A 144,179-nucleotide genomic window follows, 5' to 3' on the forward strand; every position below is an offset into this window, starting at 1 on the left:
AGGCATTTAAGCTGAGTAATAAGGCTTTTCTAGGCTTGAGTGACTATAAATGAACTTTTCTTGACAATGGATGGCTTTTGCTCCATGTTTCTAGAGGTCAACATTCAATTACAATATGTTTTAATCAAAAAATGTAAAAAAAATTCAAAATAAATTCAATTATGGGGTTATAAAGGAATTTAAACCGAGTAATAAGGCTTTTCTAGGCATGAGTGACTATAAATGATCTTTTCTTGACAATGGATAGCTTTCGATCCACGTTTCCCGAGGCAAACAATCAATTACAATCTGCTTTAATCAAAAAATGTAAAAAAAATTCAAAATAAACCCAATAATGGGATTATAAAGGCATTTAAACCGAGTAATAAGGCTTTTCTAGGCATGAGTGACTATAAATGAACTTTTGTTGACAATGGATGGCTTTCGCTCCACGTTTCCCGAGGCAAACAATCAATTACAATCTGTTTTAATCAAAAAATGTAAAACCAATTCAAAATAAATTCAATAATGGGATTATAAAGGCATTTAAACCGAGTAATAAGGCTTTTCTAGGCTTGAGTGACTATAAATGAACTTTTCTTGACAATGGATGGCTTTTGCTCCATGTTTCCCGAGGTAAACAATCAATTACAATCTGTTTTAATAAAAAAATGTAAAAAAAATTCAAAATAAATTCAATTATGGGGTTATAAAGGCATTTAAACCGAGTAATAAGGCTTTTCTAGGCATGAGTGACTATAAATGATCTTTTCTTGACAATTGATGGCATTCGCTCCACGTTTCCCGAGGCAAACAATCAATTACAATCTGTTTTAATCAAAAAATGCAAAAAAAATTCAAAATAAATTCAATAATGGGATTATAAAGGCATTTAAACCGAGTAATAAGGCTTTTCTAGGCTAGAGTGACTATAAATGAACTTTTCTTGACAATGGATGGCTTTCGCTCCACGTTTCCCGAGGCAAACAATCAATTACAATCTGTTTTAATCAAAAAATGTAACACCAATTCAAAATAAATTCAATTATGGGGTTATAAAGGCATTTAAACCGAGTAATAAGGCTTTTCTTGGCATGAGTGACTATAAATGATCTTTTCTTGACAATGGATGGCTTTCGCTCCACGTTTCCCGAGGCAAACAATCAATTATTATCTGTTTTAATCAAAAAATGTAAAAAAAATTCAAAATAAATTCAATAATGGGATTAGAAAGGCATTTAAACTGAGTAATAAGGCTTTTCTAGGCTTGAGTGACTATAAATGAACTTTTCTTGACAATGGATGGCTTTTGCTCCATGTTTCTAGAGGTAAACATTCAATTACAATATGTTTTAATCAAAAAATGTAAAAAAAATTCAAAATAAATTCAATAATGGGATTATAAAGGCATTTAAACCGAGTAATAAGGCTTTTCTAGGCTTGAGTGACTATAAATGAACTTTTCTTGACAATGGATGGCTTTCGCTCCACGTTTCCCGAGGCAAACAATCAATTACAATCTGTTTTAATCAAAAAATGTAACACCAATTCAAAATAAATTCAATTATGGGGTTATAAAGGCATTTAAACCGAGTAATAAGGCTTTTCTTGGCATGAGTGACTATAAATGATCTTTTCTTGACAATGGATGGCTTTCGCTCCACGTTTCCCGAGGCAAACAATCAATTATTATCTGTTTTAATCAAAAAATGTAAAAAAAATTCAAAATAAATTCAATAATGGGATTATAAAGGCATTTAAACCAAGTAATAAGGCTTTTCTAGGCTTGATTGACTATAAATGAACTTTTCTTGACAATGGATGGCTTTTGCTCCATGTTTCTAGAGGTAAACAATCTATTACAATATGTTTTAACCAAAAAATGTAAAAAAAATTCAAAATAAATTCAATAATGGGATTATAAAGGCATTTAAACCGAGTAATAAGGCTTTTCTAGGCATGAGTGACTATAAATGAACTTTTCTTGACAATGGATGGCTTTTCGCTCCACGTTTCCCGAGGCAAACAATCAATTACAATCTATTTTAATCAAAAAATGTAACACCAATTCAAAATAAATTCAATTATGGAATTATAAAGGCATTTAAACCGAGTAATAAGGCTTTTCTTGGCATGAGTGACTATAAATGATCTTTTCTTGACAATGGATGGCTTTCGCTCCACGTTTCCCGAGGCAAACAATCAATTACAATCTGTTTTAATCAAAAAATGTAAAAAAAATTCAAAATAAATTCAATAATGGGATTAGAAAGGCATTTAAACCGAGTAATAAGGCTTTTCTAGGCATGAGTGACTATAAATGATCTTTTCTTGACAATGGATGGCTTTCGATCCACGTTTCCCGAGCGAAACAATCAATTACAATCTGTTTTAATCAAAAAATGTAAAAAAAATTCAAAATAAATTAAATAATGGGATTATAAAGGCATTTAAACCGAGTAATAAGGCTTTTCTAGGCTTGAGTGAGTATATATGAACTTTTCTTGACAATGGATGGCTTTCGCTCCACGTTTCCTGAGGCAAACAATCAATTACAATCTGTTTTAATCAAAAAATGTAAAAAAAATTCAAAATAAACTCAATAATGGGATTATAAAGGCATTTAAACCGAGTAATAAGGCTTTTCTAGGCTTGATTGACTATAAATGAACTTTTCTTGACAATGGATGGCTTTTGCTCCATGTTTCTAGAGGTAAACAATCTATTACAATATGTTTTAATCACAAAATGTAAAAAAAATTCAAAATAAATTCAATAATGGGATTATAAAGGCATTTAAACCGAGTAATAAGGCTTTTCTAGGCATGAGTGACTGTATATGAACTTTTCTTGACAATGGATGGCTTTCGCTCCACGTTTCCCGAGGCAAACAATCAATTACAATCTGTTTTAATCAAAAAATGTAAAAACAATTCAAAATAAATTCAATCATGGGATTATAAAGGCATTTAAACCAAGTAATAAGGCTTTTCTAGGCTTGATTGACTAAAAATGAACTTTTCTTGACAATGGATGGCTTTCGCTCCATGTTTCTAGAGGTAAACAATCAATTACAATATGTTTTAATCAAAAAATGTAAAAAAAATTCAAAATAAATTCAATAATGGGATTATAAATGCATTTAAACCGAGTAATAAGGCTTTTCTAGGCATGAGTGACTATAAATGAACTTTTCTTGACAATGGATGGCTTTCGCTCCACGTTTCCCGAGGCAAACAATCTATTACAATCTGTTTTAATCAAAAAATGTAAAAAAAATTCAAAATAAATTCAATAATGGGATTATAAAGGCATTTAAACCAAGTAATAAGGCTTTTCTAGGCTTGATTGACTATAAATGAACTTTTCTTGACAATGGATGGCTTTTGCTCCATGTTTCTAGAGGTAAACAATCTATTACAATATGTTTTAATCAAAAAATGTAAAAAAAATTCAAAATAAATTCAATAATGGGATTATAAAGGCATTTAAACCGAGTAATAAGGCTTTTCTAGGAATGAGTGACTCTAAATGAACTTTTCTTGACAATGGATGGCTTTCGCTCCACGTTTCCCGAGGCAAACAATCAATTACAATCTGTTTTAATCAAAAAATGTAACACCAATTCAAAATAAATTCAATTATGGGGTTATAAAGGCATTTAAACCTAGTAATAAGGCTTTTCTTGGCATGAGTGACTATAAATGATCTTTTCTTGACAATGGACGGCTTTCGCTCCACGTTTCCCGAGGCAAACAATCAATTACAATATGTTTTAATCAAAAAATGTAAAAAAAATTCAAAATAAATTCAATAATGGGATTATAAAGGCATTTAAGCTGAGTAATAAGGCTTTTCTAGGCTTGAGTGACTATAAATGAACTTTTCTTGACAATGGATGGCTTTTGCTCCATGTTTCTAGAGGTCAACATTCAATTACAATATGTTTTAATCAAAAAATGTAAAAAAAATTCAAAATAAATTCAATTATGGGGTTATAAAGGAATTTAAACCGAGTAATAAGGCTTTTCTAGGCATGAGTGACTATAAATGATCTTTTCTTGACAATGGATGGCTTTCGATCCACGTTTCCCAAGGCAAACAATCAATTACAATCTGTTGTAATCAAAAAATGTAAAAAAAATTCAAAATAAACTCAATAATAGGATTATAAAGGCATTTAAACCGAGTAATAAGGCTTTTCTAGGCATGAGTGACTATAAATGAACTTTTGTTGACAATGGATGGCATTCGCACCATGTTTCCCGAGGCAAACAATCAATTACAATCTGTTTTAATCAAAAAATGTAAAACCAATTCAAAATAAATTCAATAATGGGATTATAAAGGCATTTAAACCGAGTAATAAGGCTTTTCTAGGCTTGAGTGACTATAAATGAACTTTTCTTGACAATGGATGGCTTTTGCTCCATGTTTCCCGAGGTAAACAATCAATTACAATCTGTTTTAATAAAAAAATGTAAAAAAAATTCAAAATAAATTCAATTATGGGGTTATAAAGGCATTTAAACCGAGTAATAAGGCTTTTCTAGGCATGAGTGACTATAAATGAACTTTTCTTGACAATGGATGGCTTTCGCTCCACGTTTATCGAGGCAAACAATCAATTACAATCTGTTTTAATCAAAAAATGTAAAAAAAATTCAAAATAAATTCAATAATGGGATTATAAAGGCATTTAAACCAAGTAATAAGGCTTTTCTAGGCTTGATTGACTAAAAATGAACTTTTCTTGACAATGGATGGCTTTTGCTCCATGTTTCCCGAGGTAAACAATCAATTACAATCTGTTTTAATAAAAAAATGGAAAAAAAATTCAAAATAAATTCAATTATGGGGTTATAAAGGCATTTAAACCGAGTAATAAGGCTTTTCTAGGCATGAGTGACTATAAATGATCTTTTCTTGACACTGGATGGCTTTCGCTCCACGTTTCCCGAGGCAAACAATCAATTACAATCTGTTTTAATCAAAAAATGTAAAAAAAATTCAAAATAAATTCAATAATGGGATTATAAAGGCATTTAAACCAAGTAATAAGGCTTTTCTAGGCTTGATTGACTATAAATGAACTTTTCTTGGCAATGGATGGCTTTTGCTCCATGTTTCTAGAGGTAAACAATCTATTACAATATGTTTTAATCAAAAAATGTAAAAAAAATTCAAAATAAATTCAATAATGGGATTATAAAGGCATTTAAACCGAGTAATAAGGCTTTTCTAGGAATAAGTGACTATAAATGAACTTTTCTTGACAATGGATGGCTTTCGCTCCACGTTTCCCGAGGCAAACAATCAATTACAATCTGTTTTAATCAAAAAATGTAAAAAAAATTCAAAATAAATTCAATAATGGGATTATAAAGGCATTTAAACCAAGTAATAAGGCTTTTCTAGCCTTGATTGACTAAAAATGAACTTTTCTTGACAATGGATGGCTTTTGCTCCATGTTTCCCGAGGTAAACAATCAATTACAATCTGTTTTAATAAAAAAATGTAAAAAAAATTCAAAATAAATTCAATTATGGGGTTATAAAGGCATTTAAACCGAGTAATAAGGCTTTTCTAGGCATGAGTGACTATAAATGAACTTTTCTTGACAATGGATGGCTTTCGCTCCACGTTTCCCGAGGCAAACAATCAATTACAATCTGTTTTAATCAAAAAATGTAAAAAAAATTCAAAATAAATTCAATAATGGGATTATAAAGGCATTTAAACCAAGTAATAAGGCTTTTCTAGGCTTGATTGACTAAAAATGAACTTTTCTTGACGATGGATGGCTTTTGCTCCATGTTTCCCGAGGTAAACAATCAATTACAATCTGTTTTAATAAAAAAATGTAAAAAAAATTCAAAATAAATTCAATTATGGAGTTATAAAGGCATTTAAACCGAGTAATAAGGCTTTTCTAGGCATGAGTGACTATAAATGATCTTTTCTTGACACTGGATGGCTTTCGCTCCACGTTTCCCGAGGCAAACAATCAATTACAATCTGTTTTAATCAAAAAATGTAAAAAAAATTCAAAATAAATTCAATAATGGGATTATAAAGGCATTTAAACCAAGTAATAAGGCTTTTCTAGGCTTGATTGACTAAAAATGAACTTTTCTTGACAATGGATGGCTTTTGCTCCATGTTTCCCGAGGTAAACAATCAATTACAATCTGTTTTAATAAAAAAATGTAAAACAAATTCAAAATAAATTCAATTATGGGGTTATAAAGGCATTTAAACCGAGTAATAAGGCTTTTCTAGGCATGAGTGACTATAAATGATCTTTTCTTGACAATGGATGGCTTTCGCTCCACGTTTCCCGAGGCAAACAATCAATTACAATCTGTTTTAATCAAAAAATGTAAAAAAAATTCAAAATAAATTCAATAATGGGATTATAAAGGCATTTAAACCAAGTAATAAGGCTTTTCTAGGCTTGATTGACTATAAATGAACTTTTCTTGACAATAGATGGCTTTTGCTCCATGTTTCTAGAGGTAAACAATCTATTACAATATGTTTTAATCAAAAAATGTAAAAAAAATTCAAAATAAATTCAATAATGGGATTATAAAGGCATTTAAACCGAGTAATAAGGCTTTTCTAGGCATGAGTGACTATAAATGAACTTTTCTTGACAATGGATGGCTTTCGCTCCACGTTTCCCGAGGCAAACAATCAATTACAATCTGTTTTAATCAAAAAATGTAAAAAAAATTCAAAATAAATTCAATAATGGGATTATAAAGGCATTTAAACCAAGTAATAAGGCTTTTCTAGGCTTGATTGACTAAAAATGAACTTTTCTTGACAATGGATGGCTTTTGCTCCATGTTTCCCGAGGTAAACAATCAATTACAATCTGTTTTAATAAAAAAATGTAAAAAAAATTCAAAATAAATTCAATTATGGAGTTATAAAGGCATTTAAACCGAGTAATAAGGCTTTTCTAGGCATGAGTGACTATAAATGATCTTTTCTTGACACTGGATGGCTTTCGCTCCACGTTTCCCGAGGCAAACAATCAATTACAATCTGTTTTAATCAAAAAATGTAAAAAAAATTCAAAATAAATTCAATAATGGGATTATAAAGGCATTTAAACCAAGTAATAAGGCTTTTCTAGGCTTGATTGACTATAAATGAACTTTTCTTGACAATGGATGGCTTTTGCTCCATGTTTCCCGAGGTAAACAATCAATTACAATCTGTTTTAATAAAAAAATGTAAAACAAATTCAAAATAAATTCAATTATGGGGTTATAAAGGCATTTAAATCGAGTAATAAGGCTTTTCTAGGCATGAGTGACTATAAATGATCTTTTCTTGACACTGGATGGCTTTCGCTCCACGTTTCCCGAGGCAAACAATCAATTTCAATCTGTTTTAATCAAAAAATGTAAAAAAAATTCAAAATAAATTCAATAATGGGATTATAAAGGCATTTAAACCAAGTAATAAGGCTTTTCTAGGCTTGATTGACTATAAATGAACTTTTCTTGACAATGGATGGCTTTTGCTCCATGTTTCTAGAGGTAAACAATCTATTACAATATGTTTTAATCAAAAAATGTAAAACAAATTCAAAATAAATTCAATAATGGGATTATAAAGGCATTTAAACCGAGTAATAAGGCTTTTCTAGGAATGAGTGACTATAAATGAACTTTTCTTGACAATGGATGGCTTTCGCTCCACGTTTCCCGAGGCAAACAATCAATTACAATCTGTTTTAATCAAAAAATGTAAAAAAAATTCAAAATAAATTCAATAATGGGATTATAAAGGCATTTAAACCAAGTAATAAGGCTTTTCTAGGCTTGATTGACTATAAATGAACTTTTCTTGACAATGGATGGCTTTTGCTCCATGTTTCTAGAGGTAAACAATCTATTACAATATGTTTTAATCAAAAAATGTAAAAAAAATTCAAAATAAATTCAATAATGGGATTATAAAGGCATTTAAACCGAGTAATAAGGCTTTTCTAGGCATGAGTGACTATAAATGAACTTTTCTTGACAATGGATGGCTTTCGCTCCACGTTTCCCGAGGCAAACAATCAATTACAATCTGTTTTAATCAAAAAATGTAACACCAATTCAAAATAAATTCAATTATGGGGTTATAAAGGCATTTAAACCGAGTAATAAGGCTTTTCTTGGCATGAGTGACTATAAATGATCTTTTCTTGACAATGGATGGCTTTCGCTCCACGTTTCCCGAGGCAAACAATCAATTACAATCTGTTTTAATCAAAAAATGTAAAAAAAATTCAAAATAAATTCAATAATGGGATTATAAAGGCATTTAAACCGAGTAATAAGGCTTTTCTAGGCATGAGTGACTATAAATGATCTTTTCTTGACAATGGATGGCTTTCGATCCACGTTTCCCGAGGGAAACAATCAATTACAATCTGTGTTAATCAAAAAATGTAAAAAAATTCAAAATAAATTAAATAATGGGATTATAAAGGCATTTAAACCGAGTAATAAGGCTTTTCTAGGCTTGAGTGAGTATATATGAACTTTTCTTGACAATGGATGGCTTTCGCTCCACGTTTCCCGAGGCAAACAATCAATTACAATCTGTTTTAATCAAAAAATGTAAAAAAAATTCAAAATAAATTCAATAATGGGATTATAAAGGCATTTAAACCGAGTAATAAGGCTTTTCTAGGCATGAGTGACTATAAATGAACTTTTCTTGACAATGGATGGCTTTTGCTCCATGTTTCCCGAGGTAAACAATCAATTACAATCTGTTTTAATAAAAAAATGCAACAAAAATTCAAAAAAAATTCAATTATGGGGTTATAAAGGCATTTAAACCGAGTAATAAGGCTTTTCTTGGCATGAGTGACTATAAATGATCTTTTCTTGACAATGGATGGCTTTCGCTCCACGTTTCCCGAGGCAAACAATCAATTACAATATGTTTTAATCACAAAATGTAAAAAAAAATCAAAATAAATTCAATAATGGGATTATAAAGGCATTTAAGCTGAGTAATAAGGCTTTTCTAGGCTTGAGTGACTATAAATGAACTTTTCTTGACAATGGATGGCTTTTGCTCCATGTTTCTAGAGGTCAACATTCAATTACAATATGTTTTAATCAAAAAATGTAAAAAAAATTCAAAATAAATTCAATTATGGGGTTATAAAGGAATTTAAACCGAGTAATAAGGCTTTTCTAGGCATGAGTGACTATAAATGATCTTTTCTTGACAATGGATGGCTTTCGATCCACGTTTCCCGAGGCAAACAATCAATTACAATCTGCTTTAATCAAAAAATGTAAAAAAAATTCAAAATAAACTCAATAATGGGATTATAAAGGCATTTAAACCGAGTAATAAGGCTTTTCTAGGCATGAGTGACTATAAATGAACTTTTGTTGACAATGGATGGCTTTCGCTCCACGTTTCCCGAGGCAAACAATCAATTACAATCTGTTTTAATCAAAAAATGTAAAACCAATTCAAAATAAATTCAATAATGGGATTATAAAGGCATTTAAACCGAGTAATAAGGCTTTTCTAGGCTTGAGTGACTATAAATGAACTTTTCTTGACAATGGATTTCTTTTGCTCCATGTTTCCCGAGGTAAACAATCAATTACAATCTGTTTTAATAAAAAAATGCAAAAAAAATTCAAAATAAATTCAATTATGGGGTTATAAAGGCATTTAAACCGAGTAATAAGGCTTTTCTAGGCATGAGTGACTATAAATGATCTTTTCTTGACAATGGATGGCTTTCGCTCCACGTTTCCCGAGGCAAACAATCAATTACAATCTGTTTTAATCAAAAAATGTAAAAAAAATTCAAAATAAATTCAATAATGGGATTAGAAAGGCATTTAAACTGAGTAATAAGGCTTTTCTAGGCTTGAGTGACTATAAATGAACTTTTCTTGACAATGGATGGCTTTTGCTCCATGTTTCTAGAGGTAAACATTCAATTACACTATGTTTTAATCAAAAAATGTAAAAAAAATTCAAAATAAATTCAATAATGGGATTATAAAGGCATTTAAACCGAGTAATAAGGCTTTTCTAGGCATGAGTGACTATAAATGAACTTTTCTTGACAATGGATGGCTTTCGCTCCACGTTTCCCGAGGCAAACAATTACTTACAATCTGTTGTAATCAAAAAATGTAAAAAAAATTCAAAATAAATTCAATAATGGGATTATAAAGGCATTTAAACCAAGTAATAAGGCTTTTCTAGGCTTGATTGACTATAAATGAACTTTTCTTGACAATGGATGGCTTTTGCTCCATGTTTCTAGAGGTAAACAATCTATTACAATATGTTTTAATCAAAAAATGTAAAAAAAATTCAAAATAAATTCAATAATGGGATTATAAAGGCATTTAAACCGAGTAATAAGGCTTTTCTAGGCATGAGTGACTATAAATGAACTTTTCTTGACAATGGATGGCTTTCGCTCCACGTTTCCCGAGGCAAACAATCAATTACAATCTGTTTTAATCAAAAAATGTAACACCAATTCAAAATAAATTCAATTATGGGGTTATAAAGGCATTTAAACCGAGTAATAAGGCTTTTCTTGGCATGAGTGACTATAAATGATCTTTTCTTGACAATGGATGGCTTTTGCTCCACGTTTCCCGAGGCAAACAATCAATTACAATCTGTTTTAATCAAAAAATGTAAAAAAAATTCAAAATAAATTCAATAATGGGATTAGAAAGGCATTTAAACTGAGTAATAAGGCTTTTCTAGGCTTGAGTGACTATAAATGAACTTTTCTTGACAATGGATGGCTTTTGCTCCATATTTCTAGAGGTAAACATTCAATTACAATATGTTTTAATCAAAAAATGTAAAAAAAATTCAAAATAAATTCAATAATGGGATTATAAAGGCATTTAAACCGAGTAATAAGGCTTTTCTAGGCATGAGTGACTATAAATGAACTTTTCTTGACAATGGATGGCTTTCGCTCCACGTTTCCCGAGGCAAACAATTACTTACAATCTGTTTTAATCAAAAAATGTAAAAAAAATTCAAAATAAATTCAATAATGGGATTATAAAGGCATTTAAACCAAGTAATAAGGCTTTTCTAGGCTTGATTGACTATAAATGAACTTTTCTTGACAATGGATGGCTTTTGCTCCATGTTTCTAGAGGTAAACAATCTATTACAATATGTTTTAATCAAAAAATGTAAAAAAAATTCAAAATAAATTCAATAATGGGATTATAAAGGCATTTAAACCGAGTAATAAGGCTTTTCTAGGCATGAGTGACTATAAATGAACTTTTCTTGACAATGGATGGCTTTCGCTACAAGTTTCCCGAGGTAAACAATCAATTACAATCTGTTGTAATCAAAAAATCTAAGAAAAATTCAAAATAAACTCAATAATGGGATTATAAAGGCATTTAAACCGAGTAATAAGGCTTTTCTAGGCATGAGTGACTATAAATGAACTTTTCTTGACAATGGATGGCTTTCGCTCCACGTTTCCCGAGGCAAACAATCAATTACAATCTGTTTTAATCAAAAAATGTAAAAAAAATTCAAAATAAATTCAATGATGGGATTATAAAGGCATTTAAACCAAGTAATAAGGCTTTTCTAGGCTTGATTGACTATAAATGAACTTTTCTTGACAATGGATGGCTTTTGCTCCATGTTTCTAGAGGTAAACAATCTATTACAATATGTTTTAATCAAAAAATGTAAAAAAAATTCAAAATAAATTCAATAATGGGATTATAAAGGCATTTAAACCGAGTAATAAGGCTTTTCTAGGCATGAGTGACTATAAATGAACTTTTCTTGACAATGGATGGCTTTCGCTCCACGTTTCCCGAGGCAAACAATCAATTACAATTTGTTTTAATCAAAAAATGTAACACCAATTCAAAATAAATTCAATTATGGGGTTATAAAGGCATTTAAACCGAGTAATAAGGCTTTTCTTGGCATGAGTGACTATAAATGATCTTTTCTTGACAATGGATGGCTTTCGCTCCACGTTTCCCGAGGCAAACAATCAATTACAATATGTTTTAATCAAAAAATGTAAAAACAATTCAAAATAAATTCAATAATGGGATTATAAAGGCATTTAAACCGAGTAATAAGGCTTTTCTAGGCATGAGTGACTATAAATGAACTTTTCTTGACAATGGATGGCTTTCGCTCCACGTTTCCCGAGGCAAACAATCAATTACAATATGTTTTAATCAAAAAATGTAAAAACAATTCAAAATAAATTCAATAATGAGATTATAAAGGCATTTAAACCGAGTAATAAGGCTTTTCTAGGCTTGAGTGACTATATATGAACTTTTCTTGACAATGGATGGCTTTCGTTCCACGTTTCCCGAGGCAAACAATCAATTACAATCTGTTTTAATCAAAAAATGTAAAAACAATTCAAAATAAATTCAATAATGGGATTATAAAGGCATTTAAACCGAGTAATAAGGCTTTTCTAGGCATGAGTGACTATAAATGAACTTTTCTTGACAATGGATGGCTTTCGCTCCACGTTTCCCGAGGCAAACAATCAATTACAATATGTTTTAATCAAAAAATGTAAAAACAATTCAAAATAAATTCAATAATGAGATTATAAAGGCATTTAAACCGAGTAATAAGGCTTTTCTAGGCTTGAGTGACTATATATGAACTTTTCTTGACAATGGATGGCTTTCGCTCCAAGTTTCCCGAGGTAAACAATCAATTAGAATCTGTTTTAATCAAAAAATGTAAAAAAAATTCAAAATAAACTCAATAATGGGATTATAAAGGCATTTAAACCGAGTAATAAGGCTTTTCTAGGCATGAGTGACTATAAATGAACTTTTGTTGACAATGGATGGCTTTCGCTCCACGTTTCTCGAGGCAAACAATCAATTGCAATCTGTTTTAATCAAAAAATGTAAAAAACATTCAAAATAAATTCAATAATGGGATTATAAAGGCATTTAAACCGAGTAATAAGGCTTTTCTAGGCATGAGTGACTATAAATGAACTTTTCTTGACAATGGATGGCTTTCGCTCCACGTTTCCCAAGGCAAACAATCAGTTAGAATCTGTTTTAATCAAAAAATGTAAAAACAATTCAAAATAAATTCAATAATGGGATTATAAATGCATTTAAACCGAGTAATAAAGCTTTTCTAGGCATGAGTGACTATAAATGAACTTTTCTTGACAATGGATGGCTTTCGCTCCACGTTTCCCGAGGTAAACAATCAATTACAATCTGTTTTAATCAAAAAATGTAAAAACAATTCAAAATAAATTCAATAATGGGATTATAAAGGCATTTAAACCGAGTAATAAAGCTTTTCTAGGCATGAGTGACTATAAATGAACTTTTCTTGACAGTGGATGGCTTTCGCTCCACGTTTCCCGAGGCAAACAATCAATTACAATCTGTTTTAATCAAAAAATGTAAAAACAATTCAAAATAAATTCAATAATGAGATTATAAAGGCATTTAAACCGAGTAATAAGGCTTTTCTAGGCTTGAGTGACTATATATGAACTTTTCTTGACAATGGATGGCTTTTGCTCCAAGTTTCCCGAGGTAAACAATCAATTACAATCTGTTTTAATCAAAAAATGTAAAAAAAATTCAAAATAAACTCAATAATGGGATTATAAAGGCATTTAAACCGAGTAATAAGGCTTTTCTAGGCATGAGTGACTATAAATGAACTTTTGTTGACAATGGATGGCTTTTGCTCCATGCTTCCCGAGGTAAACAATCAATTACAATCTGTTTTAATAAAAAAATGCAAAAAAAATTCAAAATAAATTCAATTATGGGGTTATAAAGGCATTTAAACCGAGTAATAAGGCTTTTCTAGGCATGAGTGACTATAAACGATCTTTTCTTGACAATGGATGGCTTTCGCTCCACGTTTCCCGAGGCAAACAATCAATTACAATCTGTTTTAATCAAAAAATGTAAAAAATATTCAAAATAAATTCAATAATGGGATTATAAAGGCATTTAAATCGAGTAATAAGGCTTTTCTAGGCTTAAGTGACTATAAATCAACTTTTCTTGACAATGGATGGCTTTTGCTCCATGTTTCCCGAGGTAAACAATCAATTACAATCTGTTTTAATAAAAAAATGCAAAAAAAATTCAAAATAAATTCAATTATGGGGTTATAAAGGCATTTAAACCGAGTAATAAGGCTTTTCTAGGCATGAGTGACTATAAATGAACTTTTGTTGACAATGGATGGCTTTCGCTCCAAGTTTCTCGAGGCAAACAATCAATTGCAATCTGTTTTAATCAAAAAATGTAAAAAACATTCAAAATAAATTCAATAATGGGATTATAAAGGCATTTAAACCGAGTAATAAGGCTTTTCTAGGCATGAGTGACTATAAATGAACTTTTCTTGACAATGAATGGCTTTCGCTCCACGTTTCCCGAGCCAAACAATCAGTTACAATCTGTTTTAATCAAAAACTGTAAAAACAATTCAAAATAAATTCAATAATGGGATTATAAAGGCATTTAAACCGAGTAATAAGGCTTTTCTAGGCTTAAGTGACTAGAAATGAACTTTTCTTGACAATGGATGGCTTTTGCTCCATGTTTCCCGAGGTAAACAATCAATTACAATCTGTTTTAATAAAAAAATGTAAAAAAAATTCAAAACAAATTCAATTATGGGGTTATAAAGGCATTTAAACCGAGTAATAAGGCTTTTCTAGGCATGAGTGACTATAAATGAACTTTTCTTGACAATGGATGGCTTTCGCTCCACGTTTCCCGAGGTAAACAATCAATTACAATCTGTTTTAATCAAAAAATGTAAAAACAATTCAAAATAAATTCAATAATGGGATTATAAAGGCATTTAAACCGAGTAATAAGGCTTTTCTAGGCATGAGTGACTATAAATGATCTTTTCTTGACAATGGATGGCTTTCGCTCCACGTTTCCCGAGGCAAACAATCAATTACAATCTGTTTTAATCAAAAAATGTAAAAAAAATTCAAAATAAATTCAATAATGGGATTATAAAGGCATTTAAACTGAGTAATAAGGCTTTTCTAGGCTTGAGTGACTATAAATGAACTTTTCTTGACAATGGATGGCTTTTGCTCCATGTTTCTAGAGGTAAACATTCAATTACAATATGTTTTAATCAAAAAATGTAAAAACAATTCAAAATAAATTCAATAATGGGATTATAAAGGCATTTAAACCGAGTAATAAGGCTTTTCTAGGCATGAGTGACTATAAATGAACTTTTCTTGACAATGGATGGCTTTCGCTCCACGTTTCCCGAGGCAAACAATCAATTACAATCTGTTTTAATCAAAAAATGTAAAAAAAATTCAAAATAAATTCAATAATGGGATTATAAAGGTATTTAAACTGAGTAATAAGGCTTGTCTAGGCTTGATTGACTATAAATGAACCTTTCTTGACAATGGATGGCTTTTGCTCCATGTTTCTAGACGTAAACAATCTATTACAATATGTTTTAATCAAAAAATGTAAAAAAAATTCAAAATAAATTCAATAATGGGATTATAAAGGCATTTGAACCGAGTAATAAGGCTTTTCTATGCATGAATGACTATAAATAAACTTTTCTTGACAATGGATGGCTTTCGCTCCACGTTTCCCGAGGCAAACAATCAATTACAATCTGTTTTAATCAAAAAATGTAAAAACAATTCAAAATAAATTCAATAATGAGATTATAAAGGCATTTAAACCGAGTAATAAGGCTTTTCTAGGCTTGAGTGACTATATATGAACTTTTCTTGACAATGGATGGCTTTCGCTCCACGTTTCCCGAGGCAAACAATCAATTACAATCTGTTTTAATCAAAAAATGTAAAAACAATTCAAAATAAATTCAATAATGGGATTATAAAGGCATTTAAACCGAGTAATAAGGCTTTTCTAGGCATGAGTGACTATAAATGAACTTTTGTTTACAATGGATGGCTTTCGCTCCACGTTTCCCGAGGCAAACAATCAATTACAATCTGTTTTAATCAAAAAATGTAAAAACAATTCAAAATAAATTCAATAATGAGATTATAAAGGCATTTAAACCGAGTAATAAGGCTTTTCTAGGCTTGAGTGACTATATATGAACTTTTCTTGACAATGGATGGCTTTCGCTCCAAGTTTCCCGAGGTAAACAATCAATTAGAATCTGTTTTAATCAAAAAATGTAAAAAAAATTCAAAATAAACTCAATAATGGGATTATAAAGGCATTGAAACCGAGTAATAAGGCTTTTCTAGGCATGAGTGACTATAAATGAACTTTTGTTGAAAATGGATGGCTTTCGCTCCACGTTTCTCGAGGCAAACAATCAATTGCAATCTGTTTTAATCAAAAAATGTAAAAAACATCCAAAATAAATTCAATAATGGGATTATAAAGGTATTTAAACCGAGTAATAAGGCTTTTCTAGGCATGAGTGACTATAAATGAACTTTTCTTGACAATGGATGGCTTTCGCTCCACGTTTCCCGAGGCAAACAATCAGTTACAATCTGTTTTAATCAAAAAATGTAAAAACAATTCAAAATAAATTCAATAATGGGATTATAAAGGCATTTAAACCGAGTAATAAGGCTTTTCTAGGCTTGAGTGACTATAAATGAACTTTTCTTGACAATGGATGGCTTTTGCTCCATGTTTCCCGAGGTAAATAATCAATTACAATCTGTTTTAATAAAAAAATGTAAAAAAAATTCAAAACAAATTCAATTATGGGGTTATAAAGGCATTTAAACCGAGTAATAAGGCTTTTCTAGGCATGAGTGACTATAAATGATCTTTTCTTGACAATGGATGGCTTTCGCTCCACGTTTCCCGAGGTAAACAATCAATTACAATCTGTTTTAATAAAAAAATGCAAAAAAAATTCAAAATAAATTCAATTATGGGGTTATAAAGGCATTTAAACCGAGTAATAAGGCTTTTCTAGGCATGAGTGACTATAAACGATCTTTTCTTGACAATGGATGGCTTTCGCTCCACGTTTTCCGAGGCAAACAATCAATTACAATCTGTTTTAATCAAAAAATGTAAAAAAAATCAAAATAAACTCAATAATGGGATTATAAAGGCATTTAAACCGAGTAATAAGGCTTTTCTAGGCATGAGTGACTATAAATGAACTTTTGTTGACAATGGATAGCTTTCGCTCCACGTTTCTCGAGGCAAACAATCAATTGCAATCTCTTTTAATCAAAAAATGTAAAAAACATTCAAAATAAATTCAATAATGGGATTATAAAGGCATTTAAACCGAGTAATAAGGCTTTTCTAGGCATGAGTGACTATAAATGAACTTTTCTTGAAAATGGATGGCTTTCGCTCCACGTTTCCCGAGGCAAACAATCAGTTACAATATGTTTTAATCAAAAAATGTAAAAACAATTCAAAATAAATTCAATAATGGGATTATAAAGGCATTTAAACCGAGTAATAAGGCTTTTCTAGGCTTAAGTGACTATAAATGAACTTTTCTTGACAATGGATGGCTTTTGCTCCATGTTTCCCGAGGTAAACAATCAATTACAATCTGTTTTAATAAAAAAATGTAAAAAAAATTCAAAACAAATTCAATTATGGGGTTATAAAGGCATTTAAACCGAGTAATAAGGCTTTTCTAGGCATGAGTGACTATAAATGATCTTTTCTTGACAATGGATGGCTTTCGCTCCACGTTTCCCGAGGCAAACAATCAATTACAATCTGTTTTAATCAAAAAATGTAAAAAAAATTCAAAATAAATTCAATAATGGGATTATAAAGGCATTTAAACTGAGTAATAAGGCTTTTCTAGGCTTGAGTGACTATAAATGAACTTTTCTTGACAATGGATGGCTTTTGCTCCATGTTTCTAGAGGTAAACATTCAATTACAATATGTTTTAATCAAAAAATGTAAAAAAAATTCAAAATAAATTCAATAATGGGATTAAAAATGCATTTAAACCGAGTAATAAGGCTTTTCTAGGCATGAGTGACTATAAATGAACTTTTCTTGACCATGGATGGCTTTCGCTCCACGTTTCCCGAGGCAAACAATCAATTACAATCTGTTTTAATCAAAAAAATGTAAAAACAATTCAAAATAAATTCAATAATGGGATTATAAAGGCATTTAAACCGAGTAATAAGGCTTTTCTATGCATGAATGACTATAAATAAACTTTTCTTGACAATGGATGGCTTTCGCTCCACGTTTCCCGAGGCAAACAATCAATTACAATATGTTTTAATCAAAAAATGTAAAAACAATTCAAAATAAATTCAATAATGAGATTATAAAGGCATTTAAACCGAGTAATAAGGCTTTTCTAGGCTTGAGTAACTATATATGAACTTTTCTTGACAATGGATGGCTTTCGCTCCACGTTTCCCGAGGCAAACAATCAATTACAATCTGTTTTAATCAAAAAATGTAAAAACAATTCAAAATAAATTCAATAATGGGATTATAAAAGCATTTAAACCGAGTAATAAGGCTTTTCTAGGCATGAGTGACTATAAATGAACTTTTCTTGACAATGGATGGCTTTCGCTCCACGTTTCCCGAGGCAAACAATCAATTACAATATGTTTTAATCAAAAAATGTAAAAACAATTCAAAATAAATTCAATAATGAGATTATAAAGGCATTTAAACCGAGTAATAAGGCTTTTCTAGGCTTGAGTGACTATATATGAACTTTTCTTGACAATGGATGGCTTTCGCTCCAAGTTTCCCGAGGTAAACAATCAATTAGAATATGTTTTAATCAAAAAATGTAAAAAAAATTCAAAATAAACTCAATAATGGGATTATAAAGGCATTTAAACCGAGTAATAAGGCTTTTCTAGGCATGAGTGACTATAAATGAACTTTTGTTGACAATGGATGGCTTTCGCTCCACGTTTCTCGAGGCAAACAATCAATTGCAATCTGTTTTAATCAAAAAATGTAAAAAACATTCAAAATAAATTCAATAATGGGATTATAAAGGCATTTAAACCGAGTAATAAGGCTTTTCTAGGCATGAGTGACTATAAATGAACTTTTCTTGACAATGGATGGCTTTCGCTCCACGTTTCCCGAGGCAACCAATCAGTTACAATCTGTTTTAATCAAAAAATGTAAAAACAATTCAAAATAAATTCAATAATGGGATTATAAAGGCATTTAAACCGAGTAATAAGGCTTTTCTAGGCTTGAGTGACTATAAATGAACTTTTCTTGACAATGGATGGCTTTTGCTCCATGTTTCCCGAGGTAAACAATCAATTACAATCTGTTTTAATAAAAAAATGTAAAAAAAATTCAAAACAAATTCAATTATGGGGTTATAAAGGCATTTAAACCGAGTAATAAGGCTTTTCTAGGCATGAGTGACTATAAATGAACTTTTCTTGACAATGGATGGCTTTCGCTCCACGTTTCCCGAGGTAAACAATCAATTACAATCTGTTTTAATCAAAAAATGTAAAAACAATTCAAAATAAATTCAATAATGGGATTATAAAGGCATTTAAACCGAGTAATAAGGCTTTTCTAGGCATGAGTGACTATAAATGATCTTTTCTTGACAATGGATGGCTTTCGCTCCACGTTTCCCGAGGCAAACAATCAATTACAATCTGTTTTAATCAAAAAATGTAAAAAAAATTCAAAATAAATTCAATAATGGGATTATAAAGGCATTTAAACTGAGTAATAAGGCTTTTCTAGGCTTGAGTGACTATAAATGAACTTTTCTTGACAATGGATGGCTTTTGCTCCATGTTTCTAGAGGTAAACATTCAATTACAATATGTTTTAATCAAAAAATGTAAAAACAATTCAAAATAAATTCAATAATGGGATTATAAAGGCATTTAAACCGAGTAATAAGGCTTTTCTAGGCATGAGTGACTATAAATGAACTTTTCTTGACAATGGATGGCTTTCGCTCCACGTTTCCCGAGGCAAACAATCAATTACAATCTGTTTTAATCAAAAAATGTAAAAAAAATTCAAAATAAATTCAATAATGGGATTATAAAGGCATTTAAACTGAGTAATAAGGCTTGTCTAGGCTTGATTGACTATAAATGAACTTTTCTTGACAATGGATGGCTTTTGCTCCATGTTTCTAGACGTAAACAATCTATTACAATATGTTTTAATCAAAAAATGTAAAAAAAATTCAAAATAAATTCAATAATGGGATTATAAAGGCATTTGAACCGAGTAATAAGGCTTTTCTATGCATGAATGACTATAAATAAACTTTTCTTGACAATGGATGGCTTTCGCTCCACGTTTCCCGAGGCAAACAATCAATTACATTCTGTTTTAATCAAAAAATGTAAAAAAAATTCAAAATAAATTCAATAATGAGATTATAAAGGCATTTAAACCGAGTAATAAGGCTTTTCTAGGCTTGAGTGACTATATATGAACTTTTCTTGACAATGGATGGCTTTCGCTCCACGTTTCCCGAGGCAAACAATCAATTACAATCTGTTTTAATCAAAAAATGTAAAAACAATTCAAAATAAATTCAATAATGGGATTATAAAGGCATTTAAACCGAGTAATAAGGCTTTTCTAGGCATGAGTGACTATAAATGAACTTTTGTTGACAATGGATGGCTTTCGCTCCACGTTTCCCGAGGCAAACAATCAATTACAATCTGTTTTAATCAAAAAATGTAAAAACAATTCAAAATAAATTCAATAATGAGATTATAAAGGCATTTAAACCGAGTAATAAGGCTTTTCTAGGCTTGAGTGACTATATATGAACTTTTCTTCACAATGGATGGCTTTCGCTCCAAGTTTCCCGAGGTAAACAATCAATTAGAATCTGTTTTAATCAAAAAATGTAAAAAAAATTCAAAATAAACTCAATAATGGGATTATAAAGGCATTTAAACCGAGTAATAAGGCTTTTCTAGGCATGAGTGACTATAAATGAACTTTTGTTGAAAATGGATGGCTTTCGCTCCACGTTTCTCGAGGCAAACAATCAATTGCAATCTGTTTTAATCAAAAAATGTAAAAAACATCCAAAATAAATTCAATAATGGGATTATAAAGGCATTTAAACCGAGTAATAAGGCTTTTCTAGGCATGAGTGACTATAAATGAACTTTTCTTGACAATGGATGGCTTTCGCTCCACGTTTCCCGAGGCAAACAATCAGTTACAATCTGTTTTAATCAAAAAATGTAAAAACAATTCAAAATAAATTCAATAATGGGATTATAAAGGCATTTAAACCGAGTAATAAGGCTTTTCTAGGCTTGAGTGACTATAAATGAACTTTTCTTGACAATGGATGGCTTTCGCTCCACGTTTCCCGAGGCAAATAATCAATTACAATCTGTTTTAATCAAAAAATGTAACACCAATTCAAAATAAATTCAATTATGGGGTTATAAAGGCATTTAAACCGAGTAATAAGGCTTTTCTTGGCATGAGTGACTATAAATGATCTTTTCTTGACAATGGATGGCTTTCGCTCCACGTTTCCCGAGGCAAACAATCAATTACAATATGTTTTAATCAAAAAATGTAAAAATAATTCAAAATAAATTCAATAATGGGATTATAAAGGCATTTAAACCGAGTAATAAGGCTTTTCTAGGCATGAGTGACTATAAATGAACTTTTCTTGACAATGGATGGCTTTCGCTCCACGTTTCCCGAGGCAAACAATCAATTACAATATGTTTTAATCAAAAAATGTAAAAACAATTCAAAATAAATTCAATAATGAGATTATAAAGGCATTTAAACCGAGTAATAAGGCTTTTCTAGGCTTGAGTGACTATATATGAACTTTTCTTGACAATGGATGGCTTTCGTTCCACGTTTCCCGAGGCAAACAATCAATTACAATCTGTTTTAATCAAAAAATGTAAAAACAATTCAAAATAAATTCAATAATGGGATTATAAAGGCATTTAAACCGAGTAATAAGGCTTTTCTAGGCATGAGTGACTATAAATGAACTTTTCTTGACAATGGATGGCTTTCGCTCCACGTTTCCCGAGGCAAACAATCAATTACAATATGTTTTAATCAAAAAATGTAAAAACAATTCAAAATAAATTCAATAATGAGATTATAAAGGCATTTAAACCGAGTAATAAGGCTTTTCTAGGCTTGAGTGACTATATATGAACTTTTCTTGACAATGGATGGCTTTCGCTCCAAGTTTCCCGAGGTAAACAATCAATTAGAATCTGTTTTAATCAAAAAATGTAAAAAAAATTCAAAATAAACTCAATAATGGGATTATAAAGGCATTTAAACCGAGTAATAAGGCTTTTCTAGGCATGAGTGACTATAAATGAACTTTTGTTGACAATGGATGGCTTTCGCTCCACGTTTCTCGAGGCAAACAATCAATTGCAATCTGTTTTAATCAAAAAATGTAAAAAACATTCAAAATAAATTCAATAATGGGATTATAAAGGCATTTAAACCGAGTAATAAGGCTTTTCTAGGCATGAGTGACTATAAATGAACTTTTCTTGACAATGGATGGCTTTCGCTCCACGTTTCCCAAGGCAAACAATCAGTTAGAATCTGTTTTAATCAAAAAATGTAAAAACAATTCAAAATAAATTCAATAATGGGATTATAAATGCATTTAAACCGAGTAATAAAGCTTTTCTAGGCATGAGTGACTATAAATGAACTTTTCTTGACAATGGATGGCTTTCGCTCCACGTTTCCCGAGGTAAACAATCAATTACAATCTGTTTTAATCAAAAAATGTAAAAACAATTCAAAATAAATTCAATAATGGGATTATAAAGGCATTTAAACCGAGTAATAAGGCTTTTCTAGGCATGAGTGACTATAAATGAACTTTTCTTGACAGTGGATGGCTTTCGCTCCACGTTTCCCAAGGCAAACAATCAATTACAATCTGTTTTAATCAAAAAATGTAAAAACAATTCAAAATAAATTCAATAATGAGATTATAAAGGCATTTAAACCGAGTAATAAGGCTTTTCTAGGCTTGAGTGACTATATATGAACTTTTCTTGACAATGGATGGCTTTTGCTCCAAGTTTCCCGAGGTAAACAATCAATTACAATCTGTTTTAATCAAAAAATGTAAAAAAAATTCAAAATAAACTCAATAATGGGATTATAAAGGCATTTAAACCGAGTAATAAGGCTTTTCTAGGCATGAGTGACTATAAATGAACTTTTGTTGACAATGGATGGCTTTTGCTCCATGTTTCCCGAGGTAAACAATCAATTACAATCTGTTTTAATAAAAAAATGCAAAAAAAATTCAAAATAAATTCAATTATGGGGTTATAAAGGCATTTAAACCGAGTAATAAGGCTTTTCTAGGCATGAGTGACTATAAACGATCTTTTCTTGACAGTGGATGGCTTTCGCTCCACGTTTCCCGAGGCAAACAATCAATTACAATCTGTTTTAATCAAAAAATGTAAAAAAAATTCAAAATAAATTCAATAATGGGATTATAAAGGCATTTAAACTGAGTAATAAGGCTTTTCTAGGCTTGAGTGACTATAAATGAACTTTTCTTGACAATGGATGGCTTTTGCTCCATGTTTCCCAAGGTAAACAATCAATTACAATCTGTTTTAATAAAAAAATGAAAAAAAAATTCAAAATAAATTCAATTATGGGGTTATAAAGGCATTTAAACCGAGTAATAAGGCTTTTCTAGGCATGAGTGACTATAAACGATCTTTTCTTGACAATGGATGGCTTTCGCTCCACGTTTCCCGAGGTAAACAATCAATTACAATCTGTTTTAATCAAAAAATGTAAAAAAAAATCAAAATAAACTCAATAATGGGATTATAAAGGCATTTAAACCGAGTAATAAGGCTTTTCTAGGCATGAGTGACTATAAATGAAATTTTGTTGACAATGGATGGCTTTCGCTCCAAGTTTCTCGAGGCAAACAATCAATTGCAATCTGTTTTAATCAAAAAATGTAAAAAACATTCAAAATAAATTCAATAATGGGATTATAAAGGCATTTAAACCGAGTAATAAGGCTTTTCTAGGCATGAGTGACTATAAATGAACTTTTCTTGACAATGAATGGCTTTCGCTCCACGTTTCCCGAGGCAAACAATCAGTTACAATCTGTTTTAATCAAAAAATGTAAAAACAATTCAAAATAAATTCAATAATGGGATTATAAAGGCATTTAAACCGAGTAATAAGGCTTTTCTAGGCTTAAGTGACTATAAATGAACTTTTCTTGACAATGGATGGCTTTTGCTCCATGTTTCCCGAGGTAAACAATCAATTACAATCTGTTTTAATAAAAAAATGTAAAAAAAATTCAAAACAAATTCAATTATGGGGTTATAAAGGCATTTAAACCGAGTAATAAGGCTTTTCTAGGCATGAGTGACTATAAATGAACTTTTCTTGACAATGGATGGCTTTCGCTCCACGTTTCCCGAGGTAAACAATCAATTACAATCTGTTTTAATCAAAAAATGTAAAAACAATTCAAAATAAATTCAATAATGGGATTATAAAGGCATTTAAACCGAGTAATAAGGCTTTTCTAGGCATGAGTGACTATAAATGATCTTTTCTTGACAATGGATGGCTTTCGCTCCACGTTTCCCGAGGCAAACAATCAATTACAATCTGTTTTAATCAAAAAATGTAAAAAAAATTCAAAATAAATTCAATAATGGGATTATAAAGGCATTTAAACTGAGTAATAAGGCTTTTCTAGGCTTGAGTGACTATAAATGAACTTTTCTTGACAATGGATGGCTTTTGCTCCATGTTTCTAGAGGTAAACATTCAATTACAATATGTTTTAATCAAAAAATGTAAAAACAATTCAAAATAAATTCAATAATGGGATTATAAAGGCATTTAAACCGAGTAATAAGGCTTTTCTAGGCATGAGTGACTATAAATGAACTTTTCTTGACAATGGATGGCTTTCGCTCCACGTTTCCCGAGGCAAACAATCAATTACAATCTGTTTTAATCAAAAAATGTAAAAAAAATTCAAAATAAATTCAATAATGGGATTATAAAGGCATTTAAACTGAGTAATAAGGCTTGTCTAGGCTTGATTGACTATAAATGAACCTTTCTTGACAATGGATGGCTTTTGCTCCATGTTTCTAGACGTAAACAATCTATTACAATATGTTTTAATCAAAAAATGTAAAAAAAATTCAAAATAAATTCAATAATGGGATTATAAAGGCATTTGAACCGAGTAATAAGGCTTTTCTTTGCATGAATGACTATAAATAAACTTTTCTTGACAACGGATGGCTTTCGCTCCACGTTTCCCGAGGCAAACAATCAATTACAATCTGTTTTAATCAAAAAATGTAAAAACAATTCAAAATAAATTCAATAATGAGATTATAAAGGCATTTAAACCGAGGAATAAGGCTTTTCTAGGCTTGAGTGACTATATATGAACTTTTCTTGACAATGGATGGCTTTCGCTCCACGTTTCCCGAGGCAAACAATCAATTACAATCTGTTTTAATCAAAAAATGTAAAAACAATTCAAAATAAATTCAATAATGGGATTATAAAGGCATTTAAACCGAGTAATAAGGCTTTTCTAGGCATGAGTGACTATAAATGAACTTTTGTTGACAATGGATGGCTTTCGCTCCACGTTTCCCGAGGCAAACAATCAATTACAATCTGTTTTAATCAAAAAATGTAAAAACAATTCAAAATAAATTCAATAATGAGATTATAAAGGCATTTAAACCGAGTAATAAGGCTTTTCTAGGCTTGAGTGACTATATATGAACTTTTCTTGACAATGGATGGCTTTCGCTTCAAGTTTCCCGAGGTAAACAATCAATTAGAATCTGTTTTAATCAAAAAATGTAAAAAAAATTCAAAATAAACTCAATAATGGGATTATAAAGGCATTTAAACCGAGTAATAAGGCTTTTCTAGGCATGAGTGACTATAAATGAACTTTTGTTGAAAATGGATGGCTTTCGCTCCACGTTTCTCGAGGCAAACAATCAATTGCAATCTGTTTTAATCAAAAAATGTAAAAAACATCCAAAATAAATTCAATAATGGGATTATAAAGGCATTTAAACCGAGTAATAAGGCTTTTCTAGGCATGAGTGACTATAAATGATCTTTTCTTGACAATGGATGGCTTTCGCTCCACGTTTCCCGAGGCAAACAATCAATTACAATCTGTTTTAATCAAAAAATGTAAAAAAAATTCAAAATAAATTCAATAATGGGATTATAAAGGCATTTAAACTGAGTAATAAGGCTTTTCTAGGCTTGAGTGACTATAAATGAACTTTTCTTGACAATGGATGGCTTTTGCTCCATGTTTCCCAAGGTAAACAATCAATTACAATCTGTTTTAATAAAAAAATGCAAAAAAAATTCAAAATAAATTCAATTATGGGGTTATAAAGGCATTTAAACCGAGTAATAAGGCTTTTCTAGGCATGAGTGACTATAAACGATCTTTTCTTGACAATGGATGGCTTTCGCTCCACGTTTTCCGAGGCAAACAATCAATTACAATCTGTTTTAATCAAAAAATGTAAAAAAAAATCAAAATAAACTCAATAATGGGATTATAAAGGCATTTAAACCGAGTAATAAGGCTTTTCTAGGCATGAGTGACTATAAATGAACTTTTGTTGACAATGGATAGCTTTCGCTCCACGTTTCTCGAGGCAAACAATCAATTGCAATCTGTTTTAATCAAAAAATGTAAAAAACATTCAAAATAAATTCAATAATGGGATTATAAAGGCATTTAAACCGAGTAATAAGGCTTTTCTAGGCATGAGTGACTATAAATGAACTTTTCTTGAAAATGGATGGCTTTCGCTCCACGTTTCCCGAGGCAAACAATCAGTTACAATATGTTTTAATCAAAAAATGTAAAAACAATTCAAAATAAATTCAATAATGGGATTATAAAGGCATTTAAACCGAGTAATAAGGCTTTTCTAGGCTTAAGTGACTATAAATGAACTTTTCTTGACAATGGATGGCTTTTGCTCCATGTTTCCCGAGGTAAACAATCAATTACAATCTGTTTTAATAAAAAAATGTAAAAAAAATTCAAAACAAATTCAATTATGGGGTTATAAAGGCATTTAAACCGAGTAATAAGGCTTTTCTAGGCATGAGTGACTATAAATGATCTTTTCTTGACAATGGATGGCTTTCGCTCCACGTTTCCCGAGGCAAACAATCAATTACAATCTGTTTTAAGCAAAAAATGTAAAAAAAATTCAAAATAAATTCAATAATGGGATTATAAAGGCATTTAAACTGAGTAATAAGGCTTTTCTAGGCTTGAGTGACTATAAATGAATTTTTCTTGACAATGGATGGCTTTTGCTCCATGTTTCTAGAGGTAAACATTCAATTACAATATGTTTTAATCAAAAAATGTAAAAAAAATTCAAAATAAATTCAATAATGGGATTAAAAATGCATTTAAACCGAGTAATAAGGCTTTTCTAGGCATGAGTGACTATAAATGAACTTTTCTTGACCATGGATGGCTTTCGCTCCACGTTTCCCGAGGCAAACAATCAATTACAATCTGTTTTAATCAAAAAATGTAAAAACAATTCAAAATAAATTCAATAATGGGATTATAAAGGCATTTAAACCGAGTAATAAGGCTTTTCTATGCATGAATGACTATAAATAAACTTTTCTTGACAATGGATGGCTTTCGCTCCACGTTTCCCGAGGCAAACAATCAATTACAATATGTTTTAATCAAAAAATGTAAAAACAATTCAAAATAAATTCAATAATGAGATTATAAAGGCATTTAAACCGAGTAATAAGGCTTTTCTAGGCTTGAGTAACTATATATGAACTTTTCTTGACAATGGATGGCTTTCGCTCCACGTTTCCCGAGGCAAACAATCAATTACAATCTGTTTTAATCAAAAAATGTAAAAACAATTCAAAATAAATTCAATAATGGGATTATAAAAGCATTTAAACCGAGTAATAAGGCTTTTCTAGGCATGAGTGACTATAAATGAACTTTTCTTGACAATGGATGGCTTTCGCTCCACGTTTCCCGAGGCAAACAATCAATTACAATATGTTTTAATCAAAAAATGTAAAAACAATTCAAAATAAATTCAATAATGAGATTATAAAGGCATTTAAACCGAGTAATAAGGCTTTTCTAGGCTTGAGTGACTATATATGAACTTTTCTTGACAATGGATGGCTTTCGCTCCAAGTTTCCCGAGGTAAACAATCAATTAGAATCTGTTTTAATCAAAAAATGTAAAAAAAATTCAAAATAAACTCAATAATGGGATTATAAAGGCATTTAAACCGAGTAATAAGGCTTTTCTAGGCATGAGTGACTATAAATGAACTTTTGTTGACAATGGATGGCTTTCGCTCCACGTTTCTCGAGGCAAACAATCAATTGCAATCTGTTTTAATCAAAAAATGTAAAAAACATTCAAAATAAATTCAATAATGGGATTATAAAGGCATTTAAACCGAGTAATAAGGCTTTTCTAGGCATGAGTGACTATAAATGAACTTTTCTTGACAATGGATGGCTTTCGCTCCACGTTTCCCGAGGCAACCAATCAGTTACAATCTGTTTTAATCAAAAAATGTAAAAACAATTCAAAATAAATTCAATAATGGGATTATAAAGGCATTTAAACCGAGTAATAAGGCTTTTCTAGGCTTGAGTGACTATAAATGAACTTTTCTTGACAATGGATGGCTTTTGCTCCATGTTTCCCGAGGTAAACAATCAATTACAATCTGTTTTAATAAAAAAATGTAAAAAAAATTCAAAACAAATTCAATTATGGGGTTATAAAGGCATTTAAACCGAGTAATAAGGCTTTTCTAGGCATGAGTGACTATAAATGAACTTTTCTTGACAATGGATGGCTTTCGCTCCACGTTTCCCGAGGTAAACAATCAATTACAATCTGTTTTAATCAAAAAATGTAAAAACAATTCAAAATAAATTCAATAATGGGATTATAAAGGCATTTAAACCGAGTAATAAGGCTTTTCTAGGCATGAGTGACTATAAATGATCTTTTCTTGACAATGGATGGCTATCGCTCCACGTTTCCCGAGGCAAACAATCAATTACAATCTGTTTTAATCAAAAAATGTAAAAAAAATTCAAAATAAATTCAATAATGGGATTATAAAGGCATTTAAACTGAGTAATAAGGCTTTTCTAGGCTTGAGTGACTATAAATGAACTTTTCTTGACAATGGATGGCTTTTGCTCCATGTTTCTAGAGGTAAACATTCAATTACAATATGTTTTAATAAAAAAATGTAAAAACAATTCAAAATAAATTCAATAATGGGATTATAAAGGCATTTAAACCGAGTAATAAGGCTTTTCTAGGCATGAGTGACTATAAATGAACTTTTCTTGACAATGGATGGCTTTCGCTCCACGTTTCCCGAGGCAAACAATCAATTACAATCTGTTTTAATCAAAAAATGTAAAAAAAATTCAAAATAAATTCAATAATGGGATTATAAAGGCATTTAAACTGAGTAATAAGGCTTGTCTAGGCTTGATTGACTATAAATGAACTTTTCTTGACAATGGATGGCTTTTGCTCCATGTTTCTAGACGTAAACAATCTATTACAATATGTTTTAATCAAAAAATGTAAAAAAAATTCAAAATAAATTCAATAATGGGATTATAAAGGCATTTGAACCGAGTAATAAGGCTTTTCTATGCATGAATGACTATAAATAAACTTTTCTTGACAATGGATGGCTTTCGCTCCACGTTTCCCGAGGCAAACAATCAATTACAATCTGTTTTAATCAAAAAATGTAAAAAAAATTCAAAATAAATTCAATAATGAGATTATAAAGGCATTTAAACCGAGTAATAAGGCTTTTCTAGGCTTGAGTGACTATATATGAACTTTTCTTGACAATGGATGGCTTTCGCTCCACGTTTCCCGAGGCAAACAATCAATTACAATCTGTTTTAATCAAAAAATGTAAAAACAATTCAAAATAAATTCAATAATGGGATTATAAAGGCATTTAAACCGAGTAATAAGGCTTTTCTAGGCATGAGTGACTATAAATGAACTTTTGTTGACAATGGATGGCTTTCGCTCCACGTTTCCCGAGGCAAACAATCAATTACAATCTGTTTTAATCAAAAAATGTAAAAACAATTCAAAATAAATTCAATAATGAGATTATAAAGGCATTTAAACCGAGTAATAAGGCTTTTCTAGGCTTGAGTGACTATAAATGAACTTTTCTTGACAATGGATGGCTTTTGCTCCATGTTTCTAGAGGTAAACATTCAATTACAATATGTTTTAATCAAAAAATGTAAAAAAAATTCAAAATAAATTCAATAATGGGATTATAAATGCATTTAAACCGAGTAATAAGGCTTTTCTAGGCATGAGTGACTATAAATGAACTTTTCTTGACCATGGATGGCTTTCGCTCCACGTTTCCCGAGGCAAACAATCAATTACAATCTGTTTTAATCAAAAAATGTAAAAACAATTCAAAATAAATTCAATAATGGGATTATAAAGGCATTTAAACCGAGTAATAAGGCTTTTCTATGCATGAATGACTATAAATAAACTTTTCCTGACAATGGATGGCTTTCGCTCCACGTTTCCCGAGGCAAACAATCAATTACAATATGTTTTAATCAAAAAATGTAAAAACAATTCAAAATAAATTCAATAATGAGATTATAAAGGCATTTAAACCGAGTAATAAGGCTTTTCTAGGCTTGAGTAACTATATATGAACTTTTCTTGACAATGGATGGCTTTCGCTCCACGTTTCCCGAGGCAAACAATCAATTACAATCTGTTTTAATCAAAAAATGTAAAAACAATTCAAAATAAATTCAATAATGGGATTATAAAAGCATTTAAACCGAGTAATAAGGCTTTTCTAGGCATGAGTGACTATAAATGAACTTTTCTTGACAATGGATGGCTTTCGCTCCACGTTTCCCGAGGCAAACAATCAGTTACAATCTGTTTTAATCAAAAAATGTAAAAACAATTCAAAATAAATTCAATAATGGGATTATAAAGGCATTTAAACCGAGTAATAAGGCTTTTCTAGGCATGAGTGACTATAAATGAACTTTTGTTGACAATGGATGGCTTTCGCTCCACGTTTCTCGAGGCAAACAATCAATTGCAATCTGTTTTAATCAAAAAATGTAAAAAACATTCAAAATAAATTCAATAATGGGATTATAAAGGCATTTAAACCGAGTAATAAGGCTTTTCTAGGCATGAGTGACTATAAATGAACTTTTCTTGACAATGGATGGCTTTCGCTCCACGTTTCCCGAGGCAAACAATCAGTTACAATCTGTTTTAATCAAAAAATGTAAAAACAATTCAAAATAAATTCAATAATGGGATTATAAAGGCATTTAAACCGAGTAATAAGGCTTTTCTAGGCTTGAGTGACTATAAATGAACTTTTCTTGACAATGGATGGCTTTTGCTCCATGTTTCCCGAGGTAAACAATCAATTACAATCTGTTTTAATAAAAAAATGTAAAACAAATTCAAAACAAATTCAATTATGGGGTTATAAAGGCATTTAAACCGAGTAATAAGGCTTTTCTAGGCATGAGTGACTATAAATGATCTTTTCTTGACAATGGATGGCTTTCGCTCCACGTTTCCCAAGGCAAACAATCAATTACAATCTGTTATAATCAAAAAATGTAAAAAAAATTTAAAATAAATTCAATAATGGGATTATAAAGGGATTTAAACTGAGTAATAAGGCTTTTCTAGGCTTGAGTGACTATAAATGAACTTTTCTTGACAATGGATGGCTTTTGCTCCATGTTTCTAGAGGTAAACATTCAATTACAATATGTTTTAATCAAAAAATGTAAAAAAAATTCAAAATAAATTCAATAATGGGATTATAAATGCATTTAAACCGAGTAATAAGGCTTTTCTAGGCATGAGTGACTATAAATGAACTATTCTTGACCATGGATGGCTTTCGCTCCACGTTTCCCGAGGCAAACAATCAATTACAATCTGTTTTAATCAAAAAATGTAAAAAAAATTCAAAATAAATTCAATTATGGGGTTATAAAGGCATTTAAACCGAGTAATAAGGCTTTTCTAGGCTTGATTGACTATAAATGAACTTTTCTTGACAATGGATGGCTTTCGCTCCATGTTTCTAGAGGTAAACATTCTATTACAATATGTTTTAATCAAAAAATGTAAAAACAATTCAAAATAAATTCAATAATGGGATTATAAAGGCATTTAAACCGAGTAATAAGGCTTTTCTAGGCATGAGTGACTATAAATGAACTTTTCTTGACAATGGATGGCTTTCGCTCCACGTTTCCCGAGGCAAACAATCAATTACAATCTGTTTTAATAAACAAATGTAAAAAAAATTCAAAATAAATTCAATTATGGGGTTATAAAGGCATTTAAACCGAGTAATAAGGCTTTTCTAGGCATGAGTGACTATAAATGAACTTTTCTTTACAATGGATGGCTTTCGCTCCACGTTTCCCGAGGCAAACAATCAATTACAATCTGTTTTAATCAAAAAATGTAAAAACAATTCAAAATAAATTCAATAATGAGATTATAAAGGCATTTAAACCGAGTAATAAGGCTTTTCTAGGCTTGAGTGACTATATATGAACTTTTCTTGACAATGGATGGCTTTCGCTCCAAGTTTCCCGAGGTAAACAATCAATTACAATCTGTTTTAATCAAAAAATGTAAAAAAAATTCAAAATAAACTCAATAACGGGATTATAAAGGCATTTAAACCGAGTAATAAGGCTTTTCTAGGCATGAGTGACTATAAATGAACTTTTGTTGAAAATGGATGGCTTTCGCTCCACGTTTCTCGAGGCAAACAATCAATTGCAATCTGTTTTAATCAAAAAATGTAAAAAACATTCAAAATAAATTCAATAATGGGATTATAAAGGCATTTAAACCGAGTAATAAGGCTTTTCTAGGCATGAGTGACTATAAATGAACTTTTCTTGACAATGGATGGCTTTCGCTCCACGTTTCCCGAGGCAAACAATCAGTTACAATCTGTTTTAATCAAAAAATGTAAAAACAATTCAAAATAAATTCAATAATGGGATTATAAAGGCATTTAAACCGAGTAATAAGGCTTTTATAGGCTTGAGTGACTATAAATGAACTTTTCATGACAATGGATGGCTTTTGCTCCATGTTTCCCGAGGTAAACAATCAATTACAATCTTTTTTAATAAAAAAATGTAAAAAAAATTCAAAACAAATTCAATTATGGGGTTATAAAGGCATTTAAACCGAGTAATAAGGCTTTTCTAGGCATGAGTGACTATAAATGATCTTTTCTTGACAATGGATGGCTTTCGCTCCACGTTTCCCGAGGCAAACAATCAATTACAATCTGTTTTAATCAAAAAATGTAAAAAAAATTCAAAATAAATTCAATAATGGGATTATAAAGGCATTTAAACTGAGTAATAAGGCTTTTCTAGGCTTGAGTGACTATAAATGAACTTTTCTTGACAATGGATGGCTTTTGCTCCGTGTTTCTAGAGGTAAACATTCAATTACAATATGTTTTAATCAAAAAATGTAAAAAAAATTCAAAATAAATTCAATAATGGGATTATAAAGGCATTTAAACCGAGTAATAAGGCTTTTCTAGGCATGAGTGACTATAAATGAACTTTTCTTGACAATGGATGGCTTTCGCTCCACGTTTCCCGAGGCAAACAATCAATTACAATCTGTTTTAATCAAAAAATGTAAAAAAAATTCAAAATAAATTCAATAATGGGATTATAAAGGCATTTAAACTGAGTAATAAGGCTTGTCTAGGCTTGATTGACTATAAATGAACTTTTCTTGACAATGGATGGCTTTTGCTCCATGTTTCTAGACGTAAACAATCTATTACAATATGTTTTAATCAAAAAATGTAAAAAAAATTCAAAATAAATTCAATAATGGGATTATAAAGGCATTTAAACCGAGTAATAAGGCTTTTCTATGCATGAATGACTATAAATAAACTTTTCTTGACAATGGATGGCTTTCGCTCCACGTTTCCCGAGGCAAACAATCAATTACAATCTGTTTTAATCAAAAAATGTAAAAACAATTCAAAATAAATTCAATAATGGGATTATAAAGGCATTTAAACCGAGTAATAAGGCTTTTCTAGGCATGAGTGACTATAAATGAACTTTTCTTGACAATGGATGGCTTTCGCTCCAAGTTTCCCGAGGCAAACAATCAGTTACAATCTGTTTTAATCAAAAAATGTAAAAACAATTCAAAATAAATTCAATAATGGGATTATAAAGGCATTTAAACCGAGTAATAAGGCTTTTCTAGGCTTGAGTGACTATAAATGAACTTTTCTTGACAATGGATGGCTTTTGCTCCATGTTTCCCGAGGTAAACAATCAATTACAATCTGTTTTAATAAAAAAATGTAAAAAAAATTCAAAACAAATTCAATTATGGGGTTATAAAGGCATTTAAACCGAGTAATAAGGCTTTTCTAGGCATGAGTGACTATAAATGATCTTTTCTTGACAATGGATGGCTTTCGCTCCACGTTTCCCGAGGCAAACAATCAATTACAATCTGTTTTAATCAAAAAATGTAAAAAAAATTCAAAATAAATTCAATAATGGGATTATAAAGGCATTTAAACTGAGTAATAAGGCTTTTCTAGGCTTGAGTGACTATAAATGAACTTTTCTTGACAATGGATGGCTTTTGCTCCGTGTTTCTAGAGGTAAACATTCAATTACAATATGTTTTAATCAAAAAATGTAAAAAAAATTCAAAATAAATTCAATAATGGGATTATAAAGGCATTTAAACCGAGTAATAAGGCTTTTCTAGGCATGAGTGACTATAAATGAACTTTTCTTGACAATGGATGGCTTTCGCTCCACGTTTCCCGAGGCAAACAATCAATTACAATCTGTTTTAATCAAAAAATGTAAAAAAAATTCAAAATAAATTCAATAATGGGATTATAAAGGCATTTAAACTGAGTAATAAGGCTTGTCTAGGCTTGATTGACTATAAATGAACTTTTCTTGACAATGGATGGCTTTTGCTCCATGTTTCTAGACGTAAACAATCTATTACAATATGTTTTAATCAAAAAATGTAAAAAAAATTCAAAATAAATTCAATAATGGGATTATAAAGGCATTTAAACCGAGTAATAAGGCTTTTCTATGCATGAATGACTATAAATAAACTTTTCTTGACAATGGATGGCTTTCGCTCCACGTTTCCCGAGGCAAACAATCAATTACAATCTGTTTTAATCAAAAAATGTAAAAACAATTCAAAATAAATTCAATAATGAGATTATAAAGTCATTTAAACCGAGTAATAAGGCTTTTCTAGGCTTGAGTGACTATATATGAACTTTTCTTGACAATGGATGGCTTTCGCTCCACGTTTCCCGAGGCAAACAATCAATTACAATCTGTTTTAATCAAAAAATGTAAAAACAATTCAAAATAAATTCAATAATGGGATTATAAAGGCATTTAAACCGAGTAATAAGGCTTTTCTAGGCATGAGTGACTATAAATGAACTTTTCTTGACAATGGATGGCTTTCGCTCCACGTTTCCCGAGGCAAACAATCAATTACAATATGTTTTAATCAAAAAATGTAAAAACAATTCAAAATAAATTCAATAATGAGATTATAAAGGCATTTAAACCGAGTAATAAGGCTTTTCTAGGCTTGAGTGACTATATATGAACTTTTCTTGACAATGGATGGCTTTCGCTCCAAGTTTCCCGAGGTAAACAATCAATTAGAATCTGTTTTAATCAAAAAATGTAAAAAAAATTTAAAATAAACTCAATAATGGGATTATAAAGGCATTTAAACCGAGTAATAAGGCTTTTCTAGGCATGAGTGACTATAAATGAACTTTTGTTGACAATGGATGGCTTTCGCTCCACGTTTCTCGAGGCAAACAATCAATTGCAATCTGTTTTAATCAAAAAATGTAAAAAACATTCAAAATAAATTCAATAATGGGATTATAAAGGCATTTAAACCGAGTAATAAGGCTTTTCTAGGCATGAGTGACTATAAATGAACTTTTCTTGACAATGGATGGCTTTCGCTCCACGTTTCCCGAGGCAAACAATCAGTTACAATCTGTTTTAATCAAAAAATGTAAAAACAATTCAAAATAAATTCAATAATGGGATTATAAAGGCATTTAAACCGAGTAATAAGGCTTTTCTAGGCTTGAGTGACTATAAATGAACTTTTCTTGACAATGGATGGCTTTTGCTCCATGTTTCCCGAGGTAAACAATCAATTACAATCTGTTTTAATAAAAAAATGTAAAAAAAATTCAAAACAAATACAATTATGGGGTTATAAAGGCATTTAAACCGAGTAATAAGGCTTTTCTAGGCATGAGTGACTATAAATGATCTTTTCTTGACAATGGATGGCTTTCGCTCCACGTTTCCCGAGGCAAACAATCAATTACAATCTGTTATAATCAAAAAATGTAAAAAAAATTCAAAATAAATTCAATAATGGGATTATAAAGGGATTTAAACTGAGTAATAAGGCTTTTCTAGGCTTGAGTGACTATAAATGAACTTTTCTTGACAATGGATGGCTTTTGCTCCATGTTTCTAGAGGTAAACATTCAATTACAATATGTTTTAATCAAAAAATGTAAAAAAAATTCAAAATAAATTCAATAATGGGATTATAAATGCATTTAAACCGAGTAATAAGGCTTTTCTAGGCATGAGTGACTATAAATGAACTTTTCTTGACCATGGATGGCTTTCGCTCCACGTTTCCCGAGGGAAACAATCAATTACAATCTGTTTTAATCAAAAAATGTAAAAACAATTCAAAATAAATTCAATAATGAGATTATAAAGGCATTTAAACAGAGTAATAAGGCTTTTCTAGGCTTGAGTGACTATATATGAACTTTTCTTGACAATGGATGGCTTTCGCTCCAAGTTTCCCGAGGTAAACAATCAATTACAATCTGTTTTAATCAAAAAATGTAAAAAAAATTCAAAATAAACTCAATAATGGGATTATAAAGGCATTTAAACCGAGTAATAAGGCTTTTCTAGGCATGAGTGACTATAACTGAACTTTTGTTGAAAATGGATGGCTTTCGCTCCACGTTTCTCGAGGCAAACAATCAATTGCAATCTGTTTTAATCAAAAAATGTAAAAAACATTCAAAATAAATTCAATAATGGGATTATAAAGGCATTTAAACCGAGTAATAAGGCTTTTCTAGGCATGAGTGACTATAAATGATCTTTTCTTGACAATGGATGGCTTTCGCTCCACGTTTCCCGAGGCAAACAATCAGTTACAATCTGTTTTAATCAAAAAATGTAAAAACAATTCAAAATAAATTCAATAATGGGATTATAAAGGCATTTAAACCGAGTAATAAGGCTTTTCTAGGCATGAGTGACTATAAATGAACTTTTCTTGACAGTGGATGGCTTTCGCTCCACGTTTCCCGAGGCAAACAATCAATTACAATCTGTTTTAATCAAAAAATGTAAAAACAATTCAAAATAAATTCAATAATGGGATTATAAAGGCATTTAAACCGAGTAATAAGGCTTTTCTAGGCATGAGTGACTATAAATGATCTTTTCTTGACAATGGATGGCTTTCGCTCCATGTTTCCCGAGGCAAACAATCAGTTACAATCTGTTTTAATCAAAAAATGTAAAAACAATTCAAAATAAATTCAATAATGGGATTATAAAGGCATTTAAACCGAGTAATAAGGCTTTTCTAGGCATGAGTGACTATAAATGAAGTTTTCTTGACAGTGGATGGCTTTCGCTCCACGTTTCCCGAGGCAAACAATCAATTACAATCTGTTTTAATCAAAAAATGTAAAAACAATTCAAAATAAATTCAATAATGAGATTATAAAGGCATTTAAACCGAGTAATAAGGCTTTTCTAGGCTTGAGTGACTATAAATGAACTTTTCTTGACCATGGATGGCTTTCGCTCCACGTTTCCCGAGGCAAACAATCAATTACAATCTATTTTAATCAAAAAATGTAAAAAAATTCAAAATAAATTCAATTATGGGGTTATAAAGGCATTTAAACCGAGTAATAAGGCTTTTCTAGGCTTGAGTGACTATAAATGAACTTTTCTTGACAATGGATTGCTTTCGCTCCATGTTTCTAGAGGTAAACATTCTATTACAATCTGTTTTAATCAAAAAATGTAAAAACAATTCAAAATAAATTCAATAATGGGATTATAAAGGCATTTAAACCGAGTAATAAGGCTTTTCTAGGCATGAGTGACTATAAATGAACTTTTCTTGACAGTGGATGGCTTTCGCTCAACGTTTCCCGAGGCAAACAATCAATTACAATCTGTTTTAATCAAAAAATATAAAAACAATTCAAAATAAATTCAATAATGGGATTATAAAGGCATTTAAACCGAGTAATAAGGCTTTTCTAGGCATGAGTGACTATAAATGAACTTTTCTTGACAGTGGATGGCTTTCGCTCCACGTTTCCCGAGGCAAACAATCAATTACAATCTGTTTTAATCAAAAAATGTAAAAACAATTCAAAATAAATTCAATAATGAGATTATAAAGGCATTTAAACCGAGTAATAAGGCTTTTCTAGGCTTGAGTGACTATAAATGAACTTTTCTTGACCATGGATGGCTTTCGCTCCACGTTTCCCGAGGCAAACAATCAATTACAATCTATTTTAATCAAAAAATGTAAAAAAATTCAAAATAAATTCAATTATGGGGTTATAAAGGCATTTAAACCGAGTAATAAGGCTTTTCTAGGCTTGATTGACTATAAATGAACTTTTCTTGACAATGGATTGCTTTCGCTATATGTTTCTAGAGGTAAACATTCTATTACAATATGTTTTAATCAAAAAATGTAAAAACAATTCAAAATAAATTCAATAATGGGATTATAAAGGCATTTAAACCGAGTAATAAGGCTTTTCTAGGCATTAGTGACTATAAATGAACTTTTCTTGACAATGGATGGCTTTCGCTCCACGTTTCCCGAGGCAAAAAATCAATTACAATCTGTTTTAATAAAAAAATGTAAAAAAATTCAAAATAAATTCAATTATGGGGTTATAAAGGCATTTAAACCGAGTAATAAGGCTTTTCTAGGCATGAGTGACTATAAATGAACTTTTCTTGACAATGGATGGCTTTCGCTCCACGTTTCCCGAGGCAAACAATCAATTACAATCTGTTTTAATCAAAAAATGTAAAAAAAATTCAAAATAAATTCAATTATGGGGTTATGAAGGCATTTAAACCGAGTAATAAGGCTTTTCTAGGCATGAGTGACTATAAATGATCTTTTCTTGACAATGGATGGCTTTCGCTCCACGTTTCCCGAGGCAAACAATCAATTACAATCTGTTTTAATCAAAAAATGTAAAAAAAATTCAAAATAAATTCAATTATGGGGTTATAAAGGCATTTAAACCGAGTAATAAGGCTTTTCTAGGCATGAGTGACTATAAATGATCTTTTCTTGACAATGGATGGCTTTCGCTCCACGTTTCCCGAGGCAAACAATCAATTACAATCTGTTTTAATCAAAAAATGTAAAAAACATTCAAAATAAATTCAATAATGGGATTATAAAGGCATTTAAACCGAGTAATAAGGCTTTTCTAGGCATGCGTGACTATAAATGAACTTTTCTTGACAATGGATGGCTTTCGCTCCACGTTTCCCGAGGCAAACAATCAGTTACGATCTGTTTTAATCAAAAAATGTAAAAACAATTCAAAATAAATTCAATAATGGGATTATAAAGGCCTTTAAACCGAGTAATAAGGCTTTTCTAGGCATGAGTGACTATAAATGATCTTTTCTTGACAATGGATGGCTTTTGCTCCATGTTTCCCGAGGTAAACAATCAATTACAATCTGTTTTAATAAAAAAATGTAAAAAAAATTCAAAACAAATTCAATTATGGGGTTATAAAGGCATTTAAACCGAGTAATAAGGCTTTTCTAGGCATGAGTGACTATAAATGAACTTTTCTTGACAATGGATGGCTTTCGCTCCACGTTTCCCGAGGCAAACAATCAATTACAATCTGTTTTAATCAAAAAATGTAAAAAAAATTCAAAATAAATTCAATTATGGGGTTATGAAGGCATTTAAACCGAGTAATAAGGCTTTTCTAGGCATGAGTGACTATAAATGATCTTTTCTTGACAATGGATGGCTTTCGCTCCACGTTTCCCGAGGCAAACAATCAATTACAATCTGTTTTAATCAAAAAATGTAAAAAACATTCAAAATAAATTCAATAATGGGATTATAAAGGCATTTAAACCGAGTAATAAGGCTTTTCTAGGCATGAGTGACTATAAATGAACTTTTCTTGACAATGGATGGCTTTCGCTCCACGTTTCCCGAGGCAAACAATCAGTTACAATCTGTTTTAATCAAAAAATGTAAAAACAATTCAAAATAAATTCAATAATGGGATTATAAAGGCATTTAAACCGAGTAATAAGGCTTTTCTAGGCATGAGTGACTATAAATGAACTTTTCTTGACAATGGATGGCTTTCGCTCCACGTTTCCCGAGGCAAACAATCAATTACAATCTGTTTTAATCAAAAAATGTAAAAAAAATTCAAAATAAATTCAATTATGGGGTTATGAAGGCATTTAAACCGAGTAATAAGGCTTTTCTAGGCATGAGTGACTATAAATGATCTTTTCTTGACAATGGATGGCTTTCGCTCCACGTTTCCCGAGGCAAACAATCAATTACAATCTGTTTTAATCAAAAAATGTAAAAAAAATTCAAAATAAATTCAATTATGGGGTTATGAAGGCATTTAAACCGAGTAATAAGGCTTTTCTAGGCATGAGTGACTATAAATGATCTTTTCTTGACAATGGATGGCTTTCGCTCCACGTTTCCCGAGGCAAACAATCAATTACAATCTGTTTTAATCAAAAAATGTAAAAAAAATTCAAAATAAATTCAATTATGGGGTTATGAAGGCATTTAAACCGAGTAATAAGGCTTTTCTAGGCATGAGTGACTATAAATGATCTTTTCTTGACAATGGATGGCTTTCGCTCCACGTTTCCCGAGGCAAACAATCAATTACAATCTGTTTTAATCAAAAAATGTAAAAAACATTCAAAATAAATTCAATAATGGGATTATAAAGGCATTTAAACCGAGTAATAAGGCTTTTCTAGGCATGAGTGACTATAAATGAACTTTTCTTGACAATGGATGGCTTTCGCTCCACATTTCCCGAGGCAAACAATCAGTTACAATCTGTTTTAATCAAAAAATGTAAAAACAATTCAAAATAAATTCAATAATGGGATTATAAAGGCATTTAAACCGAGTAATAAGGCTTTTCTAGGCTTGAGTGACTATAAATGAACTTTTCTTGACAATGGATGGCTTTTGCTCCATGTTTCCCGAGGTAAACAATCAATTACAATCTGTTTTAATAAAAAAATGTAAAAAAAATTCAAAACAAATTCAATTATGGGGTTATAAAGGCATTTAAACCGAGTAATAAGGCTTTTCTAGGCATGAGTGACTATAAATGATCTTTTCTTGACAATGGATGGCTTTCGCTCCACGTTTCCCGAGGCAAACAATCAATTACAATCTGTTATAATCAAAAAATGTAAAAAAAATTCAAAATAAATTCAATAATGGGATTATAAAGGGATTTAAACTGAGTAATAAGGCTTTTCTAGGCTTGAGTGACTATAAATGAACTTTTCTTGACAATGGATGGCTTTTGCTCCATGTTTCTAGAGGTAAACATTCAATTACAATATGTTTTAATCAAAAAATGTAAAAAAAATTCAAAATAAATTCAATAATGGGATTATAAATGCATTTAAACCGAGTAATAAGGCTTTTCTAGGCATGAGTGACTATAAATGAACTTTTCTTGACCATGGATGGCTTTCGCTCCACGTTTCCCGAGGCAAAGAATCAATTACAATCTGTTTTAATCAAAAAATGTAAAAACAATTCAAAATAAATTCAATAATGAGATTATAACGGCATTTAAACAGAGTAATAAGGCTTTTCTAGGCTTGAGTGACTATATATGAACTTTTCTTGACAATGGATGGCTTTCGCTCCAAGTTTCCCGAGGTAAACAATCAATTACAATCTGTTTTAATCAAAAAATGTAAAAAAAATTCAAAATAAACTCAATAATGGGATTATAAAGGCATTTAAACCGAGTAATAAGGCTTTTCTAGGCATGAGTGACTATAACTGAACTTTTGTTGAAAATGGATGGCTTTCGCTCCACGTTTCTCGAGGCAAACAATCAATTGCAATCTGTTTTAATCAAAAAATGTAAAAAACATTCAAAATAAATTCAATAATGGGATTATAAAGGCATTTAAACCGAGTAATAAGGCTTTTCTAGGCATGAGTGACTATAAATGATCTTTTCTTGACAATGGATGGCTTTCGCTCCACGTTTCCCGAGGCAAACAATCAGTTACAATCTGTTTTAATCAAAAAATGTAAAAACAATTCAAAATAAATTCAATAATGGGATTATAAAGGCATTTAAACCGAGTAATAAGGCTTTTCTAGGCATGAGTGACTATAAATGAACTTTTCTTGACAGTGGATGGCTTTCGCTCCACGTTTCCCGAGGCAAACAATCAATTACAATCTGTTTTAATCAAAAAATGTAAAAACAATTCAAAATAAATTCAATAATGGGATTATAAAGGCATTTAAACCGAGTAATAAGGCTTTTCTAGGCATGAGTGACTATAAATGAACTTTTCTTGACAGTGGATGGCTTTCGCTCCACGTTTCCCGAGGCAAACAATCAATTACAATCTATTTTAATCAAAAAATGTAAAAACAATTCAAAATAAATTCAATAATGTGATTATAAAGGCATTTAAACCGAGTAATAAGGCTTTTCTAGGCTTGAGTGACTATAAATGAACTTTTCTTGACCATGGATGGCTTTCGCTCCACGTTTCCCGAGGCAAACAATCAATTACAATCTATTTTAATCAAAAAATGTAAAAAAATTCAAAATAAATTCAATTATGGGGTTATAAAGGCATTTAAACCGAGTAATAAGGCTTTTCTAGGCTTGATTGACTATAAATGAACTTTTCTTGACAATGGATTGCTTTCGCTCCATGTTTCTAGAGGTAAACATTCTATTACAATATGTTTTAATCAAAAAATGTAAAAACAATTCAAAATAAATTCAATAATGGGATTATAAAGGCATTTAAACCGAGTAATAAGGCTTTTCTAGGCATGAGTGACTATAAATGAACTTTTCTTGACAATGGATGGCTTTCGCTCCACGTTTCCCGAGGCAAACAATCAATTACAATCTGTTTTAATAAAAAAATGTAAAAAAATTCAAAATAAATTCAATTATGGGGTTATAAAGGCATTTAAACCGAGTAATAAGGCTTTTCTAGGCATGAGTGACTATAAATGAACTTTTCTTGACAATGGATGGCTTTCGCTCCACGTTTCCCGAGGCAAACAATCAATTACAATCTGTTTTAATCAAAAAATGTAAAAAAAATTCAAAATAAATTCAATTATGGGGTTATGAAGGCATTTAAACCGAGTAATAAGGCTTTTCTAGGCATGAGTGACTATAAATGAACTTTTCTTGACAATGGATGGCTTTCGCTCCACGTTTCCCGAGGCAAACAATCAATTACAATCTGTTTTAATAAAAAAATGTAAAAAAATTCAAAATAAATTCAATTATGGGGTTATAAAGGCATTTAAACCGAGTAATAAGGCTTTTCTAGGCATGAGTGACTATAAATGAACTTTTCTTGACAATGGATGGCTTTCGCTCCACGTTTCCCGAGGCAAACAATCAATTACAATCTGTTTTAATCAAAAAATGTAAAAAAAATTCAAAATAAATTCAATTATGGGGTTATGAAGGCATTTAAACCGAGTAATAAGGCTTTTCTAGGCATGAGTGACTATAAATGATCTTTTCTTGACAATGGATGGCTTTCGCTCCACGTTTCCCGAGGCAAACAATCAATTACAATCTGTTTTAATCAAAAAATGTAAAAAAATTCAAAATAAATTCAATTATGGGGTTATAAAGGCATTTAAACCGAGTAATAAGGCTTTTCTAGGCATGAGTGACTATAAATGATCTTTTCTTGACAATGGATGGCTTTCGCTCCACGTTTCCCGAGGCAAACAATCAATTACAATCTGTTTTAATCAAAAAATGTAAAAAACATTCAAAATAAATTCAATAATGGGATTATAAAGGCATTTAAACCGAGTAATAAGGCTTTTCTAGGCATGCGTGACTATAAATGAACTTTTCTTGACAATGGATGGCTTTCGCTCCACGTTTCCCGAGGCAAACAATCAGTTACAATCTGTTTTAATCAAAAAATGTAAAAACAATTCAAAATAAATTCAATAATGGGATTATAAAGGCCTTTAAACCGAGTAATAAGGCTTTTCTAGGCATGAGTGACTATAAATGATCTTTTCTTGACAATGGATGGCTTTTGCTCCATGTTTCCCGAGGTAAACAATCAATTACAATCTGTTTTAATAAAAAAATGTAAAAAAAATTCAAAACAAATTCAATTATGGGGTTATAAAGGCATTTAAACCGAGTAATAAGGCTTTTCTAGGCATGAGTGACTATAAATGAACTTTTCTTGACAATGGATGGCTTTCGCTCCACGTTTCCCGAGGCAAACAATCAATTACAATCTGTTTTAATCAAAAAATGTAAAAACAATTCAAAATAAATTCAATAATGAGATTATAAAGGCATTTAAACAGAGTAATAAGGCTTTTCTAGGCTTGAGTGACTATATATGAACTTTTCTTGACAATGGATGGCTTTCGCTCCAAGTTTCCCGAGGTAAACAATCAATTACAATCTGTTTTAATCAAAAAATGTAAAAAAAATTCAAAATAAACTCAATAATGGGATTATAAAGGCATTTAAACCGAGTAATAAGGCTTTTCTAGGCATGAGTGACTATAACTGAACTTTTGTTGAAAATGGATGGCTTTCGCTCCACGTTTCTCGAGGCAAACAATCAATTGCAATCTGTTTTAATCAAAAAATGTAAAAAACATTCAAAATAAATTCAATAATGGGATTATAAAGGCATTTAAACCGAGTAATAAGGCTTTTCTAGGCATGAGTGACTATAAATGATCTTTTCTTGACAATGGATGGCTTTCGCTCCACGTTTCCCGAGGCAAACAATCAGTTACAATCTGTTTTAATCAAAAAATGTAAAAACAATTCAAAATAAATTCAATAATGGGATTATAAAGGCATTTAAACCGAGTAATAAGGCTTTTCTAGGCATGAGTGACTATAAATGAACTTTTCTTGACAGTGGATGGCTTTCGCTCAACGTTTCCCGAGGCAAACAATCAATTACAATCTGTTTTAATCAAAAAATATAAAAACAATTCAAAATAAATTCAATAATGGGATTATAAAGGCATTTAAACCGAGTAATAAGGCTTTTCTAGGCATGAGTGACTATAAATGAACTTTTCTTGACAGTGGATGGCTTTCGCTCCACGTTTCCCGAGGCAAACAATCAATTACAATCTGTTTTAATCAAAAAATGTAAAAACAATTCAAAATAAATTCAATAATGAGATTATAAAGGCATTTAAACCGAGTAATAAGGCTTTTCTAGGCTTGAGTGACTATAAATGAACTTTTCTTGACCATGGATGGCTTTCGCTCCACGTTTCCCGAGGCAAACAATCAATTACAATCTATTTTAATCAAAAAATGTAAAAAAATTCAAAATAAATTCAATTATGGGGTTATAAAGGCATTTAAACCGAGTAATAAGGCTTTTCTAGGCTTGATTGACTATAAATGAACTTTTCTTGACAATGGATTGCTTTCGCTCCATGTTTCTAGAGGTAAACATTCTATTACAATATGTTTTAATCAAAAAATGTAAAAACAATTCAAAATAAATTCAATAATGGGATTATAAAGGCATTTAAACCGAGTAATAAGGCTTTTCTAGGCATGAGTGACTATAAATGAACTTTTCTTGACAATGGATGGCTTTCGCTCCATGTTTCCCGAGGCAAACAATCAATTACAATCTGTTTTAATAAAAAAATGTAAAAAAATTCAAAATAAATTCAATTATGGGGTTATAAAGGCATTTAAACCGAGTAATAAGGCTTTTCTAGGCATGAGTGACTATAAATGAACTTTTCTTGACAATGGATGGCTTTCGCTCCACGTTTCCCGAGGCAAACAATCAATTACAATCTGTTTTAATCAAAAAATGTAAAAAAAATTCAAAATAAATTCAATTATGGGGTTATGAAGGCATTTAAACCGAGTAATAAGGCTTTTCTAGGCATGAGTGACTATAAATGATCTTTTCTTGACAATGGATGGCTTTCGCTCCACGTTTCCCGAGGCAAACAATCAATTACAATCTGTTTTAATCAAAAAATGTAAAAAAATTCAAAATAAATTCAATTATGGGGTTATAAAGGCATTTAAACCGAGTAATAAGGCTTTTCTAGGCATGAGTGACTATAAATGATCTTTTCTTGACAATGGATGGCTTTCGCTCCACGTTTCCCGAGGCAAACAATCAATTACAATCTGTTTTAATCAAAAAAAGTAAAAAAAATTCAAAATAAATTCAATAATGGGATTATAAAGGCATTTAAACTGAGTAATAAGGCTTTTCTAGGCTTGAGTGACTATAAATGAACTTTTCTTGACAATGGATTGCTTTCGCTCCATGTTTCTAGAGGTAAACATTCTATTACAATATGTTTTAATCAAAAAATGTAAAAACAATTCAAAATAAATTCAATAATGGGATTATAAAGGCATTTAAACCGAGTAATAAGGCTTTTCTAGGCATGAGTGACTATAAATGAACTTTTCTTGACAATGGATGGCTTTCGCTCCACGTTTCCCGAGGCAAACAATCAATTACAATCTGTTTTAATAAAAAAATGTAAAAAAATTCAAAATAAATTCAATTATGGGGTTATAAAGGCATTTAAACCGAGTAATAAGGCTTTTCTAGGCATGAGTGACTATAAATGAACTTTTCTTGACAATGGATGGCTTTCGCTCCACGTTTCCCAAGGCAAACAATCAATTACAATCTGTTTTAATCAAAAAATGTAAAAAAAATTCAAAATAAATTCAATTATGGGGTTATGAAGGCATTTAAACCGAGTAATAAGGCTTTTCTAGGCATGAGTGACTATAAATGATCTTTTCTTGACAATGGATGGCTTTCGCTCCACGTTTCCCGAGGCAAACAATCAATTACAATCTGTTTTAATCAAAAAATGTAAAAAACATTCAAAATAAATTCAATAATGGGATTATAAAGGCATTTAAACCGAGTAATAAGGCTTTTCTAGGCATGAGTGACTATAAATGAACTTTTCTTGACAATGGATGGCTTTCGCTCCACGTTTCCCGAGGCAAACAATCAGTTACAATCTGTTTTAATCAAAAAATGTAAAAACAATTCAAAATAAATTCAATAATGGGATTATAAAGGCATTTAAACCGAGTAATAAGGCTTTTCTAGGCATGAGTGACTATAAATGAACTTTTCTTGACAATGGATGGCTTTCGCTTCACGTTTCCCGAGGCAAACAATCAATTACAATCTGTTTTAATCAAAAAATGTAAAAAAAATTCAAAATAAATTCAATTATGGGGTTATGAAGGCATTTAAACCGAGTAATAAGGCTTTTCTAGGCATGAGTGACTATAAATGATCTTTTCTTGACAATGGATGGCTTTCGCTCCACGTTTCCCGAGGCAAACAATCAATTACAATCTGTTTTAATCAAAAAATGTAAAAAAAATTCAAAATAAATTCAATTATGGGGTTATGAAGGCATTTAAACCGAGTAATAAGGCTTTTCTAGGCATGAGTGACTATAAATGATCTTTTCTTGACAATGGATGGCTTTCGCTCCACGTTTCCCGAGGCACACAATCAATTACAATCTGTTTTAATCAAAAAATGTAAAAAACATTCAAAATAAATTCAATAATGGGATTATAAAGGCATTTAAACCGAGTAATAAGGCTTTTCTAGGCATGAGTGACTATAAATGAACTTTTCTTGACAATGGATGGCTTTCGCTCCATGTTTCCCGAGGCAAACAATCAGTTACAATCTGTTTTAATCAAAAAATGTAAAAACAATTTAAAATAAATTCAATAATGGGATTATAAAGGCATTTAAACCGAGTAATAAGGCTTTTCTAGGCATGAGTGACTATAAATGAACTTTTCTTGACAATGGATGGCTTTCGCTCCACGTTTCCCGAGGCAAACAATCAATTACAATCTGTTTTAATAAAAAAATGTAAAAAAATTCAAAATAAATTCAATTATGGGGTTATAAAGGCATTTAAACCGAGTAATAAGGCTTTTCTAGGCATGAGTGACTATAAATGAACTTTTCTTGACAATGGATGGCTTTCGCTCCACGTTTCCCAAGGCAAACAATCAATTACAATCTGTTTTAATCAAAAAATGTAAAAAAAATTCAAAATAAATTCAATTATGGGGTTATGAAGGCATTTAAACCGAGTAATAAGGCTTTTCTAGGCATGAGTGACTATAAATGATCTTTTCTTGACAATGGATGGCTTTCGCTCCACGTTTCCCGAGGCAAACAATCAATTACAATCTGTTTTAATCAAAAAATGTAAAAAACATTCAAAATAAATTCAATAATGGGATTATAAAGGCATTTAAACCGAGTAATAAGGCTTTTCTAGGCATGAGTGACTATAAATGAACTTTTCTTGACAATGGATGGCTTTCGCTCCACGTTTCCCGAGGCAAACAATCAGTTACAATCTGTTTTAATCAAAAAATGTAAAAACAATTCAAAATAAATTCAATAATGGGATTATAAAGGCATTTAAACCGAGTAATAAGGCTTTTCTAGGCATGAGTGACTATAAATGAACTTTTCTTGACAATGGATGGCTTTCGCTCCACGTTTCCCGAGGCAAACAATCAATTACAATCTGTTTTAATCAAAAAATGTAAAAAAAATTCAAAATAAATTCAATTATGGGGTTATGAAGGCATTTAAACCGAGTAATAAGGCTTTTCTAGGCATGAGTGACTATAAATGATCTTTTCTTGACAATGGATGGCTTTCGCTCCACGTTTCCCGAGGCAAACAATCAATTACAATCTGTTTTAATCAAAAAATGTAAAAAAAATTCAAAATAAATTCAATTATGGGGTTATGAAGGCATTTAAACCGAGTAATAAGGCTTTTCTAGGCATGAGTGACTATAAATGATCTTTTCTTGACAATGGATGGCTTTCGCTCCACGTTTCCCGAGGCAAACAATCAATTACAATCTGTTTTAATCAAAAAATGTAAAAAACATTCAAAATAAATTCAATAATGGGATTATAAAGGCATTTAAACCGAGTAATAAGGCTTTTCTAGGCATGAGTGACTATAAATGAACTTTTCTTGACAATGGATGGCTTTCGCTCCACGTTTCCCGAGGCAAACAATCAGTTACAATCTGTTTTAATCAAAAAATGTAAAAACAATTCAAAATAAATTCAATAATGGGATTATAAAGGCATTTAAACCGAGTAATAAGGCTTTTCTAGGCTTGAGTGACTATAAATGAACTTTTCTTGACAATGGATGGCTTTTGCTCCATGTTTCCCGAGGTAAACAATCAATTACAATCTGTTTTAATAAAAAAATGTAAAAAAAATTCAAAACAAATTCAATTATGGGGTTATAAAGGCATTTAAACCGAGTAATAAGGCTTTTCTAGGCATGAGTGACTATAAATGATCTTTTCTTGACAATGGATGGCTTTCGCTCCACGTTTCCCGAGGCAAACAATCAATTACAATCTGTTATAATCAAAAAATGTAAAAAAAATTCAAAATAAATTCAATAATGGGATTATAAAGGGATTTAAACTGAGTAATAAGGCTTTTCTAGGCTTGAGTGACTATAAATGAACTTTTCTTGACAATGGATGGCTTTTGCTCCATGTTTCTAGAGGTAAACATTCAATTACAATATGTTTTAATCAAAAAATGTAAAAAAAATTCAAAATAAATTCAATAATGGGATTATAAATGCATTTAAACCGAGTAATAAGGCTTTTCTAGGCATGAGTGACTATAAATGAACTTTTCTTGACCATGGATGGCTTTCGCTCCACGTTTCCCGAGGCAAACAATCAATTACAATCTGTTTTAATCAAAAAATGTAAAAACAATTCAAAATAAATTCAATAATGAGATTATAAAGGCATTTAAACAGAGTAATAAGGCTTTTCTAGGCTTGAGTGACTATATATGAACTTTTCTTGACAATGGATGGCTTTCGCTCCAAGTTTCCCGAGGTAAACAATCAATTACAATCTGTTTTAATCAAAAAATGTAAAAAAAATTCAAAATAAACTCAATAATGGGATTATAAAGGCATTTAAACCGAGTAATAAGGCTTTTCTAGGCATGAGTGACTATAACTGAACTTTTGTTGAAAATGGATGGCTTTCGCTCCACGTTTCTCGAGGCAAACAATCAATTGCAATCTGTTTTAATCAAAAAATGTAAAAAACATTCAAAATAAATTCAATAATGGGATTATAAAGGCATTTAAACCGAGTAATAAGGCTTTTCTAGGCATGAGTGACTATAAATGATCTTTTCTTGACAATGGATGGCTTTCGCTCCACGTTTCCCGAGGCAAACAATCAGTTACAATCTGTTTTAATCAAAAAATGTAAAAACAATTCAAAATAAATTCAATAATGGGATTATAAAGGCATTTAAACCGAGTAATAAGGCTTTTCTAGGCATGAGTGACTATAAATGAACTTTTCTTGACAGTGGATGGCTTTCGCTCCACGTTTCCCGAGGCAAACAATCAATTACAATCTGTTTTAATCAAAAAATGTAAAAACAATTCAAAATAAATTCAATAATGGGATTATAAAGGCATTTAAACCGAGTAATAAGGCTTTTCTAGGCATGAGTGACTATAAATGAACTTTTCTTGACAGTGGATGGCTTTCGCTCCACGTTTCCCGAGGCAAACAATCAATTACAATCTATTTTAATCAAAAAATGTAAAAACAATTCAAAATAAATTCAATAATGTGATTATAAAGGCATTTAAACCGAGTAATAAGGCTTTTCTAGGCTTGAGTGACTATAAATGAACTTTTCTTGACCATGGATGGCTTTCCCTCCACGTTTCCCGAGGCAAACAATCAATTACAATCTATTTTAATCAAAAAATGTAAAAAAATTCAAAATAAATTCAATTATGGGGTTATAAAGGCATTTAAACCGAGTAATAAGGCTTTTCTAGGCTTGATTGACTATAAATGAACTTTTCTTGACAATGGATTGCTTTCGCTCCATGTTTCTAGAGGTAAACATTCTATTACAATATGTTTTAATCAAAAAATGTAAAAACAATTCAAAATAAATTCAATAATGGGATTATAAAGGCATTTAAACCGAGTAATAAGGCTTTTCTAGGCATGAGTGACTATAAATGAACTTTTCTTGACAATGGATGGCTTTCGCTCCACGTTTCCCGAGGCAAACAATCAATTACAATCTGTTTTAATAAAAAAATGTAAAAAAATTCAAAATAAATTCAATTATGGGGTTATAAAGGCATTTAAACCGAGTAATAAGGCTTTTCTAGGCATGAGTGACTATAAATGAACTTTTCTTGACAATGGATGGCTTTCGCTCCACGTTTCCCGAGGCAAACAATCAATTACAATCTGTTTTAATCAAAAAATGTAAAAAAAATTCAAAATAAATTCAATTATGGGGTTATGAAGGCATTTAAACCGAGTAATAAGGCTTTTCTAGGCATGAGTGACTATAAATGAACTTTTCTTGACAATGGATGGCTTTCGCTCCACGTTTCCCGTGGCAAACAATCAATTACAATCTGTTTTAATAAAAAAATGTAAAAAAATTCAAAATAAATTCAATTATGGGGTTATAAAGGCATTTAAACCGAGTAATAAGGCTTTTCTAGGCATGAGTGACGATAAATGAACTTTTCTTGACAATGGATGGCTTTCGCTCCACGTTTCCCGAGGCAAACAATCAATTACAATCTGTTTTAATCAAAAAATGTAAAAAAAATTCAAAATAAATTCAATTATGGGGTTATGAAGGCATTTAAACCGAGTAATAAGGCTTTTCTAGGCATGAGTGACTATAAATGATCTTTTCTTGACAATGGATGGCTTTCGCTCCACGTTTCCCGAGGCAAAAAATCAATTACAATCTGTTTTAATCAAAAAATGTAAAAAAATTCAAAATAAATTCAATTATGGGGTTATAAAGGCATTTAAACCGAGTAATAAGGCTTTTCTAGGCATGAGTGACTATAAATGATCTTTTCTTGACAATGGATGGCTTTCGCTCCACGTTTCCCGAGGCAAACAATCAATTACAATCTGTTTTAATCAAAAAATGTAAAAAACATTCAAAATAAATTCAATAATGGGATTATAAAGGCATTTAAACCGAGTAATAAGGCTTTTCTAGGCATGCGTGACTATAAATGAACTTTTCTTGACAATGGATGGCTTTCGCTCCACGTTTCCCGAGGCAAACAATCAGTTACAATCTGTTTTAATCAAAAAATGTAAAAACAATTCAAAATAAATTCAATAATGGGATTATAAAGGCCTTTAAACCGAGTAATAAGGCTTTTCTAGGCATGAGTGACTATAAATGATCTTTTCTTGACAATGGATGGCTTTTGCTCCATGTTTCCCGAGGTAAACAATCAATTACAATCTGTTTTAATAAAAAAATGTAAAAAAAATTCAAAACAAATTCAATTATGGGGTTATAAAGGCATTTAAACCGAGTAATAAGGCTTTTCTAGGCATGAGTGACTATAAATGAACTTTTCTTGACAATGGATGGCTTTCGCTCCACGTTTCCCGAGGCAAACAATCAATTACAATCTATTTTAATCAAAAAATGTAAAAAAATTCAAAATAAATTCAATTATGGGGTTATAAAGGCATTTAAACCGAGTAATAAGGCTTTTCTAGGCTTGATTGACTATAAATGAACTTTTCTTGACAATGGATGGCTTTTGCTCCATGTTTCTAGAGGTAAACATTCAATTACAATATGTTTTAATCAAAAAATGTAAAACAAATTCAAAATAAATTCAATAATGGGATTATAAATGCATTTAAACCGAGTAATAAGGCTTTTCTAGGCATGAGTGACTATAAATGAACTTTTCTTGACCATGGATGGCTTTCGCTCCACGTTTCTCGAGGCAAACAATCAATTACAATCTGTTTTAATCAAAAAATGTAAAAACAATTCAAAATAAATTCAATAATGAGATTATAAAGGCATTTAAACAGAGTAATAAGGCTTTTCTAGGCTTGAGTGACTATATATGAACTTTTCTTGACAATGGATGGCTTTCGCTCCAAGTTTCCCGAGGTAAACAATCAATTACAATCTGTTTTAATCAAAAAATGTAAAAAAAATTCAAAATAAACTCAATAATGGGATTATAAAGGCATTTAAACCGAGTAATAAGGCTTTTCTAGGCATGAGTGACTATAACTGAACTTTTGTTGAAAATGGATGGCTTTCGCTCCACGTTTCTCGAGGCAAACAATCAATTGCAATCTGTTTTAATCAAAAAATGTAAAAAACATTCAAAATAAATTCAATAATGGGATTATAAAGGCATTTAAACCGAGTAATAAGGCTTTTCTAGGCATGAGTGACTATAAATGATCTTTTCTTGACAATGGATGGCTTTCGCTCCACGTTTCCCGAGGCAAACAATCAGTTACAATCTGTTTTAATCAAAAAATGTAAAAACAATTCAAAATAAATTCAATAATGGGATTATAAAGGCATTTAAACCGAGTAATAAGGCTTTTCTAGGCATGAGTGACTATAAATGAACTTTTCTTGACAGTGGATGGCTTTCGCTCAACGTTTCCCGAGGCAAACAATCAATTACAATCTGTTTTAATCAAAAAATATAAAAACAATTCAAAATAAATTCAATAATGGGATTATAAAGGCATTTAAACCGAGTAATAAGGCTTTTCTAGGCATGAGTGACTATAAATGAACTTTTCTTGACAGTGGATGGCTTTCGCTCCACGTTTCCCGAGGCAAACAATCAATTACAATCTGTTTTAATCAAAAAATGTAAAAACAATTCAAAATAAATTCAATAATGAGATTATAAAGGCATTTAAACCGAGTAATAAGGCTTTTCTAGGCTTGAGTGACTATAAATGAACTTTTCTTGACCATGGATGGCTTTCGCTCCACGTTTCCCGAGGCAAACAATCAATTACAATCTATTTTAATCAAAAAATGTAAAAAAATTCAAAATAAATTCAATTATGGGGTTATAAAGGCATTTAAACCGAGTAATAAGGCTTTTCTAGGCTTGATTGACTATAAATGAACTTTTCTTGACAATGGATGGCTTTCGCTCCATGTTTCTAAAGGTAAACATTCTATTACAATATGTTTTAATCAAAAAATGTAAAAACAATTCAAAATAAATTCAATAATGGGATTATAAAGGCATTTAAACCGAGTAATAAGGCTTTTCTAGGCATGAGTGACTATAAATGAACTTTTCTTGACAATGGATGGCTTTCGCTCCACGTTTCCCGAGGCAAACAATCAATTACAATCTGTTTTAATAAAAAAATGTAAAAAAATTCAAAATAAATTCAATTATGGGGTTATAAAGGCATTTAAACCGAGTAATAAGGCTTTTCTAGGCATGAGTGACTATAAATGAACTTTTCTTGACAATGGATGGCTTTCGCTCCACGTTTCCCGAGGCAAACAATCAATTACAATCTGTTTTAATCAAAAAATGTAAAAAAAATTCAAAATAAATTCAATTATGGGGTTATGAAGGCATTTAAACCGAGTAATAAGGCTTTTCTAGGCATGAGTGACTATAAATGATCTTTTCTTGACAATGGATGGCTTTCGCTCCACGTTTCCCGAGGCAAACAATCAATTACAATCTGTTTTAATCAAAAAATGTAAAAAAATTCAAAATAAATTCAATTATGGGGTTATAAAGGCATTTAAACCGAGTAATAAGGCTTTTCTAGGCATGAGTGACTATAAATGATCTTTTCTTGACAATGGATGGCTTTTGCTCCACGTTTCCCGAGGCAAACAATCAATTACAATCTGTTTTAATCAAAAAATGTAAAAAAAATTCAAAATAAAATCAATTATGGGGTTATGAAGGCATTTAAACCGAGTAATAAGGCTTTTCTAGGCATGAGTGACTATAAATGATCTTTTCTTGACAATGGATGGCTTTCGCTCCACGTTTCCCGAGGCAAACAATCAATTACAATCTGTTTTAATCAAAAAAAGTAAAAAAAATTCAAAATAAATTCAATAATGGGATTATAAAGGCATTTAAACTGAGTAATAAGGCTTTTCTAGGCTTGAGTGACTATAAATGAACTTTTCTTGACAATGGATTGCTTTCGCTCCATGTTTCTAGAGGTAAACATTCTATTACAATATGTTTTAATCAAAAAATGTAAAAACAATTCAAAATAAATTCAATAATGGGATTATAAAGGCATTTAAACCGAGTAATAAGGCTTTTCTAGGCATGAGTGACTATAAATGAACTTTTCTTGACAATGGATGGCTTTCGCTCCACGTTTCCCGAGGCAAACAATCAATTACAATCTGTTTTAATAAAAAAATGTAAAAAAATTCAAAATAAATTCAATTATGGGGTTATAAAGGCATTTAAACCGAGTAATAAGGCTTTTCTAGGCATGAGTGACTATAAATGAACTTTTCTTGACAATGGATGGCTTTCGCTCCACGTTTCCCAAGGCAAACAATCAATTACAATCTGTTTTAATCAAAAAATGTAAAAAAAATTCAAAATAAATTCAATTATGGGGTTATGAAGGCATTTAAACCGAGTAATAAGGCTTTTCTAGGCATGAGTGACTATAAATGATCTTTTCTTGACAATGGATGGCTTTCGCTCCACGTTTCCCGAGGCAAACAATCAATTACAATCTGTTTTAATCAAAAAATGTAAAAAACATTCAAAATAAATTCAATAATGGGATTATAAAGGCATTTAAACCGAGTAATAAGGCTTTTCTAGGCATGAGTGACTATAAATGAACTTTTCTTGACAATGGATGGCTTTCGCTCCACGTTTCCCGAGGCAAACAATCAGTTACAATCTGTTTTAATCAAAAAATGTAAAAACAATTCAAAATAAATTCAATAATGGGATTATAAAGGCATTTAAACCGAGTAATAAGGCTTTTCTAGGCATGAGTGACTATAAATGAACTTTTCTTGACAATGGATGGCTTTCGCTCCACGTTTCCCGAGGCAAACAATCAATTACAATCTGTTTTAATCAAAAAATGTAAAAAAAATTCAAAATAAATTCAATTATGGGGTTATGAAGGCATTTAAACCGAGTAATAAGGCTTTTCTAGGCATGAGTGACTATAAATGATCTTTTCTTGACAATGGATGGCTTTCGCTCCACGTTTCCCGAGGCAAACAATCAATTACAATCTGTTTTAATCAAAAAATGTAAAAAAAATTCAAAATAAATTCAATTATGGGGTTATGAAGGCATTTAAACCGAGTAATAAGGCTTTTCTAGGCATGAGTGACTATAAATGATCTTTTCTTGACAATGGATGGCTTTCGCTCCACGTTTCCCGAGGCAAACAATCAATTACAATCTGTTTTAATCAAAAAATGTAAAAAACATTCAAAATAAATTCAATAATGGGATTATAAAGGCATTTAAACCGAGTAATAAGGCTTTTCTAGGCATGAGTAACTATAAATGAACTTTTCTTGACAATGGATGGCTTTCGCTCCACGTTTCCCGAGGCAAACAATCAGTTACAATCTGTTTTAATCAAAAAATGTAAAAACAATTCAAAATAAATTCAATAATGGGATTATAAAGGCATTTAAACCGAGTAATAAGGCTTTTCTAGGCTTGAGTGACTATAAATGAACTTTTCTTGACAATGGATGGCTTTTGCTCCATGTTTCCCGAGGTAAACAATCAATTATAATCTGTTTTAATAAAAAAATGTAAAAAAAATTCAAAACAAATTCAATTATGGGGTTATAAAGGCATTTAAACCGAGTAATAAGGCTTTTCTAGGCATGAGTGACTATAAATGATCTTTTCTTGACAATGGATGGCTTTCGCTCCACGTTTCCCGAGGCAAACAATCAATTACAATCTGTTATAATCAAAAAATGTAAAAAAAATTCAAAATAAATTCAATAATGGGATTATAAAGGGATTTAAACTGAGTAATAAGGCTTTTCTAGGCTTGAGTGACTATAAATGAACTTTTCTTGACAATGGATGGCTTTTGCTCCATGTTTCTAGAGGTAAACATTCAATTACAATATGTTTTAATCAAAAAATGTAAAAAAAATTCAAAATAAATTCAATAATGGGATTATAAATGCATTTAAACCGAGTAATAAGGCTTTTCTAGGCATGAGTGACTATAAATGAACTTTTCTTGACCATGGATGGCTTTCGCTCCACGTTTCCCGAGGCAAACAATCAATTACAATCTGTTTTAATCAAAAAATGTAAAAACAATTCAAAATAAATTCAATAATGAGATTATAAAGGCATTTAAACAGAGTAATAAGGCTTTTCTAGGCTTGAGTGACTATATATGAACTTTTCTTGACAATGGATGGCTTTCGCTCCAAGTTTCCCGAGGTAAACAATCAATTACAATCTGTTTTAATCAAAAAATGTAAAAAAAATTCAAAATAAACTCAATAATGGGATTATAAAGGCATTTAAACCGAGTAATAAGGCTTTTCTAGGCATGAGTGACTATAACTGAACTTTTGTTTAAAATGGATGGCTTTCGCTCCACGTTTCTCGAGGCAAACAATCAATTGCAATCTGTTTTAATCAAAAAATGTAAAAAACATTCAAAATAAATTCAATAATGGGATTATAAAGGCATTTAAACCGAGTAATAAGGCTTTTCTAGGCATGAGTGACTATAAATGATCTTTTCTTGACAATGGATGGCTTTCGCTCCACGTTTCCCGAGGCAAACAATCAGTTACAATCTGTTTTAATCAAAAAATGTAAAAACAATTCAAAATAAATTCAATAATGGGATTATAAAGGCATTTAAACCGAGTAATAAGGCTTTTCTAGGCATGAGTGACTATAAATGAACTTTTCTTGACAGTGGATGGCTTTCGCTCCACGTTTCCCGAGGCAAACAATCAATTACAATCTGTTTTAATCAAAAAATGTAAAAACAATTCAAAATAAATTCAATAATGGGATTATAAAGGCATTTAAACCGAGTAATAAGGCTTTTCTAGGCATGAGTGACTATAAATGAACTTTTCTTGACAGTGGATGGCTTTCGCTCCACGTTTCCCGAGGCAAACAATCAATTACAATCTATTTTAATCAAAAAATGTAAAAACAATTTAAAATAAATTCAATAATGTGATTATAAAGGCATTTAAACCGAGTAATAAGGCTTTTCTAGGCTTGAGTGACTATAAATGAACTTTTCTTGACCATGGATGGCTTTCGCTCCACGTTTCCCGAGGCAAACAATCAATTACAATCTATTTTAATCAAAAAATGTAAAAAAATTCAAAATAAATTCAATTATGGGGTTATAAAGGCATTTAAACCGAGTAATAAGGCTTTTCTAGGCTTGATTGACTATAAATGAACTTTTCTTGACAATGGATTGCTTTCGCTCCATGTTTCTAGAGGTAAACATTCTATTACAATATGTTTTAATCAAAAAATGTAAAAACAATTCAAAATAAATTCAATAATGGGATTATAAAGGCATTTAAACCGAGTAATAAGGCTTTTCTAGGCATGAGTGACTATAAATGAACTTTTCTTGACAATGGATGGCTTTCGCTCCACGTTTCCCGAGGCAAACAATCAATTACAATCTGTTTTAATAAAAAAATGTAAAAAAATTCAAAATAAATTCAATTATGGGGTTATAAAGGCATTTAAACCGAGTAATAAGGCTTTTCTAGGCATGAGTGACTATAAATGAACTTTTCTTGACAATGGATGGCTTTCGCTCCACGTTTCCCGAGGCAAACAATCAATTACAATCTGTTTTAATCAAAAAATGTAAAAAAAATTCAAAATAAATTCAATTATGGGGTTATGAAGGCATTTAAACCGAGTAATAAGGCTTTTCTAGGCATGAGTGACTATAAATGATCTTTTCTTGACAATGGATGGCTTTCGCTCCACGTTTCCCGAGGCAAACAATCAATTACAATCGGTTTTAATCAAAAAATGTAAAAAAATTCAAAATAAATTCAATTATGGGGTTATAAAGGCATTTAAACAGAGTAATAAGGCTTTTCTAGGCATGAGTGACTATAAATGATCTTTTCTTGACAATGGATGGCTTTCGCTCCACGTTTCCCGAGGCAAACAATCAATTACAATCTGTTTTAATCAAAAAATGTAAAAAAATTCAAAATAAATTCAATTATGGGGTTATAAAGGCATTTAAACCGAGTAATAAGGCTTTTCTAGGCATGAGTGACTATAAATGATCTTTTCTTGACAATGGATGGCTTTCGCTCCACGTTTCCCGAGGCAAACAATCAATTACAATCTGTTTTAATCAAAAAATGTAAAAAAAATTTAAAATAAATTCAATTATGGGGTTATGAAGGCATTTAAACCGAGTAATAAGGCTTTTCTAGGCATGAGTGACTATAAATGATCTTTTCTTGACAATGGATGGCTTTCGCTCCACGTTTCCCGAGGCAAACAATCAATTACAATCTGTTTTAATCAAAAAATGTAAAAAACATTCAAAATAAATTCAATAATGGGATTATAAAGGCATTTAAACCGAGTAATAAGGCTTTTCTAGGCATGAGTGACTATAAATGAACTTTTCTTGACAATGGATGGCTTTCGCTCCACGTTTCCCGAGGCAAACAATCAGTTACAATCTGTTTTAATCAAAAAATGTAAAAACAATTCAAAATAAATTCAATAATGGGATTATAAAGGCATTTAAACCGAGTAATAAGGCTTTTCTAGGCTTGAGTGACTATAAATGAACTTTTCTTGACAATGGATGGCTTTTGCTCCATGTTTCCCGAGGTAAACAATCAATTACAATCTGTTTTAATAAAAAAATGTAAAAAAAATTCAAAACATTCAATTATGGGGTTATGAAGGCATTTAAACCGAGTAATAAGGCTTTTCTAGGCATGAGTGACTATAAATGATCTTTTCTTAACAATGGATGGCTTTCGCTCCACGTTTCCCGAGGCAAACAATCAGTTACAATCTGTTTTAATCAAAAAATGTAAAAACAATTCAAAATAAATTCAATAATGGGATTATAAAGGCATTTAAACCGAGTAATAAGGCTTTTCTAGGCATGAGTGACTATAAATGAACTTTTCTTGACAGTGGATGGCTTTCGCTCCACGTTTCCCGAGGCAAACAATCAATTACAATCTATTTTAATCAAAAAATGTAAAAACAATTCAAAATAAATTCAATAATGTGATTATAAAGGCATTTAAACCGAGTAATAAGGCTTTTCTAGGCTTGAGTGACTATAAATGAACTTTTCTTGACCATGGATGGCTTTCGCTCCACGTTTCCCGAGGCAAACAATCAATTACAATCTATTTTAATCAAAAAATGTAAAAAAATTCAAAATAAATTCAATTATGGGGTTATAAAGGCATTTAAACCGAGTAATAAGGCTTTTCTAGGCTTGATTGACTATAAATGAACTTTTCTTGACAATGGATTGCTTTCGCTCCATGTTTCTAGAGGTAAACATTCTATTACAATATGTTTTAATCAAAAAATGTAAAAACAATTCAAAATAAATTCAATAATGGGATTATAAATGCATTTAAACCGAGTAATAAGGCTTTTCTAGGCATGAGTGACTATAAATGAACTTTTCTTGACAATGGATGGCTTTCGCTCCACGTTTCCCGAGGCAAACAATCAATTACAATCTGTTTTAATAAAAAAATGTAAAAAAATTCAAAATAAATTCAATTATGGGGTTATAAAGGCATTTAAACCGAGTAATAAGGCTTTTCTAGGCATGAGTGACTATAAATGAACTTTTCTTGACAATGGATGGCTTTCGCTCCACGTTTCCCGAGGCAAACAATCAATTACAATCTGTTTTAATCAAAAAATGTAAAAAAAATTCAAAATAAATTCAATTATGGGGTTATGAAGGCATTTAAACCGAGTAATAAGGCTTTTCTAGGCATGAGTGACTATAACTGAACTTTTGTTGAAAATGGATGGCTTTCGCTCCACGTTTCTCGAGGCAAACAATCAATTGCAATCTGTTTTAATCAAAAAATGTAAAAAACATTCAAAATAAATTCAATAATGGGATTATAAAGGCATTTAAATCGAGTAATAAGGCTTTTCTAGGCATGAGTGACTATAAATGATCTTTTCTTGACAATGGATGGCTTTCGCTCCACGTTTCCCGAGGCAAACAATCAGTTACAATCTGTTTTAATCAAAAAATGTAAAAACAATTCAAAATAAATTCAATAATGGGATTATAAAGGCATTTAAACCGAGTAATAAGGCTTTTCTAGGCATGAGTGACTATAAATGAACTTTTCTTGACAGTGGATGGCTTTCGCTCCACGTTTCCCGAGGCAAACAATCAATTACAATCTATTTTAATCAAAAAATGTAAAAACAATTCAAAATAAATTCAATAATGTGATTATAAAGGCATTTAAACCGAGTAATAAGGCTTTTCTAGGCTTGAGTGACTATAAATGAACTTTTCTTGACCATGGATGGCTTTCGCTCCACGTTTCCCGAGGCAAACAATCAATTACAATCTATTTTAATCAAAAAATGTAAAAAAATTCAAAATAAATTCAATTATGGGGTTATAAAGGCATTTAAACCGAGTAATAAGGCTTTTCTAGGCTTGATTGACTATAAATGAACTTTTCTTGACAATGGATTGCTTTCGCTCCATGTTTCTAGAGGTAAACATTCTATTACAATATGTTTTAATCAAAAAATGTAAAAACAATTCAAAATAAATTCAATAATGGGATTATAAATGCATTTAAACCGAGTAATAAGGCTTTTCTAGGCATGAGTGACTATAAATGAACTTTTCTTGACAATGGATGGCTTTCGCTCCACGTTTCCCGAGGCAAACAATCAATTACAATCTGTTTTAATAAAAAAATGTAAAAAAATTCAAAATAAATTCAATTATGGGGTTATAAAGGCATTTAAACCGAGTAATAAGGCTTTTCTAGGCATGAGTGACTATAAATGAACTTTTCTTGACAATGGATGGCTTTCGCTCCACGTTTCCCGAGGCAAACAATCAATTACAATCTGTTTTAATCAAAAAATGTAAAAAAAATTCAAAATAAATTCAATTATGGGGTTATGAAGGCATTTAAACCGAGTAATAAGGCTTTTCTAGGCATGAGTGACTATAACTGAACTTTTGTTGAAAATGGATGGCTTTCGCTCCACGTTTCTCGAGGCAAACAATCAATTGCAATCTGTTTTAATCAAAAAATGTAAAAAACATTCAAAATAAATTCAATAATGGGATTATAAAGGCATTTAAACCGAGTAATAAGGCTTTTCTAGGCATGAGTGACTATAAATGATCTTTTCTTGACAATGGATGGCTTTCGCTCCACGTTTCCCGAGGCAAACAATCAGTTACAATCTGTTTTAATCAAAAAATGTAAAAACAATTCAAAATAAATTCAATAATGGGATTATAAAGGCATTTAAACCGAGTAATAAGGCTTTTCTAGGCATGAGTGACTATAAATGAACTTTTCTTGACAGTGGATGGCTTTCGCTCCACGTTTCCCGAGGCAAACAATCAATTACAATCTATTTTAATCAAAAAATGTAAAAACAATTCAAAATAAATTCAATAATGTGATTATAAAGGCATTTAAACCGAGTAATAAGGCTTTTCTAGGCTTGAGTGACTATAAATGAACTTTTCTTGACCATGGATGGCTTTCGCTCCACGTTTCCCGAGGCAAACAATCAATTACAATCTATTTTAATCAAAAAATGTAAAAAAATTCAAAATAAATTCAATTATGGGGTTATAAAGGCATTTAAACCGAGTAATAAGGCTTTTCTAGGCTTGATTGACTATAAATGAACTTTTCTTGACAATGGATTGCTTTCGCTCCATGTTTCTAGAGGTAAACATTCTATTACAATATGTTTTAATCAAAAAATGTAAAAACAATTCAAAATAAATTCAATAATGGGATTATAAATGCATTTAAACCGAGTAATAAGGCTTTTCTAGGCATGAGTGACTATAAATGAACTTTTCTTGACAATGGATGGCTTTCGCTCCACGTTTCCCGAGGCAAACAATCAATTACAATCTGTTTTAATAAAAAAATGTAAAAAAATTCAAAATAAATTCAATTATGGGGTTATAAAGGCATTTAAACCGAGTAATAAGGCTTTTCTAGGCATGAGTGACTATAAATGAACTTTTCTTGACAATGGATGGCTTTCGCTCCACGTTTCCCGAGGCAAACAATCAATTACAATCTGTTTTAATCAAAAAATGTAAAAAAAATTCAAAATAAATTCAATTATGGGGTTATGAAGGCATTTAAACCGAGTAATAAGGCTTTTCTAGGCATGAGTGACTATAAATGATCTTTTCTTGACAATGGATGGCTTTCGCTCCACGTTTCCCGAGGCAAACAATCAATTACAATCTGTTTTAATCAAAAAATGTAAAAAAATTCAAAATAAATTCAATTATGGGGTTATAAAGGCATTTAAACCGAGTAATAAGGCTTTTCTAGGCATGAGTGACTATAAATGATCTTTTCTTGACAATGGATGGCTTTCGCTCCACGTTTCTCGAGGCAAACAATCAATTACAATCTGTTTTAATCAAAAAATGTAAAAAAAATTCAAAATAAATTCAATAATGGGATTATAAAGGCATTTAAACTGAGTAATAAGGCTTTTCTAGGCTTGAGTGACTATAAATGAACTTTTCTTGACAATGGATGGCTTTTGCTCCATGTTTCTAGAGGTAAACATTCAATTACAATATGTTTTAATCAAAAAATGTAAAAAAAATTCAAAATAAATTCAATAATGGGATTATAAAGGCATTTAAACCGAGTAATAAGGCTTTTCTAGGCATGAGTGACTATAAATGATCTTTTCTTGACAATGGATGGCTTTCGCTCCACGTTTCCTGAGGCAAACAATCAATTACAATCTGTTTTAATCAAAAAATGTAAAAACAATTCAAAATAAATTCAATAATGAGATTATAAAGGCATTTAAACCGAGTAATAAGGCTTTTCTAGGCTTGAGTGACTATATATGAACTTTTCTTGACAATGGATGGCTTTCGCTCCAAGTTTCCTGAGGTAAACAATCAATTACAATCTGTTTTAATCAAAAAATGTAAAAAAAATTCAAAATAAACTCAATAATGGGATTATAAAGGCATTTAAACCGAGTAATAAGGCTTTTCTAGGCATAAGTGACTATAAATGAACTTTTGTTGACAATGGATGGCTTTCGCTCCACGTTTCTCGAGGCAAACAATCAATTGCAATCTGTTTTAATAAAAAAATGTAAAAAACATTCAAAATAAATTCAATAATGGGATTATAAATGCATTTAAACCGAGTAATAAGGCTTTTCTAGGCATGAGTGACTATATATGAACTTTTCTTGACAATGGATGGCTTTCGCTCCACGTTTCCCAAGGCAAACAATCAGATACAATCTGTTTTAATCAAAAAATGTAAAAACAATTCAAAATAAATTCAATAATGGGATTATAAAGGCATTTAAACCGAGTAATAAGGCTTTTCTAGGCATGAGTGACTATAAATGAACTTTTCTTGACAATGGATGGCTTTCGCTCCACGTTTCCCGAGGCAAACAATCAGTTACAATCTGTTTTAATCAAAAAATGTAAAAACAATTCAAAATAAATTCAATAATGGGATTATAAAGGCATTTAAACCGAGTAATAAGGCTTTTCTAGGCTTGAGTGACTATAAATGAACTTTTCTTGACAATGGATGGCTTTTGCTCCAGGTTTCCCGAGGTAAACAATCAATTACAATCTGTTTTAATAAAAAAATGTAAAAAAAATTCAAAACAAATTCAATTATGGGGTTATAAAGGCATTTAAATCGAGTAATAAGGCTTTTCTAGGCATGAGTGACTATAAATGATCTTTTCTTGACAATGGATGGCTTTCGCTCCACGTTTCCCGAGGCAAACAATCAATTACAATCTGTTTTAATCAAAAAATGTAAAAAAAATTCAAAATAAATTCAATAATGGGATTATAAAGGCATTTAAACTGAGTAATAAGGCTTTTCTAGGCTTGAGTGACTATAAATGAACTTTTCTTGACAATGGATGGCTTTTGCTCCATGTTTCTAGAGGTAAACATTCAATTACAATATGTTTTAATCAAAAAATGTAAAAAAAATTCAAAATAAATTTAATAATGGGATTATAAATGCATTTAAACCGAGTAATAAGGCTTTTCTAGGCATGAGTGACTATAAATGAACTTTTCTTGACCATGGATGGCTTTCGCTCCACGTTTCCCGAGGCAAACAATCAATTACAATCTGTTTTAATCAAAAAATGTAAAAAAAATTCAAAATAAATTCAATTATGGGGTTATAAAGGCATTTAAACCGAGTAATAAGGCTTTTCTAGGCATGAGTGACTATAAATGATCTTTTCTTGACAATGGATGGCTTTCGCTCCACGTTTCCCGAGGCAAACAATCAATTACAATCTGTTTTAATCAAAAAATGTAAAAAAAATTTAAAATAAATTCAATTATGGGGTTATGAAGGCATTTAAACCGAGTAATAAGGCTTTTCTAGGCATGAGTGACTATAAATGATCTTTTCTTGACAATGGATGGCTTTCGCTCCACGTTTCCCGAGGCAAACAATCAATTACAATCTGTTTTAATCAAAAAATGTAAAAAAAATTTAAAATAAATTCAATTATGGGGTTATGAAGGCATTTAAACCGAGTAATAAGGCTTTTCTAGGCATGAGTGACTATAAATGATCTTTTCTTGACAATGGATGGCTTTCGCTCCACGTTTCCCGAGGCAAACAATCAATTACAATCTGTTTTAATCAAAAAATGTAAAAAACATTCAAAATAAATTCAATAATGGGATTATAAAGGCATTTAAACCGAGTAATAAGGCTTTTCTAGGCATGAGTGACTATAAATGAACTTTTCTTGACAATGGATGGCTTTCGCTCCACGTTTCCCGAGGCAAACAATCAGTTACAATCTGTTTTAATCAAAAAATGTAAAAACAATTCAAAATAAATTCAATAATGGGATTATAAAGGCATTTAAACCGAGTAATAAGGCTTTTCTAGGCTTGAGTGACTATAAATGAACTTTTCTTGACAATGGATGGCTTTTGCTCCATGTTTCCCGAGGTAAACAATCAATTACAATCTGTTTTAATAAAAAAATGTAAAAAAAATTCAAAACAAATTCAATTATGGGGTTATAAAGGCATTTAAACCGAGTAATAAGGCTTTTCTAGGCATGAGTGACTATAAATGATCTTTTCTTGACAATGGATGGCTTTTGCTCCACGTTTCCCGAGGCAAACAATCAATTACAATCTGTTATAATCAAAAAATGTAAAAAAAATTCAAAATAAATTCAATAATGGGATTATAAAGGGATTTAAACTGAGTAATAAGGCTTTTCTAGGCTTGAGTGACTATAAATGAACTTTTCTTGACAATGGATGGCTTTTGCTCCATGTTTCTAGAGGTAAACATTCAATTACAATATGTTTTAATCAAAAAATGTAAAAAAAATTCAAAATAAATTCAATAATGGGATTATAAATGCATTTAAACCGAGTAATAAGGCTTTTCTAGGCATGAGTGACTATAAATGAACTTTTCTTGACCATGGATGGCTTTCGCTCCACGTTTCCCGAGGCAAACAATCAATTACAATCTGTTTTAATCAAAAAATGTAAAAACAATTCAAAATAAATTCAATAATGAGATTATAAAGGCATTTAAACAGAGTAATAAGGCTTTTCTAGGCTTGAGTGACTATATATGAACTTTTCTTGACAATGGATGGCTTTCGCTCCAAGTTTCCCGAGGTAAACAATCAATTACAATCTGTTTTAATCAAAAAATGTAAAAAAAATTCAAAATAAACTCAATAATGGGATTATAAAGGCATTTAAACCGAGTAATAAGGCTTTTCTAGGCATGAGTGACTATAACTGAACTTTTGTTGAAAATGGATGGCTTTCGCTCCACGTTTCTCGAGGCAAACAATCAATTGCAATCTGTTTTAATCAAAAAATGTAAAAAACATTCAAAATAAATTCAATAATGGGATTATAAAGGCATTTAAACCGAGTAATAAGGCTTTTCTAGGCATGAGTGACTATAAATGATCTTTTCTTGACAATGGATGGCTTTCGCTCCACGTTTCCCGAGGCAAACAATCAGTTACAATCTGTTTTAATCAAAAAATGTAAAAACAATTCAAAATAAATTCAATAATGGGATTATAAAGGCATTTAAACCGAGTAATAAGGCTTTTCTAGGCATGAGTGACTATAAATGAACTTTTCTTGACAGTGGATGGCTTTCGCTCCACGTTTCCCGAGGCAAACAATCAATTACAATCTATTTTAATCAAAAAATGTAAAAACAATTCAAAATAAATTCAATAATGTGATTATAAAGGCATTTAAACCGAGTAATAAGGCTTTTCTAGGCTTGAGTGACTATAAATGAACTTTTCTTGACCATGGATGGCTTTCGCTCCACGTTTCCCGAGGCAAACAATCAATTACAATCTATTTTAATCAAAAAATGTAAAAAAATTCAAAATAAATTCAATTATGGGGTTATAAAGGCATTTAAACCGAGTAATAAGGCTTTTCTAGGCTTGATTGACTATAAATGAACTTTTCTTGACAATGGATTGCTTTCGCTCCATGTTTCTAGAGGTAAACATTCTATTACAATATGTTTTAATCAAAAAATGTAAAAACAATTCAAAATAAATTCAATAATGGGATTATAAATGCATTTAAACCGAGTAATAAGGCTTTTCTAGGCATGAGTGACTATAAATGAACTTTTCTTGACAATGGATGGCTTTCGCTCCACGTTTCCCGAGGCAAACAATCAATTACAATCTGTTTTAATAAAAAAATGTAAAAAAATTCAAAATAAATTCAATTATGGGGTTATAAAGGCATTTAAACCGAGTAATAAGGCTTTTCTAGGCATGAGTGACTATAAATGAACTTTTCTTGACAATGGATGGCTTTCGCTCCACGTTTCCCGAGGCAAACAATCAATTACAATCTGTTTTAATCAAAAAATGTAAAAAAAATTCAAAATAAATTCAATTATGGGGTTATGAAGGCATTTAAACCGAGTAATAAGGCTTTTCTAGGCATGAGTGACTATAACTGAACTTTTGTTGAAAATGGATGGCTTTCGCTCCACGTTTCTCGAGGCAAACAATCAATTGCAATCTGTTTTAATCAAAAAATGTAAAAAACATTCAAAATAAATTCAATAATGGGATTATAAAGGCATTTAAACCGAGTAATAAGGCTTTTCTAGGCATGAGTGACTATAAATGATCTTTTCTTGACAATGGATGGCTTTCGCTCCACGTTTCCCGAGGCAAACAATCAGTTACAATCTGTTTTAATCAAAAAATGTAAAAACAATTCAAAATAAATTCAATAATGGGATTATAAAGGCATTTAAACCGAGTAATAAGGCTTTTCTAGGCATGAGTGACTATAAATGAACTTTTCTTGACAGTGGATGGCTTTCGCTCCACGTTTCCCGAGGCAAACAATCAATTACAATCTATTTTAATCAAAAAATGTAAAAACAATTCAAAATAAATTCAATAATGTGATTATAAAGGCATTTAAACCGAGTAATAAGGCTTTTCTAGGCTTGAGTGACTATAAATGAACTTTTCTTGACCATGGATGGCTTTCGCTCCACGTTTCCCGAGGCAAACAATCAATTACAATCTATTTTAATCAAAAAATGTAAAAAAATTCAAAATAAATTCAATTATGGGGTTATAAAGGCATTTAAACCGAGTAATAAGGCTTTTCTAGGCTTGATTGACTATAAATGAACTTTTCTTGACAATGGATTGCTTTCGCTCCATGTTTCTAGAGGTAAACATTCTATTACAATATGTTTTAATCAAAAAATGTAAAAACAATTCAAAATAAATTCAATAATGGGATTATAAATGCATTTAAACCGAGTAATAAGGCTTTTCTAGGCATGAGTGACTATAAATGAACTTTTCTTGACAATGGATGGCTTTCGCTCCACGTTTCCCGAGGCAAACAATCAATTACAATCTGTTTTAATAAAAAAATGTAAAAAAATTCAAAATAAATTCAATTATGGGGTTATAAAGGCATTTAAACCGAGTAATAAGGCTTTTCTAGGCATGAGTGACTATAAATGAACTTTTCTTGACAATGGATGGCTTTCGCTCCACGTTTCCCGAGGCAAACAATCAATTACAATCTGTTTTAATCAAAAAATGTAAAAAAAATTCAAAATAAATTCAATTATGGGGTTATGAAGGCATTTAAACCGAGTAATAAGGCTTTTCTAGGCATGAGTGACTATAAATGATCTTTTCTTGACAATGGATGGCTTTCGCTCCACGTTTCCCGAGGCAAACAATCAATTACAATCTGTTTTAATCAAAAAATGTAAAAAAATTCAAAATAAATTCAATTATGGGGTTATAAAGGCATTTAAACCGAGTAATAAGGCTTTTCTAGGCATGAGTGACTATAAATGATCTTTTCTTGACAATGGATGGCTTTCGCTCCACGTTTCCCGAGGCAAACAATCAATTACAATCTGTTTTAATCAAAAAATGTAAAAAAAATTCAAAATAAATTCAATAATGGGATTATAAAGGCATTTAAACTGAGTAATAAGGCTTTTCTAGGCTTGAGTGACTATAAATGAACTTTTCTTGACAATGGATGGCTTTTGCTCCATGTTTCTAGAGGTAAACATTCAATTACAATATGTTTTAATCAAAAAATGTAAAAAAAATTCAAAATAAATTCAATAATGGGATTATAAAGGCATTTAAACCGAGTAATAAGGCTTTTCTAGGCATGAGTGACTATAAATGATCTTTTCTTGACAATGGATGGCTTTCGCTCCACGTTTCCTGAGGCAAACAATCAATTACAATCTGTTTTAATCAAAAAATGTAAAAACAATTCAAAATAAATTCAATAATGAGATTATAAAGGCATTTAAACCGAGTAATAAGGCTTTTCTAGGCTTGAGTGACTATATATGAACTTTTCTTGACAATGGATGGCTTTCGCTCCAAGTTTCCTGAGGTAAACAATCAATTACAATCTGTTTTAATCAAAAAATGTAAAAAAAATTCAAAATAAACTCAATAATGGGATTATAAAGGCATTTAAACCGAGTAATAAGGCTTTTCTAGGCATAAGTGACTATAAATGAACTTTTGTTGACAATGGATGGCTTTCGCTCCACGTTTCTCGAGGCAAACAATCAATTGCAATCTGTTTTAATAAAAAAATGTAAAAAACATTCAAAATAAATTCAATAATGGGATTATAAATGCATTTAAACCGAGTAATAAGGCTTTTCTAGGCATGAGTGACTATATATGAACTTTTCTTGACAATGGATGGCTTTCGCTCCACGTTTCCCAAGGCAAACAATCAGATACAATCTGTTTTAATCAAAAAATGTAAAAACAATTCAAAATAAATTCAATAATGGGATTATAAAGGCATTTAAACCGAGTAATAAGGCTTTTCTAGGCATGAGTGACTATAAATGAACTTTTCTTGACAATGGATGGCTTTCGCTCCACGTTTCCCGAGGCAAACAATCAGTTACAATCTGTTTTAATCAAAAAATGTAAAAACAATTCAAAATAAATTCAATAATGGGATTATAAAGGCATTTAAACCGAGTAATAAGGCTTTTCTAGGCTTGAGTGACTATAAATGAACTTTTCTTGACAATGGATGGCTTTTGCTCCAGGTTTCCCGAGGTAAACAATCAATTACAATCTGTTTTAATAAAAAAATGTAAAAAAAATTCAAAACAAATTCAATTATGGGGTTATAAAGGCATTTAAACCGAGTAATAAGGCTTTTCTAGGCATGAGTGACTATAAATGATCTTTTCTTGACAATGGATGGCTTTCGCTCCACGTTTCCCGAGGCAAACAATCAATTACAATCTGTTTTAATCAAAAAATGTAAAAAAAATTCAAAATAAATTCAATAATGGGATTATAAAGGCATTTAAACTGAGTAATAAGGCTTTTCTAGGCTTGAGTGACTATAAATGAACTTTTCTTGACAATGGATGGCTTTTGCTCCATGTTTCTAGAGGTAAACATTCAATTACAATATGTTTTAATCAAAAAATGTAAAAAAAATTCAAAATAAATTTAATAATGGGATTATAAATGCATTTAAACCGAGTAATAAGGCTTTTCTAGGCATGAGTGACTATAAATGAACTTTTCTTGACCATGGATGGCTTTCGCTCCACGTTTCCCGAGGCAAACAATCAATTACAATCTGTTTTAATCAAAAAATGTAAAAAAAAATCAAAATAAATTCAATTATGGGGTTATAAAGGCATTTAAACCGAGTAATAAGGCTTTTCTAGGCTTGATTGACTATAAATGAACTTTTCTTGACAATGGATGGCTTTCGCTCCATGTTTCTAGAGGTAAACATTCTAGTACAATATGTTTTAATCAAAAAATGTAAAAACAATTCAAAATAAATTCAATAATGGGATTATAAAGGCATTTAAACCGAGTAATAAGGCTTTTCTAGGCATGAGTGACTATAAATGAACTTTTCTTGACAATGGATGGCTTTCGCTCCACGTTTCTCGAGGCAAACAATCAATTACAATCTGTTTTAATAAAAAAATGTAAAAAAAATTCAAAATAAATTCAATTATGGGGTTATAAAGGCATTTAAACCGAGTAATAAGGCTTTTCTAGGCATGAGTGACTATAAACGAACTTTTCTTGACAATGGATGGCTTTCGCTCCACGTTTCCCGAGGCAAACAATCAATTACAATCTGTTTTAATCAAAAAATGTAAAAACAATTCAAAATAAATTCAATAATGAGATTATAAAGGCATTTAAACCGAGTAATAAGGCTTTTCTAGGCTTGAGTGACTATATATGAACTTTTCTTGACAATGGATGGCTTTCGCTCCAAGTTTCCCGAGGTAAACAATCAATTACAATCTGTTTTAATCAAAAAATGTAAAAAAAATTCAAAATAAACTCAATAATGGGATTATAAAGGCATTTAAACCGAGTAATAAGGCTTTTCTAGGCATGAGTGACTATAAATGAACTTTTCTTGACAATGGATGGCTTTCGCTCCACGTTTCCCGAGGCAAACAATCAATTACAATCTGTTTTAATCAAAAAATGTAAAAACAATTCAAAATAAATTCAATAATGAGATTATAAAGGCATTTAAACCGAGTAATAAGGCTTTTCTAGGCTTGAGTGACTATATATGAACTTTTCTTGACAATGGATGGCTTTCGCTCCAAGTTTCCCGAGGTAAACAATCAATTACAATCTGTTTTAATCAAAAAATGTAAAAACAATTCAAAATAAATTCAATAATGGGATTATAAAGGCATTTAAACCGAGTAATAAGGCTTTTCTAGGCATGAGTGACTATAAATGAACTTTTCTTGACAATGGATGGCTTTCGCTCCACGTTTCCCGAGGCAAACAATCAATTACAATCTGTTTTAATCAAAAAATGTAAAAACAATTCAAAATAAATTCAATAATGAGATTATAAAGGCATTTAAACCGAGTAATAAGGCTTTTCTAGGCATGAGTGACTATAAATGAACTTTTCTTGACAATGGATGGCTTTCGCTCCACGTTTCCCGAGGCAAACAATCAGTTACAATCTGTTTTAATCAAAAAATGTAAAAACAATTCAAAATAAATTCAATAATGGGATTATAAAGGCATTTAAACCGAGTAATAAGGCTTTTCTAGGCATGAGTGACTATAAATGAACTTTTCTTGACAATGGATGGCTTTCGCTCCACGTTTCCCGAGGCAAACAATCAGTTACAATCTGTTTTAATCAAAAAATGTAAAAACAATTCAAAATAAATTCAATAATGGGATTATAAAGGCATTTAAACCGAGTAATAAGGCTTTTCTAGGCTTGAGTGACTATAAATGAACTTTTCTTGACAATGGATGGCTTTTGCTCCATGTTTCCCGAGGTAAACAATCAATTACAATCTGTTTTAATAAAAAAATGTAAAAAAAATTCAAAACAAATTCAATTATGGGGTTATAAAGGCATTTAAACCGAGTAATAAGGCTTTTCTAGGCATGAGTGACTATAAATGATCTTTTCTTGACAATGGATGGCTTTCGCTCCACGTTTCCCGAGGCAAACAATCAATTACAATCTGTTTTAATCAAAAAATGTAAAAAAATTCAAAATAAATTCAATAATGGGATTATAAAGGCATTTAAACTGAGTAATAAGGCTTTTCTAGGCTTGAGTGACTATAAATGAACTTTTCTTGACAATGGATGGCTTTTGCTCCATGTTTCTAGAGGTAAACATTCAATTACAATATGTTTTAATCAAAAAATGTAAAAAAAATTCAAACTAAATTCAATAATGGGATTATAAATGCATTTAAACCGAGTAATAAGGCTTTTCTAGGCATGAGTGACTATAAATGAACTTTTCTTGACCGTGGATGGCTTTCGCTCCACGTTTCCCGAGGCAAACAATCAATTACAATCTGTTTTAATCAAAAAATGTAAAAAAAATTCAAAATAAATTCAATTATGGGGTTATAAAGGCATTTAAACCGAGTAATAAGGCTTTTCTAGGCTTGATTGACTATAAATGAACTTTTCTTGACAATGGATGGCTTTCGCTCCATGTTTCTAGAGGTAAACATTCTATTACAATATGTTTTAATCAAAAAATGTAAAAACAATTCAAAATAAATTCAATAATGGGATTATAAAGGCATTTAAACCGAGTAATAAGGCTTTTCTAGGCATGAGTGACTATAAATGAACTTTTCTTGACAATGGATGGCTTTCGCTCCACGTTTCTCGAGGCAAACAATCAATTACAATCTGTTTTAATAAAAAAATGTAAAAAAAATTCAAAATAAATTCAATTATGGGGTTATAAAGGCATTTAAACCGAGTAATAAGGCTTTTCTAGGCATGAGTGACTATAAATGAACTTTTCTTGACAATGGATGGCTTTCGCTCCACGTTTCCCGAGGCAAACAATCAATTACAATCTGTTTTAATCAAAAAATGTAAAAACAATTCAAAATAAATTCAATAATGAGATTATAAAGGCATTTAAACCGAGTAATAAGGCTTTTCTAGGCTTGAGTGACTATATATGAACTTTTCTTGACAATGGATGGCTTTCGCTCCAAGTTTCCCGAGGTAAACAATCAATTACAATCTGTTTTAATCAAAAAATGTAAAAAAAATTCAAAATAAACTCAATAATGGGATTATAAAGGCATTTAAACCGGGTAATAAGGCTTTTCTAGGCATGAGTGACTATAAATGAACTTTTCTTGACAATGGATGGCTTTCGCTCCAAGTTTCCCGAGGTAAACAATCAATTACAATCTGTTTTAATCAAAAAATGTAAAAACAATTCAAAATAAATTCAATAATGAGATTATAAAGGCATTTAAACCGAGTAATAAGGCTTTTCTAGGCTTGAGTGACTATATATGAACTTTTCTTGACAATGGATGGCTTTCGCTCCAAGTTTCCCGAGGTAAACAATCAATTACAATCTGTTTTAATCAAAAAATGTAAAAAAAATTCAAAATAAATTCAATAATGGGATTATAAATGCATTTAAACCGAGTAATAAGGCTTTTCTAGGCATGAGTGACTATAAATGAACTTTTCTTGACCATGGATGGCTTTCGCTCCACGTTTCCCGAGGCAAACAATCAATTACAATCTGTTTTAATCAAAAAATGTAAAAAAAATTCAAAATAAATTCAATTATGGGGTTATAAAGGCATTTAAACCGAGTAATAAGGCTTTTCTAGGCTTGATTGACTATAAATGAACTTTTCTTGACAATGGATGGCTTTCGCTCCATGTTTCTAGAGGTAAACATTCTATTACAATATGTTTTAATCAAAAAATGTAAAAACAATTCAAAATAAATTCAATAATGAGATTATAAAGGCATTTAAACCGAGTAATAAGGCTTTTCTAGGCTTGAGTGACTATATATGAATTTTTCTTGACAATGGATGGCTTTCACTCCAAGTTTCCCGAGGTAAACAATCAATTACAATCTGTTTTAATCAAAAAATGTAAAAACAATTCAAAATAAATTCAATAATGGGATTATAAAGGCATTTAAACCGAGTAATAAGGCTTTTCTAGGCATGAGTGACTATAAATGAACTTTTCTTGACAATGGATGGCTTTCGCTCCACGTTTCCCGAGGCAAACAATCAATTACAATCTGTTTTAATCAAAAAATGTAAAAACAATTCAAAATAAATTCAATAATGAGATTATAAAGGCATTTAAACCGAGTAATAAGGCTTTTCTAGGCATGAGTGACTATAAATGAACTTTTCTTGACAATGGATGGCTTTCGCTCCACGTTTCCCGAGGCAAACAATCAGTTACAATCTGTTTTAATCAAAAAATGTAAAAACAATTCAAAATAAATTCAATAATGGGATTATAAAGGCATTTAAACCGAGTAATAAGGCTTTTCTAGGCATGAGTGACTATAAATGAACTTTTCTTGACAATGGATGGCTTTCGCTCCACGTTTCCCGAGGCAAACAATCAGTTACAATCTGTTTTAATCAAAAAATGTAAAAACAATTCAAAATAAATTCAATAATGGGATTATAAAGGCATTTAAACCGAGTAATAAGGCTTTTCTAGGCTTGAGTGACTATAAATGAACTTTTCTTGACAATGGATGGCTTTTGCTCCATGTTTCCCGAGGTAAACAATCAATTGCAATCTGTTTTAATAAAAAAATGTAAAAAAAATTCAAAACAAATTCAATTATGGGGTTATAAAGGCATTTAAACCGAGTAATAAGGCTTTTCTAGGCATGAGTGACTATAAATGATCTTTTCTTGACAATGGGTGGCTTTCGCTCCACGTTTCCCGAGGCAAACAATCAATTACAATCTGTTTTAATCAAAAAATGTAAAAAAAATTCAAAATAAATTCAATAATGGGATTATAAAGGCATTTAAACTGAGTAATAAGGCTTTTCTAGGCTTGAGTGACTATAAATGAACTTTTCTTGACAATGGATGGCTTTTGCTCCATGTTTCTAGAGGTAAACATTCAATTACAATATGTTTTAATAAAAAATGTAAAAAAAATTCAAAATAAATTCAATAATGAGATTATAAAGGCATTTAAACCGAGTAATAAGGCTTTTCTAGGCATGAGTGACTATAAATGAACTTTTCTTGACAATGGATGGCTTTCGCTCCACGTTTCCCGAGGCAAACAATCAATTACAATCTTTTTAATAAAAAAATGTAAAAAAATTCAAAATAAATTCAATTATGGGCTTATAAAGGCATTTAAACCGAGTAATAAGGCTTTTCTAGGCATGAGTGACTATAAATGAACTTTTCTTGACAATGGATGGCTTTCGCTCCACGTTTCCCGAGGCAAACAATCAATTACAATCTGTTTTAATCAAAAAATGTAAAAAAAATTCAAAATAAATTCAATTATGGGGTTATAAAGGCATTTAAACCGAGTAATAAGGCTTTTCTAGGCATGAGTGACTATAAATGAACTTTTCTTGACAATGGATGGCTTTCGCTCCACGTTTCCCGAGGCAAACAATCAATTACAACATGTTTTAATCAAAAAATGTAAAAAAAATTCAAAATAAACTCAATAATGGGATTATGAAGGCATTTAAACCGAGTAATAAGGCTTTTCTAGGCATGAGTGACTATAAATGAACTTTTGTTGACAATGGATGGCTTTCGCTCCAGGTTTCCCGAGGCAAACAATCAATTACAATCTGTTTTAATCAAAAAATGTGAAAACAATTCAAAATAAATTCAATAATGGGATTATAAAGGCATTTGAACCGAGTAATAAGGCTGTTCTAGGCTTGAGTGACTATAAATGAACTTTTCTTGACAATGGATGGCTTTTGCTCCATGTTTCCCGAGGTAAACAATCAATTACAATCTGTTTTAATAAAAAAATGTAAAAAAAATTCAAAATAAATTCAATTATGGGGTTATAAAAGCATTTAAACCGAGTAATAAGGCTTTTCTTGGCATGAGTGACTATAAATGATCTTTTCTTGACAATGGATGGCTTTCGCTCCACGTTTCCCGAGGCAAACAATCAGTTACAATCTGTTTTAATCAAAAAATGTAAAAAAAATTCAAAATAAATTCAATAATGGGATTATAAAGGCATTTAAACCGAGTAATAAGGCTTTTCTAGGCATGAGTGACTATAAATGATCTTTTCTTGACAACGGATGGCTTTCGCTCCACGTTTCCCGAGGCAAACAATCAATTACAATCTGTTTTAATCAAAAAATGTAAAAAAAATTCAAAATAAATTCAATTATGGGGTTATAAAGGCATTTAAACCGAGTAATAAGGCTTTTCTAGGCATGAGTGACTATATGATCTTTTCTTGACAATGGATGGCTTTCGATCCACGTTTCCCGAGGCAAACAATCAATTACAATCTGTTTTAATAAAAAAATGCAAAAAAAATTCAAAAAAAATTCAATTATGGGGTTATAAAGGCATTTAAACCGAGTAATAAGGCTTTTCTAGGCATGAGTGACTATAAATGATCTTTTCTTGACAATGGATGGCTTTCGCTCCACGTTTCCCGAGGCAAACAATCAATTACAATCTGTTTTAATCAAAAAATGTAAAAAAAATTCAAAATAAATTCAATAATGGGATTATAAAGGCATTTAAACCGAGTAATAAGGCTTTTCTAGGCATGAGTGACTATAAATGAACTTTTCTTGACAATGGATGGCTTTCGCTCCACGTTTCCCGAGGCAAACAATCAATTACAATCTGTTTTAATCAAAAAATGTAAAAAAAATTCAAAATAAATTCAATAATGGGATTATAAAGGGATTTAAACCGAGTAATAAGGCTTTTCTAGGCATGAGTGACTATAAATGAACTTTTCTTGACAATGGATGTCTTTCGCTCCACGTTTCCCGAGGCAAACAATCAATTACAATCTGTTTTAATCAAAAAATGTAAAAAAAATTCAAAATAAATTCAATAATGGGATTATAAAGGCATTTAAACTAAGTAATAAGGCTTTTCTAGGCATGAGTGACTATAAATGATCTTTTCTTGACAATGGATGGCTTTCGCTCCACGTTTCCCGAGGCAAACAATCAATTACAATCTGTTTTAATCAAAAAATGTAAAAAAAATTCAAAATAAATTCAATAATGGGATTATAAAGGCATTTAAACCGAGTAATAAGGCTTTTCTAGGCATGAGTGACTATAAATGAACTTTTCTTGACAATGGATGTCTTTCGCTCCACGTTTCCCGAGGCAAACAATCAATTACAATCTGTTTTAATCAAAAAATGTAAAAAAAATTCAAAATAAATTCAATAATGGGATTATAAAGGCATTTAAACTAAGTAATAAGGCTTTTCTAGGCATGAGTGACTATAAATGAACTTTTCTTGACAATGGATGGCTTTCGCTCCACGTTTCCCGAGGCAAACAATCAATTACAATCTGTTTTAATCAAAAAATGTAAAAAAAATTCAAAATAAATTCAATAATGGGATTATAAAGGCATTTAAACTAAGTAATTAGGCTTTTCTAGGCATGAGTGACTATAAATGAACTTTTCTTGACAATGGATGTCTTTCGCTCCACGTTTCCCGAGGCAAACAATCAATTACAATCTGTTTTAATCAAAAAATGTAAAAAAAATTCAAAATAAATTCAATAATGGGATTATAAAGGCATTTAAACTAAGTAATAAGGCTTTTCTAGGCATGAGTGACTATAAATGATCTTTTCTTGACAATGGATGGCTTTCGCTCCACGTTTCCCGAGGCAAACAATCAATTACAATCTGTTTTAATCAAAAAATGTAAAAAAAATTCAAAATAAATTCAATAATGGGATTATAAAGGCATTTAAACCGAGTAATAAGGCTTTTCTAGGCATGAGTGACTATAAATGAACTTTTCTTGACAATGGATGTCTTTCGCTCCACGTTTCCCGAGGCAAACAATCAATTACAATCTGTTTTAATCAAAAAATGTAAAAAAAATTCAAAATAAATTCAATAATGGGATTATAAAGGCATTTAAACCGAGTAATAAGGCTTTTCTAGGCATGAGTGACTATAAATGATCTTTTCTTGACAATGGATGGCTTTCGATCCACGTTTCCCGAGGCAAACAATAAATTACAATCTGTTTTAATAAAAAAATGCAAAAAAAATTCAAAAAAAATTCAATTATGGGGTTATAAAGGCATTTAAACCGAGTAATAAGGCTTTTCTAGGCATGAGTGACTATAAATGATCTTTTCTTGACAATGGATGGCTTTCGCTCCACGTTTCCCGAGGCAAACAATCAATTACAATCTGTTTTAATCAAAAAATGTAAAAAAAATTCAAAATAAATTCAATAATGGGATTATAAAGGCATTTAAACCGAGTAATAAGGCTTTTCTAGGCATGAGTGACTATAAATGAACTTTTCTTGACAATGGATGGCTTTCGCTCCACGTTTCCCGACGCAAACAATCAATTACAATCTGTTTTAATCAAAAAATGTAAAAAAAATTCAAAATAAATTCAATAATGGGATTATAAATGGATTTAAACCGAGTAATAAGGCTTTTCTAGGCATGAGTGACTATAAATGAACTTTTCTTGACAATGGATGTCTTTCGCTCCACGTTTCCCGAGGCAAACAATCAATTACAATCTGTTTTAATCAAAAAATGTAAAAAAAATTCAAAATAAATTCAATAATGGGATTATAAAGGCATTTAAACTAAGTAATAAGGCTTTTCTAGGCATGAGTGACTATAAATGAACTTTTCTTGACAATGGATGGCTTTCGCTCCACGTTTCCCGAGGCAAACAATCAGTTACAATCTGTTTTAATCAAAAAATGTAAAAACAATTCAAAATAAATTCAATAATGGGATTATAAAGGCATTTAAACCGAGTAATAAGGCTTTTATAGGCATGAGTGACTATAAATGAACTTTTTTTGAGAATGGATGGCTTTCGCTCCAAGTTTCTCGAGGTAAACAATCAATTAGAATATGTTTTAATCAAAAAATGTAAAAAAATTCAAAATAAATTCAATAATGGGATTATAAAGGCATTTAAACCGAGCAATAAGGCTTTTCTAGGCATGAGTGACTATAAATGAACTTTTCTTGACAATGGATGGCTTTCGCTCCACGTTTCCCGAGGCAAACAATCAATTACAATCTGTTTTCATCAAAAAATGTAAAAACAATTCAAAATAAATTCAATAATGGGATTATAAAGGCATTTAAACCGAGTAATAAGGCTTTTTATAGGCATGAGTGACTATAAATGAACTTTTCTTGACAATGGATGGCTTTCGTTCCACGTTTTTTGAGGCAAACAATCAATTACAATCTGTTTTAATCAAAAAATGTAAAAAAAATTCAAAATAAATTCAATAATGGGATTATAAAGGCATTTAAACCGAGCAATAAGGCTTTTCTAGGCATGAGTGACTATAAATGATCTTTTCTTGACAATGGATGGCTTTCGCTCCACGTTTCCCGAGGCAAACAATAAATTACAATCTGTTTTAATCAAAAATGTAAAAAACATTCAAAATAAATTCAATAATGGGATTATAAAGGCATTTAAACCGAGTAATAAGGCTTTTCTAGGCATAAGTGACTATAAATGAACTTTTTTTGAGAATGGATCGCTTTCGCTCCACGTTTCCCGAGGCAAACAATCAATTAGAATATGTTTTAATCAAAAAATGCAAAAAAAATTCAAAATAAATTCAATAATGGGATTATAAAGGCATTTAAACTGAGTAATAAGGCTTTTCTAGGCTTGAGTGACTATAAATGAACTTTTCTTGACAATGGATGGCTTTTGCTCCATATTTCTAGAGGTAAACATTCAATTACAATATGTTTTAATCAAAAAATGTAAAAAAAATTCAAAACAAATTCAATTATGGGGTTATAAAGGCATTTAAACCGAGTAATAAGGCTTTTCTAGGCATGAGTGACTATAAATGATCTTTTCTTGACAATGGGTGGCTTTCGCTCCACGTTTCCCGAGGCAAACAATCAATTACAATCTGTTTTAATCAAAAAATGTAAAAAAAATTCAAAATAAATTCAATAATGGGATTATAAAGGCATTTAAACTGAGTAATAAGGCTTTTCTAGGCATGAGTGACTATAAATGAACTTTTCTTGACAATGGATGGCTTTCGCTCCACGTTTCCCGAGGCAAACAATCAGTTACAATCTGTTTTAATCAAAAAATGTGAAAACAATTCAAAATAAATTCAATAATGGGATTATAAAGGCATTTAAACCGAGTAATAAGGCTTTTATAGGCATGAGTGACTATAAATGAACTTTTTTTGAGAATGGATGGCTTTCGCTCCAAGTTTCTCGAGGTAAACAATCAATTAGAATATGTTTTAATCAAAAAATGTAAAAAAATTCAAAATAAATTCAATAATGGGATTATAAAGGCATTTAAACCGAGCAATAAGGCTTTTCTAGGCATGAGTGACTATAAATGAACTTTTCTTGACAATGGATGGCTTTCGCTCCACGTTTCCCGAGGCAAACAATCAATTACAATCTGTTTTCATCAAAAAATGTAAAAACAATTCAAAATAAATTCAATAATGGGATTATAAAGGCATTTAAACCGAGTAATAAGGCTTTTTCTAGGCATGAGTGACTATAAATGAACTTTTCTTGACAATGGATGGCTTTCGTTCCACGTTTTTTGAGGCAAACAATCAATTACAATCTGTTTTAATCAAAAAATGTAAAAAAAATTCAAAATAAATTCAATAATGGGATTATAAAGGCATTTAAACCGAGCAATAAGGCTTTTCTAGGCAGGAGTGACTATAAATGATCTTTTCTTGACAATGGATGGCTTTCGCTCCACGTTTCCCGAGGCAAACAATCAATTACAATCTGTTTTAATCAAAAAATGTAAAAAAAATTCAAAATAAATTCAATAATGGGATTATAAAGGCATTTAAACCGAGTAATAAGGCTTTTCTAGGCATGAGTGACTATAAATGAACTTTTCTTGACAATGGATGTCTTTCGCTCCACGTTTCCCGAGGCAAACAATCAATTACAATCTGTTTTAATCAAAAAATGTAAAAAAAATTCAAAATAAATTCAATAATGGGATTATAAAGGCATTTAAACCGAGTAATAAGGCTTTTCTAGGCATGAGTGACTATAAATGAACTTTTCTTGACAATGGATGTCTTTCGCTCCACGTTTCCCGAGGCAAACAATCAATTACAATCTGTTTTAATCAAAAAATGTAAAAAAAATTCAAAATAAATTCAATAATGGGATTATAAAGGCATTTAAACCGAGTAATAAGGCTTTTCTAGGCATGAGTGACTATAAATGAACTTTTCTTGACAATGGATGTCTTTCGCTCCACGTTTCCCGAGGCAAACAATCAATTACAATCTGTTTTAATCAAAAAATGTAAAAAAAATTCAAAATAAATTCAATAATGGGATTATAAAGGCATTTAAACCGAGTAATAAGGCTTTTCTAGGCATGAGTGACTATAAATGAACTTTTCTTGACAATGGATGTCTTTCGCTCCACGTTTCCCGAGGCAAACAATCAATTACAATCTGTTTTAATCAAAAAATGTAAAAAAAATTCAAAATAAATTCAATAATGGGATTATAAAGGCATTTAAACCGAGTAATAAGGCTTTTCTAGGCATGAGTGACTATAAATGATCTTTTCTTGACAATGGATGGCTTTCGATCCACGTTTCCCGAGGCAAACAATAAATTACAATCTGTTTTAATAAAAAAATGCAAAAAAAATTCAAAAAAAATTCAATTATGGGGTTATAAAGGCATTTAAACCGAGTAATAAGGCTTTTCTAGGCATGAGTGACTATAAATGATCTTTTCTTGACAATGGATGGCTTTCGCTCCACGTTTCCCGAGGCAAACAATCAATTACAATCTGTTTTAATCAAAAAATGTAAAAAAAATTCAAAATAAATTCAATAATGGGATTATAAAGGCATTTAAACCGAGTAATAAGGCTTTTCTAGGCATGAGTGACTATAAATGAACTTTTCTTGACAATGGATGGCTTTCGCTCCACGTTTCCCGACGCAAACAATCAATTACAATCTGTTTTAATCAAAAAATGTAAAAAAAATTCAAAATAAATTCAATAATGGGATTATAAATGGATTTAAACCGAGTAATTAGGCTTTTCTAGGCATGAGTGACTATAAATGAACTTTTCTTGACAATGGATGTCTTTCGCTCCACGTTTCCCGAGGCAAACAATCAATTACAATCTGTTTTAATCAAAAAATGTAAAAAAAATTCAAAATAAATTCAATAATGGGATTATAAAGGCATTTAAACTAAGTAATAAGGCTTTTCTAGGCATGAGTGACTATAAATGATCTTTTCTTGACAATGGATGGCTTTCGCTCCACGTTTCCCGAGGCAAACAATCAATTACAATCTGTTTTAATCAAAAAATGTAAAAAAAATTCAAAATAAATTCAATAATGGGATTATAAAGGCATTTAAACCGAGTAATAAGGCTTTTCTAGGCATGAGTGACTATAAATGAACTTTTCTTGACAATGGATGTCTTTCGCTCCACGTTTCCCGAGGCAAACAATCAATTACAATCTGTTTTAATCAAAAAATGTAAAAAAAATTCAAAATAAATTCAATAATGGGATTATAAAGGCATTTAAACCGAGTAATAAGGCTTTTCTAGGCATGAGTGACTATAAATGATCTTTTCTTGACAATGGATGGCTTTCGATCCACGTTTCCCGAGGCAAACAATAAATTACAATCTGTTTTAATAAAAAAATGCAAAAAAAATTCAAAAAAAATTCAATTATGGGGTTATAAAGGCATTTAAACCGAGTAATAAGGCTTTTCTAGGCATGAGTGACTATAAATGATCTTTTCTTGACAATGGATGGCTTTCGCTCCACGTTTCCCGAGGCAAACAATCAATTACAATCTGTTTTAATCAAAAAATGTAAAAAAAATTCAAAATAAATTCAATAATGGGATTATAAAGGCATTTAAACCGAGTAATAAGGCTTTTCTAGGCATGAGTGACTATAAATGAACTTTTCTTGACAATGGATGGCTTTCGCTCCACGTTTCCCGACGCAAACAATCAATTACAATCTGTTTTAATCAAAAAATGTAAAAAAAATTCAAAATAAATTCAATAATGGGATTATAAATGGATTTAAACCGAGTAATAAGGCTTTTCTAGGCATGAGTGACTATAAATGAACTTTTCTTGACAATGGATGTCTTTCGCTCCACGTTTCCCGAGGCAAACAATCAATTACAATCTGTTTTAATCAAAAAATGTAAAAAAAATTCAAAATAAATTCAATAATGGGATTATAAAGGCATTTAAACTAAGTAATAAGGCTTTTCTAGGCATGAGTGACTATAAATGAACTTTTCTTGACAATGGATGGCTTTCGCTCCACGTTTCCCGAGGCAAACAATCAGTTACAATCTGTTTTAATCAAAAAATGTAAAAACAATTCAAAATAAATTCAATAATGGGATTATAAAGGCATTTAAACCGAGTAATAAGGCTTTTATAGGCATGAGTGACTATAAATGAACTTTTTTTGAGAATGGATGGCTTTCGCTCCAAGTTTCTCGAGGTAAACAATCAATTAGAATATGTTTTAATCAAAAAATGTAAAAAAATTCAAAATAAATTCAATAATGGGATTATAAAGGCATTTAAACCGAGCAATAAGGCTTTTCTAGGCATGAGTGACTATAAATGAACTTTTCTTGACAATGGATGGCTTTCGCTCCACGTTTCCCGAGGCAAACAATCAATTACAATCTGTTTTCATCAAAAAATGTAAAAACAATTCAAAATAAATTCAATAATGGGATTATAAAGGCATTTAAACCGAGTAATAAGGCTTTTTCTAGGCATGAGTGACTATAAATGAACTTTTCTTGACAATGGATGGCTTTCGTTCCACGTTTTTTGAGGCAAACAATCAATTACAATCTGTTTTAATCAAAAAATGTAAAAAAAATTCAAAATAAATTCAATAATGGGATTATAAAGGCATTTAAACCGAGCAATAAGGCTTTTCTAGGCATGAGTGACTATAAATGATCTTTTCTTGACAATGGATGGCTTTCGCTCCACGTTTCCCGAGGCAAACAATAAATTACAATCTGTTTTAATCAAAAATGTAAAAAACATTCAAAATAAATTCAATAATGGGATTATAAAGGCATTTAAACCGAGTAATAAGGCTTTTCTAGGCATAAGTGACTATAAATGAACTTTTTTTGAGAATGGATCGCTTTCGCTCCACGTTTCCCGAGGCAAACAATCAATTAGAATATGTTTTAATCAAAAAATGCAAAAAAAATTCAAAATAAATTCAATAATGGGATTATAAAGGCATTTAAACTGAGTAATAAGGCTTTTCTAGGCTTGAGTGACTATAAATGAACTTTTCTTGACAATGGATGGCTTTTGCTCCATATTTCTAGAGGTAAACATTCAATTACAATATGTTTTAATCAAAAAATGTAAAAAAAATTCAAAACAAATTCAATTATGGGGTTATAAAGGCATTTAAACCGAGTAATAAGGCTTTTCTAGGCATGAGTGACTATAAATGATCTTTTCTTGACAATGGGTGGCTTTCGCTCCACGTTTCCCGAGGCAAACAATCAATTACAATCTGTTTTAATCAAAAAATGTAAAAAAAATTCAAAATAAATTCAATAATGGGATTATAAAGGCATTTAAACTGAGTAATAAGGCTTTTCTAGGCATGAGTGACTATAAATGAACTTTTCTTGACAATGGATGGCTTTCGCTCCACGTTTCCCGAGGCAAACAATCAGTTACAATCTGTTTTAATCAAAAAATGTGAAAACAATTCAAAATAAATTCAATAATGGGATTATAAAGGCATTTAAACCGAGTAATAAGGCTTTTATAGGCATGAGTGACTATAAATGAACTTTTTTTGAGAATGGATGGCTTTCGCTCCAAGTTTCTCGAGGTAAACAATCAATTAGAATATGTTTTAATCAAAAAATGTAAAAAAATTCAAAATAAATTCAATAATGGGATTATAAAGGCATTTAAACCGAGCAATAAGGCTTTTCTAGGCATGAGTGACTATAAATGAACTTTTCTTGACAATGGATGGCTTTCGCTCCACGTTTCCCGAGGCAAACAATCAATTACAATCTGTTTTCATCAAAAAATGTAAAAACAATTCAAAATAAATTCAATAATGGGATTATAAAGGCATTTAAACCGAGTAATAAGGCTTTTTCTAGGCATGAGTGACTATAAATGAACTTTTCTTGACAATGGATGGCTTTCGTTCCACGTTTTTTGAGGCAAACAATCAATTACAATCTGTTTTAATCAAAAAATGTAAAAAAAATTCAAAATAAATTCAATAATGGGATTATAAAGGCATTTAAACCGAGCAATAAGGCTTTTCTAGGCAGGAGTGACTATAAATGATCTTTTCTTGACAATGGATGGCTTTCGCTCCACGTTTCCCGAGGCAAACAATCAATTACAATCTGTTTTAATCAAAAAATGTAAAAAAAATTCAAAATAAATTCAATAATGGGATTATAAAGGCATTTAAACCGAGTAATAAGGCTTTTCTAGGCATGAGTGACTATAAATGAACTTTTCTTGACAATGGATGTCTTTCGCTCCACGTTTCCCGAGGCAAACAATCAATTACAATCTGTTTTAATCAAAAAATGTAAAAAAAATTCAAAATAAATTCAATAATGGGATTATAAAGGCATTTAAACCGAGTAATAAGGCTTTTCTAGGCATGAGTGACTATAAATGAACTTTTCTTGACAATGGATGTCTTTCGCTCCACGTTTCCCGAGGCAAACAATCAATTACAATCTGTTTTAATCAAAAAATGTAAAAAAAATTCAAAATAAATTCAATAATGGGATTATAAAGGCATTTAAACCGAGTAATAAGGCTTTTCTAGGCATGAGTGACTATAAATGAACTTTTCTTGACAATGGATGTCTTTCGCTCCACGTTTCCCGAGGCAAACAATCAATTACAATCTGTTTTAATCAAAAAATGTAAAAAAAATTCAAAATAAATTCAATAATGGGATTATAAAGGCATTTAAACCGAGTAATAAGGCTTTTCTAGGCATGAGTGACTATAAATGAACTTTTCTTGACAATGGATGTCTTTCGCTCCACGTTTCCCGAGGCAAACAATCAATTACAATCTGTTTTAATCAAAAAATGTAAAAAAAATTCAAAATAAATTCAATAATGGGATTATAAAGGCATTTAAACCGAGTAATAAGGCTTTTCTAGGCATGAGTGACTATAAATGATCTTTTCTTGACAATGGATGGCTTTCGATCCACGTTTCCCGAGGCAAACAATAAATTACAATCTGTTTTAATAAAAAAATGCAAAAAAAATTCAAAAAAAATTCAATTATGGGGTTATAAAGGCATTTAAACCGAGTAATAAGGCTTTTCTAGGCATGAGTGACTATAAATGAACTTTTCTTGACAATGGATGTCTTTCGCTCCACGTTTCCCGAGGCAAACAATCAATTACAATCTGTTTTAATCAAAAAATGTAAAAAAAATTCAAAATAAATTCAATAATGGGATTATAAAGGCATTTAAACCGAGTAATAAGGCTTTTCTAGGCATGAGTGACTATAAATGAACTTTTCTTGACAATGGATGTCTTTCGCTCCACGTTTCCCGAGGCAAACAATCAATTACAATCTGTTTTAATCAAAAAATGTAAAAAAAATTCAAAATAAATTCAATAATGGGATTATAAAGGCATTTAAACCGAGTAATAAGGCTTTTCTAGGCATGAGTGACTATAAATGAACTTTTCTTGACAATGGATGTCTTTCGCTCCACGTTTCCCGAGGCAAACAATCAATTACAATCTGTTTTAATCAAAAAATGTAAAAAAAATTCAAAATAAATTCAATAATGGGATTATAAAGGCATTTAAACCGAGTAATAAGGCTTTTCTAGGCATGAGTGACTATAAATGATCTTTTCTTGACAATGGATGGCTTTCGATCCACGTTTCCCGAGGCAAACAATAAATTACAATCTGTTTTAATAAAAAAATGCAAAAAAAATTCAAAAAAAATTCAATTATGGGGTTATAAAGGCATTTAAACCGAGTAATAAGGCTTTTCTAGGCATGAGTGACTATAAATGATCTTTTCTTGACAATGGATGGCTTTCGCTCCACGTTTCCCGAGGCAAACAATCAATTACAATCTGTTTTAATCAAAAAATGTAAAAAAAATTCAAAATAAATTCAATAATGGGATTATAAAGGCATTTAAACCGAGTAATAAGGCTTTTCTAGGCATGAGTGACTATAAATGAACTTTTCTTGACAATGGATGGCTTTCGCTCCACGTTTCCCGACGCAAACAATCAATTACAATCTGTTTTAATCAAAAAATGTAAAAAAAATTCAAAATAAATTCAATAATGGGATTATAAATGGATTTAAACCGAGTAATAAGGCTTTTCTAGGCATGAGTGACTATAAATGAACTTTTCTTGACAATGGATGTCTTTCGCTCCACGTTTCCCGAGGCAAACAATCAATTACAATCTGTTTTAATCAAAAAATGTAAAAAAAATTCAAAATAAATTCAATAATGGGATTATAAAGGCATTTAAACTAAGTAATAAGGCTTTTCTAGGCATGAGTGACTATAAATGAACTTTTCTTGACAATGGATGGCTTTCGCTCCACGTTTCCCGAGGCAAACAATCAGTTACAATCTGTTTTAATCAAAAAATGTAAAAACAATTCAAAATAAATTCAATAATGGGATTATAAAGGCATTTAAACCGAGTAATAAGGCTTTTATAGGCATGAGTGACTATAAATGAACTTTTTTTGAGAATGGATGGCTTTCGCTCCAAGTTTCTCGAGGTAAACAATCAATTAGAATATGTTTTAATCAAAAAATGTAAAAAAATTCAAAATAAATTCAATAATGGGATTATAAAGGCATTTAAACTGAGCAATAAGGCTTTTCTAGGCATGAGTGACTATAAATGAACTTTTCTTGACAATGGATGGCTTTCGCTCCACGTTTCCCGAGGCAAACAATCAATTACAATCTGTTTTCATCAAAAAATGTAAAAACAATTCAAAATAAATTCAATAATGGGATTATAAAGGCATTTAAACCGAGTAATAAGGCTTTTTCTAGGCATGAGTGACTATAAATGAACTTTTCTTGACAATGGATGGCTTTCGTTCCACGTTTTTTGAGGCAAACAATCAATTACAATCTGTTTTAATCAAAAAATGTAAAAAAAATTCAAAATAAATTCAATAATGGGATTATAAAGGCATTTAAACCGAGCAATAAGGCTTTTCTAGGCATGAGTGACTATAAATGATCTTTTCTTGACAATGGATGGCTTTCGCTCCACGTTTCCCGAGGCAAACAATAAATTACAATCTGTTTTAATCAAAAATGTAAAAAACATTCAAAATAAATTCAATAATGGGATTATAAAGGCATTTAAACCGAGTAATAAGGCTTTTCTAGGCATAAGTGACTATAAATGAACTTTTTTTGAGAATGGATCGCTTTCGCTCCACGTTTCCCGAGGCAAACAATCAATTAGAATATGTTTTAATCAAAAAATGCAAAAAAAATTCAAAATAAATTCAATAATGGGATTATAAAGGCATTTAAACTGAGTAATAAGGCTTTTCTAGGCTTGAGTGACTATAAATGAACTTTTCTTGACAATGGATGGCTTTTGCTCCATATTTCTAGAGGTAAACATTCAATTACAATATGTTTTAATCAAAAAATGTAAAAAAAATTCAAAACAAATTCAATTATGGGGTTATAAAGGCATTTAAACCGAGTAATAAGGCTTTTCTAGGCATGAGTGACTATAAATGATCTTTTCTTGACAATGGGTGGCTTTCGCTCCACGTTTCCCGAGGCAAACAATCAATTACAATCTGTTTTAATCAAAAAATGTAAAAAAAATTCAAAATAAATTCAATAATGGGATTATAAAGGCATTTAAACTGAGTAATAAGGCTTTTCTAGGCATGAGTGACTATAAATGAACTTTTCTTGACAATGGATGGCTTTCGCTCCACGTTTCCCGAGGCAAACAATCAGTTACAATCTGTTTTAATCAAAAAATGTGAAAACAATTCAAAATAAATTCAATAATGGGATTATAAAGGCATTTAAACCGAGTAATAAGGCTTTTATAGGCATGAGTGACTATAAATGAACTTTTTTTGAGAATGGATGGCTTTCGCTCCAAGTTTCTCGAGGTAAACAATCAATTAGAATATGTTTTAATCAAAAAATGTAAAAAAATTCAAAATAAATTCAATAATGGGATTATAAAGGCATTTAAACCGAGCAATAAGGCTTTTCTAGGCATGAGTGACTATAAATGAACTTTTCTTGACAATGGATGGCTTTCGCTCCACGTTTCCCGAGGCAAACAATCAATTACAATCTGTTTTCATCAAAAAATGTAAAAACAATTCAAAATAAATTCAATAATGGGATTATAAAGGCATTTAAACCGAGTAATAAGGCTTTTTCTAGGCATGAGTGACTATAAATGAACTTTTCTTGACAATGGATGGCTTTCGTTCCACGTTTTTTGAGGCAAACAATCAATTACAATCTGTTTTAATCAAAAAATGTAAAAAAAATTCAAAATAAATTCAATAATGGGATTATAAAGGCATTTAAACCGAGCAATAAGGCTTTTCTAGGCAGGAGTGACTATAAATGATCTTTTCTTGACAATGGATGGCTTTCGCTCCACGTTTCCCGAGGCAAACAATCAATTACAATCTGTTTTAATCAAAAATGTAAAAAACATTCAAAATAAATTCAATAATGGGATTATAAAGGCATTTAAACCGAGTAATAAGGCTTTTCTAGGCATGAGTGACTATAAATGAACTTTTCTTGACAATGGATGGCTTTCGCTCCACGTTTCCCGAGGCAAAGAATCAATTACAATCTGTTTTAATTAAAAAAATGTAAAAACAATTCAAAATAAATTCAATAATGAGATTATAAAGGCATTTAAACCGAGTAATAAGGCTTTTCTAGGCTTGAGTGACTATAAATGAACTTTTCTTGACAATGGATGGCTTTCCCTCCAAGTTTCCCGAGGTAAACAATCAATTACAATCTGTTTTAATCAAAAAATGTAAAAAAAATTCAAAACAAACTCAATAATGGGATTATAAAGGCATTTAAACCGAGTAATAAGGCTTTTCTAGGCATGAGTGACTATAAATGAACTTTTGTTGACAATGGATGGCTTTCGCTCCACGTTTCTCGAGGCAAACAATCAATTGCAATCTGTTTTAATCAAAAATGTAAAAAAACATTCAAAATAAATTCAATAATGGGATTATAAAGGCATTTAAACCGAGTAATAAGGCTTTTCTAGGCATAAGTGACTATAAATGAACTTTTTTTGAGAATGGATCGCTTTCGCTCCACGTTTCCCGAGGCAAACAATCAATTAGAATATGTTTTAATCAAAAAATGCAAAAAAAATTCAAAAAAAATTCAATAATGGGATTATAAAGGCATTTAAACTGAGTAATAAGGCTTTTCTAGGCTTGAGTGACTATAAATGAACTTTTCTTGACAATGGATGGCTTTTGCTCCATGTTTCTAGAGGTAAACATTCAATTACAATATGTTTTAATCAAAAAATGTAAAAAAAATTCAAAATAAATTCAAGCATGGGATTATAAAGGCATTTAAACCGAGTAATAAGGCTTTTCTACGCATGAGTGACTATAAATGAACTTTTCTTGACAATAGATGGCTTTTGCTCCACGTTTCCCGAGGCAAACAATCAATTAGAATCTGTTTTAAACAAAAAATGTAAAAAAAATTTAAAATAAATTCAATAATGGGATTATAAAGGCATTTAAACCGAGTAATAAGGCTTTTCTAGCCATGAGTGACTATAAATGAACTTTTCTAGACAATGGATGGCTTTCGCTCCACGTTTCCCGAGGCAAACAATCAATTACAATCTGTTTGAATCGAAAAATGTAAAAACAATTCAAAATAAATTCAATAATGGGATTATAAAGGCATTTAAACCGAGTAGTAAGGCTTTTCTAGGCTTGAGTGACTATAAGTGAACTTTTCTTGACAATGGATGGCTTTTGCTCCATGTTTCTAGAGGTAAACAATCTATTACAATATGTTTTAATCCAAAAATGTAAAAAGAATTCAAAATAAATTCAATAATGGGATTATAAAGGCATTTAAACCGAGTAATAAGGCTTTTCTAGGCATGAGTGACTATAAATGAACTTTTCTTGACAATGGATGGCTTTCGCTTCACGTTTCCCGAGGCAAACAATCAATTACAATCTGTTTTAATCAAAAAATGTAAAAACAATTCAAAATAAATTCAATAATGGGATTATAAAGGCATTTAAACCGAGTAATAAGGCTTTTTCTAGGCATGAGTGACTATAAATGATCTTTTCTTGACAATGGATGGCTTTCGCTCCACGTTTCCCGAGGTAAATAATCAATTACAATCTGTTTTAATCAAAAAATGTAAAAAAAATTCAAAATAAATTCAATAATGGGATTATAAAGGCATTTAAACCGAGTAATAAGGCTTTTCTAGGCTTGATTGACTATAAATGAACTTTTCTTGACAATGGATGGCTTTTGCTTGATGTTTCTAGAGGTAAACATTCAATTACAATATGTTTTAATCAAAAAATGTAAAAAAAATTCAAAATAAATTCAATAATAAGATTATAAAGGCATTTAAACCGAGTAATAAGGCTTTTCTACGCATGAGTGACTATAAATGAACTTTTCTTGACAATGGATGGCTTTCGCTCCATGTTTCTAGAGGTAAACAATCTATTACAATATGTTTTAATCAAAAAATGTAAAAAACATTGAAAATAAATTCAATAATGGGATTATAAAGGCATTTAAACCGAGTAATAAGGCTTTTCTAGGCATTAGTGAATATAAATGAACTTTTCTTGACAATGGATGGCTTTCGCTCCACGTTTCCCGAGGCAAACAATCAGTTACAATCTGTTTTAATCAAAAAATGTAAAAACAATTCAAAATAAATTCAATAATGGGATTATAAAGGCATTTAAACCGAGTAGTAAGGCTTTTCTAGGCTTGAGTGACTATAAATGAACTTTTCTTGACAATGGATGGCTTTCGCTCCACGTTTCTCGAGGAAAACAATCAATTACAATCTGTTTTAATCAAAAAATGTAAAAACAATTCAAAATAAATTCAATAATGGGATTATAAAGGCATTTAAACCGAGTAGTAAGGCTTTTCTAGGCTTGAGTGACTATAAATGAACTTTTCTTGACAATGGATGGCTTTCGCTCCATGTTTCTAGAGGTAAACAATCTATTACAATATGTTTTAATCAAAAAATGTAAAAAACATTGAAAATAAATTCAATAATGGGATTATAAAGGCATTTAAACCGAGTAATAAGGCTTTTCTAGGCATTAGTGAATATAAATGAACTTTTCTTGACAATGGATGGCTTTCGCTCCACGTTTCCCGAGGCAAACAATCAGTTACAATCTGTTTTAATCAAAAAATGTAAAAACAATTCAAAATAAATTCAATAATGGGATTATAAAGGCATTTAAACCGAGTAGTAAGGCTTTTCTAGGCTTGAGTGACTATAAATGAACTTTTCTTGACAATGGATGGCTTTCGCTCCACGTTTCCCGAGGAAAACAATCAATTACAATCTGTTTTAATCAAAAAATGTAAAAACAATTCAAAATAAATTCAATAATGGGATTATAAAGGCATTTAAACCGAGTAGTAAGGCTTTTCTAGGCTTGAGTGACTATAAATGAACTTTTCTTGACAATGGATGGCTTTCGCTCCATGTTTCTAGAGGTAAACAATCTATTACAATATGTTTTAATCAAAAAATGTAAAAAACATTGAAAATAAATTCAATAATGGGATTATAAAGGCATTTAAACCGAGTAATAAGGCTTTTCTAGGCATTAGTGAATATAAATGAACTTTTCTTGACAATGGATGGCTTTCGCTCCACGTTTCCCGAGGCAAACAATCAGTTACAATCTGTTGTAATCAAAAAATGTAAAAACAATTCAAAATAAATTCAATAATGGGATTATAAAGGCATTTAAATCGAGTAATAAGGCTTTTCTAGGAATGAGTGACTATAAATGAACTTTTCTTGACAATGGTTGGCTTTCGCACCATGTTTCCCGAGGCAAACAATCAGTTACTATCTGTTTTAATCAAAAAATGTAAAAACAATTCAAAATAAATTCAATAATGGGATTATAAAGGCATTTAAACCGAGTAATAAGGCTTTTTCTAGGCATGAGTGACTATAAATGATCTTTTCTTGACAATGGATGGCTTTCGCTCCACGTTTCCCGAGGAAAACAATCAATTACAATCTGTTTTAATCAAAAAATGTAAAAACAATTCAAAATAAATTCAATAATGGGATTATAAAGGCATTTAAACCGAGTAGTAAGGCTTTTCTAGGCTTGAGTGACTATAAATGAACTTTTCTTGACAATGGATGGCTTTCGCTCCATGTTTCTAGAGGTAAACAATCTATTACAATATGTTTTAATCAAAAAATGTAAAAAACATTGAAAATAAATTCAATAATGGGATTATAAAGGCATTTAAACCGAGTAATAAGGCTTTTCTAGGCATTAGTGAATATAAATGAACTTTTCTTGACAATGGATGGCTTTCGCTCCACGTTTCCCGAGGCAAACAATCAGTTACAATCTGTTTTAATCAAAAAATGTAAAAACAATTCAAAATAAATTCAATAATGGGATTATAAAGGCATTTAAACCGAGCAATAAGGCTTTTCTAGGCATGAGTGACTATAAATGATCTTTTCTTGACAATGGATGGCTTTCGCTCCACGTTTCCCGAGGCAAACAATAAATTACAATCTGTTTTAATCAAAAATGTAAAAAACATTCAAAATAAATTCAATAATGGGATTATAAAGGCATTTAAACCGAGTAATAAGGCTTTTCTAGGCATGAGTGACTATAAATGAACTTTTCTTGACAATGGATGGCTTTCGCTCCACGTTTCCCGAGGCAAAGAATCAATTACAATCTGTTTTAATCAAAAAATGTAAAAACAATTCAAAATAAATTCAATAATGAGATTATAAAGGCATTTAAACCGAGTAATAAGGCTTTTCTAGGCTTGAGTGACTATAAATGAACTTTTCTTGACAATGGATGGCTTTCCCTCCAAGTTTCCCGAGGTAAACAATCAATTACAATCTGTTTTAATCAAAAAATGTAAAAAAAATTCAAAATAAACTCAATAATGGGATTATAAAGGCATTTAAACCGAGTAATAAGGCTTTTCTAGGCATGAGTGACTATAAATGAACTTTTGTTGACAATGGATGGCTTTCGCTCCACGTTTCTCGAGGCAAACAATCAATTGCAATCTGTTTTAATCAAAAATGTAAAAAAACATTCAAAATAAATTCAATAATGGGATTATAAAGGCATTTAAACCGAGTAATAAGGCTTTTCTAGGCATAAGTGACTATAAATGAACTTTTTTTGAGAATGGATCGCTTTCGCTCCACGTTTCCCGAGGCAAACAATCAATTAGAATATGTTTTAATCAAAAAATGCAAAAAAAATTCAAAATAAATTCAATAATGGGATTATAAAGGCATTTAAACTGAGTAATAAGGCTTTTCTAGGCTTGAGTGACTATAAATGAACTTTTCTTGACAATGGATGGCTTTTGCTCCATGTTTCTAGAGGTAAACATTCAATTACAATATGTTTTAATGAAAAAATGTAAAAAAAATTCAAAATAAATTCAATAATGGGATTATAAAGGCATTTAAACCGAGTAATAAGGCTTTTCTACGCATGAGTGACTATAAATGAACTTTTCTTGACAATGGATGTCTTTCGCTCCACGTTTCCCGAGGCAAACAATCAATTACAATCTGTTTTAATCAAAAAATGTAAAAAAAATTCAAAATAAATTCAATAATGGGATTATAAAGGCATTTAAACTAAGTAATAAGGCTTTTCTAGGCATGAGTGACTATAAATGAACTTTTCTTGACAATGGATGGCTTTCGCTCCACGTTTCCCGAGGCAAACAATCAATTACAATCGGTTTTAATCAAAAAATGTAAAAAAAATTCAAAATAAATTCAATAATGGGATTATAAAGGCATTTAAACCGAGTAATAAGGCTTTTCTAGGCATGAGTGACTATAAATGAACTTTTGTTGACAATGGATGGCTTTCGCTCCACGTTTCCCGAGGCAAACAATCAGTTACAATCTGTTTTAATCAAAAAATGTGAAAACAATTCAAAATAAATTCAATAATGGGATTATAAAGGCATTTAAACCGAGTAATAAGGCTTTTATAGGCATGAGTGACTATAAATGAACTTTTTTTGAGAATGGATGGCTTTCGCTCCAAGTTTCTCGAGGGAAACAATCAATTAGAATATGTTTTAATCAAAAAATGTAAAAAAATTCAAAATAAATTCAATAATGGGATTATAAAGGCATTTAAACCGAGCAATAAGGCTTTTCTAGGCATGAGTGACTATAAATGAACTTTTCTTGACAATGGATGGCTTTCGCTCCACGTTTCCCGAGGCAAACAATCAATTACAATCTGTTTTCATCAAAAAATGTAAAAACAATTCAAAATAAATTCAATAATGGGATTATAAAGGCATTTAAACCGAGTAATAAGGCTTTTTCTAGGCATGAGTGACTATAAATGAACTTTTCTTGACAATGGATGGCTTTCGTTCCACGTTTTTTGAGGCAAACAATCAATTACAATCTGTTTTAATCAAAAAATGTAAAAAAAATTCAAAATAAATTCAATAATGGGATTATAAAGGCATTTAAACCGAGCAATAAGGCTTTTCTAGGCATGAGTGACTATAAATGATCTTTTCTTGACAATGGATGGCTTTCGCTCCACGTTTCCCGAGGCAAACAATAAATTACAATCTGTTTTAATCAAAAATGTAAAAAACATTCAAAATAAATTCAATAATGGGATTATAAAGGCATTTAAACCGAGTAATAAGGCTTTTCTAGGCATGAGTGACTATAAATGAACTTTTCTTGACAATGGATGGCTTTCGCTCCACGTTTCCCGAGGCAAAGAATCAATTACAATCTGTTTTAATCAAAAAATGTAAAAAAAATTCAAAATAAATTCAATAATGGGATTATAAAGGCATTTAAACCGAGCAATAAGGCTTTTCTAGGCATGAGTGACTATAAATGATCTTTTCTTGACAATGGATGGCTTTCGCTCCACGTTTCCCGAGGCAAACAATAAATTACAATCTGTTTTAATCAAAAATGTAAAAAACATTCAAAATAAATTCAATAATGGGATTATAAAAGCATTTAAACCGAGTAATAAGGCTTTTCTAGGCATAAGTGACTATAAATGAACTTTTTTTGAGAATGGATCGCTTTCGCTCCACGTTTCCCGAGGCAAACAATCAATTAGAATATGTTTTAATCAAAAAATGCAAAAAAAATTCAAAATAAATTCAATAATGGGATTATAAAGGCATTTAAACTGAGTAATAAGGCTTTTCTAGGCTTGAGTGACTATAAATGAACTTTTCTTGACAATGGATGGCTTTTGCTCCATATTTCTAGAGGTAAACATTCAATTACAATATGTTTTAATCAAAAAATGTAAAAAAAATTCAAAACAAATTCAATTATGGGGTTATAAAGGCATTTAAACCGAGTAATAAGGCTTTTCTAGGCATGAGTGACTATAAATGATCTTTTCTTGACAATGGGTGGCTTTCGCTCCACGTTTCCCGAGGCAAACAATCAATTACAATCTGTTTTAATCAAAAAATGTAAAAAAAATTCAAAATAAATTCAATAATGGGATTATAAAGGCATTTAAACTGAGTAATAAGGCTTTTCTAGGCATGAGTGACTATAAATGAACTTTTCTTGACAATGGATGGCTTTCGCTCCACGTTTCCCGAGGCAAACAATCAGTTACAATCTGTTTTAATCAAAAAATGTGAAAACAATTCAAAATAAATTCAATAATGGGATTATAAAGGCATTTAAACCGAGTAATAAGGCTTTTATAGGCATGAGTGACTATAAATGAACTTTTTTTGAGAATGGATGGCTTTCGCTCCAAGTTTCTCGAGGTAAACAATCAATTAGAATATGTTTTAATCAAAAAATGTAAAAAAATTCAAAATAAATTCAATAATGGGATTATAAAGGCATTTAAACCGAGCAATAAGGCTTTTCTAGGCATGAGTGACTATAAATGAACTTTTCTTGACAATGGATGGCTTTCGCTCCACGTTTCCCGAGGCAAACAATCAATTACAATCTGTTTTCATCAAAAAATGTAAAAACAATTCAAAATAAATTCAATAATGGGATTATAAAGGCATTTAAACCGAGTAATAAGGCTTTTTCTAGGCATGAGTGACTATAAATGAACTTTTCTTGACAATGGATGGCTTTCGCTCCACGTTTCCCGAGGCAAACAATAAATTACAATCTGTTTTAATCAAAAATGTAAAAAACATTCAAAATAAATTCAATAATGGGATTATAAAGGCATTTAAACTGAGTAATAAGGCTTTTTCTAGGCATGAGTGACTATAAATGAACTTTTCTTGACAATGGATGGCTTTCGTTCCACGTTTTTTGAGGCAAACAATCAATTACAATCTGTTTTAATCAAAAAATGTAAAAAAAATTCAAAATAAATTCAATAATGGGATTATAAAGGCATTTAAACCGAGCAATAAGGCTTTTCTAGGCATGAGTGACTATAAATGATCTTTTCTTGACAATGGATGGCTTTCGCTCCACGTTTCCCGAGGCAAACAATAAATTACAATCTGTTTTAATCAAAAATGTAAAAAACATTCAAAATAAATTCAATAATGGGATTATAAAGGCATTTAAACCGAGTAATAAGGCTTTTCTAGGCATAAGTGACTATAAATGAACTTTTTTTGAGAATGGATCGCTTTCGCTCCACGTTTCCCGAGGCAAACAATCAATTAGAATATGTTTTAATCAAAAAATGCAAAAAAAATTCAAAATAAATTCAATAATGGGATTATAAAGGCATTTAAACTGAGTAATAAGGCTTTTCTAGGCTTGAGTGACTATAAATGAACTTTTCTTGACAATGGATGGCTTTTGCTCCATATTTCTAGAGGTAAACATTCAATTACAATATGTTTTAATCAAAAAATGTAAAAAAAATTCAAAACAAATTCAATTATGGGGTTATAAAGGCATTTAAACCGAGTAATAAGGCTTTTCTAGGCATGAGTGACTATAAATGATCTTTTCTTGACAATGGGTGGCTTTCGCTCCACGTTTCCCGAGGCAAACAATCAATTACAATCTGTTTTAATCAAAAAATGTAAAAAAAATTCAAAATAAATTCAATAATGGGATTATAAAGGCATTTAAACTGAGTAATAAGGCTTTTCTAGGCATGAGTGACTATAAATGAACTTTTCTTGACAATGGATGGCTTTCGCTCCACGTTTCCCGAGGCAAACAATCAGTTACAATCTGTTTTAATCAAAAAATGTGAAAACAATTCAAAATAAATTCAATAATGGGATTATAAAGGCATTTAAACCGAGTAATAAGGCTTTTATAGGCATGAGTGACTATAAATGAACTTTTTTTGAGAATGGATGGCTTTCGCTCCAAGTTTCTCGAGGTAAACAATCAATTAGAATATGTTTTAATCAAAAAATGTAAAAAAATTCAAAATAAATTCAATAATGGGATTATAAAGGCATTTAAACCGAGCAATAAGGCTTTTCTAGGCATGAGTGACTATAAATGAACTTTTCTTGACAATGGATGGCTTTCGCTCCACGTTTCCCGAGGCAAACAATCAATTACAATCTGTTTTCATCAAAAAATGTAAAAACAATTCAAAATAAATTCAATAATGGGATTATAAAGGCATTTAAACCGAGTAATAAGGCTTTTTCTAGGCATGAGTGACTATAAATGAACTTTTCTTGACAATGGATGGCTTTCGTTCCACGTTTTTTGAGGCAAACAATCAATTACAATCTGTTTTAATCAAAAAATGTAAAAAAAATTCAAAATAAATTCAATAATGGGATTATAAAGGCATTTAAACCGAGCAATAAGGCTTTTCTAGGCAGGAGTGACTATAAATGATCTTTTCTTGACAATGGATGGCTTTCGCTCCACGTTTCCCGAGGCAAACAATCAATTACAATCTGTTTTAATCAAAAATGTAAAAAACATTCAAAATAAATTCAATAATGGGATTATAAAGGCATTTAAACCGAGTAATAAGGCTTTTCTAGGCATGAGTGACTATAAATGAACTTTTCTTGACAATGGATGGCTTTCGCTCCACGTTTCCCGAGGCAAAGAATCAATTACAATCTGTTTTAATTAAAAAAATGTAAAAACAATTCAAAATAAATTCAATAATGAGATTATAAAGGCATTTAAACCGAGTAATAAGGCTTTTCTAGGCTTGAGTGACTATAAATGAACTTTTCTTGACAATGGATGGCTTTCCCTCCAAGTTTCCCGAGGTAAACAATCAATTACAATCTGTTTTAATCAAAAAATGTAAAAAAAATTCAAAACAAACTCAATAATGGGATTATAAAGGCATTTAAACCGAGTAATAAGGCTTTTCTAGGCATGAGTGACTATAAATGAACTTTTGTTGACAATGGATGGCTTTCGCTCCACGTTTCTCGAGGCAAACAATCAATTGCAATCTGTTTTAATCAAAAATGTAAAAAAACATTCAAAATAAATTCAATAATGGGATTATAAAGGCATTTAAACCGAGTAATAAGGCTTTTCTAGGCATAAGTGACTATAAATGAACTTTTTTTGAGAATGGATCGCTTTCGCTCCACGTTTCCCGAGGCAAACAATCAATTAGAATATGTTTTAATCAAAAAATGCAAAAAAAATTCAAAAAAAATTCAATAATGGGATTATAAAGGCATTTAAACTGAGTAATAAGGCTTTTCTAGGCTTGAGTGACTATAAATGAACTTTTCTTGACAATGGATGGCTTTTGCTCCATGTTTCTAGAGGTAAACATTCAATTACAATATGTTTTAATCAAAAAATGTAAAAAAAATTCAAAATAAATTCAAGCATGGGATTATAAAGGCATTTAAACCGAGTAATAAGGCTTTTCTACGCATGAGTGACTATAAATGAACTTTTCTTGACAATAGATGGCTTTTGCTCCACGTTTCCTGAGGCAAACAATCAATTAGAATCTGTTTTAAACAAAAAATGTAAAAAAAATTTAAAATAAATTCAATAATGGGATTATAAAGGCATTTAAACCGAGTAATAAGGCTTTTCTAGCCATGAGTGACTATAAATGAACTTTTCTAGACAATGGATGGCTTTCGCTCCACGTTTCCCGAGGCAAACAATCAATTACAATCTGTTTGAATCGAAAAATGTAAAAACAATTCAAAATAAATTCAATAATGGGATTATAAAGGCATTTAAACCGAGTAGTAAGGCTTTTCTAGGCTTGAGTGACTATAAGTGAACTTTTCTTGACAATGGATGGCTTTTGCTCCATGTTTCTAGAGGTAAACAATCTATTACAATATGTTTTAATCCAAAAATGTAAAAAGAATTCAAAATAAATTCAATAATGGGATTATAAAGGCATTTAAACCGAGTAATAAGGCTTTTCTAGGCATGAGTGACTATAAATGAACTTTTCTTGACAATGGATGGCTTTCGCTTCACGTTTCCCGAGGCAAACAATCAATTACAATCTGTTTTAATCAAAAAATGTAAAAACAATTCAAAATAAATTCAATAATGGGATTATAAAGGCATTTAAACCGAGTAATAAGGCTTTTTCTAGGCATGAGTGACTATAAATGATCTTTTCTTGACAATGGATGGCTTTCGCTCCACGTTTCCCGAGGTAAATAATCAATTACAATCTGTTTTAATCAAAAAATGTAAAAAAAATTCAAAATAAATTCAATAATGGGATTATAAAGGCATTTAAACCGAGTAATAAGGCTTTTCTAGGCTTGATTGACTATAAATGAACTTTTCTTGACAATGGATGGCTTTTGCTTGATGTTTCTAGAGGTAAACATTCAATTACAATATGTTTTAATCAAAAAATGTAAAAAAAATTCAAAATAAATTCAATAATAAGATTATAAAGGCATTTAAACCGAGTAATAAGGCTTTTCTACGCATGAGTGACTATAAATGAACTTTTCTTGACAATGGATGGCTTTCGCTCCATGTTTCTAGAGGTAAACAATCTATTACAATATGTTTTAATCAAAAAATGTAAAAAACATTGAAAATAAATTCAATAATGGGATTATAAAGGCATTTAAACCGAGTAATAAGGCTTTTCTAGGCATTAGTGAATATAAATGAACTTTTCTTGACAATGGATGGCTTTCGCTCCACGTTTCCCGAGGCAAACAATCAGTTACAATCTGTTTTAATCAAAAAATGTAAAAACAATTCAAAATAAATTCAATAATGGGATTATAAAGGCATTTAAACCGAGTAGTAAGGCTTTTCTAGGCTTGAGTGACTATAAATGAACTTTTCTTGACAATGGATGGCTTTCGCTCCACGTTTCTCGAGGAAAACAATCAATTACAATCTGTTTTAATCAAAAAATGTAAAAACAATTCAAAATAAATTCAATAATGGGATTATAAAGGCATTTAAACCGAGTAGTAAGGCTTTTCTAGGCTTGAGTGACTATAAATGAACTTTTCTTGACAATGGATGGCTTTCGCTCCATGTTTCTAGAGGTAAACAATCTATTACAATATGTTTTAATCAAAAAATGTAAAAAACATTGAAAATAAATTCAATAATGGGATTATAAAGGCATTTAAACCGAGTAATAAGGCTTTTCTAGGCATTAGTGAATATAAATGAACTTTTCTTGACAATGGATGGCTTTCGCTCCACGTTTCCCGAGGCAAACAATCAGTTACAATCTGTTGTAATCAAAAAATGTAAAAACAATTCAAAATAAATTCAATAATGGGATTATAAAGGCATTTAAATCGAGTAATAAGGCTTTTCTAGGAATGAGTGACTATAAATGAACTTTTCTTGACAATGGTTGGCTTTCGCACCATGTTTCCCGAGGCAAACAATCAGTTACTATCTGTTTTAATCAAAAAATGTAAAAACAATTCAAAATAAATTCAATAATGGGATTATAAAGGCATTTAAACCGAGTAATAAGGCTTTTTCTAGGCATGAGTGACTATAAATGATCTTTTCTTGACAATGGATGGCTTTCGCTCCACGTTTCCCGAGGAAAACAATCAATTACAATCTGTTTTAATCAAAAAATGTAAAAACAATTCAAAATAAATTCAATAATGGGATTATAAAGGCATTTAAACCGAGTAGTAAGGCTTTTCTAGGCTTGAGTGACTATAAATGAACTTTTCTTGACAATGGATGGCTTTCGCTCCATGTTTCTAGAGGTAAACAATCTATTACAATATGTTTTAATCAAAAAATGTAAAAAACATTGAAAATAAATTCAATAATGGGATTATAAAGGCATTTAAACCGAGTAATAAGGCTTTTCTAGGCATTAGTGAATATAAATGAACTTTTCTTGACAATGGATGGCTTTCGCTCCACGTTTCCCGAGGCAAACAATCAGTTACAATCTGTTTTAATCAAAAAATGTAAAAACAATTCAAAATAAATTCAATAATGGGATTATAAAGGCATTTAAACCGAGTAGTAAGGCTTTTCTAGGCTTGAGTGACTATAAATGAACTTTTCTTGACAATGGTTGGCTTTCGCACCATGTTTCCCGAGGCAAACAATCAGTTACTATCTGTTTTAATCAAAAAATGTAAAAACAATTCAAAATAAATTCAATAATGGGATTATAAAGGCATTTAAACCGAGTAATAAGGCTTTTTCTAGGCATGAGTGACTATAAACGATCTTTTCTTGACAATGGATGGCTTTCGCTCCACGTTTCCCGAGGAAAACAATCAATTACAATCTGTTTTAATCAAAAAATGTAAAAACAATTCAAAATAAATTCAATAATGGGATTATAAAGGCATTTAAACCGAGTAGTAAGGCTTTTCTAGGCTTGAGTGACTATAAATGAACTTTTCTTGACAATGGATGGCTTTCGCTCCAAGTTTCTAGAGGTAAACAATCTATTACAATATGTTTTAATCAAAAAATGTAAAAAACATTGAAAATAAATTCAATAATGGGATTATAAAGGCATTTAAACCGAGTAATAAGGCTTTTCTAGGCATTAGTGAATATAAATCAACTTTTCTTGACAATGGATGGCTTTCGCTCCACGTTTCCCGAGGCAAACAATCAGTTACAATCTGTTTTAATCAAAAAATGTAAAAACAATTCAAAATAAATTCAATAATGGGATTATAAAGGCATTTAAACCGAGTAATAAGGCTTTTCTACGCATGAGTGACTATAAATGAACTTTTCTTGACAATGGATGTCTTTCGCTCCACGTTTCCCGAGGCAAACAATCAATTACAATCTGTTTTAATCAAAAAATGTAAAAAAAATTCAAAATAAATTCAATAATGGGATTATAAAGGCATTTAAACCGAGTAATAAGGCTTTTATAGGCATGAGTGACTATAAATGATCTTTTTTTGAGAATGGATGGCTTTCGCTCCAAGTTTCTCGAGGTAAACAATCAATTAGAATATGTTTTAATCAAAAAATGTAAAAAAATTCAAAATAAATTCAATAATGGGATTATAAAGGCATTTAAACCGAGCAATAAGGCTTTTCTAGGCATGAGTGACTATAAATGAACTTTTCTTGACAATGGATGGCTTTCGCTCCACGTTTCCCGAGGCAAACAATCAATTACAATCTGTTTTCATCAAAAAATGTAAAAACAATTCAAAATAAATTCAATAATGGGATTATAAAGGCATTTAAACCGAGTAATAAGGCTTTGTCTAGGCATGAGTGACTATAAATGAACTTTTCTTGACAATGGATGGCTTTCGTTCCACGTTTTTTGAGGCAAACAATCAATTACAATCTGTTTTAATCAAAAAATGTAAAAAAAATTCAAAATAAATTCAATAATGGGATTATAAAGGCATTTAAACCGAGCAATAAGGCTTTTCTAGGCATGAGTGACTATAAATGATCTTTTCTTGACAATGGATGGCTTTCGCTCCACGTTTCCCGAGGCAAACAATAAATTACAATCTGTTTTAATCAAAAATGTAAAAAACATTCAAAATAAATTCAATAATGGGATTATAAAGGCATTTAAACCGAGTAATAAGGCTTTTCTAGGCATGAGTGACTATAAATGAACTTTTCTTGACAATGGATGGCTTTCGCTCCACGTTTCCCGAGGCAAAGAATCAATTACAATCTGTTTTAATCAAAAAATGTAAAAACAATTCAAAATAAATTCAATAATGAGATTATAAAGGCATTTAAACCGAGTAATAAGGCTTTTCTAGGCTTGAGTGACTATAAATGAACTTTTCTTGACAATGGATGGCTTTCCCTCCAAGTTTCCCGAGGTAAACAATCAATTACAATCTGTTTTAATCAAAAAATGTAAAAAAAATTCAAAATAAACTCAATAATGGGATTATAAAGGCATTTAAACCGAGTAATAAGGCTTTTCTAGGCATGAGTGACTATAAATGAACTTTTGTTGACAATGGATGGCTTTCGCTCCACGTTTCTCGAGGCAAACAATCAATTGCAATCTGTTTTAATCAAAAATGTAAAAAAACATTCAAAATAAATTCAATAATGGGATTATAAAGGCATTTAAACCGAGTAATAAGGCTTTTCTAGGCATAAGTGACTATAAATGAACTTTTTTTGAGAATGGATCGCTTTCGCTCCACGTTTCCCGAGGCAAACAATCAATTAGAATATGTTTTAATCAAAAAATGCAAAAAAAATTCAAAATAAATTCAATAATGGGATTATAAAGGCATTTAAACTGAGTAATAAGGCTTTTCTAGGCTTGAGTGACTATAAATGAACTTTTCTTGACAATGGATGGCTTTTGCTCCATGTTTCTAGAGGTAAACATTCAATTACAATATGTTTTAATGAAAAAATGTAAAAAAAATTCAAAATAAATTCAATAATGGGATTATAAAGGCATTTAAACCGAGTAATAAGGCTTTTCTACGCATGAGTGACTATAAATGAACTTTTCTTGACAATGGATGTCTTTCGCTCCACGTTTCCCGAGGCAAACAATCAATTACAATCTGTTTTAATCAAAAAATGTAAAAAAAATTCAAAATAAATTCAATAATGGGATTATAAAGGCATTTAAACTAAGTAATAAGGCTTTTCTAGGCATGAGTGACTATAAATGAACTTTTCTTGACAATGGATGGCTTTCGCTCCACGTTTCCCGAGGCAAACAATCAATTACAATCGGTTTTAATCAAAAAATGTAAAAAAAATTCAAAATAAATTCAATAATGGGATTATAAAGGCATTTAAACCGAGTAATAAGGCTTTTCTAGGCATGAGTGACTATAAATGAACTTTTCTTGACAATGGATGGCTTTCGCTCCACGTTTCCCGAGGCAAACAATCAGTTACAATCTGTTTTAATCAAAAAATGTAAAAACAATTCAAAATAAATTCAATAATGGGATTATAAAGGCATTTAAACCGAGTAATAAGGCTTTTATAGGCATGAGTGACTATAAATGAACTTTTTTTGAGAATGGATGGCTTTCGCTCCAAGTTTCTCGAGGTAAACAATCAATTAGAATATGTTTTAATCAAAAAATGTAAAAAAATTCAAAATAAATTCAATAATGGGATTATAAAGGCATTTAAACCGAGCAATAAGGCTTTTCTAGGCATGAGTGACTATAAATGAACTTTTCTTGACAATGGATGGCTTTCGCTCCACGTTTCCCGAGGCAAACAATCAATTACAATCTGTTTTCATCAAAAAATGTAAAAACAATTCAAAATAAATTCAATAATGGGATTATAAAGGCATTTAAACCGAGTAATAAGGCTTTTTCTAGGCATGAGTGACTATAAATGAACTTTTCTTGACAATGGATGGCTTTCGTTCCACGTTTTTTGAGGCAAACAATCAATTACAATCTGTTTTAATCAAAAAATGTAAAAAAAATTCAAAATAAATTCAATAATGGGATTATAAAGGCATTTAAACCGAGCAATAAGGCTTTTCTAGGCATGAGTGACTATAAATGATCTTTTCTTGACAATGGATGGCTTTCGCTCCACGTTTCCCGAGGCAAACAATCAATTACAATCTGTTTTAATCAAAAATGTAAAAAACATTCAAAATAAATTCAATAATGGGATTATAAAGGCATTTAAACCGAGTAATAAGGCTTTTCTAGGCATGAGTGACTATAAATGAACTTTTCTTGACAATGGATGGCTTTCGCTCCACGTTTCCCGAGGCAAAGAATCAATTACAATCTGTTTTAATCAAAAAATGTAAAAACAATTCAAAATAAATTCAATAATGAGATTATAAAGGCATTTAAACCGAGTAATAAGGCTTTTCTAGGCTTGAGTGACTATAAATGAACTTTTCTTGACAATGGATGGCTTTCCCTCCAAGTTTCCCGAGGTAAACAATCAATTACAATCTGTTTTAATCAAAAAATGTAAAAAAAATTCAAAACAAACTCAATAATGGGATTATAAAGGCATTTAAACCGAGTAATAAGGCTTTTCTAGGCATGAGTGACTATAAATGAACTTTTGTTGACAATGGATGGCTTTCGCTCCACGTTTCTCGAGGCAAACAATCAATTGCAATCTGTTTTAATCAAAAATGTAAAAAAACATTCAAAATAAATTCAATAATGGGATTATAAAGGCATTTAAACCGAGTAATAAGGCTTTTCTAGGCATAAGTGACTATAAATGAACTTTTTTTGAGAATGGATCGCTTTCGCTCCACGTTTCCCGAGGCAAACAATCAATTAGAATATGTTTTAATCAAAAAATGCAAAAAAAATTCAAAATAAATTCAATAATGGGATTATAAAGGCATTTAAACTGAGTAATAAGGCTTTTCTAGGCTTGAGTGACTATAAATGAACTTTTCTTGACAATGGATGGCTTTTGCTCCATGTTTCTAGAGGTAAACATTCAATTACAATATGTTTTAATCAAAAAATGTAAAAAAAATTCAAAATAAATTCAAGAATGGGATTATAAAGGCATTTAAACCGAGTAATAAGGCTTTTCTACGCATGAGTGACTATAAATGAACTTTTCTTGACAATAGATGGCTTTTGCTCCACGTTTCCCGAGGCAAACAATCAATTAGAATCTGTTTTAAACAAAAAATGTAAAAAAAATTTAAAATAAATTCAATAATGGGATTATAAAGGCATTTAAACCGAGTAATAAGGCTTTTCTAGCCATGAGTGACTATAAATGAACTTTTCTAGACAATGGATGGCTTTCGCTCCACGTTTCCCGAGGCAAACAATCAATTACAATCTGTTTGAATCGAAAAATGTAAAAACAATTCAAAATAAATTCAATAATGGGATTATAAAGGCATTTAAACCGAGTAGTAAGGCTTTTCTAGGCTTGAGTGACTATAAGTGAACTTTTCTTGACAATGGATGGCTTTTGCTCCATGTTTCTAGAGGTAAACAATCTATTACAATATGTTTTAATCCAAAAATGTAAAAAGAATTCAAAATAAATTCAATAATGGGATTATAAAGGCATTTAAACCGAGTAATAAGGCTTTTCTAGGCATGAGTGACTATAAATGAACTTTTCTTGACAATGGATGGCTTTCGCTTCACGTTTCCCGAGGCAAACAATCAATTACAATCTGTTTTAATCAAAAAATGTAAAAACAATTCAAAATAAATTCAATAATGGGATTATAAAGGCATTTAAACCGAGTAATAAGGCTTTTTCTAGGCATGAGTGACTATAAATGATCTTTTCTTGACAATGGATGGCTTTCGCTCCACGTTTCCCGAGGCAAACAATCAATTACAATCTGTTTTAATCAAAAAATGTAAAAAAAATTCAAAATAAATTCAATAATGGGATTATAAAGGCATTTAAACCGAGTAATAAGGCTTTTCTAGGCTGGATTGACTATAAATGAACTTTTCTTGACAATGGATGGCTTTTGCTTGATGTTTCTAGAGGTAAACATTCAATTACAATATGTTTTAATCAAAAAATGTAAAAAAAATTCAAAATAAATTCAATAATAAGATTATAAAGGCATTTAAACCGAGTAATAAGGCTTTTCTACGCATGAGTGACTATAAATGAACTTTTCTTGACAATGGATGGCTTTCGCTCCATGTTTCTAGAGGTAAACAATCTATTACAATATGTTTTAATCAAAAAATGTAAAAAACATTGAAAATAAATTCAATAATGGGATTATAAAGGCATTTAAACCGAGTAATAAGGCTTTTCTAGGCATTAGTGAATATAAATGAACTTTTCTTGACAATGGATGGCTTTCGCTCCACGTTTCCCGAGGCAAACAATCAGTTACAATCTGTTTTAATCAAAAAATGTAAAAACAATTCAAAATAAATTCAATAATGGGATTATAAAGGCATTTAAACCGAGTAGTAAGGCTTTTCTAGGCTTGAGTGACTATAAATGAACTTTTCTTGACAATGGATGGCTTTCGCTCCACGTTTCCCGAGGAAAACAATCAATTACAATCTGTTTTAATCAAAAAATGTAAAAACAATTCAAAATAAATTCAATAATGGGATTATAAAGGCATTTAAACCGAGTAGTAAGGCTTTTCTAGGCTTGAGTGACTATAAATGAACTTTTCTTGACAATGGATGGCTTTCGCTCCATGTTTCTAGAGGTAAACAATCTATTACAATATGTTTTAATCAAAAAATGTAAAAAACATTGAAAATAAATTCAATAATGGGATTATAAAGGCATTTAAACCGAGTAATAAGGCTTTTCTAGGCATTAGTGAATATAAATGAACTTTTCTTGACAATGGATGGCTTTCGCTCCACGTTTCCCGAGGCAAACAATCAGTTACAATCTGTTTTAATCAAAAAATGTAAAAACAATTCAAAATAAATTCAATAATGGGATTATAAAGGCATTTAAACCGAGTAATAAGGCTTTTCTAGGAATGAGTGACTATAAATGAACTTTTCTTGACAATGGTTGGCTTTCGCACCATGTTTCCCGAGGCAAACAAGCAGTTACTATCTGTTTTAATCAAAAAATGTAAAAACAATTCAAAATAAATTCAATAATGGGATTATAAAGGCATTTAAACCGAGTAATAAGGCTTTTTCTAGGCATGAGTGACTATAAATGATCTTTTCTTGACAATGGATGGCTTTCGCTCCACGTTTCCCGAGGAAAACAATCAATTACAATCTGTTTTAATCAAAAAATGTAAAAACAATTCAAAATAAATTCAATAATGGGATTATAAAGGCATTTAAACCGAGTAGTAAGGCTTTTCTAGGCTTGAGTGACTATAAATGAACTTTTCTTGACAATGGATGGCTTTCGCTCCATGTTTCTAGAGGTAAACAATCTATTACAATATGTTTTAATCAAAAAATGTAAAAAACATTGAAAATAAATTCAATAATGGGATTATAAAGGCATTTAAACCGAGTAATAAGGCTTTTCTAGGCATTAGTGAATATAAATGAACTTTTCTTGACAATGGATGGCTTTCGCTCCACGTTTCCCGAGGCAAACAATCAGTTACAATCTGTTTTAATCAAAAAATGTAAAAACAATTCAAAATAAATTCAATAATGGGATTATAAAGGCATTTAAACCGAGTAATAAGGCTTTTCTACGCATGAGTGACTATAAATGAACTTTTCTTGACAATGGATGTCTTTCGCTCCACGTTTCCCGAGGCAAACAATCAATTACAATCTGTTTTAATCAAAAAATGTAAAAAAAATTCAAAATAAATTCAATAATGGGATTATAAAGGCATTTAAACTAAGTAATAAGGCTTTTCTAGGCATGAGTGACTATAAATGAACTTTTCTTGACAATGGATGGCTTTCGCTCCACGTTTCCCGAGGCAAACAATCAATTACAATCGGTTTTAATCAAAAAATGTAAAAAAAATTCAAAATAAATTCAATAATGGGATTATAAAGGCATTTAAACCGAGTAATAAGGCTTTTCTAGGCATGAGTGACTATAAATGAACTTTTTTTGACAATGGATGGCTTTCGCTCCACGTTTCCCGAGGCAAACAATCAGTTACAATCTGTTTTAATCAAAAAATGTAAAAACAATTCAAAATAAATTCAATAATGGGATTATAAAGGCATTTAAACCGAGTAATAAGGCTTTTATAGGCATGAGTGACTATAAATGAACTTTTTTTGAGAATGGATGGCTTTCGCTCCAAGTTTCTCGAGGTAAACAATCAATTAGAATATGTTTTAATCAAAAAATGTAAAAAAATTCAAAATAAATTCAATAATGGGATTATAAAGGCATTTAAACCGAGCAATAAGGCTTTTCTAGGCATGAGTGACTATAAATGAACTTTTCATGACAATGGATGGCTTTCGCTCCACGTTTCCCGAGGTAAACAATCAATTACAATCTGTTTTCATCAAAAAATGTAAAAACAATTCAAAATAAATTCAATAATGGGATTATAAAGGCATTTAAACCGAGTAATAAGGCTTTTTCTAGGCATGAGTGACTATAAATGAACTTTTCTTGACAATGGATGGCTTTCGTTCCACGTTTTTTGAGGCAAACAATCAATTACAATCTGTTTTAATCAAAAAATGTAAAAAAAATTCAAAATAAATTCAATAATGGGATTATAAAGGCATTTAAACCGAGCAATAAGGCTTTTCTAGGCATGAGTGACTATAAATGATCTTTTCTTGACAATGGATGGCTTTCGCTCCACGTTTCCCGAGGCAAACAATAAATTACAATCTGTTTTAATCAAAAATGTAAAAAACATTCAAAATAAATTCAATAATGGGATTATAAAGGCATTTAAACCGAGTAATAAGGCTTTTCTAGGCATGAGTGACTATAAATGAACTTTTCTTGACAATGGATGGCTTTCCCTCCAAGTTTCCCGAGGTAAACAATCAATTACAATCTATTTTAATCAAAAAATGTAAAAAAAATTCAAAACAAACTCAATAATGGGATTATAAACGCATTTAAACCGAGTAATAAGGCTTTTCTAGGCATGAGTGACTATAAATGAACTTTTGTTGACAATGGATGGCTTTCGCTCCACGTTTCTCGAGGCAAACAATCAATTGCAATCTGTTTTAATCAAAAATGTAAAAAAACATTCAAAATAAATTCAATAATGGGATTATAAAGGCATTTAAACCGAGTAATAAGGCTTTTCTAGGCATAAGTGACTATAAATGAACTTTTTTTGAGAATGGATCGCTTTTGCTCCACGTTTCCCGAGGCAAACAATCAATTAGAATATGTTTTAATCAAAAAATGCAAAAAAAATTCAAAATAAATTCAATAATGGGATTATAAAGGCATTTAAACTGAGTAATAAGGCTTTTCTAGGCTTGAGTGACTATAAATGAACTTTTCTTGACAATGGATGGCTTTTGCTCCATGTTTCTAGAGGTAAACATTCAATTACAATATGTTTTAATCAAAAAATGTAAAAAAAATTCAAAATAAATTCAATAATGGGATTATAAAGGCATTTAAACCGAGTAATAAGGCTTTTCTACGCATGAGTGACTATAAATGAACTTTTCTTGACAATAGATGGCTTTTGCTCCACGTTTCCCGAGGCAAACAATCAATTAGAATCTGTTTTAAACAAAAAATGTAAAAAAAATTTAAAATAAATTCAATAATGGGATTATAAAGGCATTTAAACCGAGTAATAAGGCTTTTCTAGCCATGAGTGACTATAAATGAACTTTTCTAGACAATGGATGGCTTTCGCTCCACGTTTCCCGAGGCAAACAATCAATTACAATCTGTTTGAATCGAAAAATGTAAAAACAATTCAAAATAAATTCAATAATGGGATTATAAAGGCATTTAAACCGAGTAGTAAGGCTTTTCTAGGCTTGAGTGACTATAAGTGAACTTTTCTTGACAATGGATGGCTTTTGCTCCATGTTTCTAGAGGTAAACAATCTATTACAATATGTTTTAATCCAAAAATGTAAAAAGAATTCAAAATAAATTCAATAATGGGATTATAAAGGCATTTAAACCGAGTAATAAGGCTTTTCTAGGCATGAGTGACTATAAATGAACTTTTCTTGACAATGGATGGCTTTCGCTTCACGTTTCCCGAGGCAAACAATCAATTACAATCTGTTTTAATCAAAAAATGTAAAAACAATTCAAAATAAATTCAATAATGGGATTATAAAGGCATTTAAACCGAGTAATAAGGCTTTTTCTAGGCATGAGTGACTATAAATGATCTTTTCTTGACAATGGATGGCTTTCGCTCCACGTTTCCCGAGGCAAACAATCAATTACAATCTGTTTTAATCAAAAAATGTAAAAAAAATTCAAAATAAATTCAATAATGGGATTATAAAGGCATTTAAACCGAGTAATAAGGCTTTTCTAGGCTCGATTGACTATAAATGAACTTTTCTTGACAATGGATGGCTTTTGCTTGATGTTTCTAGAGCTAAACATTCAATTACAATATGTTTTAATCAAAAAATGTAAAAAAAATTCAAAATAAATTCAATAATAAGATTATAAAGGCATTTAAACCGAGTAATAAGGCTTTTCTACGCATGAGTGACTATAAATGAACTTTTCTTGACAATGGATGGCTTTCGCTCCATGTTTCTAGAGGTAAACAATCTATTACAATATGTTTTAATCAAAAAATGTAAAAAACATTGAAAATAAATTCAATAATGGGATTATAAAGGCATTTAAACCGAGTAATAAGGCTTTTCTAGGCATTAGTGAATATAAATGAACTTTTCTTGACAATGGATGGCTTTCGCTCCACGTTTCCCGAGGCAAACAATCAGTTACAATCTGTTTTAATCAAAAAATGTAAAAACAATTCAAAATAAATTCAATAATGGGATTATAAAGGCATTTAAACCGAGTAGTAAGGCTTTTCTAGGCTTGAGTGACTATAAATGAACTTTTCTTGACAATGGATGGCTTTCGCTCCACGTTTCCCGAGGAAAACAATCAATTACAATCTGTTTTAATCAAAAAATGTAAAAACAATTCAAAATAAATTCAATAATGGGATTATAAAGGCATTTAAACCGAGTAGTAAGGCTTTTCTAGGCTTGAGTGACTATAAATGAACTTTTCTTGACAATGGATGGCTTTCGCTCCATGTTTCTAGAGGTAAACAATCTATTACAATATGTTTTAATCAAAAAATGTAAAAAACATTGAAAATAAATTCAATAATGGGATTATAAAGGCATTTAAACCGAGTAATAAGGCTTTTCTAGGCATTAGTGAATATAAATGAACTTTTCTTGACAATGGATGGCTTTCGCTCCACGTTTCCCGAGGCAAACAATCAGTTACAATCTGTTTTAATCAAAAAATGTAAAAACAATTCAAAATAAATTCAATAATGGGATTATAAAGGCATTTAAACCGAGTAATAAGGCTTTTCTAGGAATGAGTGACTATAAATGAACTTTTCTTGACAATGGTTGGCTTTCGCACCATGTTTCCCGAGGCAAACAAGCAGTTACTATCTGTTTTAATCAAAAAATGTAAAAACAATTCAAAATAAATTCAATAATGGGATTATAAAGGCATTTAAACCGAGTAATAAGGCTTTTTCTAGGCATGAGTGACTATAAATGATCTTTTCTTGACAATGGATGGCTTTCGCTCCACGTTTCCGAGGAAAACAATCAATTACAATCTGTTTTAATCAAAAAATGTAAAAACAATTCAAAATAAATTCAATAATGGGATTATAAAGGCATTTAAACCGAGTAGTAAGGCTTTTCTAGGCTTGAGTGACTATAAATGAACTTTTCTTGACAATGGATGGCTTTCGCTCCATGTTTCTAGAGGTAAACAATCTATTACAATATGTTTTAATCAAAAAATGTAAAAAACATTGAAAATAAATTCAATAATGGGATTATAAAGGCATTTAAACCGAGTAATAAGGCTTTTCTAGGCATTAGTGAATATAAATGAACTTTTCTTGACAATGGATGGCTTTCGCTCCACGTTTCCCGAGGCAAACAATCAGTTACAATCTGTTTTAATCAAAAAATGTAAAAACAATTCAAAATAAATTCAATAATGGGATTATAAAGGCATTTAAATCGAGTAATAATGCTTTTCTAAGCTTGAATGACTATAAATGAACTTTTCTTGACAATGGATGGCTTTTGCTCCATGTTTCTAGAGGTAAACAATCTATTACAATATGTTTTAATCAAAAAATGTAAAAAACATTGAAAATAAATTCAATAATGGGATTATAAAGGCATTTAAACCGAGTAATAAGGCTTTTCTAGGCATTAGTGAATATAAATGAACTTTTCTTGACAATGGATGGCTTTCGCTCCACGTTTCCCGAGGCAAACAATCAGTTACAATCTGTTTTAATCAAAAAATGTAAAAACAATTCAAAATAAATTCAATAATGGGATTATAAAGGCATTTAAACCGAGTAATAAGGCTTTTCTAGGCATGAGTGACTATAAATGAACTTTTCTTGACAATGGATGGCTTTTGCTTCACGTTTCCCGAGGCAAACAATCAATTACAATCTGTTTTAATCAAAAAATGTAAAAACAATTCAAAATAAATTCAATAATGGGATTATAAAGGCATTTAAACCGAGTAATAAGCCGTTTTCTAGGCATGAGTGACTATAAATGATCTTTTCTTGACAATGGATGGCTTTCGCTCCACGTTTCCCGAGGCAAACAATCAATTACAATCTGTTTTAATCAAAAAATGTAAAAAAAATTCAAAATAAATTCAATAATGGGATTATAAAGGCATTTAAACCGAGTAATAAGGCTTTTCTAGGCTTGATTGTCTATAAATGAACTTTTCTTGAAAATGGATGGCTTTTGCTCCATGTTTCTAGAGGTAAACATTCAATTACAATATGTTTTAATCAAAAAATGTAAAAAAAATTCAAAATAAATTCAATAATAAGATTATAAAGGCATTTAAACCGAGTAATAAGGCTTTTCTACGCATGAGTGACTATAAATGAACTTTTCTTGACAATGGATGGCTTTCGCTCCATGTTTCTAGAGGTAAACAATCTATTACAATATGTTTTAATCAAAAAATGTAAAAAACATTGAAAATAAATTCAATAATGGGATTATAAAGGCATTTAAACCGAGTAGTAAGGCTTTTCTAGGCTTGAGTGACTATAAATGAACTTTTCTTGACAATGGATGGCTTTCGCTCCACGTTTCCCGAGGAAAACAATCAATTACAATCTGTTTTAATTAAAAAATGTAAAAACAATTCAAAATAAATTCAATAATGGGATTATAAAGGCATTTAAACCGAGTAGTAAGGCTTTTCTAGGCTTGAGTGACTATAAATGAAATTTTCTTGACAATGGATGGCTTTCGCTCCATGTTTCTAGAGGTAAACAATCTATTACAATATGTTTTAATCAAAAAATGTAAAAAACATTGAAAATAAATTCAATAATGGGATTATAAAGGCATTTAAACCGAGTAATAAGGCTTTTCTAGGCATTAGTGAATATAAATGAACTTTTCTTGACAATGGATGGCTTTCGCTCCACGTTTCCCGAGGCAAACAATCAGTTACAATCTGTTTTAATCAAAAAATGTAAAAACAATTCAAAATAAATTCAATAATGGGATTATAAAGGCATTTAAATCGAGTAATAATGCTTTTCTAGGCTTGAGTGACTATAAATGAACTTTTCTTGACAATGGATGGCTTTTGCTCCATGTTTCCCGAGGTAAACAATCAATTACAATCTGTTTTAATAAAAAAATGTAAAAAAAATTCAAAATAAATTCAATTATGGGGTTATAAAGGCATTTAAACCGAGTAATAAGGCTTTTCTAGGCATGAGTGACTATAAATGATCTTTTCTTGACAATGGATGGCTTTCGCTCCACGTTTCCCGAGGCAAACAATCAGTTACAATCTGTTTTAATCAAAAAATGTAAAAAAAATTCAAAATAAATTCAATAATGGGATTATAAAGGCATTTAAACCGAGTAATAAGGCTTTTCTACGCATGAGTGACTATAAATGAACTTTTCTTGACAATGGATGGCATTCGCTCTATGTTTCCCGAGGCAAACAATCAATTACAATCTGTTTTAATCAAAAAATGTAAAAACAATTCAAAATAAATTTAGTAATGGGATTATAAAGGCATTTCAACCGAGTAATAAGGCTTTTCTAGGCTTGATTGACTATAAATGAACATTTCTTGACAATGGATGGCTTTCGCACCACGTTTCCCGAGGCAAACAATCAGTTACTATCTGTTTTAATCAAAAAATGTAAAAAAAATTCAAAATAAATTCAATAATGGGATTATAAAGGCATTTAAACCGAGTAATAAGGCTTTTCTAGGCATGAGTGACTATAAATGAACTTTTCTTGACAATGGATGGCTTTCGCTCCACGTTTCCCAAGGCAAACAATCAATTACAATCTGTTTTAATCAAAAAATGTAAAAAACATTCAAAATAAATTCAATAATGGTATTATAAAGGCATTTAAACCAAGTAATAAGGCTTTTCTAGGCTTGAGTGACTATAAATTAACTTTTCTTGACAATGGATGGCTTTTGCTCCATGTTTCTAGAGGTAAACATTCAATTACAATATGTTTTAATCAAAAAATGTAAAAACAATTCAAAATAAATTCAATAATGGGATTATAAAGTCATTTAAACCGAGCAATAAGGCTTTTCTAGGCATGAGTGACTATAAATGATCTTTTCTTGACAATGGATGGCTTTCACTCCAAGTTTCCCGAGACAAACAATCAATTAGAATATGTTTTAATCAAAAAATGTAAAAAAAATTCAAAAGAAATTCAATAATGGGATTATAGAGGCATTTAAATCGAGTAATAAGGCTTTTCTAGGCATGAGTGACTATAAATGAACTTTTCTTGACAATGGATGGCTTTCGCTCCAAGTTTCCCGAGGCAAACAATCAATTACAATCTGTTTTAATGAAAAAATGTAAAAAAAATTCAAAATAAATTCAATAATGGGATTATAAAGGCATTTAAACCGAGTAATAAGGCTTTTCTAGGCATGAGTGACTATAAATGATCTTTTCTTGACAATGGATGGCTTTCGCTCCAAGTTTCCCGAGGCAAACAATCAATTAGAATATGTTTTAATCAAAAAATGTAAAAAATTTCAAAATAAATTCAATAATGGGATTATAAAGGCATTTAAACCGAATAATAAGGCTTTTCTAGGCATGAGTGACTATAAATGAACTTTTCTTGACAATGGATGGCTTTCGTTCCAAGTTTCCCGAGGCAAACAATCAATTACAATCTGTTTTAATCAAAAAATGTAAAAAAAATTCAAAATAAATTCAATAATGGGATTATAAAGGCATTTAAACCGAGTAATAAGGCTTTTCTAGGAATGAGTGACTATAAATGAACTTTTCTTGACAATGGATGGCTTTCGCACCACGTTTCCCGAGGCAAACAATCAGTTACTATCTGTTTTAATCAAAAAATGTAAAAACAATTCAAAATAAATTCAATAATGGGATTATAAAGGCATTTAAACCGAGTAATAAGGCTTTTTCTAGGCATGAGTGACTATAAATGATCTTTTCTTGACAATGGATGGCTTTCGCTCCACGTTTCCCGAGGAAAACAATCAATTACAATCTGTTTTAATCAAAAAATGTAAAAACAATTCAAAATAAATTCAATAATGGGATTATAAAGGCATTTAAACCGAGTAGTAAGGCTTTTCTAGGCTTGAGTGACTATAAATGAACTTTTCTTGACAATGGATGGCTTTCGCTCTATGTTTCTAGAGGTAAACAATCTATTACAATATGTTTTAATCAAAAAATGTAAAAAACATTGAAAATAAATTCAATAATGGGATTATAAAGGCATTTAAACCGAGTAATAAAGCTTTTCTAGGCATTAGTGAATATAAATGAACTTTTCTTGACAATGGATGGCTTTCGCTCCACGTTTCCCGAGGCAAACAATCAGTTACAATCTGTTTTAATCAAAAAATGTAAAAACAATTCAAAATAAATTCAATAATGGGATTATAAAGGCATTTAAACCGAGTACTAAGGCTTTTCTAGGCATGAGTGACTATAAATGAACTTTTCTTGACAATGGATGGCTTTCGTTCCAAGTTTCCCGAGGCAAACAATCAATTACAATCTGTTTTAATCAAAAAATGTAAAAAAAATTCAAAATAAATTCAATAATGGGATTATAAAGGCATTTAAACCGAGTAATAAGGCTTTTCTAGGAATGAGTGACTATAAATGAACTTTTCTTGACAATGGATGGCTTTCGCACCACGTTTCCCGAGGCAAACAATCAGTTACTATCTGTTTTAATCAAAAAATGTAAAAACAATTCAAAATAAATTCAATAATGGGATTATAAAGGCATTTAAATCGAGTAATACTGCTTTTCTAGGCTTGAGTGACTATAAATGAACTTTTCTTGACAATGGATGGCTTTTGCTCCATGTTTCCCGAGGTAAACAATCAATTACAATCTGTTTTAATAAAAAAATGTAAAAAAAATTCAAAATAAATTCAATTATGGGGTTATAAAGGCATTTAAACCGAGTAATAAGGCTTTTCTAGGCATGAGTGACTATAAATGATCTTTTCTTGACAATGGATGGATTTCGCTCCACGTTTCCCGAGGCAAACAATCAGTTACAATCTGTTTTAATCAAAAAATGTAAAAAAAATTCAAAATAAATTCAATAATGGGATTATAAAGGCATTTAAACCGAGTAATAAGGCTTTTCTACGCATGAGTGACTATAAATGAACTTTTCTTGACAATGGATGGCATTCGCTCTATGTTTCCCGAGGCAAACAATCAATTACAATCTGTTTTAATCAAAAAATGTAAAAACAATTCAAAATAAATTTAGTAATGGGATTATAAAGGCATTTCAACCGAGTAATAAGGCTTTTCTAGGCTTGATTGACTATAAATGAACATTTCTTGACAATGGATGGCTTTCGCACCACGTTTCCCGAGGCAAACAATCAGTTACTATCTGTTTTAATCAAAAAATGTAAAAAAAATTCAAAATAAATTCAATAATGGGATTATAAAGGCATTTAAACCGAGTAATAAGGCTTTTCTAGGCATGAGTGACTATAAATGAACTTTTCTTGACAATGGATGGCTTTCGCTCCACGTTTCCCAAGGCAAACAATCAATTACAATCTGTTTTAATCAAAAAATGTAAAAAACATTCAAAATAAATTCAATAATGGTATTATAAAGGCATTTAAACCGAGTAATAAGGCTTTTCTAGGCTTGAGTGACTATAAATTAACTTTTCTTGACAATGGATGGCTTTTGCTCCATGTTTCTAGAGGTAAACATTCAATTACAATATGTTTTAATCAAAAAATGTAAAAACAATTCAAAATAAATTCAATAATGGGATTATAAAGTCATTTAAACCGAGCAATAAGGCTTTTCTAGGCATGAGTGACTATAAATGATCTTTTCTTGACAATGGATAGCTTTCACTCCAAGTTTCCCGAGACAAACAATCAATTAGAATATGTTTTAATCAAAAAATGTAAAAAAAATTCAAAAGAAATTCAATAATGGGATTATAAAGGCATTTAAATCGAGTAATAAGGCTTTTCTAGGCATGAGTGACTATAAATGAACTTTTCTTGACAATGGATGGCTTTCGCTCCAAGTTTCCCGAGGCAAACAATCAATTACAATCTGTTTTAATGAAAAAATGTAAAAAAAATTCAAAATAAATTCAATAATGGGATTATAAAGGCATTTAAACCGAGTAATAAGGCTTTTCTAGGCATGAGTGACTATAAATGATCTTTTCTTGACAATGGATGGCTTTCGCTCCAAGTTTCCCGAGGCAAACAATCAATTAGAATATGTTTTAATCAAAAAATGTAAAAAATTTCAAAATAAATTCAATAATGGGATTATAAAGGCATTTAAACCGAATAATAAGGCTTTTCTAGGCATGAGTGACTATAAATGAACTTTTCTTGACAATGGATGGCTTTCGTTCCAAGTTTCCCAAGGCAAACAATCAATTACAATCTGTTTTAATGAAAAAATGTAAAAAAAATTCAAAATAAATTCAATAATGGGATTATAAAGGCATTTAAACCGAGTAATAAGGCTTTTCTAGGAATGAGTGACTATAAATGAACTTTTCTTGACAATGGATGGCTTTCGCACCACGTTTCCCGAGGCAAACAATCAGTTACTATCTGTTTTAATCAAAAAATGTAAAAACAATTCAAAATAAATTCAATAATGGGATTATAAAGGCATTTAAACCGAGTAATAAGGCTTTTTCTAGGCATGAGTGACTATAAATGATCTTTTCTTGACAATGGATGGCTTTCGCTCCACGTTTCCCGAGGAAAACAATCAATTACAATCTGTTTTAATCAAAAAATGTAAAAACAATTCAAAAAAAATTCAATAATGGGATTATAAAGGCATTTAAACCGAGTAGTAAGGCTTTTCTAGGCTTGAGTGACTATAAATGAACTTTTCTTGACAATGGATGGCTTTCGCTCTATGTTTCTAGAGGTAAACAATCTATTACAATATGTTTTAATCAAAAAATGTAAAAAACATTGAAAATAAATTCAATAATGGGATTATAAAGGCATTTAAACCGAGTAATAAAGCTTTTCTAGGCATTAGTGAATATAAATGAACTTTTCTTGACAATGGATGGCTTTCGCTCCACGTTTCCCGAGGCAAACAATCAGTTACAATCTGTTTTAATCAAAAAATGTAAAAACAATTCAAAATAAATTCAATAATGGGATTATAAAGGCATTTAAACCGAGTAGTAAGGCTTTTCTAGGCTTGAGTGACTATAAATGAACTTTTCTTGACAATGGATGGCTTTTGCTCCATGTTTCCCGAGGTAAACAATCAATTACAATCTGTTTTAATAAAAAAATGTAAAAAAAATTCAAAATAAATTCAATTATGGGGTTATAAAGGCATTTAAACCGAGTAATAAGGCTTTTCTAGGCATGAGTGACTATAAATGAACTTTTCTTGACAATGGATGGCTTTCGCTTCACGTTTCCCGAGGCAAACAATCAATTACAATCTGTTTTAATCAAAAAATGTAAAAACAATTCAAAATAAATTCAATAATGGGATTATAAAGGCATTTAAACCGAGTAATAAGGCTTTTTCTAGGCATGAGTGACTATAAATGATCTTTTCTTGACAATGGATGGCTTTCGCTCCACGTTTCCCGAGGCAAACAATCAATTACAATCTGTTTTAATCAACAAATGTAAAAAAAATTCAAAATAAATTCAATAATGGGATTATAAAGGCATTTAAACCGAGTAGTAAGGCTTTTCTAGGCTTGAGTGACTATAAATGAACTTTTCTTGACAATGGATGGCTTTCGCTCCATGTTTCTAGAGGTAAACAATCTATTACAATATGTTTTAATCAAAAAATGTAAAAAACATTGAAAATAAATTCAATAATGGGATTATAAAGGCATTTAAACCGAGTAATAAGGCTTTTCTAGGCATTAGCGAATATAAATGAACTTTTCTTGACAATGGATGGCTTTCGCTCCACGTTTCCCGAGGCAAACAATCAGTTACAATCTGTTTTAATCAAAAAATGGAAAAACAATTCAAAATAAATTCAATAATGGGATTATAAAGGCATTTAAACCGAGTAGTAAGGCTTTTCTAGGCTTGAGTGACTATAAATGAACTTTTCTTGACAATGGATGGCTTTTGCTCCATGTTTCTAGAGGTAAACATTCAATTACAATATGTTTTAATCAAAAAATGTAAAAAAAATTCAAAATAAATTCAATAATAAGATTATAAAGGCATTTAAACCGAGTAATAGGGCTTTTCTACGCATGAGTGACTATAAATGAACTTTTCTTGACAATGGATGGCTTTCGCTCCATGTTTCTAGAGGTAAACAATCTATTACAATATGTTTTAATCAAAAAATGTAAAAAACATTGAAAATAAATTCAATAATGGGATTATAAAGGCATTTAAACCGAGTAATAAGGCTTTTCTAGGCATTAGCGAATATAAATGAACTTTTCTTGACAATGGATGGCTTTCGCTCCACGTTTCCCGAGGCAAACAATCAGTTACAATCTGTTTTAATCAAAAAATGGAAAAACAATTCAAAATAAATTCAATAATGGGATTATAAAGGCATTTAAACCGAGTAGTAAGGCTTTTCTAGGCTTGAGTGACTATAAATGAACTTTTCTTGACAATGGATGGCTTTCGCTCCACGTTTCCCGAGGAAAACACTCAATTACAATCTGTTTTAATCAAAAAATGTAAAAACAATTCAAAATAAATTCAATAATGGGATTATAAAGGCATTTAAACCGAGTAGTAAGGCTTTTCTAGGCTTGAGTGACTATAAATGAACTTTTCTTGACAATGGATGGCTTTCGCTCCATGTTTCTAGAGGTAAACAATCTATTACAATATGTTTTAATCAAAAAATGTAAAAAACATTGAAAATAAATTCAATAATGGGATTATAAAGGCATTTAAACCGAGTAATAAGGCTTTTCTAGGCATTAGCGAATATAAATGAACTTTTCTTGACAATGGATGGCTTTCGCTCCACGTTTCCCGAGGCAAACAATCAGTTACAATCTGTTTTAATCAAAAAATGGAAAAACAATTCAAAATAAATTCAATAATGGGATTATAAAGGCATTTAAACCGAGTAGTAAGGCTTTTCTAGGCTTGAGTGACTATAAATGAACTTTTCTTGACAATGGATGGCTTTCGCTCCACGTTTCCCGAGGAAAACACTCAATTACAATCTGTTTTAATCAAAAAATGTAAAAACAATTCAAAATAAATTCAATAATGGGATTATAAAGGCATTTAAACCGAGTAGTAAGGCTTTTCTAGGCTTGAGTGACTATAAATGAACTTTTCTTGACAATGGATGGCTTTCGCTCCATGTTTCTAGAGGTAAACAATCTATTACAATATGTTTTAATCAAAAAATGTAAAAAACATTGAAAATAAATTCAATAATGGGATTATAAAGGCATTTAAACCGAGTAATAAGGCTTTTCTAGGCATTAGTGAATATAAATGAACTTTTCTTGACAATGGATGGCTTTCGCTCCACGTTTCCCGAGGCAAACAATCAGTTACAATCTGTTTTAATCAAAAAATGTAAAAACAATTCAAAATAAATTCAATAATGGGATTATAAAGGCATTTAAATCGAGTAATAATGCTTTTCTAGGCTTGAGTGACTATAAATGAACTTTTCTTGACAATGGATGGCTTTTGCTCCATGTTTCCCGAGGTAAACAATCAATTACAATCTGTTTTAATAAAAAAATGTAAAAAAAATTTGAAATAAATTCAACTATGGGGTTATAAAGGCATTTAAACCGAGTAATAAGGCTTTTCTAGGCATGAGTGACTATAAATGATCTTTTCTTGACAATGGATGGCTTTCGCTCCACGTTTCCCGAGGCAAACAATCAATTACAATCTGTTTTAATCAAAAAATGTAAAAAAAATTCAAAATAAATTCAATAATGGGATTATAAAGGCATTTAAACCGAGTAATAAGGCTTTTCTACTCATGAGTGACTATAAATGAACTTTTCTTGACAATGGATGGCATTCGCTCTATGTTTCCCGAGGCAAACAATCAATTACAATCTGTTTTAATCAAAAAATGTAAAAACAATTCAAAATAAATTTAATAATGGGATTATAAAGGCATTTCAACCGAGTAATAAGGCTTTTCTAGGCTTGATTGACTATAAATGAACATTTCTTGACAATGGATGGCTTTGGCTCCATGTTTCTAGAGCTAAAAAAACTATTACAATATGTTTTAATCAAAAAATGTAAAAAAAATTCAAAATAAATTCAATAATGGGATTATAAAGGCATTTAAACCGAGTAATAAGGCTTTTCTAGGCATGAGTGACTATAAATGAACTTTTCTTGACAATGGATGGCTTTCGCTCCACGTTTCCCAAGGCAAACAATCAATTACAATCTGTTTTAATCAAAAAATGTAAAAAACATTCAAAATAAATTCAATAATGGTATTATAAAGGCATTTAAACCGAGTAATAAGGCTTTTCTAGGCTTGAGTGACTATAAATTAACTTTTCTTGACAATGGATGGCTTTTGCTCCATGTTTCTAGAGGTAAACATTCAATTACAATATGTTTTAATCAAAAAATGTAAAAACAATTCAAAATAAATTCAATAATGGGATTATAAAGGCATTTAAACCGAGCAATAAGGCTTTTCTAGGCATGAGTGACTATAAATGATCTTTTCTTGACAATGGATGGCTTTCGCTCCAAGTTTCTCGAGGTAAACAATCAATTAGAATATGTTTTAATCAAAAAATGTAAAAAAAATTCAAAATAAATTCAATAATGGGATTATAAAGGCATTTAAACCGAGTAATAAGGCTTTTCTAGGCATGAGTGACTATAAATGAACTTTTCTTGACAATGGATGGCTTTCGCTCCACGTTTCCCAAGGCAAACAATCAATTACAATCTGTTTTAATCAAAAAATGTAAAAAACATTCAAAATAAATTCAATAATGGGATTATAAAGGCATTTAAACCGAGTAATAAGGCTTTTCTAGGCATGAGTGACTATAAATGATCTTTTCTTGACAATGGATGGCTTTCGCTCCAAGTTTCCCGAGGCAAACAATCAATTAGAATATGTTTTAATCAAAAAATGTAAAAAATTTCAAAATCAATTCAATAATGGGATTATAAAGGCATTTAAACCGAATAATAAGGCTTTTCTAGGCATGAGTGACTATAAATGAACTTTTCTTGACAATGGATGGCTTTCGTTCCAAGTTTCCCGAGGCAAACAATCAATTACAATCTGTTTTAATCAAAAAATGTAAAAAAAATTCAAAATAAATTCAATAATGGGATTATAAAGGCATTTAAACCGAGTAATAAGGCTTTTCTAGGAATGAGTGACTATAAATGAACTTTTCTTGACAATGGATGGCTTTCGCACCACGTTTCCCGAGGCAAACAATCAGTTACTATCTGTTTTAATCAAAAAATGTAAAAACAATTCAAAATAAATTCAATAATGGGATTATAAAGGCATTTAAACCGAGTAATAAGGCTTTTTCTAGGCATGAGTGACTATAAATGATCTTTTCTTGACAATGGATGGCTTTCGCTCCACGTTTCCCGAGGAAAACAATCAATTACAATCTGTTTTAATAAAAAAATGTAAAAACAATTCAAAATAAATTCAATAATGGGATTATAAAGGCATTTAAACCGAGTAATAAGGCTTTTCTAGGCTTGAGTGACTATAAATGAACTTTTCTTGACAATGGATGGCTTTCGCTCCATGTTTCTAGAGGTAAACAATCTATTACAATATGTTTTAATCAAAAAATGTAAAAAACATTGAAAATAAATTCAATAATGGGATTATAAAGGCATTTAAACCGAGTAATAAGGCTTTTCTAGGCATTAGTGAATATAAATGAACTTTTCTTGACAATGGATGGCTTTCGCTCCACGTTTCCCGAGGCAAACAATCAGTTACAATCTGTTTTAATCAAAAAATGTAAAAACAATTCAAAATAAATTCAATAATGGGATTATAAAGGCATTTAAACTGAGTAATAAGGCTTTTCTAGGAATGAGTGACTATAAATGAACTTTTCTTGACAATGGTTGGCTTTCGCACCATGTTTCCCGAGGCAAACAATCAGTTACTATCTGTTTTAATCAAAAAATGTAAAAACAATTCAAAATAAATTCAATAATGGGATTATAAAGGCATTTAAACCGAGTAATAAGGCTTTTTCTAGGCATGAGTGACTATAAATGATCTTTTCTTGACAATGGATGGCTTTCGCTCCACGTTTCCCGAGGAAAACAATCAATTACAATCTGTTTTAATCAAAAAATGTAAAAACAATTCAAAATAAATTCAATAATGGGATTATAAAGGCATTTAAACCGAGTAGTAAGGCTTTTCTAGGCTTGAGTGACTATAAATGAACTTTTCTTGACAATGGATGGCTTTCGCTCCATGTTTCTAGAGGTAAACAATCTATTACAATATGTTTTAATCAAAAAATGTAAAAAACATTGAAAATAAATTCAATAATGGGATTATAAAGGCATTTAAACCGAGTAATAAGGCTTTTCTAGGCATTAGTGAATATAAATGAACTTTTCTTGACAATGGATGGCTTTCGCTCCACGTTTCCCGAGGCAAACAATCAGTTACAATCTGTTTTAATCAAAAAATGTAAAAACAATTCAAAATAAATTCAATAATGGGATTATAAAGGCATTTAAATCGAGTAATAATGCTTTTCTAGGCTTGAGTGACTATAAATGAACTTTTCTTGACAATGGATGGCTTTTGCTCCATGTTTCTAGAGGTAAACAATCTATTACAATATGTTTTAATCAAAAAATGTAAAAAACATTGAAAATAAATTCAATAATGGGATTATAAAGGCATTTAAACCGAGTAATAAGGCTTTTCTAGGCATTAGTGAATATAAATGAACTTTTCTTGACAATGGATGGCTTTCGCTCCACGTTTCCCGAGGCAAACAATCAGTTACAATCTGTTTTAATCAAAAAATGTAAAAACAATTCAAAATAAATTCAATAATGGGATTATAAAGGCATTTAAATCGAGTAATAATGCTTTTCTAGGCTTGAGTGACTATAAATGAACTTTTCTTGACAATGGATGGCTTTTGCTCCATGTTTCCCGAGGTAAACAATCAATTACAATCTGTTTTAATAAAAAAATGTAAAAAAAATTCAAAATAAATTCAATTATGGGGTTATAAAGGCATTTAAACCGAGTAATAAGGCTTTTCTAGGCATGAGTGACTATAAATGAACTTTTCTTGACAATGGATGGCTTTTGCTTCACGTTTCCCGAGGCAAACAATCAATTACAATCTGTTTTAATCAAAAAATGTAAAAATAATTCAAAATAAATTCAATAATGGGATTATAAAGGCATTTAAACCGAGTAATAAGCCTTTTTCTAGGCATGAGTGACTATAAATGATCTTTTCTTGACAGTGGATGGCTTTCGCTCCACGTTTCCCGAGGCAAACAATCAATTACAATCTGTTTTAATCAAAAAATGTAAAAAAAATTCAAAATAAATTCAATAATGGGATTATAAAGGCATTTAAACCGAGTAATAAGGCTTTTCTAGGCTTGATTGTCTATAAATGAACTTTTCTTGAAAATGGATGGCTTTTGCTCCATGTTTCTAGAGGTAAACATTCAATTACAATATGTTTTAATCAAAAAATGTAAAAAAAATTCAAAATAAATTCAATAATAAGATTATAAAGGCATTTAAACCGAGTAATAAGGCTTTTCTACGCATGAGTGACTATAAATGAACTTTTCTTGACAATGGATGGCTTTCGCTCCATGTTTCTAGAGGTAAACAATCTATTACAATATGTTTTAATCAAAAAATGTAAAAAACATTGAAAATAAATTCAATAATGGGATTATAAAGGCATTTAAACCGAGTAATAAGGCTTTTCTAGGCATTAGTGAATATAAATGAACTTTTCTTGACAATGGATGGCTTTCGCACCACGTTTCCCGAGGCAAACAATCAGTTACAATTTGTTTTAATCAAAAAATGTAAAAACAATTCAAAATAAATTCAATAATTGGATTATAAAGGCATTTAAACCGAGTAGTAAGGCTTTTCTAGGCTTGAGTGACTATAAATGAACTTTTCTTGACAATGGATGGCTTTCGCTCCACGTTTCCCGAGGAAAACAATCAATTACAATCTGTTTTAATTAAAAAATGTAAAAACAATTCAAAATAAATTCAATAATGGGATTATAAAGGCATTTAAACCGAGTAGTAAGGCTTTTCTAGGCTTGAGTGACTATAAATGAAATTTTCTTGACAATGGATGGCTTTCGCTCCATGTTTCTAGAGGTAAACAATCTATTACAATATGTTTTAATCAAAAAATGTAAAAAACATTGAAAATAAATTCAATAATGGGATTATAAAGGCATTTAAACCGAGTAATAAGGCTTTTCTAGGCATTAGTGAATATAAATGAACTTTTCTTGACAATGGATGGCTTTCGCTCCACGTTTCCCGAGGCAAACAATCAGTTACAATCTGTTTTAATCAAAAAATGTAAAAACAATTCAAAATAAATTCAATAATGGGATTATAAAGGCATTTAAATCGAGTAATAATGCTTTTCTAGGCTTGAGTGACTATAAATGAACTTTTCTTGACAATGGATGGCTTTTGCTCCATGTTTCCCGAGGTAAACAATCAATTACAATCTGTTTTAATAAAAAAATGTAAAAAAAATTCAAAATAAATTCAATTATGGGGTTATAAAGGCATTTAAACCGAGTAATAAGGCTTTTTCTAGGCATGAGTGACTATAAATGATCTTTTCTTGACAATGGATGGCTTTCGCTCCACGTTTCCCGAGGAAAACAATCAATTACAATCTGTTTTAATCAAAAAATGTAAAAACAATTCAAAATAAATTCAATAATGGGATTATAAAGGCATTTAAACCGAGTAGTAAGGCTTTTCTAGGCTTGAGTGACTATAAATGAACTTTTCTTGACAATGGATGGCTTTCGCTCCATGTTTCTAGAGGTAAACAATCTATTACAATATGTTTTAATCAAAAAATGTAAAAAACATTGAAAATAAATTCAATAATGGGATTATAAAGGCATTTAAACCGAGTAATAAAGCTTTTCTAGGCATTAGTGAATATAAATGAACTTTTCTTGACAATGGATGGCTTTCGCTCCACGTTTCCCAAGGCAAACAATCAGTTACAATCTGTTTTAATCAAAAAATGTAAAAACAATTCAAAATAAATTCAATAATGGGATTATAAAGGCATTTAAACCGAGTAGTAAGGCTTTTCTAGGCTTGAGTGACTATAAATGAACTTTTCTTGACAATGGATGGCTTTTGCTCCATGTTTCCCGAGGTAAACAATCAATTACAATCTGTTTTAATAAAAAAATGTAAAAAAAATTCAAAATAAATTCAATTATGGGGTTATAAAGGCATTTAAACCGAGTAATAAGGCTTTTCTAGGCATGAGTGACTATAAATGAACTTTTCTTGACAATGGATGGCTTTCGCTTCACGTTTCCCGAGGCAAACAATCAATTACAATCTGTTTTAATCAAAAAATGTAAAAACAATTCAAAATAAATTCAATAATGGGATTATAAAGGCATTTAAACCGAGTAATAAGGCTTTTTCTAGGCATGAGTGACTATAAATGATCTTTTCTTGACAATGGATGGCTTTCGCTCCACGTTTCCCGAGGCAAACAATCAATTACAATCTGTTTTAATCAAAAAATGTAAAAAAAATTCAAAATAAATTCAATAATGGGATTATAAAGGCATTTAAACCGAGTAATAAGGCTTTTCTAGGCTTGATTGACTATAAATGAACTTTTCTTGACAATGGATGGCTTTTGCTCCATGTTTCTAGAGGTGAACATTCAATTACAATATGTTTTAATCAAAAAATGTAAAAAAAATTCAAAATAAATTCAATAATAAGATTATAAAGGCATTTAAACCGAGTAATAAGGCTTTTCTACGCATGAGTGACTATAAATGAACTTTTCTTGACAATGGATGGCTTTCGCTCCATGTTTCTAGAGGTAAACAATCTATTACAATATGTTTTAATCAAAAAATGTAAAAAACATTGAAAATAAATTCAATAATGGGATTATAAAGGCATTTAAACCGAGTAATAAGGCTTTTCTAGGCATTAGCGAATATAAATGAACTTTTCTTGACAATGGATGGCTTTCGCTCCACGTTTCCCGAGGCAAACAATCAGTTACAATCTGTTTTAATCAAAAAATGGAAAAACAATTCAAAATAAATTCAATAATGGGATTATAAAGGCATTTAAACCGAGTAGTAAGGCTTTTCTAGGCTTGAGTGACTATAAATGAACTTTTCTTGACAATGGATGGCTTTCGCTCCACGTTTCCCGAGGAAAACACTCAATTACAATCTGTTTTAATCAAAAAATGTAAAAACAATTCAAAATAAATTCAATAATGGGATTATAAAGGCATTTAAACCGAGTAGTAAGGCTTTTCTAGGCTTGAGTGACTATAAATGAACTTTTCTTGACAATGGATGGCTTTCGCTCCATGTTTCTAGAGGTAAACAATCTATTACAATATGTTTTAATCAAAAAATGTAAAAAACATTGAAAATAAATTCAATAATGGGATTATAAAGGCATTTAAACCGAGTAATAAGGCTTTTCTAGGCATTAGTGAATATAAATGAACTTTTCTTGACAATGGATGGCTTTCGCTCCACGTTTCCCGAGGCAAACAATCAGTTACAATCTGTTTTAATCAAAAAATGTAAAAACAATTCAAAATAAATTCAATAATGGGATTATAAAGGCATTTAAATCGAGTAATAATGCTTTTCTAGGCTTGAGTGACTATAAATGAACTTTTCTTGACAATCGATGGCTTTTGCTCCATGTTTCCCGAGGTAAACAATCAATTACAATCTGTTTTAATAAAAAAATGTAAAAAAAATTCGAAATAAATTCAACTATGGGGTTATAAAGGCATTTAAACCGAGTAATAAGGCTTTTCTGGGCATGAGTGACTATAAATGATCTTTTCTTGACAATGGATGGCTTTCGCTCCACGTTTCCCGAGGCAAACAATCAATTACAATCTGTTTTAATCAAAAAATGTAAAAAAAATTCAAAATAAATTCAATAATGGGATTATAAAGGCATTTAAACCGAGTAATAAGGCTTTTCTACGCATGAGTGACTATAAATGAACTTTTCTTGACAATGGATGGCATTCGCTCTATGTTTCCCGAGGCAAACAATCAATTACAATCTGTTTTAATCAAAAAATGTAAAAACAATTCAAAATAAATTTAATAATGGGATTATAAAGGCATTTCAACCGAGTAATAAGGCTTTTCTAGGCTTGATTGACTATAAATGAACATTTCTTGACAATGGATGGCTTTGGCTCCATGTTTCTAGAGCTAAAAAAACTATTACAATATGTTTTAATCAAAAAATGTAAAAAAAATTCAAAATAAATTCAATAATGGGATTATAAAGGCATTTAAACCGAGTAATAAGGCTTTTCTAGGCATGAGTGACTATAAATGAACTTTTCTTGACAATGGATGGCTTTCGCTCCACGTTTCTCGAGGCAAACAATCAATTACAATCTGTTTTAATAAAAAAATGTAAAAAAAATTCAAAATAAATTCAATAATGGGATTATAAAGGCATTTAAACCGAGTAATAAGGCTTTTCTAGGCATGAGTGACTATAAATGAACTTTTCTTGACAATGGATGGCTTTCGCTCCACGTTTCCCAAGGCAAACAATCAATTACAATCTGTTTTAATCAAAAAATGTAAAAAACATTCAAAATAAATTCAATAATGGTATTATAAAGGCATTTAAACCGAGTAATAAGGCTTTTCTAGGCTTGAGTGACTATAAATTAACTTTTCTTGACAATGGATGGCTTTTGCTCCATGTTTCTAGAGGTAAACATTCAATTACAATATGTTTTAATCAAAAAATGTAAAAACAATTCAAAATAAATTCAATAATGGGATTATAAAGGCATTTAAACCGAGCAATAAGGCTTTTCTAGGCATGAGTGACTATAAATGATCTTTTCTTGACAATGGATGGCTTTCGCTCCAAGTTTCTCGAGGTAAACAATCAATTAGAATATGTTTTAATCAAAAAATGTAAAAAAAATTCAAAATAAATTCAATAATGGGATTATAAAGGCATTTAAACCGAGTAATAAGGCTTTTCTAGGCATGAGTGACTATAAATGAACTTTTCTTGACAATGGATGGCTTTCGCTCCACGTTTCCCAAGGCAAACAATCAATTACAATCTGTTTTAATCAAAAAATGTAAAAAACATTCAAAATAAATTCAATAATGGTATTATAAAGGCATTTAAACCGAGTAATAAGGCTTTTCTAGGCTTGAGTGACTATAAATTAACTTTTCTTGACAATGGATGGCTTTTGCTCCATGTTTCTAGAGGTAAACATTCAATTACAATATGTTTTAATCAAAAAATGTAAAAACAATTCAAAATAAATTCAATAATGGGATTATAAAGGCATTTAAACCGAGCAATAAGGCTTTTCTAGGCATGAGTGACTATAAATGATCTTTTCTTGACAATGGATGGCTTTCACTCCAAGTTTCCCGAGACAAACAATCAATTAGAATATGTTTTAATCAAAAAATGTAAAAAAAATTCAAAAGAAATTCAATAATGGGATTATAAAGGCATTTAAATCGAGTAATAAGGCTTTTCTAGGCATGAGTGACTATAAATGAACTTTTCTTGACAATGGATGGCTTTCGCTCCAAGTTTCCCGAGGCAAACAAGCAATTACAATCTGTTTTAATGAAAAAATGTAAAAAAAATTCAAAATAAATTCAATAATGGGATTATAAAGGCATTTAAATCGAGTAATAAGGCTTTTCTAGGCATGAGTGACTATAAATGAACTTTTCTTGACAATGGATGGCTTTCGCTCCAAGTTTCCCGAGGCAAACAATCAATTACAATCTGTTTTAATGAAAAAATGTAAAAAAAATTCAAAATAAATTCAATAATGGGATTATAAAGGCATTTAAACCGAGTAATAAGGCTTTTCTAGGCATGAGTGACTATAAATGATCTTTTCTTGACAATGGATGGCTTTCGCTCCAAGTTTCCCGAGGCAAACAATCAATTAGAATATGTTTTAATCAAAAAATGTAAAAAAATTTCAAAATAAATTCAATAATGGGATTATAAAGGCATTTAAACCGAATAATAAGGCTTTTCTAGGCATGAGTGACTATAAATGAACTTTTCTTGACAATGGATGGCTTTCGCTCCAAGTTTCCCGAGGCAAACAATCAATTACAATCTGTTTTAATGAAAAAATGTAAAGAAAATTCAAAATAAATTCAATAATGGGATTATAAAGGCATTTAAACCGAGTAATAAGGCTTTTCTAGGCATGAGTGACTATAAATGATCTTTTCATGACAATGGATGGCTTTCGCTCCAAGTTTCCCGAGGCAAACAATCAATTAGAATATGTTTTAATCAAAAAATGTAAAAAATTTCAAAATAAATTCAATAATGGGATTATAAAGGCATTTAAACCGAATAATAAGGCTTTTCTAGGCATGAGTGACTATAAATGAACTTTTCTTGACAATGGATGGCTTTCGTTCCAAGTTTCCCGAGGCAAACAATCAATTACAATCTGTTTTAATCAAAAAATGTAAAAAAAATTCAAAATAAATTCAATAATGGGATTATAAAGGCATTTAAACCGAGTAATAAGGCTTTTCTAGGAATGAGTGACTATAAATGAACTTTTCTTGACAATGGATGGCTTTCGCACCACGTTTCCCGAGGCAAACAATCAGTTACTATCTGTTTTAATCAAAAAATGTAAAAACAATTCAAAATAAATTCAATAATGGGATTATAAAGGCATTTAAACCGAGTAATAAGGCTTTTTCTAGGCATGAGTGACTATAAATGATCTTTTCTTGACAATGGATGGCTTTCGCTCCACGTTTCCCGAGGAAAACAATCAATTACAATCTGTTTTAATCAAAAAATGTAAAAACAATTCAAAATAAATTCAATAATGGGATTATAAAGGCATTTAAACCGAGTAGTAAGGCTTTTCTAGGCTTGAGTGACTATAAATGAACTTTTCTTGACAATGGATGGCTTTCGCTCCATGTTTCTAGAGGTAAACAATCTATTACAATATGTTTTAATCAAAAAATGTAAAAAACATTGAAAATAAATTCAATAATGGGATTATAAAGGCATTTAAACCGAGTAATAAGGCTTTTCTAGGCATTAGTGAATATAAATGAACTTTTCTTGACAATGGATGGCTTTCGCTCCACGTTTCCCGAGGCAAACAATCAGTTACAATCTGTTTTAATCAAAAAATGTAAAAACAATTCAAAATAAATTCAATAATGGGATTATAAAGGCATTTAAATCGAGTAATAATGCTTTTCTAGGCTTGAGTGACTATAAATGAACTTTTCTTGACAATGGATGGCTTTTGCTCCATGTTTCCCGAGGTAAACAATCAATTACAATCTGTTTTAATAAAAAAATGTAAAAAAAATTCAAAATAAATTCAATTATGGGGTTATAAAGGCATTTAAACCGAGTAATAAGGCTTTTCTAGGCATGAGTGACTATAAATGATCTTTTGTTGACAATGGATGGCTTTCGCTCCACGTTTCCCGAGGCAAACAATCAATTACAATCTGTTTTAATCAAAAAATGTAAAAAAAATTCAAAATAAATTCAATAATGGGATTATAAAGGCATTTAAACCTAGTAATAAGGCTTTTCTACGCATGAGTGACTATAAATGAACTTTTCTTGACAATGGATGGCATTCGCTCTGTGTTTCCCGAGGCAAACAATCAATTACAATCTGTTTTAATCAAAAAATGTAAAAACAATTCAAAATAAATTTAATAATGGGATTATAAAGGCATTTCAACCGAGTAATAAGGCTTTTCTAGGCTTGATTGACTATAAATGAACATTTCTTGACAATGGATGGCTTTGGCTCCATGTTTCTAGAGCTAAAAAAACTATTACAATATGTTTTAATCAAAAAATGTAAAAAAAATTCAAAATAAATTCAATAATGGGATTATAAAGGCATTTAAACCGAGTAATAAGGCTTTTCTAGGCATGAGTGACTATAAATGAACTTTTCTTGACAACGGATGGCTTTCGCTCCACGTTTCCCAAGGCAAACAATCAATTACAATCTGTTTTAATCAAAAAATGTAAAAAACATTCAAAATAAATTCAATAATGGTATTATAAAGGCATTTAAACCGAGTAATAAGGCTTTTCTAGGCTTGAGTGACTATAAATTAACTTTTCTTGACAATGGATGGCTTTTGCTCCATGTTTCTAGAGGTAAACATTCAATTACAATATGTTTTAATCAAAAAATGTAAAAACAATTCAAAATAAATTCAATAATGGGATTATAAAGGCATTTAAACCGAGCAATAAGGCTTTTCTAGGCATGAGTGACTATAAATGATCTTTTCTTGACAATGGATGGCTTTCACTCCAAGTTTCCCGAGACAAACAATCAATTAGAATATGTTTTAATCAAAAAATGTAAAAAAAATTCAAAAGAAATTCAATAATGGGATTATAAAGGCATTTAAATCGAGTAATAAGGCTTTTCTAGGCATGAGTGACTATAAATGAACTTTTCTTGACAATGGATGGCTTTCGCTCCAAGTTTCCCGAGGCAAACAATCAATTACAATCTGTTTTAATGAAAAAATGTAAAAAAAATTCAAAATAAATTCAATAATGGGATTATAAAGGCATTTAAATCGAGTAATAAGGCTTTTCTAGGCATGAGTGACTATAAATGAACTTTTCTTGACAATGGATGGCTTTCGCTCAAAGTTTCCCGAGGCAAACAATCAATTACAATCTGTTTTAATGAAAAAATGTAAAAAAAATTCAAAATAAATTCAATAATGGGATTATAAAGGCATTTAAACCGAGTAATAAGGCTTTTCTAGGCATGAGTGACTATAAATGATCTTTTCTTGACAATGGATGGCTTTCGCTCCAAGTTTCCCGAGGCAAACAATCAATTAGAATATGTTTTAATCAAAAAATGTAAAAAAATTTCAAAATAAATTCAATAATGGGATTATAAAGGCATTTAAACCGAATAATAAGGCTTTTCTAGGCATGAGTGACTATAAATGAACTTTTCTTGACAATGGATGGCTTTCGTTCCAAGTTTCCCGAGGCAAACAATCAATTACAATCTGTTTTAATCAAAAAATGTAAAAAAAATTCAAAATAAATTCAATAATGGGATTATAAAGGCATTTAAACCGAGTAATAAGGCTTTTCTAGGCATGAGTGACTATAAATGAACTTTTCTTGACAATGGATGGCTTTCGCTCCATGTTTCCCGAGGCAAACAATCAATTACAATCTGTTTTAATCAAAAAATGAAAAAAAATTCAAAATAAATTCAATAATGGGATTATAAAGGCATTTAAACCGAGTAATAAGGCTTTTCTACGCATGAGTGACTATAAATGAACTTTTCTTGACAATGGATGGCATTCGTTTCAAGTTTCTCGAGGCAAACAATCAATTACAATCTGTTTTAATCAAAAAATGTAAAAAAAATTCAAAATAAATTCAATAATGGGATTATAAAGGCATTTAAACCGAGTAATAAGGCTTTTCTAGGCATGAGTGACTATAAATGAACTTTTCTTGACAATGGATGGCTTTCGTACCACGTTTCCCGAGGCAAACAATCAGTTACTATCTGTTTTAATCAAAAAATGTAAAAACAATTCAAAATAAATTCAATAATGGGATTATAAAGGCATTTAAACCGAGTAATAAGGCTTTTCTAGGCTTCAGTGACTATAAATGAACTTTTCTTGACAATGGATGGCTTTTGCTCCATGTTTCTAGAGGTAAACCATCTATTACAATATGTTTTAATCAAAAAATGTAAAAAAAATTTCAAAATAAATTCAATAATGGGATTATAAAGGCATTTAAACCGAATAATAAGGCTTTTCTAGGCATGAGTGACTATAAATGAACTTTTCTTGACAATGGATGGCTTTCGTTCCAAGTTTCCCGAGGCAAACAATCAATTACAATCTGTTTTAATCAAAAAATGTAAAAAAAATTCAAAATAAATTCAATAATGGGATTATAAAGGCATTTAAACCGAGTAATAAGGCTTTTCTAGGCATAAGTGACTATAAATGAACTTTTGTTGACAATGGATGGCTTTCGCTCCATGTTTCCCGAGGCAAACAATCAATTACAATCTGTTTTAATCAAAAAATGAAAAAAAATTCAAAATAAATTCAATAATGGGATTATAAAGGCATTTAAACCGAGTAATAAGGCTTTTCTACGCATGAGTGACTATAAATGAACTTTTCTTGACAATGGATGGCATTCGTTTCAAGTTTCTCGAGGCAAACAATCAATTACAATCTGTTTTAATCAAAAAATGTAAAAAAAATTCAAAATAAATTCAATAATGGGATTATAAAGGCATTTAAACCGAGTAATAAGGCTTTTCTAGGCATGAGTGACTATAAATGAACTTTTCTTGACAATGGATGGCTTTCGTACCACGTTTCCCGAGGCAAACAATCAGTTACTATCTGTTTTAATCAAAAAATGTAAAAACAATTCAAAATAAATTCAATAATGGGATTATAAAGGCATTTAAACCGAGTAATAAGGCTTTTCTAGGCTTCAGTGACTATAAATGAACTTTTCTTGACAATGGATGGCTTTTGCTCCATGTTTCTAGAGGTAAACCATCTATTACAATATGTTTTAATCAAAAAATGTAAAAAAAAATTCAAAATAAATTCAATAATGGGATTATAAAGGCATTTAAACCGAGTAATAAGGCTTTTCTAAGCATGAGTGACTATAAATGAACTTTTCTTGACAATGGATGGCTTTCGTTTCAAGTTTCTCGAGGCAAACAATCAATTACAATCTGTTTTAATCAAAAAATGTAAAAAAAATTCAAAATAAATTCAATAATGGGATTATAAAGGCATTTAAACCGAGTAATAAGGCTTTTCTAGGCATGAGTGACTATAAATGAACTTTTCTTGACAATGGATGGCTTTCGCACCACGTTTCCCGAGGCAAACAATCAGTTACTATCTGTTTTAATCAAAAAATGTAAAAACAATTCAAAATAAATTCAATAATGGGATTATAAAGGCATTTAAACCGAGTAATAAGGCTTTTCTAGGCTTCAGTGACTATAAATGAACTTTTCTTGACAATGGATGGCTTTTGCTCCATGTTTCTAGAGGTAAACCATCTATTACAATATGTTTTAATCAAAAAATGTAAAAAAAAATTCAAAATAAATTCAATAATGGGATTATAAAGGCATTTAAACCGAGTAATAAGGCTTTTCTAAGCATGAGTGACTATAAATGAACTTTTCTTGACAATGGATGGCTTTCGTTTCAAGTTTCTCGAGGCAAACAATCAATTACAATCTGTTTTAATCAAAAAATGTAAAAAAAATTCAAAATAAATTCAATAATGGGATTATAAAGGCATTTAAACCGAGTAATAAGGCTTTTCTAGGCATGAGTGACTATAAATGAACTTTTCTTGACAATGGATGGCTTTCGCACCACGTTTCCCGAGGCAAACAATCAGTTACTATCTGTTTTAATCAAAAAATGTAAAAACAATTCAAAATAAATTCAATAATGGGATTATAAAGGCATTTAAACCGAGTAATAAGGCTTTTCTAGGCTTCAGTGACTATAAATGAACTTTTCTTGACAATGGATGGCTTTTGCTCCATGTTTCTAGAGGTAAACCATCTATTACAATATGTTTTAATCAAAAAATGTAAAAAAAAATTCAAAATAAATTCAATAATGGGATTATAAAGGCATTTAAACCGAGTAATAAGGCTTTTCTAAGCATGAGTGACTATAAATGAACTTTTCTTGACAATGGATGGCTTTCGTTTCAAGTTTCTCGAGGCAAACAATCAATTACAATCTGTTTTAATCAAAAAATGTAAAAAAAATTCAAAATAAATTCAATAATGGGATTATAAAGGCATTTAAACCGAGTAATAAGGCTTTTCTAGGCATGAGTGACTATAAATGAACTTTTCTTGACAATGGATGGCTTTCGCACCACGTTTCCCGAGGCAAACAATCAGTTACTATCTGTTTTAATCAAAAAATGTAAAAACAATTCAAAATAAATTCAATAATGGGATTATAAAGGCATTTAAACCGAGTAATAAGGCTTTTCTAGGCTTCAGTGACTATAAATGAACTTTTCTTGACAATGGATGGCTTTTGCTCCATGTTTCTAGAGGTAAACCATCTATTACAATATGTTTTAATCAAAAAATGTAAAAAAAAATTTAAAATAAATTCAATAATGGGATTATAAAGGCATTTAAACCGAGTAATAAGGCTTTTCCAAGCATGAGTGACTATGAACTTTTCTTGACAATGGATGGCTTTTGCTCCATGTTTCTCAAGGTAAACAATCAATTACAATATGTTTTAATCAAAAAATGTAAAAAAACATTCAAAATAAATTAAATAATGGGATTATAAAGGCATTTAAACCGAGTAATAAGGCTTTTCTAGGCATGAGTGACTATAAATGAACTTTTGTTGACAATGGATGGCTTTCGCTCCACGTTTACCGAGGTAAAAAATCAATTACAATCTGTTTTAATCAAAAAATGTAAAAACAATTCAACATAAATTCAATAATGGGATTATGAAGGCATTTAAACCGAGTAATAAGGCTTTTCTAGGCATGAGTGACTATAAATGAACTTTTCTTGACAATGGATGGCTTTCGCTCCACGTTTCCCGAGGCAAACAATCAATTACAATCTGTTTTAATCAAAAAATGTAAAAAACATTCAAAATAAATTCAATAATGGGATTATAAAGGCATTTAAACCGAGTAATAAGGCTTTTCTAGGCTTGAGTGACTATAAATGAACTTTTCTTGACAATGGATGGCTTTTGCTCTATGTTTCTAGAGGTAAACCATCTATTACAATATGTTTTAATCAAAAAATGTAAAAAAAAATTCAAAATAAATTCAATAATGGGATTATAAAGGCATTTAAACCGAGTAATAAGGCTTTTCTAAGCATGAGTGACTATAAATGAACTTTTCTTGACTATGGATGGCTTTCGCTCCACGTTTCCCAAGGCAAACAATCAATTACAATCTGTTTTAATCAAAAAATGTAAAAAAAATTCAAAATAAATTCAATAATGGGATTATAAAGGCATTTAAACCTAGTAATAAGGCTTTTCTACGCATGAGTGACTATAAATGAACTTTTCTTGACAATGGATGGCATTCGCTCTGTGTTTCCCGAGGCAAACAATCAATTACAATCTGTTTTAATCAAAAAATGTAAAAACAATTCAAAATAAATTTAATAATGGGATTATAAAGGCATTTCAACCGAGTAATAAGGCTTTTCTAGGCTTGATTGACTATAAATGAACATTTCTTGACAATGGATGGCTTTGGCTCCATGTTTCTAGAGCTAAAAAAACTATTACAATATGTTTTAATCAAAAAATGTAAAACAAATTCAAAATAAATTCAATAATGGGATTATAAAGGCATTTAAACCGAGTAATAAGGCTTTTCTAGGCATGAGTGACTATAAATGAACTTTTCTTGACAATGGATGGCTTTCGCTCCACGTTTCCCAAGGCAAACAATCAATTACAATCTGTTTTAATCAAAAAATGTAAAAAACATTCAAAATAAATTCAATAATGGTATTATAAAGGCATTTAAACCGAGTAATAAGGCTTTTCTAGGCTTGAGTGACTATAAATTAACTTTTCTTGACAATGGATGGCTTTTGCTCCATGTTTCTAGAGGTAAACATTCAATTACAATATGTTTTAATCAAAAAATGTAAAAACAATTCAAAATAAATTCAATAATGGGATTATAAAGGCATTTAAACCGAGCAATAAGGCTTTTCTAGGCATGAGTGACTATAAATGATCTTTTCTTGACAATGGATGGCTTTCACTCCAAGTTTCCCGAGACAAACAATCAATTAGAATATGTTTTAATCAAAAAATGTAAAAAAAATTCAAAAGAAATTCAATAATGGGATTATAAAGGCATTTAAATCGAGTAATAAGGCTTTTCTAGGCATGAGTGACTATAAATGAACTTTTCTTGACAATGGATGGCTTTCGCTCCAAGTTTCCCGAGGCAAACAATCAATTACAATCTGTTTTAATGAAAAAATGTAAAAAAAATTCAAAATAAATTCAATAATGGGATTATAAAGGCATTTAAATCGAGTAATAAGGCTTTTCTAGGCATGAGTGACTATAAATGAACATTTCTTGACAATGGATGGCTTTCGCTCCAAGTTTCCCGAGGCAAACAATCAATTACAATCTGTTTTAATGAAAAAATGTAAAAAAAATTCAAAATAAATTCGATAATGGGATTATAAAGGCATTTAAACCGAGTAATAAGGCTTTTCTAGGCATGAGTGACTATAAATGATCTTTTCTTGACAATGGATGGCTTTCGCTCCAAGTTTCCCGAGGCAAACAATCAATTAGAATATGTTTTAATCAAAAAATGTAAAAAAATTTCAAAATAAATTCAATAATGGGATTATAAAGGCATTTAAACCGAATAATAAGGCTTTTCTAGGCATGAGTGACTATAAATGAACTTTTCTTGACAATGGATGGCTTTCGTTCCAAGTTTCCCGAGGCAAACAATCAATTACAATCTGTTTTAATCAAAAAATGTAAAAAAAATTCAAAATAAATTCAATAATGGGATTATAAAGGCATTTAAACCGAGTAATAAGGCTTTTCTAGGCTTGAGTGACTATAAATGAACTTTTGTTGACAATGGATGGCTTTCGCTCCATGTTTCCCGAGGCAAACAATCAATTACAATCTGTTTTAATCAAAAAATGAAAAAAAATTCAAAATAAATTCAATAATGGGATTATAAAGGCATTTAAACCGAGTAATAAGGCTTTTCTACGCATGAGTGACTATAAATGAACTTTTCTTGACAATGGATGGCATTCGTTTCAAGTTTCTCGAGGCAAACAATCAATTA

Source organism: Theobroma cacao, chromosome 6 (assembly GCF_053813885.1).
Source record: "Theobroma cacao isolate CCN51 chromosome 6, ASM5381388v1, whole genome shotgun sequence".
Classification (NCBI taxonomy): domain Eukaryota; kingdom Viridiplantae; phylum Streptophyta; class Magnoliopsida; order Malvales; family Malvaceae; genus Theobroma; species Theobroma cacao.